Here is a 139,451-nt window from a genome sequence, read left to right on the forward strand (position 1 = left end):
CACATTTTTGGTAGCTATGAACCTTTTCAAAGAGCGCAACACGCTCATTTTCATTATTGGGAGCATAAATACAACACGCCAAAATAAAGCAAAAAGAAGGAAATCAACTACAAGCAGCCTTCCCTCTTCGGATGCGATAACATTCACTTCCTCAATGCCTAAATCGTTACGTAAAAGTAAGGCACAACCTCCAGAAGTGCCAACTGCATGGCATACGCAGACGTTATAACGCGTGCGAAAAACCCCAACCATGCGATTCGTCTGTTCCTCGGTCTCAATTTTAGTTTCTTGCAACGCAGCTATATGCAAATCGTTTTCAAGAATCAGGCGGTTGACCTGATACTGACGTTTTCTTGCTGATAATCCCCGAACATTCAGAGTGGCTAATCGTGGCACCTGAAATTTTTCTATAGCGTCACGCGTGGTACAGATGGATCGCATGTCGCTCACCTCGGGGCTTACTGATGCTCCCAAAATGTCACCGGCATGGTTACACACGTGGCTGGTTAAGTCCATGTTATCAAGTTCTTGTCGCGGCTTAGTGGCTACGCATCCGGCTGCCGTCCATGAAGTTCCGAGCTTGCGGTCGCTTGTCGCACCGACATCTGAAGAGCGTGGCTAGACGCGCCTATTTCGGCGTCATCTCCATTCTCTTGTCAGGTGGTACTGTTGGCTTTGGCTTAAATGACAATCGACGCGTCGGGGCTGCTTTTTCAGGTGGTCCGTCCGCGTTCACGCCTTCCGAGACGTGGGTATCTTCGGTTGTCTCAGCATGCGTCCGCTTCATGGCAGCCGCTGACGCATCAGCCATGGTAGTGTCGTTGGTCCCAAGTCCTTCGCATTGTTCTAACGCAGGGGCACTCACACTCGTGTTGTCTGCTGGCTGCGTAACACCTGTCAGCGTTTCAGCAGCCGGCTTTTGTTGTGTTACTTGCTCGCTTGTCAAATTTTGCATAGTATATTGCTTTGTCGTCGAACTTTCTTGTCGCGTTCTCTCCGGACTTTCGGTGTCTGTAGCAGCTGCTGCTGTTTCTTCAGCTTCTGTCTCGTCCATTACGAGCTCCATCACGTCGGACTTCCTTGCTGGCCCTGTCATACTAGCGTACGTTGGTACACATTGGTTTTCGTCGTGTCCAAAGCGTCTGCATCGTGGGCACCGAGGAACGTGGCAGTCGCGGCGTATATGGCCTTTCCCTTGGCAGCGCAGGCATAGTGGTGGCCGTCCAGCGACCACTAAGAGGGCCGGCTTGCCTGCAATACGAATTTGATGAGGAACGTCTTCAATGGTGATTCCGGGCTTCAGCTTCATGCTCAGGACGCGCGTCGTCAAATCCTTATCGGCGATGCCATGTACGCGCCACCGCTCTTTGGCTATTTCGGACACATCGCCGTATGGCAAGAACGCGTCACGCACTTCATCGTCATTGACGCAGGGCAGTACCCAGTGCACCTTCACACGGACTTCTTGCTTGTTAGGATCAACAACAAGGCATCGGCGCCCCTTGACACTCACGTTGCTCATTGCCAACAACTTCTTCATGGACACGGAGTTCTTAAACGTGACTGCCCACACGTGATTCATTTGGAAAGCCCCAAGGGCGTCGACCTCAGTAAGCAAATCCAAATGAGCAAGGGCGTCCCGAAAGTCTTCCACTCGGTACGGTCGCACTCGAAGGTCACCATGCAAAAATACAGTATTTAAAAACTATCCGACCTTTCGGCAGGTGGGGCAGCATCACTTCATACTCCTGGTAATCTTGACTGGTCATCCTGTTTCCGCGGCTGAACTGTGCCGCTATCACCGCCCCTTCGAAGCACATGAATACACGTCCGAACGCTTTCGCGGCCGGAAGTGGAATCACTGCGCTACCGAGGCAGGCAGAGAACAAAAGGAAACACGCCCAATCTCATTCCTGCTAGTTGAGACGGCGTTGAGAAAGTGAACTGCTGCGGAACAGTGAGACTGCACAAGATTGCAACACACTTCCTTTCTAGTGCCTAAAAGATGAGCAGCACTGTTGCTTAAGGCAGCAAAAAATACATGGCCGCCTTTGCCCCGGGTGAGGATCGAACTCACGACCTTCAGATTATGAGACTGACGCGCTGCCTACTGCGCTACCGAGGCTTTTTTTTTTACTTTATTGCCAGTTCTCGACAGGTTCACCGACACACTGTCAGCAAAACAAACAAAATGCATAACTAGGACAAGAAAATAAAGAAGAAAAAAACAAGCTCTTACATAGCAGCCAGCATGACTTGGCTGACTTTGTCTTTTAAAATTCTTTTAGGGATGCCAAGGCCTCTACCCTTGGTAGCCAATCAGGCACATCAACTTGTGCTTTTTTCACCTCCAGAAAGCGTGACATGTGTTCATGGAAATGTATGCGCGCAGGCCGCGCTTCTGGGTCACAATAGAAGCCTTGCATTCGGGATCGCCATAGACAGTAGAGGCCAGGCAGCATGATGAGGTCAAATGGGACCCCGTCCTCATTATCCAGTGGTAGAAATCTTATGCCCTGCGGACGTAAGGGCAATTCTTTCTTCATTGTTCTTTGCAGAACGTCCCAAAAGTACACCCCCTCCCAACAATGTATGAAAACATGGTCTACTGTATCAGGCTTTTACAAATCAGACAGTTTGACCCCCACGGTATGTAAAACCCGCGTTCTTCTAAGAAGGTTCTCACTGTCAGGGTGCCAGTGTGAAGCTTGAAGAAGAAAGATTTCACTCCTGGCTGCACGTGCATTCTTTTTACTCGTTTCAAAACGTTCTTTCCCTGACCTCCACTGTTTGGCTCTGTACATCGGTACTGGAAAAATAACATCGAACAGGTCACTGTACATTTTCGTTCTTTTCACACTGAACAGATAATTATTCGAGAACCGAACAGACAAAAAACGAACACTGGCTACTATCTCCTTGAAGTACCCAAACAAAGTACCAGCATAATTTCGCTGCTGATAACAAGCTCTGGTAACGCACCACAAAGTCTCACTTGACCACACCGATCTTAAGAACGGGTCTTTGACGTCCCGAAAGAAGAAAAAACGGCTTACAAGCTGCCGCACGAATAGGTGTGCCAGACCCAGGCCTCCCTCTTTTAGTCGCCTGAAAAGATTCGTGCGGCTGCAGCGTTCCCAGCTGGAAGCCCAAATAAAAAGTTGTCGCAGTTTCACCTGAATGGCGAAGCATCAATTGCGATAGCAAATTTGTAGAGAGCTATACGGAGTAATGATAGTAGCTTTATCAGCTGTATAAACTTGGACGTGCAGCAGCACCGGCAACACGCAGAACTGTTGTCGACGCCCTCGGCGTTTTGCCCGCGTTCGCACAAAATGCGTGCGGCGCTGGTGACTGTTGCCGGAGCCTCTGATAGAAATAGGCACTTGGTGCCGCAGCTAAACGTCGCCTCCCTTCCCTCCCCCCCCCCCCCCCCCCCCCCCCCACGGCCTTTCGTGCGTCAGAAGAAGGCGCGTTTGCTCTACATATATGGTGATTGTAAAGGAGGAAAGAGACGACTACTTCTGCAGCCCTTAAAGGAGCACAGCACAGAACGCGCGTTTGTTCTCCGCTGTGCGTTCACTCCCCGTGAAAGCGCGCGTCCCTCGTGCCCTTTCACTCGCACATACAGCGTTCGGCGGCGCGCGGCGACGATTTCATCTCCATTGACGTCATATGGAACCTCACGGCGACGGCAACGGCGACGGCGACGCCGACGGCAGAAATCTGCTTTTGAGTGTCCATATAATTGCTATCGCAATAAAACAGCGAACACTCGGTGGAACTTCTGCACATGCACTCGCGAACAATACAACACTTGCATCATGTACCATAATTTACTAACAAAAAAACAAATTGCACACTGTCGCTCTGGCGAAAATCGATAGGTGTGCACCTTTCCACCTCTCCGCCTTTTCTCGTGTTTCTTTGACTTGTTCTAGCCAGAAATCATCATTTTTCTTATAACTTTCAAGGGGAACGCCGAGGTACTTCACTGGGGTTTTAACCCATTTCGCGTTGACAAATGTCTCTGGTGTTGACTGCCACTCATCGTGCCAGAAGCCCAGACACTTTCCCCAGTTCACAAAGCTCCCCGTTACTTCTACGAACCGTCTTACTACAGCGACTGTCGCTAGCAGGCTCTCCTTTTTCGTACAGCAAACCGCTATATCATCAGCGTACGCTAAGAGCTTTAGCTCGCACGCCTGCAATCTGAACCCATGAACACGATCATTTTCAATTATTGCTTGACACAAAGTTTCAATATAAAAGTTGTCGCAGTTTCACCTGAAAGGCGAAGCATCAATTGCGATAGCAAATTTGTAGAGAGCTATACGGAGTAATGATAGTAGCTTTATCAGCTGTATAAACTTGGACATGCAGCAGCACCGGCAACACGCAGAACTGTTGTCGACGCCGTCGGCGTTTTGCCCAGGTTCGCACAAAATGCGTGCGGCGTTGGTGACTGTTGCCGGAGCCTCTGATATAAATAGGTACTTGGTGCCGCAGCTAAACGTCCCCTCCCTCCCCCGCCCCCCCCACGGCCTTTCGTGCGTCAGAAGAAGGCGCGTTTGCTCTACATATATGGTGATTGTAAAGGAGGAAAGAGACGCCTACTTCTGCAGCCCTTAAGGGAGCACGGCACAGAACGCGCGTTTGTTCTCCGCCGTGCGTTCACTCCCCGTGAAAGCGCGCGTCCGTCGCGCCCTTTCGCTCGCACATACAGCGTTCGGCGGCGCGCGGCAATGATTTCATCTCCATTGACGTCATACGGACCCTCACGGCGACGACGACGGCGACGGCAACGGCGACGGCGACGGCGACGGCGACGCCGACGGCAGAAATCTGCTTTGGAGGGTCCATATAATTGCTATCGCAATAAAACAAAAGAGGACTCAGTGGGCACCCTTGACGCACGCTCCGCTGGACGTCAACGGGGGCCCCCAATCTGTTGTTGACTATCAGGCGCGTTTTGCAGTTTCTATAAGCTAGGGATATTCCGTCGATGATGATTGAGCCTAAATTAACATGTTCGAGTATGGAACGCAATAATACACGAGATACACAGTCAAATGCCTTTTCTAGGTCAAGCTGGAGTATTGCGACAGCCGACCGAGAGGCGTCACAACACTCGAGCACACACCTCAAAGAATGAATATTAGTAAAAATAGAGCGGCCCTTAATACCACAGGTTTGGTGGGCTCCTACAATCTGCGCCATAACGGTCTGAAGTCTGCTAGCCAATACTTCCATAAATATTTTATAATCACAGTTAGTTAGTGAGATTGGTCTGTATGATGTCACGAGTCTTAGCCTATCTTTTTGTTCTGTTTTAGGAATGAGCACAGTGTGTGCTTGGGAGAATGACAGGGGTAACGTTCCCACCTCGAATGCCTCATCAAAGACATCTTTCAACTGACAGGACAGGTCTTGCTTGAATGCTTTGCACCATGCCGCGCTCAGACCATCCGGACCGGGCGACTTCCCAGGGTTAAGATCATCTATTGCCTTTTCTATTTCTGCTATTGATATAGGTGATTCAAGGGCTGCTTTTCTTTCTTCTGACAGCCGAGGCATGCGCTCTAAGAAGGCTGTTTTAAACCCTTCTACATCTACTGATCTATGGGCAAACAGCCCTTCGTAGAATCGAAAGAAAGCTCGCCCTATACCCTCCGTATCTGTTGTTTCAACACCATTTTCTTCTATCGCATCGATGTGAATACGGCGGGCGTGAGCCCTTTCGATTCCCAGCGCTCGCTTTGTGGGCGTCTCCCCGGCCGCCCATGCCTCGGCTCTGGCTCGCACTAGCGCTCCCCGATAACGTTCTTCATCTGCTGCTTCGAGTTTGTGTTTTATGCTACGAATGTCGTCTTTAAACTTGCCCGGCTCACGGCATTCAAGCTTAACCAGTTTTTCAAGCAATGTTCTTAAATTTCTTTCTTTGACTGTATCCTCATACTTGATGCAGCTAGATCGCTCTATGGCTTTCATTTTGACATGTTGCTTAAATAAATCTCATTGCGCGCCGACACTGGGCACCTGTTCTGATTTCATTGCATCTATCGCCTCTTTCACACCTTGAATAAAGCATTCGTCGCTTAGAAGCTTTAAGTTCATTTTCCACAGATCCCACGAAAACTTGTTTTGTTTTTCCGCACTTCCCATTAGACATTTAACTAGACAATGGTCCGAAAACGACACGGGTACTACATGGTATTGATTGCACAAAGGTAATAGCTCTACTGATGCATAAATACGGTCAAGGCGAGCGTGACTCTGTCCTTGGAAATGCGTAAACTGCACTTCTCTCGCTCCCTCGAGACATTCTGCTACATAATCTATACCATGTTCTCCAATAAACCGTGATAAAAGCTGACTACTTCTGTCTCTATACCCGTGTGCATTGCTTCGGTCCCGAGTGTTCAAAACGCAGTTGAAATCTCCTAACACAACAACATATTTGTCTGCAGTCAGATATGGCTCAATGCTCAGAAAAAAATTATACCTCTCATCTGTACCGTTCGGTGCATAAATACATATTACTCTCCAGGTAACATCACTGTAATAAAATCAACAACAATAAATCTACCACTTGGACATGAATAAACACTCTGTATATCTAGCCCCTATAACTTTTTCAAAAATAGCAGGCATCCCGCTGACTTGCCCACCGCATGACTCACTGCAACGTAGTAGGGAGCCGTGAAGCGAAGCATCATGCTCCGGGTCTGCTCCTCCCCTTCAACTTTTGTTTCTTGCACTGCCAACATGTCGAGTTCATGATCTACCAACAACCGGTATACTTGGCTCTGCTTTTTCTTTGCGGCTAGACCTCGCACGTTTAACGTAGCCAAACTAAACGACGCGTTGCGTGCCATGTTTTAAGAGGAGGTAGCAGGACCCGAAGCATGACGCTTACCTTGCACGTCTAGCGCACGGCTAGACGTCTTCGGATCCGCCCGGTTGCCCGGTGTCCAGGTGCTGCCTCGGCGGCTCGTCGGTGGCCTTCCTCTCCGATTCGAGATTTGGCCGTGGCTTAAGGCTGCGGTGTCTCCCGGAGGACGCCTTCTGGTCCGCGGTCCCTTCAAGCGGACGCTTGACAGCCGGGTTGACTCTGCTGCTATGGGCTTGGCTCTCCGGCAAGCGCGGCTTCCTTGGTTCAGCTTGGGTGCCTTCCGTATCGCTGCTCTCCAACGTGTCGTCGTCAGCGGGAACGGGCGTTGCTGCCAGCTCGGTCACTGTTGCTGGCGGCTTGGTCGTAGCCTCCGTTGTCACCTGGCTTTGCTTGCCTTCTGGTGTCTTTTCGCTGCGCGGTTCCTTTTGGGTTTCCAAGCTTCCACTTCCCTTTGCTGCCTCCTCGGCTTCGGTCACGTCCATTAAGAGCTTCTCGGTGTAGTCGCTCACTCCTCGCCCAGTAGCTGCGGCGTAGGACCGCGTGCACTGAGCGTCTTCGTGTCCAAATCGTCTGCATATCGAGCACCGGGGCACTTTGCAGTCACGCCGGACATGTCCAGAGCCCTGACAGCGCAAGCACTGCATTGGTCGCCCCGGAACTACCACTAATGCTAGTTCTCCGGCGACCCGTACCTGGTGCGGTAGGTCTTCCAACTTCAAGCCAGTTTTCAACTTCATCAGCACCGTCCGGGCAGTCCAGTTCTTTTCTTGAACACCCAGCACCCGCCAACGCTCACGCTGTACGTCAACCACCTTGCCATAAGCGGCTAGCGCTGTTCGGACGTCCTCGTCAGCTACACCGTAAATAAGCCAGTGAAGGCGTAACTTGACTTGCCTGTCCTGTGGGTCCACGACGACGCAGCGCCATCCCTTCACTTCCATTTCCTTCAAGGCTAGCAGCCGCTTGGTAGCGTCTGCATTGCACATGGTAACCGCCCAGACATAGTTAATCTGGTAGGCCCCGAGTGCGACAACTTCCGGCAGCATCCCGGCTAGAGCGAGAGCGTCCCTGAAATCTTCGACTCTGTAAGGTCGTGCTCGCACGTCACCATACAGAAAAACTGTATTGGTAACGATGCGTCCTGTAGGCAGTTGTGGCAAAAAAAAATGGTACTCATCTTCTTCTTGTTTCCTGTTACCGCGGCTGGTAAGGGCCGCCATCGCCGCTCCAACGGAGCTCATGATCCTACGAGCCGCACAGCACGGCTGCCGGAAGCAGAATTACTGCGCTACCGAGGCGGACAGAACAAAAGGAAACACGCCCAATCTCATTCCTGCTAGTTGAGACGGCGTTGAGAAAGTGAAATGCTGCGGAACAGTGAGACTGCACAAGATTGCAACACACTTCCTTTCTAGTGCCTAAAAGATGAGCACCACTGTTGCTTAAGGCAGCAAAAAATACATCACCGCCTTTGCCCCGGGTGAGGATCGAACTCACGACCTTCAGATTATGAGACTGACGCACTGCCTACTGCGCTACCGAGGCTTTTTTTTTTCTTTATTGCCGAAATAACACGTTACAAGGAATAAAACGTGGCAGCCAGACTTTGGCTACCGCGGGATTAAAATCTTTTCATACATGCCAGCACATCAAATACAGAGATCCAGTCTGGTGGATCGGCAAGAGCGCGATACACATCTTTCACACGCACAACACTTTCAATAAAATGTTCGCGAACAGGGCGTATATTTTTGTCAGCATGCCGATGTTCCATTCTCGTTTTCCACAAGGCGTGGAGTCCCAGGACCATGATTAAATCGTACGGAATATCCTCGGATACGTCTACCGGCAAGAAACGAATGCCATATGGGTCAAGGGGTAATTGTTTCTTTAATGTGCGCTGAAGCACATCCGAGAGAAAGATTGGGTCCCAACAATCTAGAAATGCGTGCTCGATCGTTTCTGGTTTCTTGCATAAGGAGCAGTCAGTAGTCCAGGGTACAAAGATGCCTTTATCTTTAAGCCAGGTTTTAACAGCGAGTGTGTTCATGTGCAACTGAAAGAAGAAGGTTTTAACTGATGGTTGTATAGGCATTTTCTTTACTCGTTTGAGAACATCCTGTCCTGGGCCTCTGCTATGTGGGATACGGTATAAGGGCTCTGGGAGCATGTTTTCCACTAGGTCCTTATATAGTTTTTCCTTCCTAACATTAAATAAATACTCTAAAGAAAATCGTGCGTTCAGCAACCTGAACGAGAGAACCACTTCGCGTAGGTAGCCGGTTACAGAACCGTTAATCATTTCACGCGACGACACTATAAGTTCCGGGAGTAGTCGCCGCAGCCTCATTTGCATGACAGTGCGGAGGAACTGGTGATTTTGATCCCGTAAATACACAAATCGTGACACAACCTGTCTCAAAAACAAATGAACAAGACCAAGCCCTCCTTTCTTAACAGGGCGAAACAAATTCGTTCGGCTAGTCCGCTCCCAAGTGGACGCCCAAATAAAAACAGCAAAAACACGGTGAAGTTTTTGTATGGTAATTCGGGATACACATAACACATTCATCACATACCAGATTTTCGAAACTAGAAAAATGTTGCAGACAGTGGCCCGTGAAAAAATAGACAATTGCCTGCCTTGCCACGCAGTAGACTTTTCTTTCGCGCATTGCGCCTGGTCAGACCAGTACGCTTCTGGCTCACGATAAGATTCAAGTGGCACGCCTAGGTAACGCGTTGGAATTGTCGACCAACGTAACCGAGAGAAATGCTCTGGCGTGACATCCCAGTCGCCATGCCAAAACCCGTAACTCTTATCCCAGTTAATTTGGGCACCGGTATACTCACAAAAGTCACAAACGATATTATAGTGGCTTGTTTGATGCTCTCACTATCCGAGCAGAATACGGCAACATCATCTACGTAAGCCAAAATCTTGACGTGTGCTGTCTGCAGCCTGAAACCCGTAATAGCTTCACTGTGGTCAATGGCCAAACAGAGCGGTTCGAGGTAAAGTGCGAACAGCAAAGGTGACAAAGGGTATCCTTGCCTCACTGAGGAGCGAACGTTCACGCTCTCCGTAAGGTCCCCGTTGACTATAATACGCGTGGTGCAGTCTGTGTACGCCATTCTTACGCCTTCTAGTATTACATGGCCAACATTTGAGTGTTCGAGAATGCCAAATAAAACCTCGTGCGAGACACGGTCAAAAGCTTTTGCCAGGTCGAGCTGCATCATTGCCACGCGTTCGCCTAAAGCGTCACAACATTCAAGCACACTTCGTGCTACGTGTATGTTTGTCGCAATGCTGCAGCCTTTAATACCACAAGTCTGATGTGGCCCTACCAGCTTTGTAATAACCCCCTGGAGTCTTTTGGCTAATACCTTCATAAGTATTTTATAGTCAACGTTAGTGAGGCTGATCGGACGATAAGAACCCACAGAGAGACGTTTTTCCGGGTCATCACTTTTGGGTATCAAAACAACGTGTGATCTTCTGAAAGACAGCGGAACTCGCTTGCTGTCATATGCTTCAGCGAAAACATTAAGCAACAAGGGAGCAACCCTACATTTAAAAGCTTTGTAGAAGGCGGCCCCAAGGCCATCTGGCCCGGGCGCTTTGCCCAGCGTCAAGTCGTCGATTGCCTCCTCGACTTCCCGTAGGGTAATCTGCTGTTCCAAACGTACTTTAACGTCGTCGTCTAACTTCGGCCTAAACAGTAAAAATCTCTCCCAGAAACCTTCCATAATGTTCCTTTGTTGTCCAAGCAGCTCAGAAAAATGATCAGATATCACGCGCATGATCACCTTCCTATCTGACGTCATATCGTTGCCACTAGCTATTTGACTGATTTCTTTCTGGCACGCATATCACTTTTCATCAGACAACGCTCGCTTCGTTGGTCTTTCGCCTACCCATAATTTTTCCGCTCTTGTCCGTATTATCGCAGCCTTATACTTCTCGGCGTCAATTTGCTCCAGTTGGCTCTTCACGTCTCTCCTTTCCTTCTTAAAAACACCAGGCTGGATGTTTTCCATGCAAGTAAAATATTCAAGCTGCTCGTGAAGCTCTCGTTCACTTTGGTTCTGCTTATACTTAAGGACGGTACCTCTTTCGATGGCAGCTATTTTAACTCTTTGCTTAAATTCCTCCCATTCGGCAGCTAGATTTGTTGACTGCACAGCACGTAGCTTGTCCAGTTCATCCGTCACTACTATAACGAAGTTTTCGTCCTGCAGGAGCTTCACATTAAATTTCCAGAGGTTCCAATTTAAACGTTTTTTCGCCTGCCCTATGCCAAACCCGGCAATAACCAAACAGTGGTCGCTAAAAGAAATTGGTTTCACGTCGTACGTGGTGCACAACGCAACTAGCTCAGCTGAGACATAGATCCTATCCAGCCTTGCATGGCTATCTCGCTGAAAGTGGGTATAAATCGGACGAGTACCATTGGAAAAAACGTTGCCCACGTCATCTAAACCGTGATCATGTACTATCTCCGATAACAACTCGGCGCTCTTATCATGGATACGGCTCTTTTTCGATCGATCTTCAGCTGCACAAACACAGTTGAAGTCGCCTAGGAGTAATAGCACTTTATCACAGTTTAGGTACGTTTGAAACCTCTCAAAAAAAAATGTGCGATCTCTTTCAACATTCGGTGCATAAGCGCAAACAACACGGTAACTCACACCCGAAAGACTAAAATCTACCACTAAAAGGCGGCCAGATTGGCATGACTCGACCGTTTGTACGCAACTACAAAAGTCGTTACGTATGAAAATGGCACAACCACCAGAACTGCCAACAGCATGACAAAAATGTACATTGAAATGAGGACGAAAAACGGACACCATTCGGTCGGCTACTTCCGGGTTCTCTATTTTAGTCTCCTGAACTGCGACCAAGTCCAAATCGTTTTCGAGCAGTAAGCGGCTTAATTGGCACTGTCGCCTTCTAGCGCTTAGCCCTCGTACATTCAGGGTTGCTACGCGCAAGGTCGCTTCAGTTAACAAGGCCATGACTGCAAATTAGGTTGCCCTTCCGAATGGTGTCCGTTGCGAAGAACAAACCAGAGATGAAACTTATTGCCATATTTTTCATATTTCGCCCCGCTGTTGCTCACTGTCCACCGTCCTCTCATGCGCCCGCTTTCCGGCCATCGAGCTAGCTCCGTCGCGCGAAACATCCATGTACTCCTCCACGGATTCAGTCACGCTCACCGGAGGCTGCACATCTGGTGGCGCATCCCGTCCAGTCGATGCAGAGTCAACACCTTTGGCGGGCTCGTGCTGGTCCTTGGAAGTTACGGCGACTTGCTGCTTGTTACGCTCGCCCTCCGGACAAGAGGACGGTGTAGACGGCTGTGCTTCACGGGAGTTTGCCTGAGGCGTCGCCTCTTCCAAGTCTGCCTCGTCCATGAGCAGGTCGGCGATGTCCTCGCTGCCCCCAGGCCCCGTCACGCTGGCGTACGTTCGCTCACACTGGCCGTCTTCGTGACCGAAGCGCCGACAAACACCACATCGCGGGATGCGGCACTCGCGACGGATATGGCCCGTTCCCCGGCAGCGAAGGCAGAGCGGAGCCCTGCCCGGTACAACGACGAGGGCCAGCTCACCGGACACACTTAGCTGGTGTGGCAAGTCGTCAATTTTGACTCCGGCGTTCAGCTTCAGAGTCACAAGCCTCGTTGTAGACCCTTTGTCAGTCAATCCCTCGGCCCGCCAACGCTCCCTGACAATGTCGGCGACTTTACCGAAAGGCATGAAGGCAAGGCGCACGTCCTCGTCAGGCACACTGTGGAGCAACCAGTGTACAGCGGTGAGCACTGTTAGGGTGAACACGCGAGCGCGTGGCCGACGGCACTATCAGCGCCGCGTAACAGCCATCGTTGGAAACATTGCACATGCGCAGCATGTGCTTTGCGAAACACTCTTTCCACCGCGCGCATCACGTCATCGATACGCTTGTTCGTCGTCTGCTAGCCGCATTTTTTTTTCGCTGATCTGATACCTTCTGCATTTCAAGGTCCATCTGGATTGAAGATTGGCGCGTGAAGAAAAAAAGTGAGTGTAAGAGGGATAATTATTAAACTTTTTATTCAAGAAAATTGCACTTTTGCAATTCAAGTTAAACAAGACCATGAGAACAAATATAAAAACATGAGCAAATCTAATAGCGAGTCATGTGACCACTTACAGCAACGACTGCAGCTATTCTGGACGGTAACGAGTCGTAAAGTGATCGAACATATTCCCGATCGGCTTTCAGCCTTTCCCACTCGTTGCTGACTTGCGCCCACAACTGGTCCGAAGTCGCGGAATAAAGGGGCTTCCTTGCCAAAGAAGCTTTCAGACGGCCCCACACGTTTTCTATCACATTCAGATCCGCTCCTTTCGGAGGCCATTCCAGTAGCTGCATGTGCTGCTCCGCCTGGAACTCCTTGACAGCCCGCGCCGTGTGTATCGGTGACCGGTCCTGTTGGAACAGGTAATCACCGTCTGGGAATAAACTGCTCGCATATGGCAACAGCACATTGTTCAAAATGTTGCAGTATTGTTCCGACGATAAGTGTCCACGTATACGTTGCAGGGGCCCTAAACCATATCTTGAAACAGCACCCCACACGTTCACACTCAATCTCCCACTGGCAGAAACACCTTGCACGTTGTCCGGGTCGTTCCTGCGTGGCATTGTGACGTTAACTAAAACAATTGCTTTTCAAAGCAGGAAGTTTGCCTCACCGTGTGCCTGGTAGTCTCCAAACACGCAATCTTTGGTCTTGTCGCGTCGAAAACGTCGACTCATCCGAAAAGATGACGCGACCCCATTCTTCTGATGTCCATGCTTCGTGCAGCTCAGCGAACTGCCGTCGTGCGTCCTTGTTTGCCGCCGTTAGTAGTGGCTTCTGCGCTGCGACGCGACTGCGAAGGCCCGCAGTACGCAGGCGACGTCGAACAGTGGTGTCCGAAACGTCCAAATCCAAGTCCTCGCGTATTGCTGGGGCTGGCAAGAAAGGGTTACGAACAGCAGCTGCAACTATGAGGGCGTCTTCATCGTCTGTGGTAGCTTTAGGGCGGGGCGCGCGGGGTGCATCCTGAATGCGACCTTCATACTTGTAGGCTTGAATTATCCTGTTCACAGTCTTCAGGGGCCTATTAACTAAAGCGCCAATATACCGCTGGGAATAACCTTTCAGGGAAAGATCGACAATTGAGCGCCGTTCATCATCGGGAACCCTAGCCATAATACGATCTGGCGACAGAATGAACGGCTGCGAAAGATGTTTGGTTGTTTTATATACGGCGTTGCATGCACAACAACTTTGAAGGGAACGAATAGACACGCCCCCATAGATATACAAGTTTTTTTGTCTTGTTCTGTTCAAGCACAGATGTTTAAAGAAATCTTAAAATGCAGGATGCATGGGCTTAGAAAACAAAAATGCGGCTAGCAGACGACGAACAAGTGCATTCATGACGTCATGCGCGCGGTGGAACAATTATTTCGCGGCAGGTGTGATGCGCATGCGCAATGTTTCCAGTGATGACCGTAACGGGGCGCTGACAGTGCCGTCGGCCACGCGCTCGCGTGTTCACCCTAACAGTGCTCACCGCTGTACCTTCATTCGGACGTCCCTGTTGGCCGGGTCGATGACGATACAGCGCTTGCTTTTAACTTGCAGTTCACCGATGCTGACCAACTCTCTGACCGCTTCAGCGTCCTTGAAGGTGACCGCCCGCACATGGCTCATACGATACGCCCCCAAGGCGACTACCTCGGGGAGCACCGAATACTGAGCCAGAGCGTCGCGGAAGTCTTCTACCCTGTAGGGGCGAGCCTTGACGTCCGCGTGCAAAAACACGGTATTTAAAACAAACCGACCTGTAGGCAAACTAGGCAGAACAACCTGGTATTCCCTTTCCATTGCCGATAACATAACCTGTTACCGCGGCCGAGCTTGGCCGCTATCGCCGCTCCGTCGGAGCTCATGAAAAAAAAAAAAAAACACGTCCGTTCGCTAGCGCGGCCGGAAGTGGAATCCCTGCGCTACCGAGGCGGACAGAGAACAAAAGGAAACACGCCCAATCTCATTCCTGCTAGTTGAGACGGCGTTGAGAAAGTGAAATGCTGCGGAACAGTGAGACTGCACAAGATTGCAACACACTTCCTTTCTAGTGCCTAAAAGATGAGCAGCACTGTTGCTTAAGGCAGCAAAAAATACATCGCCGCTTTGCCCCGGGAGAGGATCAAACTCACGACCTTCAGAATATGAGACTGACGAGCTGCCTACTGCGCTACCGGGGCTTTTTTTTCTTTATTGCCAGTTACAAGAAATACAGGACTGAAATACATAAAAATAGTCAAATGCTAAAAGGATTCTCCTGTCTTGGAGAAAGTAATTCTAAATAAATTTCATATTCAAAAGCAATTCTACACAAGGCATCCAGTGGGGAACAGGTATTCGTGCTTTCTGTTTTTCTACATATCTGTGAATGCTTTCTTTGAAGTATTGGCGAGCTGCTCTGGCGTCAACATCTGCATTTCGGACGGCCATGCGACATCTCCAGACATTGTGCAACACAATGAGCATAATTAAATCATAAGGTACTCCATCTTCGTTATCGATAGCCAAGAATCGGATTCCTTGAGGGTGCAGCGGAAAATCTTTCTTAAGGGTCCTCTGTAGAATGTCCCACAGGAATACTGCGTTCCAACACTCTAAAAACACATCGTCAATAGTTTCGTCTCGCTTACATATTTGGCAGTGTACTCCCCAGGGCACAAAAAGTCCCCTTTCTGCCATCCATGTCTTGACGGTCAGTGTCCCGGTGTGTAAACGAAAGAAAAATGTTTTAACGCCTGGAGGTACCATCATTTTCTTGACACGCTTAAGCGCATCCTTTACTCTTGAGGTACTGTACAAAGATCTATATAGCGGCACAGGTAACACCACATCACACAGGTCTCTGTATAACTTTTTCCGACCCACATCACTTAAGTAGTTTGTAGAAAACCGCACACACAAAAAACGGGTGGACATAACAACCTCTTTTAAATAACCCCGAATGCATCCGTGGATGCGATCCGTTGAGAGAACAAGATCTGGTAGGGCATTACCCAACCGAACCTGGCACAATGTTCGAAGGAAGGGATCTTTTACGTCTCTCAAGAACATTAACCGATTAACTATTTGACGTAGATACAAATGGCCTAACGCCAACCCGCCATCACGGACTCGCCTAAACAAATTGGTTCTGCTTGTTCGCTCCTATGAGGAGCCCCAAACAAACACTGCAAATATTCTGTGAACTTTCTGGACATTCATTCTTGAACAGTGTATCACTTGCATTACATACCACAACTTACTTATAAAAAATAAGTTGCATACTGTCGCTCTTGCAAAGACTGACAGATTCCGGCCATTCCAGTTATTGGTTTTCTCGCGTAAGTTGCACATTTCGTTGCGCCAGTAAGGTTCGCTGTCCTGATAATTTTCTAAGGGCACTCCCAAATATTTAACAGGAGTGGTCACGAATCTTAAATTCGCGAAAGTGTCTGGCTTAGACGGCCAATAGCCGTGCCAAAACCCCAGAGACTTTCCCCAGTTCACGCAGCTTCCACTTGAAAGACAAAAACTTTCCACAGTTTTAATAACATGCAGACCACTGTCATAATCTGTACAAAAAGCGGCAATGTCGTCGGCATAGGCCAGCAACCTCACTTCTACCTGTTGCAGTTTGAACCCACGTATATGCTCGCTTGCAATAACATGTAGACAAAAGGATTCGATGTATAAACAAAACAGCAATGCTGATATTGGGCACCCCTGGCGCAGAGATTGTAGCACTGGTATGCGCTCACCAACCACTTTATTCACTATTAACTGCGCCATGCACGAGCTGTACGCCATCGCGACGCCTTCTCTAATAACATGGCCTACATTTACATGGTCTAGTACACACAAGAGAGCGTCATGGGGAACCCTATCAAACACCTTCTCGAAGTCTATCTGTAGTATGGCTACTCCAGCACCCGTAACATCACAACATTCCAGAATAGAACGTGCCACGTGAGTGTTCGTAGTGATGGAGCGTCCTTTAATGCCGCATGTCTGATGCTTCCCTACAATTTCCGAGATAACAGTTTGTAATCTCTTAGCTAACACTTTCATGAACATTTTATAATCACTGTTTGTCAAGCTGATGGGTCGATAGGCAGTTACATTTCGTAATTTTACTGTATCATCAGATTTAGGTATAAGAATCGTATGCGCAGTAACAAAAGATGGAGGTAGCGACTTAAGCTCGTAAGCTTCATTATAAATACGCGTTAGAATTGGAGTGACTGTTCCCTTAAATGTTTTATAAAACGCTGCACCAAGGCCGTCTGGACCCGGCGATTTCCCTAAATTCATGTTTTCTATCGCAAAATCCACCTCTTCATTTGTGATGGGCTGCTCCAAAGCTTATCTTGTCACATCGTCCAACCGTGTCATTAAGGAAACAAACTCACGTTTGAAACGGTCGATATCAACTACGCTGCGAGCAAACAACGCACGAAAGTACTCCGAAAACGTTCTAACAATTTCGTCAGTATCCTTAGTGATCACACCTGCACGTTCAATTTCTACTATTTGCTGCCTTCGCGCATGCCACTTTTCCGCCCCCAACCCTCTTGTCGTCGCCGATTCTCCGCTTATCAGCCTTTCAACTCTTGCGCGTATTAAGGCACCACGGTACCGTTCGGTATCGATAAGCTCCAGCTTGCGCTTCACCACTTGTATATCGTCCATAAATTCACCCGGTCTGAGCGATTCTTGATTAAGTAGCAGTTGAAGGTTCGTGCGTAGTGTTTTTTCTTGAAACCTTGCTTCTCTAGCTACTGCACTTGAACGTTCCAGTGCTCTTATTTTAACCTTATTCTTTAATAATTCCCATCTTTCTCCCCAAGGAATTTTGTTGTTTTCCTTGAGTTTTTTAAATAAATCAGTTACTTGCTTCACAAAAACATCGTCATTCATCAGCTTACAATTCAGTTTCCATAACTGCCAATTAAAATTATTCCTTGAGTCTTCTAGACTTGCTATAGTAAAATAAACTAAGCAGTGATCACTAAAGGAGACTGGCGTAACATGATACTGTTGACACAAATGTATAATATCCAAAGACGCATATATTCTATCCAATCGGGCATGACTCGATCCTTGAAAATGAGTAAATTGGACGGTTCGCATACCTTCCAAACCTTGCCCTACATCTTCCATACCACCATCATTCACAATTTCTCTAAGAATAACAGTGCTTATGTCATTAAAATCTCGTCTGCTAGTTTTATCTGCTGCAGAAAGCACACAGTTGAAATGACCGGAAATAATGACAAGTTTCTGGCAGTCACAGTATTGATTAACACGCTCGAAAAAGGTTCGCCTCTCTTCCGCATTGTTAGGTGCATACACACAAATCATACGCCACTCCTAAGCAGCAAAAAGAAAATCGCAGATGATGAGCCTCCCTGAGTCACAACTTAATGTCGCTTGTATTGATAAGCCCAAGCTCTGGCGCAAAAGAAGGCAACAACCTGCTGACGTCCCTACAGCATGGCTAACCACAGCGTCATAAGACAACGTAAAACGTCGAACCATTTTCCCAGTCTCTACTTCACCATCAACTTTAGTTTCCTGTATCGCCACAATGTCGAGGTCAAACTCGGTCACCAATCGGTACAGCTGACTGTTTTCGTTTGGACGCAAGCCCTCGGACGTTAATCGTCGCGATACGTGGCGATTTAGGAATATAAACCATAGTGACTATGAAGAAAGGCTGGGAATCGTGGTGGTTCTCTCAGCAAAAAGCCGCATGCCAGGGCGTCGTGCCATGGCAGATCTTACGCTACGTTGGCGCTGTTGGCGGCGTTGCCGCCACACTTTTACCGGTGGCCACGTTCGGTCGAGGTCTCATTGTGGGCCGCCGAACGATAGCCTCCTTGGTTGGTGGTTGCCCTTCGCCGTCGGTGTTCGCCGTTGTCTCGTTGGTATCCTCGTGAGCCCGCTTTGCTGCCACACCAGAGCTTGGTGCTTCCGAGACGTGCATACACGCGGACTTGTCCGCCTCGGCGTCTTCGGTAGCGTCCTCGGTGTTCTTGTTAGGCTCAGCTTTCACATCCGTACCTTGGGAGAGGGGTGGGAACTCTTCTTCGGAAGGCTTGCTGTTGTCTGCCCCGTCTACCGTGGTTGGCCCAGAAGACGCCTCGACGCTTGACCTCCCGCCGTTTCTTCGGCATCAGCTTCGTCCATGAGGTGCTCTGACGTGTCATCACCCCTCTTGGATCCTGCAGCACTTGCGTAGCTTTTCGCACATTGGGAGTCCTCATGGCCATACCGTCGGCAAAGCGCACAACATGGCACCTGGCAGTCTCTGCGTATATGCCCACTAGATTTGCAACGGAGGCAAAGTGGGGCCCTGCCTGGTACAACAATTAGCGCAGGTTCACCGGCCACCTTGATTTGGTGCGGTATGTCGTCGATCTTGAAACCCGGTCCCAACTTCAATGTAACCATACGGGTCGTAGAGCCCTTGTCGAGAACGCCTTGCGCACGCCACTTTTCCCTAGACACGTCGACCACCTTCCCGTACGGCGATAGCGCGGCACGCACATGCTCGTCAGCAACACCGTGGAGCAGCCAGTGAATCTTGAAGCGAATACCTCGGTCATTAGCGTCGACTATCCGGCAGTTGTGTTCTTTAACCTTCACGTCCTTCGCAGCAAGTAGTTTCTCCGTAGCGTCAGCGTCCTTGAGGGTGATAGCCCAGACGTGGTTCCTCTGGTACGCCCCTAACGTGATAACGTCGGCCAGCACACCAAGATGAAGCAATGTGTCCCTGAAGCCTTCCACTCTGTAGGGTCTAGCAGTAACGTCAGCATGCATAAACACTGTGTTTAGCACAATTTTTCCTGTTGGCAGGTTCGGCAGAATAACTTGGTAATCTTCAGAAGCAGCAAAAAACCTGTTCCCGCGACCCGCTGATACCGCTTCGACGGAGCGCGACATTCCGTGACCGTGTCGCTTGAAAGCCGGAAATGGAATGCACTGCGCTACCGAGGCGGACAGGGAGCACGAGGAGACACGCCCACTTTCATTTCTGCTAGTTGAGACGGCGTTGAGAAAGTGAACTGCTGCGGAACAGTGAGACTGCACAAGATTGCAACACACTTCCTTTCTAGTGCCTAAAAGATGAGCAGCACTGTTGCTTAAGGCAGCAAAAAATACATCGCCGCCTTTGCCCCGGGTGAGGATCGAACTCACGACCTTCAGATTATGAGACTGACGCGCTGCCTACTGCGCTACCGAGGCGGACAGAGAACAAAAGGAAACACGCCCAATCTCATTCCTGCTAGTTGAGACGGCGTTGAGAAAGTGAAATGCAGCGGAACAGTGAGACTGCACAAGATTGCAACACACTTCCTTTCTAGTGCCTAAAAGATGAGCAAAAGATGAGCAGCACTGTTGCTTAAGGCAGCAAAAAATACATCGCCGCCTTTGCCCCGGGTGAGGATCGAACTCACGACCTTCAGATTATGAGACTGACGTGCTGCCTACTGCGCTACCGAGGCGGACAGAGAACAAAAGGAAACACGCCCAATCTCATTCCTGCTAGTTGAGACGGCGTTGAGAAAGTTAAATGCTGCGGAACAGTGAGACTGCACAAGATTGCAACACACTTCCTTTCTAGTGCCTAAAAGATGAGCAGCACTGTTGCTTAAGGCAGCGAAAAATACATCGCCGCCTTTGCCCCGGGTGAGGATCGAACTCACGACCTTCAGATTATGAGACTGACGCGCTGCCTACTGCGCTACCGAGGCGGACAAAGAACGAAAGGAAACATGCCCAATCTCATTCCTGCTAGTTGAGACGGCGTTGAGAAAGTGAAATGCTGCGGAACAGTGATACTGCACAAGATTGCAACACACTTCCATTCTACTGCATAAAAAATGAGTAGCACCATTGCTTAAGGCAGCAAAAAATTCAGATTATGAAACTGACGCGCTGCCTACTGCACTACCGAGGCTTTTTTTTTCTTTATTACCTGTTTTCTTTTTACATGGCACAGGAACACAGAAACACGAAAGGTAAAATGAGCACGTGGACCGAGCCTTGGTCCGGTGTGTTCACATTAAAATTTCTTCAAGTTACACAATTTATCCAATAGAGGTAACCAGTCGGGTGGGTCTGGTTGCGCTTTGTACAATTCGCGAATATAATCCATGTTCGCGATGAAGTTTTCCCTGACAGGACGTGTGTGAGGGTCTGCATTACGGACCGCCATTCTAGTCTGCCAGATGCTGTGCAGTCCTATTAACATGAACATGTCGTATGGGACTCCGTCTTCATTGTCCACACAGAGAAAACGAATGCCATAACTCGTGATGGGTAGGTGTTTTTTCAATGTGCGCTGAAGGATGTCCCAATGGAGTACGGCGTCCCAGCAGTAAATAACCACATGTTCCACAGTTTCGGGCTTCTTACATAACAGACAATTCGTCGTCCATGGGACGTAGAGGCCTTTATCGGCTAACCATTGCTTTACTGGTAGCATCCCAGAGTGAAGTTTAAAGAAAGTTTTTGCCCCTGGTTTTACGTTCATCCTTTTAACCCTTCTTAACACGTCCTGTCCGGGTCCGACATTGAATAAAGATCTGTATCACTGCGTTGGTAACAAACATTCAATGAGGTCTTTGTAAAGTCTTTTCCGTTTTGCAGAGGACAAGTACTCTAGTGAAAAACGTACTTTGATAAAATTAAAAGATTGTACTACTTCACGCAGATACCCTGACACATGCTGGTACATATTGTTCGACGACACAACAAATTCTGGAACGTGGGAGCACAGCCTTAATTTCATTACACTTTGCAAAAATTAATTTCTTTGGTCGCAGAGAAAAATAAAGCGAGACACAAGATGCCTAATAAACAAGTGACACAAACCCAAACCACCGTTTCGGGCTGATAGGAATAAATTTGAGCGACTTGTTCGCTCCCACGTCGATTTCCATACAAACACAGCAAAACTCTTGTGACATTTCTGCACATTCACGCGTGACATACAAAGGACTTGGCACAGAGACCATATTTTGGATATCAAAAATATGGTTGCATGGTAATTGCATGGCTGCATGGTAATTGGGATACAGACGCCCGTGCAAAAATAGAGAGTTCACGCCCTCTCCAGGCGTTTGTTTTTTGTCGGGTTGTTTCGGCTTCGTCTTTCCAGTACTCGTTATCGTCACGATAGACCTGAAGTGGTACCCTAAGGTACTTTAGTGGACGAGTTTCCCATCTTACATTTACATATACATCAGGTCTGATATCCCAATTACCATACCCAAATGCAGTTGTTTTGCCCCAAATAATCATACTACCTGTCATGGAACAAAATTGTTTGACCGTGTGGACAACTTCACGTATGCTCTGCCTATCTTGACAGAGTACAACCACGTCATCGGCATATGCAAGAATCTTTACTTCGGTGTTCTGTAATCTAAATCCATGTACATTTGAATTATGAATAATTGATAAACACAAGGGTTCTAGGTACATGGCAAAAAGTAAGGCTGAGGCCGGACATCCTTGTCTGATAGAACTGAGTACCTCAATTTCTTCACTGAGCACCCTGTTAACTACCAGGCGTGTTACGCACTGCGAGTATGCCATCTTTAATCCATCAAGAAGCACCTTCCTACTTGCCCATGTTCCAACACACTGAACAACACTTCATGGTAAACAAGGTCAAAAGCTTTTGTAGATCTCATTGCATCATTGCTATTGGGTCTCCAAGGTCATCACAAATCTCTAAGACACTTCTTACTATGTGTATATTTGTCGTAATGCTACGACCTCTTATGCCACATGTCTGGTGCGGTCCTAAAATGTTTTGAATGACATTCTGCAGTCTCCTGGCCAACACCATCATGAAAATTTTGTAATCCGTGTTCAAGAGGCTAATGAGCCGATACGACGTCACAGACTGGATTCTGGTGCTATCATCTGTTTTGGGGATTAAAACAGAGTGCGCCTCGGGGTACGAGCGTGGTAGTCTTTTCTTTTTATAACCATCTTCGATAACTTCGAACAGCGCGCGTACGATCTCTTCTTTAAACATTTTATAAAATTCTGCTCCTATTCCATCTGGACCAGGCATCTTTCCAGTGCTTAAGTCATCAATAGCTTTCTTAATCTCCTGTACGCTGATAGGAGCCTCCAAAACATTTTTGCGTTTCATCGACAAACTTGGGCCCCAAAGAAAGGAATTCTTCACTAAATCCACTCGCCATAGACAACGCTTTCCAAGCAATTTGCGATAGTGTCAACAAATGCTTCCCTTATCTGACTTTTTTCTTTCGTCAATGTGCCATTGTACACTATTTCCTTAACTTCTTTTCTTTGTGCATATTGCTTTTCATCACCTAGTTCCCGTTTTGTAGGTGTCTCGCCCATCCAAAGCTTTTCTGTTCTTGACCTAATAATAGCACCTCTGTATTTCTCTTTATCTAAAAACTCGAGCTTGTGTTTCGTATTTGTGATTTCCTAGGTGAACGAGCCCAGTTTCGCACTCTCTTCCTTTAAAAGTGCTTGCAGTTGCAACTGCAAGTTCTTCTCGCCTTGTTCTTCTCAAAATTAAGCTTCGTCGTTCGTTGTATAGCACTTAGTTTAACATTTTGTTGAAAGTTTCCCACCGTTCTTCCCAGTCATCTTTTTCATCTTCATACACCATCGTTAACGCTTCTGTTAATTTTTAGAAAATGTTTCATCTTTCAGAATACTATGGTTTAATTTCCAAAGGTTCCAGTTGAACTTTGTCGTTTTTTTTCTTCTTTCCCAAGCGTGAATCTCACCAAACAGCGGTCGCTAAACGACACTGGTGTAACCAAGTATTCATCACAGCACATCACAAGGTCAAGTGGAATGTATGCTCTATCTAAACGCGCGTGACTTTGACCCTCAAAATGTGTGAACTGGACCCTGCCGTTAGACATGCAGAGGGCCACATCTTCCAGTCCATTCTCTGCAATCAATTCACTCAAAATCCGCTCGCTTTGATCGCGGATATTTACACGCTTGGAGTGGTCCTCCATTGCGCACACACAGTTAAAGTCACCCATAAATATAACATATCTACTACAATCAAGAAAACCACTAATTTCTTCAAAGAAAGCTTTCCTTTCGTTCTCGCGGTTCGGGGCATACAAGCAAATCACGCGCCATTCAAAATTCAGTAGCGAAAAATCACATACTACGAATCGTCCACTATCACTGCTTCTTATATTTGTCTCAACAGCACCAATAGATTTCTTCACGAAAATGGCACACCCTCCCGACAAGCCATTGCAATGTGATACACAAATATTATACGTGGTGCGAAATGGCAGAACCATTCGATCAGTTTCCTCCTCCCTCGCTACTTTAGTTTCTTGCACGGCAATCACATCTAAATCGTGTTCCGCAGTCTGCTTAATTGGTACTGACGTCTTCCAGCAGCTAACCCGCGCACATTTAGAGTGGCGAAACGAACTGCTCTCTCAAGACTAATAGCCATTTTTATCTTTAAAAAAAAGGATGCGCTCACCAAAAACAAGGTGTGCCCCGATTTTCGGGTACACACGTAGTGCGTTAGCTGTGTTGTCAAGTGGGCGGCTGAGCCGCCCTCTTCTCCCCCTCCTTGACGTTTGGCTTTGCGGTGGGCCGCGGCCGGGGACTGGTTGACGCTTTCGTCGGAGGTTCACTGCTAGTTGCGCCCTTTGAATCTTCACCGCCGTCGTCTCGTGGTCTCTTTACCACCGCACTATTTTCTTCTGCTTCACGGCAATCCATGAAGTCCTCTTCGGAAGGCTTTTGGTGAACTTCCGCTGCCTCAGTGTTTGCACTTGTTTTATCGGTGGCATCCTCGGTGACATTGGAGTCCGTAATCTTCGTCTTCGCTTGAACTGAAATTTGCACATGTGCAGTGATTTTCAAACTTTCCTCAGCAGTTTTCGGTGGCTCATTTTCTTAGGTGCTTGTCTCTTGTGCCCCTCAAATTGCTGCTGGACTCACACATTCTTCTGCTTCGGCTTCGTCCATGGTTAGCTCGGATTTCTTCGTGCTCACCGTGGTCATGGCAGCTGCAGCATACGTCCTCGAGCAGTTTTCTACGGTATGGCCAAAGCGTTTGCAGACGTTGCATCACGGGACGCGGCAATCCTTTCTGATGTGGCCAATTGCTAGCAGCGCAAACACCTTGGTGCTCTTCCGGGCACCACGACAACGGCAAGCTCGCCTCCAACGCGCAGCTTGTGGAAATTGTCCAACGTTACGTCGGCCTTCAGTCGCACCACAACTGTACGTGTCATGGTGCTCTGCTGGCTGTAACCGTCAATTCGCCATTTATCCAGTCCTATTTCCATGACCGTTCCGTAGGACTCAGCGCGTTTCGCACATCTTCTTCGCGTACGTGGTAGAGCAACCAGTGAAGCTTCAGACGGACGTCGTGGTGGCTTGGATCAATTACGATGCATCGCCGCGGCCCTTCACCGTCAATTTCGGATCAACCAAAAACTTCTTCGCGCCTTCAGCGGTCTTGCAGGTAACCGCCCACACATGGTTCATTTGATAGGCGCCAAGCGCAAGAACTTCGGTGGGCGGGACACGTTTAAACAGTGGTTCACGAAAATCTTCTGCACGATACGGTCTTCCTTTATATCAGCATGTAGAAAACATATTTGAACAACATACACAGTTGGCGGGGGGCAAAATGACTGCATAATCCTGCGACACTTCATTCCTGGTACCGCGGCTAAACTGGGCCGCTACATCCGCTCCAACGGAGCTCATGATAGACACGTCCGTAGGCTTTCGCGGCCGGAAGTGGAATCCCCACTGCGCTACCGAGGCGGACAGAGAACAAAGGAAACAGCCCAATCTCATTCCTCCTAGTTGAGACGGCGTTGAGAAATTGAAATGCCGCGGAACAATGAACTGCACAAGATTGCAACACACTTCCTTTCTAGTGCCTAAAAAATGAGTAGCACTATTGCTTAAGGCAGCAAGAAATACATCGCCGCCTTTGCCCCTGGTGAGGATCGAATCACGACCGTCAGATTATGAGACTGACACGCTGCCTACTGCGCTACCGAGGCTTTTTTTTTTTTAGTACCGGTTTACCACTTACAACACACAACTCATACAGAGAAGGATACAAATATGATAAAATACACGTAAGCCTTTTCATGGCGGAGTGGGAGGTTAAATGGCCTCAGAGAAGCCAGCTTATCAAGAACAGGTAACAATCTGGTGGTCTCTCTGGATTTTGAGAGCATCTCGTATGTAACCACAGTGTTCAATGAAGTTTTGCACTGCCGATCGTGCGTTTATATCCGCATTCCTGACCACCATCCTCGTTTTCCATACACTGTGCAAGCACAACAGCATTAGCATGTCACATGGCACGTCGTCTGTATCTGCACATGGCAAAAATCTGGATACCAAAGGGTGATACTGGCAACTCCTTCTTGACTGTCCGCTGAAGAATGTCTCACAGAAAAACCGCATCGTGACAGTCAGGAAAGATGTGCTCTATCGTTTCGGTCTTCTGGCATATCAAACAGTGCAATCTCCATGGAACAAAGATGCCTTTACTTTCAAGCCACGGTTTTACAGGGAGCGTGCCTGTGTGCAGTTGGAAAAAAAAAGTTTTTGATGACGCTCTAACTGGCATTTTCCGAACTCGTTTTAAAACGTCACGTTCTTGTCCTAGTTGACAGATGGAGCGGTACAACGGTATTGGCAAAAATACATTGAGCTAGATCTTTGTATATCAGTTTACGCGCAACTGTGCTCAGGTATTCTAAGGAAAATCGCGGCTTCAGTACTTGATAAGCTGAGACAATTTCGCGCCAAAAGCTGCTCAATGTTCCCCGTGTCTCTGCGTTTGACGACACAATATATTCCGGAATATGATTACACCGTCTAACGTGTATAACAGCACGCAAGAAAAAAGCTCTTTGGTGTCGCAAAAAGAAAAACCTTGAAACGTTTGTTTCAAAAACAAATGACAAAGAGCAAGTCTTCCGTTCGCACGGAAAGGAAAAAGTTTGACCGACTAGTGCGTTCCCATGTGGAATTCCATATATAGGCGGAAAACACTCTGTGTAATTTCTGAACACAAATTGTGCTCATGCTGAACACTTGAAGTACATTAAACACTTTTGCAACAAAAAATACATTACAGGCTGTTGCGCGTGAAAACATAGAAAAGTTATGCCCTCTCCATTTTTCAGATTGGTCCTTCAGCCTGTCTGTCTCTCCTGCCCAGTATTCGCTAGTATTTCTAAAATGCTCAAGAGGCACCCCCAAGTTACTAGCAGGAATACTTGTCCATCGCATATTTGCATACGCCTCCGGCGCTTCCCCCCAATTTCCATGCAAATGCCAAGAGATTTACCCCAGCTAATGGCACTTCCGGTAGCACTGCAGAATGCTGTAGCTTCCTTAACAGCTTCATATACTGTCCTTGTCTCTGCAGAATATGGCTATGTCGTCTGCTTAGGCCAGTATCTTCACTTCGCTGGTGTAATAGGAATAACCATGTACCCTTTCATTTCTTAGAATTTTAAACATGAGGGTTCCAATAAAGTGCAAAAAGAAGAGACGAGCACGTGCACCCTTGTTTTATACCTGACAGCACTGGAATGTCTCACTTAAGGTGCTGTTGATTATAAGGTTTACGGCACACTCTTCATACACCATTTTTATGCCTTCAGTGATGACACTTCCCACATTACAATGTTCTAATACTAACTGTAATATGTCCTGATTAACCCTGTCAAATGCTTTCTGAAGATAGAGTTGTATCATAGCTATGTTATCACGATTTATATCGCAGCATTTTAGGATAGTTCTAGTGGTGTGTATATTTGTGTAAATTGTCCTTCCTTTGATGCCACATGTCTGGTGAGGTAGTATGAGGTGTGTGATAACGCTCTGAAATCTCTTGGCTAGCACCTTTATAAAAATTTTATAGTCTACATTCGTAAGGCTTATTGGTCGATAGGCCTCAAGAGCCATCAATTTCCTGGGATCATCTGATTTTGGAATTAGTACTACATGGCATTTTCTAAACAATAAAGGTGCCCTTTTTTGATCATAGCACTCATCTATCACGCGGTGTAACGCTTGTGCCAGTTCTTTCTTGAAGGTTTTGTAAATGGCAGCCCCTAGTCCATCAGGCCCCGGTGCCTTGCCGGTGCTTAGTTCATCAATGGCCTGTTCTACTTCATGCAGACTGCAGATCTAGCGCCGTTCTAGCGTTTCACTCACTTCATCGTCTATCCTTGGCATGAGCGATAAAAAATAATTTCGAAAAGCTACTGTATCATTTATTTCAGGGCTTAGCAGTCTTTTATAACACTCAACAAACGCTTTCTTTATCATTTCGTCATCACGTGTCGCTTCGTTTTTATCTCTTATTTCTTTTATCTTTTTTTTTACTGCTTGCCTTTTTCTTCACCGAATGCCCGCTTAGTAGGCGTTTCCCCGAGCCATAGTCTTTCTGCTCGTGCTCTGACCATCGCCCCACGATATTTATTCTCATCGATCACTTCAAGTTTACCTTCACGTCACGTATTTCCTTGCTAAAGTGTCCAGGGTTAGTACTCTCAACAGTAGTCATAAAATCTAACGTGCTCTTCAGTTCTTTCTCTTGCTGTTTTTCATTACTACGCAGCACGCTAGCTCGTTCAATCGCAGCAATCTTTACTTCGTTTTTAAATTGTTCCCAAACCGTTGTGAAATTAGAAGTTTCAAGCGAAAATATTGCATCTTTCTTCTCCTTTACTTTATTTAAAAATTTCCATCATCCAAAAATTTATCGTTCAATTTCCACAAATTCCAACTGAATCTTGACACTTTTGTTTTGGTTACTACTGTCGCTATCACCAAGCAGTGATCACTAAATGTGACAGTCTTTACTCTGTACGCAGTCAGATGCGGTGTGATTTCAGCAGAAACATATATGCGATCAAGTCTAGCGTGACTTACACCTTGATAGTGCGTATGCTGTACGTGCTCGTCGCCTTAAAAAATACAACCAACGTCGTCTAGTTCAAACTCGTTTACAAGCGCGTTTAACAGTGACGCACTTTTATCGCGATAGGTCAATCTGTTTGCTCGATCTTGCGGTCTACACCACATAGTTAAAGTCCCAAATAATATTATGTTTCTTTCGTACGTCATGCAGGCTTTCAGGTTTCCTATGTATTCTTCGCGTTCGTGAATCTTCTTCGGCGCATAAACACATATTGCACGCCAGAGGAGGCGCAAAAAACTAATTCGATGACTAGACTACCGTTAGCACTAGACGTGACAGTTTGCACCACCAATATCAGTGCATTTCGAACTAGCATTATTCGCTTTCTACTTTGTTTCTTGCACTGCCATTATGCCGATATCATTTTCTAACAAGAGCCGGCTATCTGGCACTGCGTTCTGATGCCAAACACCTCACATTTATCGTCCCTACACAAAGGGAAACTGTCATATTAACAGCCATGTTTATATTAGGCATACATACAGAATGGTACTCAGTCTGGGCAGGCAACAAAGGCAAAAAACAGTACGCGGCACCATCTACATGTCCTCTAGGGCAGGTCTTGCACTGAGGGCACGCTGTCTCGGCACAGTCGTCCGCCTGTCAGGCGGCACGTTCGGCTTCGGTTTGAAGCCGGGTTCGCCTTGTTATCGACGTCTCGGCGAAGGTTTGCCGCTGCTCGATCGTTCCGGTGTGTCTGTATCCGTCGGTGACCTCGCGAGGGCTCTTTGCAGCTGCTTCGGCGGCTGCAATCATTTCGACATCCTCAGAATCCTCGGTCCTGTCTTTCGTGGTCGACTCCGACGTGCTCGCTGATGGCGCGCCCTTTGTCCCAGTCAAATTTTCTTCGGTAATCGGTTTCTCAGACAGCACGCTCTTTGCTCGACAGTCTGGCCGCCATGGAGCCCTTGGTTCCTCCGGTGTTGGAGTCGCTTCGGGGTTCTGCTATCTACCGCCTGCCCTTCGGTCTCTGCTTGGAACGCCGCATCAGCGTCAGCGTGGTCCATTATCGGTTCAGCCATTTCGTCGCCTTTAACTGGGCTTATCACCGCAGCATACGACCTCACGCACTCTTGTTCTTCGTGGTCGTAGCGGTGGCAAAGTGCACAGCGTGGTATGCGGCACTCGTGCCGGATGTGTCCAGTTCCATGGCACCGGAGGCATAACGGGGGCCTTCCTGGAACATGCACGAGCGCTAAGTTTTCGGCGACATGCACCTGGTGAGGGAAGTCTTCAACTGTCACGCCAGGTTTGGCTGGAGCGTCACCAAACGGGTGGTGTACCCTTTGTCATTGCATCCCTGTACTCGCCACTTTTCTCGGGTGACGTCTGTAACCTTTCCGTAAGGGGCTAAGGCTGCACGAACTTCGTCGTAATGAACGAAGTGCACCAGCCAATAAAGCTTCAGCCTGATGCCTTGGTTGCAGGGATCAAATACGCACGAGAGTTGGTCTTTTACGTTGAAAGATTCCGCTGCTAGCATCTTTTCTTGCAGACTCATCACGGAAGACACCACCCATACGTGGTTCATTTGGAAAGCGCCAAGGGCCACCATTTCCGGCAGCAGTGCAAGACGCGCGATAGCATCTCGAAAGTGCTCGACCCGATACGGCCTGGTTTTAACGTCAGCGTGCAAAAATACAGTGTACAAAACTGAAGTACCTGAAGGCAGATGAGGCAAAACAACTTGGTATTCCGGGTAAGGCTTATCCGTACACCTGGTACACGGCCGAAGGCCGCTGTAACCGCCCCTACCGAGCAAGGCATTCTGCGTCCGTTCACTGCAGTGGCCGGAAGTAGAATCCTGCGCTACCAAGGCGGACAGGGAACGCAAGGAGACACGCCCAATCTCATTCTTCTAGTTGAGACGCGTTGAGAAAGTGAAATGCCGCGGAACAATGGTACTGCACGAGATAGCACAACACACGTCCATTCTAGTGTCTAACAAGTGAGTACCACTATTGCTTCAGGCTGCAGCGAAAAATATATCGCCGCCTTTGCCCCGGTGAGGATCGAACTCACGACCTTCAGATTATGAGACTGACGCGCTGCCTACTGCGCTACCGAGCTTTTTTTTCTTTATTTTCCTTTCTCAGGAAAGATACAAAACAAAAAAATCACTATACATGCTACTATCTGTAATTAAAAACGCTTGCCTGCTTTCGGCAAAACGTGGGTATTAAAACCACTTCAGATTAACAAGACCATCTAATACCGGCATCCATTGTGGTGGATCATTCTGCGCTTTAAGTATCTCACGAATGAAGGCGATGCCTTCTTTGAAATATTCTCTGGCAGGCTGGGGGTTTAAGTCGGCATGATGCACGGCCATTCTTGTTTTCCATATGCTATGAAGACATAGCGCCATAAACATGTCATACGGCACTCCTTTATCGTTTGCGGTTGGGGAGGAAGCGGATGCCATATGGGGTAAGCGGCAAATCTTTTTTCAAGGTGCGCTGCAGTATGTCCCATAAGAAGGTGGAATCTTCACAATCCAGGAAAATATGGTCAATAGTTTCCGGCTTTTTGCACAGTAAGCAATTTATCGTCCAAGGCCAAAAATACCCTTCTGCTCTAACCACGGTTTAACGGGCAGAGTTCCGGTGTGCAATTGAAAGAAAAAACGTTTTAAACCGTAAATCGTACTGGCATCCGCTTCACCCTTCTTTTCAGTACGTCTTTGCCAGCCCCTGCTGGAAACAAAGGAGCGATACATGGTTCTGGCATAGATACATCAACAACATCTTTATACAGTTTCTTCGAGTGACGCTGCTGAGGTATGCCAACGAGAACCGTGCCACGAGGAACTGGTAAGACCAGACGACTTCTCGCAGGAAGCCTCGTACTTCGGCCCTTAACCATAGATTACACAATACGCCGGCATAACATCACATAATCTCATTTGAATAACAGTACGTAGGAAACCGTTGCTTTGGTCCCGCACAAAGATAAATCTGGACACTACCTGTTTTAAAAACAAATGCGCCAAGCCCAGTCCGCCGCTTTCAAGGAGCGGAATAAATTTGTGCGACTTGTACGCTCCCATGTTGAACCCCATATATACCTGCAAGCACCAGTGCGCCTTTGAATGCTTGCTCTCGTCGCACACAATACTTGAAGAACGTACCAGATCTTGGCTACCAGAAAGAGGTTACACACTGTTGACCTTGCAAATATAGATAGGTCTCTCCCTCCAAACTTGGTAGATTTTCTCTTTATTTGCTCTGCTTCATTCTTCCAATAGTCCTTAGTGTCTCTGTAGTGATTAAAGGCACCCCGAGGTATTTCGTTGGTGAAACCGTCCACTGCATTTTTTCAAAGACTGCAGGGATGTCATCCCAATCCCATGCCCAAAGGCCCAAAGATTTGTCCCAATTGATAACGCTGCCTGTCATTTTACAAAAACTCGTCGCGACACTCACCGCGTTCCTGACACTTGCTTGGTAAGTACAGAAAACAGCAATGTCGTCAGCATATGTGAGTAGCTTAACTTCGCTTGTGCTCAACTTAAAACCTTTTATTGCACTGGACGACAAGATTTTCAAACAGAAAGGCTCCAGGTACAGCGCAAACAGTAAAGGAGATAATGGGCATCCTTGCCTAACAGAGGACTTTATCTGGAAACTGGCAGTTAATGATTTATTAACTTTAATCCTGCTAGAAATGTCCGCATAACACATTGTTATGCCTTCCATCAAGACCAGTCCCGACATTGATATATTCTATAATGTTGAAAAGGACTTTATGCGCAACTCTGTCGAATGCCTTCTCTAAGTCGAGTTGTAACATTGGCGACTTTCCCGCAGTAGGCATCGCAGCACTCCATGACTGTTCTAGCCACGTGTATGTTGGTCAGAATGGACCTTCCTTTTATGCCGCAAGTCTGATGTGGCCCTACAAGTTTGGTTATAACGCTTTGAAGTCTTCTGCTTAAAACTTCAGCGAAAATCGTTGTAGTCCGTGTTCGTTAGACTTATTGGTCGATACGCTCGTACTGACAGCTATGCAGCTGGATCGTCTGTTTTGGAAAAAGTACAACATGGCTCTGCCTGAAAGAAGGGGGTAACTTCTTTCTTCTGTATGCCTCAATTATAACGTTAAGGAGGACAACTGCTATTTCTGTTTTAAACGCCTTGTAGAATTCTGAACCCAAACCATCAGGGCCTGGTGATTTCCCTGCACTCAAATCCCGATCGCCCACGTCAATTTCTGCAACGTTGATTGGAGCTTCAAGGTTCGTTTAAATTCTTCTTCTAGTTTGGCATGAGCCTCAAGAAATCGCATGGAAATCCTTCCTCAATCTGTGGTTCGTGGCCAAGCAATTCTTGATAATAATCGACAAAAGCGCGTCGTATCAGTTTCTCGTCTCGCACAACTTCATCTCTGTACACTATCGCTTTTATTTCGTTGCGCGACGCATAGCTTTTTTCGTCTGATAGAGCACGTTTGGTCGGGTTTTCACCCATATATATTTTTTCCGCACGTGCGCGTACTACTGCTCCTCTGTATCTTTCTGTATTAATTACTTCTAGTTTGCTTTTAACTTCTTTATTTCTCTGGCAAAGGTACCCGGAGCTGCAGTTTCCGCATTCAAATAAAAGTCAAGCCGACTTTGCAGCTCAGTTTCTTCTTTCCTTTGCTGTCTACGCAATGCGCCGGCTCTTTCGATAGCTGAAATTTTCGCGTTTTGTTTGAAATCTTCCCATGCTTCAGCGTAACACCTCGGTTCACTTTCCAGTAGATCTCCAATTTTTCTTTTATTTCCTGCACATATACCTCATCATCGAGGATCTTAACATTGCATTTCCACAGCTCCCAGTTGAAACTTCGCTGGTTTCCTCGGGCCTAGCGTACATATAACCAAGCTATGGTCGCTAAAGAAACGTTTTTAACATCGTATTTATTGCAAAAGAGTGCCAAATCTGCCGAAACATAGATTCGGCTCCAGTCTAGCTTGGCTGTCCCGCTGGTAGTGGGTGAACCGAGGCAATGTACCGTTTGATAGGAAGTACGCTACATCTTCTAATTGGTGTTCTACAGTCAGTGAGTTTAATACTGATACAATCGCATCCCGTATCGCGGAAACTCTTGCCCTATCCTCTACTCTGCAGACACAGTTAAAGTCCCCCATCTTTATAACAGTCCTGTCACAGGTCAGATAATGTTCAACACTTTCGAAAAACAATCTGCGCTCATTTGCCACGTTTGGGGCATATAAACCAACTATTCGGAAATTCTGGGCCTGCAACGTTATGTCACATACAATAAGCCGCCCAGTGTCACACGTGTACACACTGTCAACAGATATTCCTGTGGAGTGCTTCACAAACAGCGCACCACCACCGGCGGTACCAATTGCATGCGAAACGTATACATTGTAGTACGTCCTAAAAGGTTCAACCATGCGGTTTGTTCCTTCTTCACTTCCAATCTTTGTCTCCTGTATGGCAATTACGTCCAGCTCATTTTCCATAAACAGTCGATTCAGCTGGTATTGCTTCCTCCCGCGTCGACAAGCCCCGCACATTAAGGTGCCCACATAAAGAGGTGTTTGAAGAGTAATTGCCATTTTTTTTACGCTACACAAAACCGCATGGTAGTACCTTGCTTAATACAAGACGACAACCCACCTCCACATTTATAAAGCATATCCAAGTCACTCCAGCCATTTTGATTCCAAACTTTGATTTGTCGTGGCGGCGTCGACGCATTGTCTCCTCCGGTCAACTCCGCTGCTATTGTCCGGTTGAAAGAAAAAAAGGACGTCACGTCACGTCGCCGGCGGGGCTGCGCGTTTCCGCTCGGGCCGTGGCTCGAGCGGTATTTTCGGTGTGAATTTCAATGTAGCCCTTCGAATAGGTTGTCGTCTTCACAGGCGGCTCATCCGTTGCAATCTGGTCGGTCGCGTGCCCGTCTTTGCCATCTTCATGGAGTCGTTTTGACACAAGGCTGCTGGCACTACTCATAGTGACGTCTGTAGTTACAGGTCTTCCTCGACCCTCACGCCAGGTGCATTGCCTTGGCTCGTTGGGGCGCCCATCACCAATGTCTCTGCAGCCTCGGTCGAAGTGTTGGCGGTCACTTCCTCAGTAAAGGTTGCATCCTTTTGCTTCACGTGGGCGGTGCTAGCCGCACCAGGAATTCGCGAGCTGTCTGCCTCGGGGGTAGTTTCAGCCGCGTCCTGCCTCGTCCATTAGATGTTCCGTGGATATTTCTTCATTCGCTTTGACACCCGCCACGTTTGCGTAGGTTCGCACGCAGCTGCTTTCATCGTGGCCATATCGCCGACACTTAGCACACCGCGGTACCCGGCAGTCACGCCTGATATGACCCGTGGCATGGCACCTCAAGCATAGCGGGGGGCGTCCCGGTGCGACGAGTAGAGCCATGATTCCTGCAAACCCGCAACTGATGGGGTAAATCTTCTAGCGTCACACCAGGCTTGAGCTTCAGACCAACTGTGCGCGTTGACGAGCCCTTGTCAGCTATTCCATGCACTCGCCAGCGCTCCTTGTAGATATCGCTCACTTTCCCGTACGGTGCCAGGGCAGAACGCACTTCTTCGTCTGCTACATTATGTAGTACCCAGTAGAGCTTTATACGTACTTCTTGATTTTCGGGGTCAACCACAAGGCACCGTTTCTCCTTCACGCGTACTTCACCGATTCCTACCATCTTCTTAGTAGCTTCGGCACATTTGAACGTGACGGCCCAAACGTGGTTCATCTGGAACGCCCCCAAAGCTATTACTTCAGGGAGCACTCCAAGATGAACCAACATGTCCCGAAAATCTTCTACACGATAAGGCCTGGCTTTCAAGTCCCCGTGAAGAAAAACAGTATTCGCAACAGATGTACCTGTTGGCAGCGACGGCAGAACAACTTGATAGTCCTGGGTGTCATCAGCAAAAAACCTGTTTCCGCGGCCCACCTGGGCCGCTGATACTGCTCCGGCGGAGCCCATTCCACAAGCGTCCGTTTGCTATCACGGCCGGAAGTAGCACTGCGCTACCGAGGCGGACAGCTAACACAAGGAGACACGCCCAATCTCATTTCTTCTAGTTGAGACGGCGTTGAGAAAGTGAAATGCCGCCGAAGAATGATAGTGCACAAGATAGCAACGCACCTCCTTTCTAGTGTCTAAAAAGTGAGTACCACTATTGCTTGAGGCAGCAAAAAATATATCGCCGCCTTTGCCCCGGGTGAGGATCGAACTCATGACCTTCAGATTATGAGACTGACGCGCTGCCTACTGCGCTACCGAGGCGGACTGCTAACACAAGGAGACACGCCCAATCTCATTTCTTCTAGTTGAGACGGCGTTGAGAAAGTGAAATGCCGCGAAAGAATGATAGTGCACAAGATAGCAACACACGTCCATTCTAGTGTCTAAAAAGTGAGTACCACTATTGCTTGAGGCAGCAAAAAATATATCGCCGCCTTTGCCCGGGTGAGGATCGAACTCACGACCTTCAGATTATGAGACTGACGCGCTGCCTACTGCGCTACCGAGGCGGACTGCTAACACAAGGAGACACGCCCAATCTCATTTCTTCTAGTTGAGACGGCGTTGAGAAAGTGAAATGCCGCGGAAGAATGATAGTGCACAAGATAGCAACACATCTCCTTTCTAGTGTCTAAAAAAGTGAGTACCACTATTGCTTGAGGCAGCAAAAAATATATCGCCGCCTTTGCCCCGGGTGAGGATCGAACTCACGACCTTCAGATTATGAGACTGACGCGCTGCCTACTGCGCTATCGAGGCGGACAGCTTTTTTTTTTTATTTATTGCCGGTCTTTGACAATGTACAGAACAAAATCTCAAAAAGCACAACTACAAAACATATTGGAAAACATGAAAAGCCATCAGTCCAACATGGACTGGCGTTGTCGAATTAAAATTCTTTTAATGCTGTCAGAGATTCTATCCTCGACAGCCAATCAGGTACACATTCTTGTGTTTTCTTTATTTCAATGAACCGAGACATACTGTCTCGAAAATAAATACGAGCCGGCCTAGCGTCTGGGTCGCAATGGTACCCAGCCATCCGTGCCCGCCATAAACAGTGGAGGCCATGGAGCATGATTAAATCGTATGGTACCCCGTCCCTCATTCTTTATCGCTAGGTACCTGATCCCGTGCGGATTCAACGGAAACTCCTTCTTGATTGTCCGTTTTAGGACGTCCCAGAAGTAGACCCCTTCCCAGCAATGCAAGAACACATGATCTACTGTTTCAGGTTGCTTGCAAATCAAGCAGTGTGAGCCCCATGGTACAAGGAATCCACGTTCTTCCATGAATGTCTTCACTGACAGTGTTCCTGTATGTAGCTTAAAAAAGAATGTTTTAACGCCAGTAGGCACCTCCATTCTTTTCACCCGTTTCAGAACATCCTGTCCTGTTCCTCCACTGTATACAGCTCTGTACAATGGCACTGGAAATACAATGTCGCATACATCTTTATATAATGTCTTTCTTTTCACGTCAGAAAGAGAATCGAAAGAAAAACGCACAGAAAGAAAGCGCACACTATCGACTACTTCTTTAAGATAGCCGCGAATCGCCCCTGGCATACTATTAGTACTAACAATGAGTGCCGGCAAGGCGTCTCTTAACCTGAGCTGTAATACCGTACGCAGAAATGGATCACGCACATCTCGAAAAAACAAAAATCTATTGACAAGCTGTCGTACAAAAAGATGCGCCAAGCCCAGCCCCCCTTCCTTCACCCGTCTGAACAGGTTTGTTCGGCTACATCTTTCCCAGCTAGATTCCCAGATAAAAACGGCGAACACTCTATGCAACCTTTGTACATTTACCCTTGAACAAACAACGTCTGCATGACGTACCACAACTTCGTAATGAAAAACATATTGCATACAGTTGCCTTTGCAAAAATGGACAGGTTGATGCCTTTCCACCTGTCTGCTTTCTCTCTTGTTCTTTTATTTGGTTCGTCCAGTATTCCTCGCTGTGTTTGTAACTGTCCAAGGGAACACCCAGATACTTGGTAGGGGTTTTCACCCAGCTCACATTAGCAAAGTTGTCTGGGGCCGAAGACCACTCTTCGTGCCACAAACCGAGGGATTTACCCCAGTTCACTTTACTGCCCGTCACATCACAAAACTGTTCGCAACGCGAATTGTTTCCGTTACACTTTCTCTGCTTGTACAACACACGGCGATATCATCTGCATATGCCAGGAGCTTGACTTCTGTGGCTGCCAAGCTATAACCGCGTATATGAGCATTCTCTATTATCGCCAAACACATCGTTTCTATGTAAATAGCAAACAAAAGAGGACTGAGGGGGCAGCCTTGACGCACAGAACGCATGACGTTAATGGGGGCCCCCAATGATTTATTGACAATTAAGCGTGTTGTGCAGTTCTGATACGCCAACGCCACTCCCTCAGTGATAATGGCACCCACATTAATGTGTTCCAGAATGGCAAACAAAGTATTATGAGACACACAGTCAAACGCTTTCTCGAGGTCAAGCTGGAGCACTGCGACGCCGTCGTAAGTGATGTCACAGCACTCGAGCACGCACCGCATCGTGTGAATATTCGAAAAAATTGACCTCCCTTTGATCCCACACGTTTGGTGGTCTACAACTATTTCTTTGATGACGCTTTGAAGTCTGGCTGCCAAAACCTTCATGAAAATCTTATAGTCGACATTGGTTAAAGATATCGGCCTATAAGATGTCACGAGCCTAAGTTTCTCGCTTTGTCACTCTTAGGTATCAAGATGGTATGCGCTTTACTAAAAGAAGGCGGCAAGCTTTGTTCACATACGCGGCGTTAAACAGGTCTGTTAGCAGGGGCGACAGTTCTTTCTTGAAGGCTTTATAAAAAACACGCGCTCAGACCGTCAGGTCCGGGTGATTTGCCATTGTTCAAATCATTTATTGCTTTTTCGACTTCGTGTTCTCTTATATTGCCTTCTAATAGGTCCTTCGTGTCGTCACTTAATCGCGGCATGCGACTGAGAAAGACCCTTTTGAACTCGTCTACATTGGCTTCTTGATATGCAAACAATGACTGGTAATACTCTAAAAACGCTCGTCCTATGCTCTTATTATCGTCGACGAGTGTGCCATTCCACGAGATCTTATCGACATGATTACGTCGACCATGAGCTTTTTCAAGTCCAAGCACCCTTTTGGTGGGCGTCTCCCCCGCTACTAATGCGTTTGCTCTTGCGCGCACAATCGCACCTTGATAGCGTTCTTTGTCCAACTGTTCGATTTTTTCTTTGATGGTTCGCATATCTTGCTTATACGCCCCTGGCTCTTCGCACTCCAGCGCTATCAGCTGATTAAGTATCTTTCGTAAGTCTCGTTCTTTCATTTCCCTCTCAAACTTTAAGCAGCTAGATCTTTCTATTGCTTTCATTTTTACCTTCTGTTTGAACCATTCCCATTTCTCTGCTATTGTTTCAATACATTCATCGCTTACTTCCATAACGGCCTCATGAATTGCGTCTACAAATGGCGCGTCTTTTAGAAGTAAGGCATTCATTTTTCATTGGTCCCAGTTAAAAGATTGACTCTTCTTCTTCATTCCTATGGTACACATCACCAAGCAGTGATCGGAGAACGACACAGGTGCAACAGAATAACTGTGGCACTTTGGAATCATGTCCTGTGACATGTACAAGCGGTCTAACCGCGCATGGCTACTGCCTTGAAATCGCGTATACCTCACTTCCCGCTCCCCCTCCAGACACTCACATACATCGTCTAGTTCACTTTCGCTGATCAGCCTAGACAATATATGACTGCTTTATCGCGGATACCACCATTATTGCATCTATCCCGAGCACTCAAAACACAGTTGAAATCCCCCAACAAAAGCATGCACTTTTCACTGCTAATATACTGAAAAAGACTCGAAAAAAATAATGCACGTTCTTCTACCCCATTTGGCGCATATATGCATATAACTCGGAATTCAACTTTACAAAACACAAAATCGCAAATAAGAATCCTTCCCGACGGACATGAAAACACACTTTGAACAACCAGGTCTCGTAACTTCTTAACAAACAGGACACATCCAGCGGACGTCCCTACCGCGTGGCTCACGACTGCATAATATCTAGTCGTGAAACGCCGCACCATGCTCCCGGTCTCTCCTCCCCGTCTACCTTGGTCTCCTGGACAGCTAAAACGTCTATGTCGTAGTCAGTGATCAACCGTAGTACTTGACACTGCCTACGGCTAGCCGCCAAGCCTCGCACGTTTAGTGCGGCAATGCTGAGAGACGGGTCAGGTGCCATGCTGTACTAAAGAATGAAGTAGGCCCGAGCATGGTGCTTACCTCTCACGACTAGCCCTCGGCTAGCCGCCTCCGGAGCCGCCCGGCTTCCCGGCGTTGTTGGTGGTGTGCTGCGCTTTGTCCACAGGCCTTCTCTTGGGCGGAACATTCGGTTTGGGTTTGAAACCCGAACGCCTCCCAAGAGGCGTATTGCCGGCGGCCCATCCCCGGTGCTGGATGCTGCGTTATCCTTGTCTCCGGCGTCGTCTCGGGGGCGCTTGAAGGTTGCACCGAGACTAGCAGCCCGGTCCCCGTCGTTGGCAGCCTCGCTCTGTTCCATTTCTGAATCTTCGTCATCGCTTTCGCCTTCACTCGCACCTTCCTTTCGAAGGACAGCTTCCGTGTCGACCCGTGGCGGCCCAGTCACTTGCTCAGCAGCTTCGTCCACCTTGGCTTCAGCGCCCACCGGCACTGTCACGGTACTTGTTTTCGCTGGTGGCACTTGGTCTCCGGCTCCCTTGGCGGCGTCTTCAGCCTCGGCTGCATCCATCAGATTTTCGGCTGCCGCTTCACTCACTGCTGGGCCTGTCGCTGTAGCGTACGTCTTCACGCAGTCGGCGTCGACGTGCCCAAAACGTCTGCAACGGGAGCAGCGCGGCACCTTACACTCTCGCCGGACGTGCCCAGTGCCCTGGCAACGCAAGCACTGCATAGGCCGACCGGGAACGACCACCAAAGCGAGTTCTCCGCCGACGCGGACCTGATGTGGAAGGTCCTCTACCTTGACGCCGGTCTTCAGCTTGAGGAGCACGGTCCGCGTGGTAGAGGTCTTGTCCCCCATACCTTGGACACGCCACCTCCCCTGGCTTACCTCATCCACGTTGCCGAAAGGCGCAAACGCCACCCGGACGTCATCGTCGGCAACGCCATACAGCAGCCAGTGAAGTCGAAGCTTCACCTGCTGGTCCTGTGGGTCGACGATGACGCACCGTCGCCCTTTCACTTGAAGTTCCTTCAGGGCCACCAGCCGTTTCGTGGTAGTCGCATCCTTAAGGGTCACCGCCCACACGTGATTGATCTGGTACACCCCTATGCATACCACGCCAGGCAGCAAGCCCGTCGGCAGTAGGGCGTCTCTGAAGTCCTCGACCCTGTATGGTCTCGCACGTACATCCCCGTGTAAAAACACGGTGTTAGTAGCCACTCGTCCTTTAGGCAGTTGCGGCAAAATAAAAGGGTAATCCTTCTCTTCGTCGTTGGTCCTGTTTCCGCGGCCAAAAGTGACCGCTGTCGCTGCCCCGGGAGAGGCCATGATTCACGAACCGTCAAGCTCGGTGGCCGGAAGCAGAATGATCGAGGCGGACAGCTAACACAAGGAGACACGCCCAATCTCATTTCTTCTAGTTGAGACGGCGTTGAGAAAGTGAAATGCCGCGGAAGAATGATAGTGCACAAGATAGCAACACACGTCCATTGTAGTGTCTAAAAAGTGAGTACCACTATTGTTTGAGGCAGCAAAAAATATATCGCCGCCATTGCCCCGGGTGAGGATCGAACTCACGACCTTCAGATTATGAGACTGACGCGCTGCCTACTGCGCTACCGAGGCGGACAGGTAACACAAGGAGACACGCCCAATCTCATTTCTTCTAGTTGAGACGGCGTTGAGAAAGTGAAATGCCGCGGAACAATGATACTGCACGAGATAGCAACACACGTCCATTCTAGTGTCTAAAAAGTGAGTACCACTATTGCTTCAGGCAGCAAAAAATATATCGCCGCCTTTGCCCCGGGTGAGGATCGAACTGACGACCTTCAGATTATGAGACTGACGCGCTGCCGACTGCGCTACCGAGGCGGACAGCTAACACATGGAGACACGCCCAATCTCATTTCTTCTAGTTGAGACGGCGTTGAGAAAGTTAAATGCCGCGGAAGAATGATAGTGCACAAGATAGCAACACACGTCCTTTCTAGTGTCTAAAAAGTGAGTACCACTATTGCTTCAGGCAGCAAAAAATATATCGCCGCCTTTGCCCCGGGTGAGGATCGAACTCACGACCTTCAGATTATGAGACTGACGCGCTGCCTACTGCGCTACCGAGGCGGACTGCTAACACAAGGAGACACGCCCAATCTCATTTCTTCTAGTTGAGACGGCGTTGAGAAAGTGAAATGCCGCGGAACAATGATACTGCACGAGATAGCAACACACGTCCATTCTAGTGTCTAAAAAGTGAGTACCACTATTGCTTCAGGCAGCAAAAAATATATCGCCGCCTTTGCCCCGGGTGAGGATCGAACTCACGACCTTCAGATTATGAGACTGACGCGCTGCCTACTGCGCTACCGAGGCTTTTTTTTTCTTTATTGCCTGTTACATAACAACATATATACAACGCACAGGAATTCACCGCCTCCAATTCAAACAGAAAAAGACAGTACAGTTCTAGGTACAAGTGTACCTTGTCAGTAAATGTTTAAAACAGCTTAATGGCTGCAAGCTGTTCAAAGGTTGGTAACCACTCAGGTGGTTCACTGAGTACTTTATAGACTTCGCGAATAAACAAGATGTTTTCTATAAAATATTCTCTTGCCCGTTTTGCGCGTACATCTTCATTTCGCACCACCATTCGTGTTTTCCACATGCTGTGCATGCAGAGTAACATCACCATGTCACATGGCACGCCTTCTGTCTCATCAAAAGGTAAAAACCGGATTCCAAAGGGTGTTAATGGGAATTCTTTCTTAATGGTCCTTTGTAGAATGTCCCAAAGGAAGACTGAATCCCAGCACTCCAGAAAAATGTGCTCAATTGTTTCCGGTTTCTTGCAGATGTGGCAATTAACACTCCAGGGTACAAAGATCCCTTTCTCCTGCAGCCATGGCTTGACAGGAAGCGTGCCAGTGTGTAGCATAAAGAAAAAGCTTTTTGTCGTTGGTCTTACTGGCATTCCTTTAACACGCTTCAACACGTTCTGCTCTCGCCCCAGTGCATATATTGCACGGTATATTGGCACGGGACACATTATATTTATTAAATCCTTATATAATCGCTTTCTTGCGACAGTACTAAGGTACTTCATAGAAAAGTGTGCTTTTAAAAGACGGAAAGCACTTATCACTTCGAACAAAAAACCTCGGACAACTATTTTCCTTCTAGCACATGACGTCACTACATACTCTGGCAGTGCGTCACCTAATCGCGTCCGGATAACGCACCGCAAAAAACAATTGCTTTCATCTCGCAAGAATATGAATCGCGACACTATCTGTTTCAAAAACAAATGCGATAACCCCAAACCTCCTTTCTGCACTGAATGAAACAGATTCAAACGACTCATGCGCTCCCATCCGGACCCCCACACGAACGAAGCAAACACCCTGTGCAACTTCTGTACACACACTCGCGACATACATAAAACTTGTAACATGTAATACACTTTGGCTACAAGAAACACATTGCACACCGTGGCTCTCGCGAATATTGACAGATTCTTGCCACCCCACTTCGTTGTTTGTGCTTTAAGCCGCTCGGTTTGCTCGGTCCATTGCGTGGTAGTATCGCGATAGTATTCTAAAGGAACACCAAGATAACTGGCTGGCGTATCAGTGAACGGTATCGTTTCGACCATTGCAGGCCGGCTATCCCCTTCACCGTGCCAAAAGCCTAAGCTTTTTTGCCAACTTATGGCACTCCCGGTGAGAGCGCAAAACCTTCTTGCATCCTTGACTGCTTCCCGAATGCTCTCTTGATCAATGCAAAAAAGCGCGATGTCATCTGCGTAAGCTAATATTTTTACCTCTTGCGTTAAGAGACGGTAGCCGCGAATATTTTTGTTTTCCCGTACTTTCAGACAGAAAGGTTCAAGAAAAATGGCAAAAGGAAAGGGGACAAAGGGCACCCCTGGCGCACACTGGATAACACTGGTATATTTTCACTAATTCTTTTGTTGATTACCAGGTGAGCTGAACACTTCTCATAGGCCATGGCTACTCCGTCCTGAATCACTTTTCCTACATTGATGTGTTCTAACACTGCAAGGAGTATGCTGTGAGCAACCCTGTCGAAAGCTTTTTCTAGGTCTAATTGAACCATTGCTACACGTTCGAGGTTTGCGTCGCAACACTCCAATATACTCCTAGCGACGTGAATATTCGACATTATTGTCCTTTTTCTGATACCACATGTTTGGTGAGGACCTACTATTAACTTGATAACTGTCTGCAGTCTTTTGCCAAGTACTTTCATGTAGATCTTGTAATCCACGTTCGTGAGGCTTATAGGCCTGTATCCATTAACGAATTGCAGCTTTACCGCTTCATTGGATTTCGGTATAAGTACGACGTGACTTTTCCTGAATGATGGCGGCAAGTGCTTAGTTTCATGAGCTTCCGCAACAACACAGTAAAGTAACTCAGCTAGTTCCACCTTGAAAGTTTTATAGAATGAAGCTCCTAGGCCGTCAGGTCCAGGCGCTTTTCCTTTACCCAAGTCTTCAATGGCTTCTTTAATTTCTTTAGCCGTGATAGGGCTCTCGAGTCCCTCTTTAATTTCATCTTCTAGTTTCGGCAGAAGCGTTAGAAAAGTGTTAACAAACTCTACCGTAATGGGCACCTGCCTACCCAGCAAAGCTCGGTAGTGTTTAACGAAAGCTTTCTCAATGACTTCTTGGTCTTTAGACATTGCGTCGTTAAACCAGATTTCTTTAATTATGTTCTTAGAAGCGTAACTCTTTTCGTCACTGAGCGCCCGCTTAGTTGGCGTTTCTCCGAGCCACAGTCGATCGGCTCGTGCTCTTATCGCAGCCCCTTGATAAGTTTCGGCGTCCAACGTTTCGAGTTCGCATTTAATTTCTCGTATCTGCTTAGAAAAAAATCCCGGCACTGTGCACTCCGCATTTAGAAAGTAATCCAGCATGTTTTGTAGTTCTTTCTCTCTTTGTTTTGCTTTATGACGTATCACGCAAGCCCTCTCGATTGCACTCATTTTCACATCAATTTTGAACTGCTCCCATAGCTCAGCATAGTTTGATGTGACATCCATTTGCATCCCATCAATTTTTTCCTTTACAGTTTTTACGAAACATTCATCACTTAAGATTTTGTCATTCATTTTCCACAGTTCCCAGTTAAAGTTAGACCCTCTAAGCTTCTCGCCCACTGTACAGGTTACCAGGCTGTGGTCACTGAAGCTCACATGCTTTACTGTGTAGCTAGTGACCGTGCGCGCGAGGCTTGCTGATACGTATAGACGGTCTAGTCGAGCGTGACTCTCACCTTGAAAGTGAGTAAAAAGAACACTGTTTCCGCTTAAAACGTTTCCCACGTCTACTAAATCATAGCCTGCCATGATTGCGTTGAGTTGATGTGCACTTTTATCGCGTACTACAGTATTCGGCACCCTATCTTCGGACATGCATACACAATTAAAGTCTCCGAGGACGACGACATTTCTTTCACATTCCAGAAGTGTCTCAACATAGTCAAAAAATATTTTCCTATCACAAACATTGTTCGGAGAGTACACACAGATCATTCGCCAACCAACATCATTTAAAGAGAAGTCGCACAGTACCAATCGCCCATCTTGGGCCGTCATTACACTTTGTTCAACAATGCCTATTGAATTACGCAAAAATAAAAGACAGCCACCGGCCTTGCCTACCGCATGGCAAACACATATGCTATAACGGAATTTAAAAATATCGACCATTTTGTCCGTTTGCTCTTCACTTTCAATTTTAGTTTCTTGAACCGCAAGAACGTCTATGTCGTTTTCTAGCATCAGGCGACTTAATTGGGCTTGTCTCCGTCTGGCCGTTAACCCGCGTACGTTAAGCGTGCCAATACGTAATGCTAGCCCAAGATTATTTGCCATGGAAAGAGAAGAGCAAGCGATAACACAATAACTTTATGGAATCAAAGGTAGTGTAACTTACAGATATTCTCTGCGCTCTTATAAGCTCCGTCGCATGCGACGAAGCCACGACGTCTCGCTCTTCGGCACACATCATTGACCTCGATCGTTCCAAAAACCCGAGTCACAACTTAGCGTTCTACGAGAACAGCACCCCGCTACTGCGGAGGAACTGTCGGCGTTGTCTGCTTATCTGGGGGAACGGCCGGCGTCTGCCGCCCGTCCGAGGGAACTGCCGGCGTCTGCCGCCCGTCCGAGGGAACCGCCGGCGTTTGCCGTCCGTCTGGGGGTACTGTCGGCGTCGTCTGCTTGTCTGGGGGAACTGCCAGCGTCTGCCTCCTGTCTGTCGGGACGTTTGGTCTAGGCTTAAGCGTAGACCGGCGGAAAACGGAGGCCTTCGAGGGCGGCCCTTCGTTGCTACCACCGTCGTCTTGCTCAAGCGTGCCATCCACGTCGGTGACTTCCCGGGGCCTCTTTGAAACTGCGATGGCTTGGTCTTTTTTCTCGCAAGACTCATTGAGTCCGGCCGCGGCAGGGTTGCCCTGTCGTAGAACGCCCTCGGTATCCACCGCATTGTCTGCGCTTTCATACACCATCGCATTTTCCGCAGCCGGTTCACCTTGCGCTTCGCTGTCCCTACCCTCACTGCTGCCCTTGGTAGGTTGGCACTTGTCGCTAGCCGAGACCACTGGCTTCTCTTGCTTGCCCTGTGGGTCACCACCCCCTCCAGCAGTCTCTTCCGCGTCTGCCTGGTCCATCAGGTGCTCGTCGATGGCGTCACTCCGGCCCGGCCCAGTCACGTTAGCGTAGCTTCGCACGCATTGGGTCTCGTCGTGGCCAAAACGACGACAGAGCCCACAACGTGGCACACGGCACTCGCGCCGTATATGGCCGGTGCCGCGGCACCGGAGGCAGAGCGGAGGTCTGCCTGGCACGATCACGAGTGCATGGTCTTCTGATACTCGTAGCTGATGCGGGATGTCTTCCATGGTCATACCAGCCTTTAAGCGTAGGGATACAAGTCGCGTGTGAGAGCCTTTGTCTCCGCAACCGGGCACTCGCCACCTCTCCCTGGATATTTCGGTCACAGTGCCGAATGGAGCCAGGGCTGCTCTGACGTCTTCGTCGGGGGTCGTGTGAAGCAGCCAGTAAAGCTTCATTCTGATGTCCTGGTTGCAGGGATCAATCGCGACACAGCGATGTTCCTTCACGCTAAACGTCCTTCGCCGACAAAAGCTTCCTTTTCCCGACATCGTCCTTGAATGTTATGGCCCAAACATGGTTCATCTGATAGGCCCCGAGGGCTACCACCTCCGTCATAAGCTTATAGCGGTCAAGCGCATCGCGAAAATGTTCAACACGATAAGGCCGGGCCTTCAAATCACCATGCAAAAACACGGTGTTACACACGGTCGTACCTGATGGCAGCTGAGGCAAAACAAGTTGGTAATCCTGTGAAGACGTTTCCGTAAGCCTGATACCGCGGCCCTGCTGGGCCGCTGAAACCGCCCCTTGGGAGCGAGACATTCCGTGACCGTTCGCTACGGTGTCCGGAAGTGGAATGGCGTCTGCGCTACCGAGGCGGACAGCTAACACATGGAGACACGCCCAATCTCATTTCTTCTAGTTGAGACGGCGTTGAGAAAGTGAAATGCCGCGGAAGAATGATAGTGCACAAGATAGCAACACACCTCCTTTCTAGTGTCTAAAAAGTGAGTACCACTATTGCTTGAGGCAGCAAAAAATATATCGCCGCCTTTGCCCCGGGTGAGGATCGAACTCACGACCTTCAGATTATGAGACTGACGCGCTGCCTACTGCGCTACCGAGGCGGACAGGTAACGCAAGGAGACACGCCCAATCTCATTTCTTCTAGTTGAGACGGCGTTGAGAAAGTGAAATGCCGCGGAAGAATGATAGTGCACAAGATAGCAACACACCTCCTTTCTAGTGTCTAAAAAGTGAGTACCACTATTGCTTGAGGCAGCAAAAAATATATCGCCGCCTTTGCCCCGGGTGAGGATCGAACTCACGACCTTCAGATTATGAGACTGACGCGCTGCCTACTGCGCTACCGAGGCGGACAGGTAACGCAAGGAGACACGCCCAATCTCATTTCTTCTAGTTGAGACGGCGTTGAGAAAGTGAAATGCCGCGGAAGAATGATAGTGCACAAGATAGCAACACACCTCCTTTCTAGTGTCTAAAAAGTGAGTACCACTATTGCTTGAGGCAGCAAAAAATATATCGCCGCCTTTGCCCCGGGTGAGGATCGAACTCACGACCTTCAGATTATGAGACTGACGCGCTGCCTACTGCGCTACCGAGGCGGACAGGTAACGCAAGGAGACACGCCCAATCTCATTTCTTCTAGTTGAGACGGCGTTGAGAAAGTGAAATGCCGCGGAAGAATGATAGTGCACAAGATAGCAACACACCTCCTTTCTAGTGTCTAAAAAGTGAGTACCACTATTGCTTGAGGCAGCAAAAAATATATCGCCGCCTTTGCCCCGGGTGAGGATCGAACTCACGACCTTCAGATTATGAGACTGACGCGCTGCCTACTGCGCTACCGAGGCGGACAGGTAACGCAAGGAGACACGCCCAATCTCATTTCTTCTAGTTGAGACGGCGTTGAGAAAGTGAAATGCCGCGGAAGAATGATAGTGCACAAGATAGAAACACACCTCCTTTCTAGTGTCTAAAAAGTGAGTACCACTATTGCTTGAGGCAGCAAAAAATATATCGCCGCCTTTGCCCCGGGTGAGGATCGAACTCACGACCTTCAGATTATGAGACTGACGCGCAGCCTACTGCGCTACCGAGGCGGACAGGTAACGCAAGGAGACACGCCCAATCTCATTTCTTCTAGTTGAGACGGCGTTGAGAAAGTGAAATGCCGCGGAAGAATGATAGTGCACAAGATAGCAACACACCTCCTTTCTAGTGTCTAAAAAGTGAGTACCACTATTGCTTGAGGCAGCAAAAAATATATCGCCGCCTTTGCCCCGGGTGAGGATCGAACTCACGACCTTCAGATTATGAGACTGACGCGCAGCCTACTGCGCTACCGAGGCGGACAGGTAACGCAAGGAGACACGCCCAATCTCATTTCTTCTAGTTGAGACGGCGTTGAGAAAGTGAAATGCCGCGGAAGAATGATAGTGCACAAGATAGCAACACACCTCCTTTCTAGTGTCTAAAAAGTGAGTACCACTATTGCTTGAGGCAGCAAAAAATATATCGCCGCCTTTGCCCCGGGTGAGGATCGAACTCACGACCTTCAGATTATGAGACTGACGCGCAGCCTACTGCGCTACCGAGGCGGACAGGTAACGCAAGGAGACACGCCCAATCTCATTTCTTCTAGTTGAGACGGCGTTGAGAAAGTGAAATGCCGCGGAAGAATGATAGTGCACAAAATAGCAACACACCTCCTTTCTAGTGTCTAAAAAGTGAGTACCACTATTGCTTGAGGCAGCAAAAAATATATCGCCGCCTTTGCCCCGGGTGAGGATCGAACTCACGACCTTCAGATTATGAGACTGACGCGCTGCCTACTGCGCTACCGAGGCGGACAGGTAACGCAAGGAGACACGCCCAATCTCATTTCTTCTAGTTGAGACGGCGTTGAGAAAGTGAAATGCCGCGGAAGAATGATAGTGCACAAGATAGCAACACACCTCCTTTCTAGTGTCTAAAAAGTGAGTACCACTATTGCTTGAGGCAGCAAAAAATATATCGCCGCCTTTGCCCCGGGTGAGGATCGAACTCACGACCTTCAGATTATGAGACTGACGCGCTGCCTACTGCGCTACCGAGGCGGACAGGTAACGCAAGGAGACACGCCCAATCTCATTTCTTCTAGTTGAGACGGCGTTGAGAAAGTGAAATGCCGCGGAAGAATGATAGTGCACAAGATAGCAACACACCTCCTTTCTAGTGTCTAAAAAGTGAGTACCACTATTGCTTGAGGCAGCAAAAAATATATCGCCGCCTTTGCCCCGGGTGAGGATCGAACTCACGACCTTCAGATTATGAGACTGACGCGCTGCCTACTGCGCTACCGAGGCGGACAGGTAACGCAAGGAGACACGCCCAATCTCATTTCTTCTAGTTGAGACGGCGTTGAGAAAGTGAAATGCCGCGGAAGAATGATAGTGCACAAGATAGCAACACACCTCCTTTCTAGTGTCTAAAAGTGAGTACCACTATTGCTTGAGGCAGCAAAAAATATATCGCCGCCTTTGCCCCGGGTGAGGATCGAACTCACGACCTTCAGATTATGAGACTGACGCGCTGCCTACTGCGCTACCGAGGCGGACAGCTTTTTTTTTTTATTGCCGGTCTTTGGCAATGTACAATGCACACAGTATAGAAACAGACATCACAAAAAAGAACACCTACAGAACATACTGAAAAACATGAACGCCATCAGCCCAACATGAACTGGCGTTGTCAAACTAAAATTCTTTTAAAGCTGTCAGAGGTTCTATCCTCGACAGCCAATCGGGTACAATATCTTGCATTTTCTTAATTTTCATGAAACGAGACATACTTTCTCGAAAATAAATACGAGCAGGCCTAGCATCTGGGTCGCAATGGTACCCAGCCATTCGTGCCCGCCATAAACAGTGGAGGCCATTGAGCATAATTAGGTCGTATGGAACCCCGTCCTCATTCTCAATCGGTAAGTACCTGATCCCATGCGGATTCAACGGAAACTCCTTCTTGATTGTCCGTTTTAGGACGTCCCAGAAGTACACCCCTTCCCAGAAATGCAAAAACACATGATCTACAGTTTCAGGTTGCTTGCAAATCAAGCAGTGTGGGCCCCATGGTACAAGGAAGCCGCGTTCTTCCATGAATGTCTTCACTGACAGTGTTCCTGTGTGTAGCCTAAAAAAGAATGTTTTTGCCCCAGTAGGCACCTCCATTCTTTTCACCCGTTTAAGGACATCCTGTCCTGGTCCTCCATTGTATATCGCTCTGTACAATGGCACTGGAAATATAATATCGCATACATCTTTATATAATGTCTTTCTTTTTACGGCAGATAAATAATCGAAAGAAAAACGCACAGAAAGAAAGCGCACACTGTCGACTACCTCTTTAAGATAGCCGCAAATCGTTCCTGGCATACTATTGGTACTAACAATGAGCGCCGGCAGCGCAGCTCTTAATCTGAGCTGTAATACCGTACGCAGAAAAGGATCACGCACATCTCGAAAAAACAAAAATCTATTGACAAGCTGTCGTACAAAAAGATGCGCCAAGCCCAGGCCACCTTCCTTCACCCGCCTGAACAGATTTGTTCGGCTACATCTTTCCCAGTTAGAGTCCCAGATAAAAACGGCGAACACTCTGTGCAATCTTTGCACATTTACCCTTGAACAAAACAATGTCTGCATGACGTACCACAACTTCGTAATGAAAAACAAATTACATACAGTAGCCCTTGCGAAAATGGACAGGTTGATGCCTTTCCACCTGTCTGCTTTTTCTTTTGTTTCTTTTATTTGGTTCGTCCAGTATTCCTCGCTCTGTTTGTAGCTATCCAAGGGAACACCGAGATACTTGGTAGGTGTTTTCACCCAGCTCACATTCGCAAAGTTGTCCGGGGCCGTGGACCACTCTCCGTGCCACAAACCGAGGGACTTACCCCAGTTCACTTTACTGCCCGTTACATCACAAAACTGTTTCACCACGCGTATTGTTTCCGTTACGCTTTCTCTGTTTGTACAACACACGGCGATATCATCTGCATATGCCAGGAGCTTGACTTCTGTGGCTGCCAAGCTATAACCGCGTATTTGATCGTTCTCGGTTATCGCCAAACACATCGTTTCAATGTAAACTGCAAACAAAAGAGGACTGAGGGGGCAGCCTTGACGCACAGAACGCATGACGTTAATGGGGGCCCCCAATGATTTATTCACAATTAAACGTGTTGTGCAGTTCTGATACGCCAATGCCACTCCCTCAGTGATGATGTAACCTACATTAACGTGATCCAGGATGGCAAACAAAATATTATGAGACACACAGTCAAAAGCTTTCTCTAGGTCAAGCTGGAGCACTGCGACGCCATCGTAAGTGAGGTCACAGCACTCGAGCACGCACCGCATCGTGTGAATATTCGAAAAAATTGACCTCCCTTTGATGCCACACGTTTGGTGGTCTGCGACGATTTCTTTGATGACGCTTTGAAGTCTGGCTGCCAAAACCTTCATGAAAATCTTATAGTCGACATTGGTTAAAGATATCGGCCTATAAGATGTCACGAGCCTAAGTTTCTCCGCTTTGTCACTCTTAGGTATCAAGATGGTATGCGCTTTACCAAAAGAAGGCGGCAAAGCTTTGTTCACATACGCGTCGTTAAACAGGCCTGTTAGCAGGGGCGAAAGTTCTTTCTTGAAGGCTTTATAAAACAAGCGCTCAGACCGTCAGGTCCGGGTGATTTGCCATTGTTCAAATCATTTATTGTTTTTACGGCTTCGTGTTCTCTTATAGTCCCTTCTAATCGGTCCTTCGTGTCGTCACTCAATCGCGGCATGCGACTGAGAAGACCCTTTTGAACTCATCTACATTAGCTTCTTGATATGCAAACAGTGACTGGTAATACTCTAAAAACGCTCGGCCTATGCTCTTATCTTCGACGAGTGTGCCATTCCACGAGATCTTATCGACATGATTACGTCGACCATGAGCTTTTTCAAGTCCTAGTGCCCTTTTGGTGGGCGTCTCTCCCGCTACTAATGCGTTTGCTCTTGCTCGCACAATCGCACCTTGATAGCGTTCTTTGTCCAACTGTTCGATTTTTTCTTTGATGGTTCGCATATCTTGCTTATACGCCCCTGGCTCTTCGCACTCCAGCGCTATCAGCTGATTAAGTATCTTTCGTAAGTCTCGTTCTTTCATTTCCCTCTCAAACTTTAAGCAGCTCGACCTTTCTATTGCTTTCATTTTTACCTTTTGTTTGAACCATTCCCATTTCTCTGCTATGGTTTCAGTACTTTCATCGCATACTTCCATAACGGCCTCACGTATTGCCTCTACAAATGGCTCGTCTTTTAGTAGTAAGGCATTCATTTTCCATAGTTCCCAGTTAAAAGATGATTCCTTCTTCTTCATACCGATGTGACACTTCACCAAGCAGTGATCTGAGAACGACACAGGTGCGACAGAATAACTGTGACACATTGGAATCATGTCTTGTGACATGTACAAGCGGTCTAACCGCGCATGACTACTGCCTTGAAATCGTGTATACATCACCTCCCGCTCCCCCTCCAGACAGTCACATACATCGTCTAGTTCACTATCACTAATCAACTTAGAAAGCATGTGACTGCTTTTATCTCGAATACCGGCATTATTGGATCGATCCCGAGCCCTCAAAGCACAGTTGAAATCCCCCAACAAAATCATGCACTTATCACGGCTAATGTACCGAAAAAGATTCGAAAAAAATACAGCACGCTCTTCTACAACATTTGGCGCATATATGCACATAACTGAATTCGACTCCACCACAAACAAAGTCGCAAACGACCATTCTTCCCGTCTGACATGAAAATACACTTTCAACCACAAGGTCGGGTAACTTCTTAATAAACAGGACGCATCCAGCTAACGTCCCTACCGCGTGGCTCACCACCGCATAATATCTGGTCGTGAAACGCCTCACCATGCTCCCGGTCTCCTCCTCCCCGTCTACCTTGGTCTCCTGGACAGCTAGAACGTCTATGTCTTGGTCAGTGGCCAACCGTAGGACTTGACTCTGCCTACGCCTAGCCGCCAGCCCTCTAACGTTTAGAGTTGCAGTACTGAGTGACGGATTAGGAGCCATGATGAACTAGAGAATGAGGTAGGCCCGGAGCATGGTGCTTACCCCTCACGACCAGCCGTCGGCTAGCCGTCTCCGGGACCGCCCGGTTTCTCGTCGTTGTTTGTCTGCTGGGCTTGGTCCCCAGGCTTTCTGTCGGACGGAACGTTCGGCTTTGGTTTGAAGCTCGATCGCCTCCCAAGAGGCGATTTCGCTGGCGGCCCATCACTGGAGCTGGTTGCCGCGTTGTCCTTGTCCTCGGCCTCATCACGGGGACGCTTGAAGGTGGCTCTGAGACTAGCAGCATGGTCACCGTCGATAGCGGCCTCGCCCTGTTGCATCGCTCCATCGTCGTCGTCTCCTTCGTCTTCATTTGCGCCTTCTTTTGCATGGACAGCTTCCGCGTCGACCCGTGCCGGCGCAGTCACTTGCTCCGTAGTTCCCTTTCCCTTGGCGTCAACGCATTCCGGTACCGACCCAGCACCTGTCGCTGGGTGCCCAAGGTCTACGGCTTCCTTAGCAGCGTCTTCGGTCTCGACCACATCCAATGACGAGTTCTGCTGCCTCTTGACTCGCGGCTGGGCCAGTCGCGGTAGCGTAGGTCTTGACGCATTCGGTGTCAATGTGCCCGTAACGTCGGCACCGGGAGCAGCGTGGCACCTTACACTCCCGCCGCACGTGCCCAGTGCCTTGGCAGCGGAGGCACTGCATCGGCCGACCGGGTACCACCACCAAGGCCAACTCTCCGGCAACACGTATCTGGTGAGGAATATCTTCCACTTTCAGGCCGCTCTTCAGCTTGAGAAGAACAGCCCTCGTGGTGGAACACTTGTCTGCGACACCTTGGACACGCCACTTCTCTCGACTCACCTCTTCTACCTAGCCGAAGGCCGCCAATGCAGTCCGGACGTCTTCCTCGGCCACACCGTGCAGCAGCCAGTGAAGTCTGAGCTTCACCTGCTGATCCTGAGGGTCGACGATCACACATCGCCGCCCCTTCACCTGAAGTTCTTTCAAGGCCAGCAGGCGCTTCGTTGCAGCTGCGTCACTGAGGGTCACCGCCCACACATGATTAACTTGGTAGGCCCCAAGGCACACAATTTCCGGCAGCAGGCTCGTAGGCGTTAGGGACTCCCTAAAATCTTCGACCTTGTAAGGCCTCGCTCGTACATCACCATGCAGAAACACGGTGTTATTCACTATTCGTCCTTTTGGCAGTTGAGGCAAAATAAACTGGTATTCCGTTTCTTCGTCGTTGCTGTACCTGTTTCCGCGGCCAAAACTAGCCGCTGTCGCTGCCCTTGAAGAGGCCATGATCCCACGAACCGTCACGCTCGGTGGCCGGAAGCAGAATGCCGAGGCGGACAGCTAACACAAGGAGACACGCCCAATCTCATTTCTTCTAGTTGATACGGCGTTGAGAAAGTCAAATGCCGCGGAAGAATGATAGTGCACAAGATAGCAACACACGTCCATTCTAGTGTCTAAAAAGTGAGTACCACTATTGCTTGAGGCAGCAAAAAATATATCGCCGCCTTTGCCCCGGGTGAGGATCGAACTCACGACCTTCAGATTATGAGACTGACGCGCTGCCTACTGCGCTACCGAGGGGGACAGGTAACACAAGGAGACACGCCCAATCTCATTTCTTCTTGTTGAGACGGCGTTGAGAAAGTGAAATGCCGCGGAACAATGATACTGCACGAGATAGCAACACACGTACATTCTAGTGTCTAAAAAGTGAGTACCACTATTGCTTCAGGCAGCAAAAAATATATCGCCGCCATTGCCCCGGGTGAGGATCGAACTCACGACCTTCAGATTATGAGACTGACGCGCTGCCTACTGTGCTACCGAGGCTTTTTTTAGCACTTTTTTTTTCTTTATTTCCGTTTTCAACAACATACAGTAATACAAATGAGAAATATTTCAAAAGGTAAAATACAACAGCTAGTCTTGAGCATGATGCAATTTTAAAAAGGCTTTAGTGACGCGAATTCATACAATTGCGTCACCCATTGAGGAGCGTTGACCGCAAAGTTCAGTACATCTCTTGTATAGATAACGCTTTCCATGAAATATTGTCGCGCTGGTCGTGCATCAATGTCAGCATATCTATCTGCCATCCGTGTTTTCCAAAGTGCATGCATACAAAGCAACATAACCATATCACTAGGAACGCCCCCTGTTTCGTCATAAGGCAAGAATCGTATGCCAAATGGTGACAGTACTAAATCTTTTTTAATTGTGCGCTGAAGAATGTCCCACAAAAATCGTGCATCGTGGCAATCCAGAAATATATGGTCCATAGTTTCCCGTTTCTGGCATATTCTACAGTTTATTGTCCAGGGAACAAAAATACCCTTGCTTTGAAGCCATGGCTTCACAGGGAGCGTTTCTGTGTGCAATTGAAAGAAAAATGTTTTCGCAGAGCTTCGTACAGGCATTCGCTTAACTCTTTTCAACACGTTTCCTTCATTACCCAAATAATAGTTTGCCCTATATAAAGGTGTCGGAAGAAAAACATCCACTAAATCTTTATACAACTTTTTCTTTCCTACAATGCAAAGGTATTCAAGAGAAAAATGCGCGCGAACAATGCGATAAGCAGCCACTACCTCGCGTAGGAAACATGGTAGTGCACCATGTGTTGCAGCGCTGGTTGACACAACATAATCCGCAAGATGGTTCCGCAGGCGTACTTGTATTACAGTTCTCAAAAATGTATCACTCTGATCACGCAAAAAGATAAATCTTGAAACTACTTGTTTCAATAACAAATGTGACAGCCCTAGTCCGCCGTTCCGCACTGCATGAAACAGATTGCATCGGCTTGTGCGCTCCCAACTGGAGCCCCAAATAAAAACTGCAAACACTCGGTGGAGTTTCTGTATTTTCATTCTTGTCATACTCAATACCTGCAATAGATAGAATATTTTGGCCACTAGAAATGTATTGCACACATTTGCTCTTGTAAATACTGAGAATTTGTGACCGCCCCATTTCTGAGTCTGGTCTCTTACTCTATCAGCTTCCTCAAGCCAATAACCAGTCGTTGAATTATGGTGTTGCAGTGGCACTCCAAGGTATACGTTTGGCGAATTCGACCATTGCATATTGCAGTACACCTCTGGTGTGATTGGCCAGTTTCCATACCAAATGCCGAGACTCTTTGTCCAGTTGACAGCACTTCCTGTGGCTTCACAAAAGGCTGTAGTCTCTTTCACTACTATTTCAACACTTTTTATGTCTGAACAAAACACAGCAATATCGTCGGCATATGCCAACACTTTGACTTCATTATTACAGTATCGGAAGCCTTGAATAGTGGGGTTCTGAAGAATCTTTAAACAGAAAGGTTCTACATACAGAGCAAATAACAATGACGAGACTGGACATCCTTGGCGCAGACTAGAGGTAACTGTTATACTTTCACTAAGTTGCTTATTTATTACTAGTTTAGTGGTACAGCCTTCATAAGCCATTCGCACACCATCTAGAATGACAGAACCTACATTGGTGTGTTCCAGTATTAATAGTAACATTTCGTGTGTAACCTTATCAAACGCCTTTTCAAGGTCTAACTGTAGCATGGCAACCCGACCTTCTTCGGCATCACATGATTCAAGTATGCTTCTGGCAACGTGGATATTAGTGTATATCGTTCTTCCTTGGATTCCACAGGTCTGGTGAGGTCCAATTAGTATTTAATTACTTTTTGAAGTCGCTTAGCAAGCACTTTCATGTGAACTTTATAATCAACATTTGTGAGGCTTATTGGTCTGTAAGCCTCTACAGAGCGTAACTTCACAGGATCATTGGTCTTTGGAATTAGTGCCATATGTGTCATCCTAAATGATGGGGGCATCCTTTTCATTCGTAACACTCATTTATAACTTGATGCAATACTTCTGCCATTTCTGCTTTAAAGCATTTATAGAAAGCTGCCCCTAGCCCATCTGGTCCAGGTGATTTACCAAGACTTAACTCATCAATTGCTTTTTCAACTTCTTTCACGGTAATTGGTCTTTCTAACTCCTCACATAGTTCTTTTTCTAATTTAGGCATTAGTGGCAGGAAGTTATTTTTAAACAGCTCGGTGTTTTCTTTCTTATGATTTAGTAAGTTACGGAAGCGTTCAACGAAGGCCATTTCAATGATATTACTATCTGTGGTAACACGGTTGTGATAACAAATTTCGTTTATTTCTTTTTTTACTGCATGCCGCTTTTCATCGCCTAGCGCTCGTTTGGTGGGCGTTTCCCCGCACCAAAACCGCTCTGCGCGTGCCCTGACTACTGCGCCTCGATATCTTTCAATGTCAACTGCTTCTAGCTTACTTTTAATTTCTTTTATTTGCTTTGCAAACAAACCCGGCTTGTAGTTTTCCGTTGCAATCATAAATTCTAGCGTGGTATAAAGTTCCTTTTCTTTCTCTTTTTCTTTTCTGTGTAGCACACATGCTCGGTCAATCGCAGCAAGTTTTATCTCTGATTTAAAGATTTCCCATGAAGCTGAAATGCTACCTGACTCATCACACAACAAGTTATGTATCTTTTCTTTAGTTTTTCAAGAAAAGGTTGATCTTGTAATAATTTATCGTTGAACTTCCAAGTAAACCAATTAAATTTGGAAGCTTTTTCTTTTGTGCCCACAGTAACTGTTACTAAACAGTGATCACTGAAACTAACACATTTGACGTGATAGTCAACACATTCAGGCAAAAAAAGAGCAGGCACATAAATACGGTCTAACCTGGCATGGCAATCACCTTGGAAGTGGGTGTACGCCGTGCCGTTTCCAGAGACTAGTACGCTTCCTACATCTTCTAGTTCATGTTTATTTACAACTTCTGTCAAATACATCGCACTTTTGTCTCTCGCCAGTAACTTTTTACTTCTATCCTCTGGTCTTTGCACACAATTAAAGTCGCCAAACAGGATGACATTTCGGTCACACTTTACATACGATTCTATAGTTCCAAAAAAATCACGTCTTTCTTGGGGTGTATTAGGCGCGTAAACGCATAGGGCCCGCCATAACATACCACAAAATCCAAAATCCAACACAACAAACCGGCCACTCTGGCATGCTATAACTGCTTCTTCAACAATATCTATAGAATTCCGATATAATATCAAGCAGCCTCCAGACGTACCCACAGCATGCGACACGCAAATATTAAATCTAGCTCTGAAAGTTTCCACCATTCGATCTGTTTGCTCTTCGGTCTCGATTTTTGTTTCTTGTACGGCGATCAGATCCAGATCATTTTCTAAGAGGAAGACGACTTAGCTGGTATTGTTTCCTGCGGGCTGACAAGCCACGCACATTTAAGGTCGCTATGCGTAAAGGAAATTTTAGTTTGTTAGCCATATTAAATAGGTTTTACAATACTTGTAGTACTCACATCGCCGTTCAACAGGATGGTAGGCTCCGACATTGTTTTGTTGCTGGTGGGTTTAGAGCCATCTTGTCACATAAAGAGGCCCGATCAGTGATCGGACTGTTCGAGTTCTCACTACACAAACAGTTCCCTCGCTAAGGCGGGAGGGGGGGGGGGGGGGGGCTCTGTGGGCGTCGGTCTCCGGTCGGGTGGTACATTGGGCTTGAAATGCGTGATGCTGCGACGAGCAGTGCCCGTCTTCGTAGGTGGTTCCCCTGTGCTCGTCTGGCCGTTGTTCTGTCTGTTGTCTTGGGTTTCATCACGGGTACGCTTCGCTGCAGCGCTGGTAACTGTTTCCATTGCGACCTCGGGAGCTTCCGTCACTCCAATTATATCTTTTGAAGGCATAGTCGTATTAGCAACTTCATGTTGACTAGCGGGCTCTTTGTCTGTGTTAGTTGCCGCGGCTACGGGGCCTTCGTCTTCGTTGGTGTCCTTCGTGTTCGTATCTTTCTTTCCGGGTGGCTTTGTCTCAACAGTTGTCACAGCGGAGTCTTCATGCTCATCTTCCCGTGTAGCTTCCTTGGCGTCATTCAGGTCCATAATATGTTCCGACGTATCATAACTTCGTGGTGGTCCTGCTACTGATGCATAAGATCGCACGCACATGGTCTCATCGTGGCCATAGCGGCGACAATGGCCACAGCGTGGGACACGACAGTCTCGTCGCATGTGTCCGATGCCGTGACACCGGAGGCAGAGCGGTGCTCTGCCCGGAACAGAGACAAGCGCCAGGCCTTCCGCAACTCGCAGTTGATGCGGCAAGTCATCCGCACTCACGCCCACCTTCAGTTGTAAGGTCACTGACCTCGTTGTAGTATTCTTCTCGTTACAGCCTTGAACACCCCACTTATCTCTGGTGACTTCCAGGACTTTGCCGAATGGAGCCAATGCAGTGCGCACGTCTTCATCGGGAACGCCATGCAAAAGCCAGTACAGCTTTATCCTTAGCGCCTGGTTGCACGGATCGACTACAACGCAGCGTCGGTCTTTCACAGTGAAGTTTCCAGCTGCCAGCATCTTTTTCTTTGCTTCGTTGTCACAGAACGTCACCGCCCAGACATGATTCATTTGATAAGCACCTAGTGCGACCACTTCCGGCAGTAGCGAAAGTTGCTCGAGTGCATCTCTAAAATGTTCGACCCTATATGGCCTGGCTTTCAAATTGGCGTGTAAAAAGACAGTGTCCTTCACAGTCGTACCTGAGGGCAAAGTCGGCAAAACAATTTGGTAGTCCTGGCTGAACATCTCGGTTTACCTGTTACCGCCGCCTCGGGGGGCGGCTATACCTGCTCCTTGGGAGCTCATGAGACGCACGTCCGCACGCTACGGTGGCCGGAAGTCTCTGCGCTACCGAGGCGGACAATACACACCGAGGAGACACGCCCACTTTCATTTCTGCTAGTTGAGACGGCGTTGAGAAAGTGAAATGTCGCGAAATAATGATACTGCACAAGATTGCAACCCGCTTGTTTTCTAGTGCCTGAAAAATGAGTAGCACTATTGCTAAAGGCAGCAAAAAATACATCTCCGCCTTTGCCCCGGGTGAGGATCGAACTCACGACCTTCAGATTATGAGACTGACGCGCTGCCTACTGCGCTACCGAGGCTTTTTTTTTTTCCTTTATTGCCTGCGTTGACACTAGCAAAAAAATACAAATGCATATATACAGTGCACCGACATCAGATCAGGCGGGATTGTCTTATTAAAATTTCTTGAGGCACACCAGCTCATCAAGAATGCTAACCCAGTCTGCGGGTTCACTCTGTGCACGATACACTTCTCGTATAAAAGAAACACTTTCAATGAAGTTCTCTCTCGTAGAGCGTACATTGGCGTCAGCATGACGAACAGCCATTCTCGTCTTCCACAAACTGTGGAGGCCCAGGACCATGAACATATCAAAAGGTATTCCTTGATCACTTTCAACTGGCAGGAATCGAATTCCATACGGGGTTATGGGGAGTTCTTTTTTGAGAGTGCGCTGCAAGACATCCCAATGAAATACTGCGTCCCTACAATCAATGAAGGCATGTTCAATTGTTTCGGGCTTTCTACACAGCAAGCAGTTTGTTGTCCACGGTACGAATATTCCTTTCTGTTCAAGACATATTTTAACGGGGAGGGTGTTTGTGTGTAGCTGGAAAAAAAAAGTTTTCGCAGCAGGTCTTACAGGCATCCTTTTGACTCGTTACAGCACATCTTTTCCTGGGCCTCCACAGTGAACCATCCTATACAGTGGGGTAGGTAGCATGCTGTCAACCAAATCGACGTACAGTTTTTTCTTTCTCACTGAGCACAAATACTCCAACGAAAACCGTGCACAGAGTATTCGAAAAGACGCAACTACTTCACGATAATAACCAGTCGCTCTTCTACTGATAACACTGGATGTAGTTAAAACAAATTCCGGCAGTTCTGTTGCCATTCGCGCCTGAATGACAGTGCGGAGAAAAGCATTTCTTTCATCGCGCATGAAAAAGAACCGCGATACAATCTGTCTAATGAACAAGTCTGAGAGCCCAAGGCCTCCACTGCGAACACTGCGAAAAAGGTTTGTACGGCTGGTTCGCTCCCAAGTGGAGTTCCATATAAAGGTGGCAAAAACTCGGTGCACTTTTTGAACATTGACGCGAGACATGAACATTACTTGCAGTATATACCAGACTTTGGCAATCAAAAAAACATTGCAAGCTGAGGCACGCACAAACACTGATAATCCCCGGCCTTGCCATCCCTTTATCTTTTCTTTCATCAATTCTATTTGTCCGCTCCATAACTGCGTCGAGTCCTGATAGTGCTCAAGGGGCACACCTAGATAGGGTGCTGGCACAGTAGTCCATTGCATTCCGGCGAAATTAGTGGGCATCGCGTCCCACTTTCCATGCCATATGCCAACACTTTTTTCGAAGTTTATCTGGGCACCCGTGTTCTTACAGAAAGATCTTGCCAGGCGGACAGCCTCGATCACGCTTTCCTTGTCTTCACAAAAGACGGCGACGTCATCTGCATAGGCTAGCATTTTAACTTCAGCGGCCTGCAGCCTAAAACCACGTATGTTTACATCATGGATGACTGCCATACAAAAAGGTTCGAGGTATTCGGCAAAAAGCAATGGAGACAAAGGACAGCCTTGTCGTACAGACGAGAGGACTGGCACCTTCGAACTAAGGCATTTATTAATTACAATCTGCGTTGAACACTCTTCATAAGCCATTTTAACGCCCTCTAAAATGATGTTCCCAACATTGCAGTGCTTCAATATAGAGAAAAGCACCTCATGTGACACCCGGTCGAAGGCCTTCGCAAGGTCGAGTTGCAACATCGCCACCCGACCCCCAATGTCATCACAACATTCTAGCACATTCCTTGCAATGTGGGTGTTGGTGAAAATTGTGCGGCCTTTAATGCCACACGTCTGGTGTGGCCCTACAAGCTCCTTAATCACGCTTTGGAATCGTCCAGCCAGTACTTTCATAAAGATTTTGTAATCTGTGTTGGTCAGACTTATCGGTCTGTATGAACCTACTAAAAGAAGCTTTTCCCGGTCATCGGTTTTAGGAATCAACACTACGTGTGACATGCGAAATGAGGGTGGCACTTTTTTAAATTCATACGCTTCTGAGAGTAGTCTGTGCAAGATACAGGAAAACTCGTGACTGAATGATTTGTAAAACTTGGCACCTAGGCCATCTGGCCCTGGCGACTTTCCTGACGGCAACTCATCTATCGCCCTTTCAATCTCGGGTACACTTATTGGCGTTTCAAGGCTTTCTCTAACACCGTCTTCCAACCTTGGCATTTCGCTCATGAATTCGCTGTCGAAGGCTAGTCCAGAGCGTGTCCCATTGCCGAACAATTCCCGAAAATGCTCAACGAAGGCTCTCTCGATTAAGGCAGCTTCTGACGTCACCTCGTTTTGAAAATGTATCTGCTTAATCTCGTTTCTTGACGCATGCCGCTTTTCATCGCTCATTGCCCGTTTGTTTGGCATCTCACCCATCCATAACCGTTCGCTCCGAGCACGTATAACTGCAGCTTTGTATCGCTCTGCGTCAATAACTTCCAGCTCATGTCTTACTTTCTTTACATTTTCCGCAACCTGATCATGAACCGTATTTTGTACGCTCAAAAGAAATTCTAGCTGTCTTTGCAGCTCTCTTTGTTTCTGCAGTTCTTCATGCTGGCGGCTGCTTCCTCTTTCGATCGCAATGAACTTAACTTGGACCTTAAATTCTTCCCATGCAGCCATAAAATTGTCATGCTTGTTTGTCATCAAGTCTAATATCTTTTTCTTTACTCTGCGCACAAATGGCTCATCATCAAGCAGCTTTTCATTGAATCTCCACGTGTTCCAGTTGAATCGTGTTCTTTTAACTTTTGCCCCCATCACGAAGCTGACTAAACTATGATCCGTGAACGATAGTGGTGTGACATTATAACTGTTACAAAGGGGGATCAAATCTAGTGAAACATACACTCGGTCCAGCCTTGATCGGCTGTTTCCTTGAATGTGCGTGTACTGCGGAATCGTACCGTCAGTGAAAATTTGACCCACATCTTCTAAGTTGTGGTCGTCAATTAGTGACCTCAAAAAGAGAGCACTTTTGTCACGAACATGTTCCCCTCTGATTCGATCTTCCGCAGAACACACACAATTAAAATCACCAAGAAATATGATGTAGCGGTCACACTTTAGATACTGCTCTATATACTCAAAATACAACAGTCGGTCATTCACAATGTTCGGCGCATAAACGCATATGAGCCGCCACGACGCTCCAGAAAAAGAAAAATCGACAATGAGCATGCGGCCAGTTTGACATACAGTTACACGTTCTTCAATAATGCCAGCACTCTTCCGTATAAGCAGCGCGCACCCGCCTGATGTACCATTAGCATGGCATACGCACACATTGTAATGCGCCGTGAAAGGCGTCACCATGCGATCGGTCTGCTCTTGAGTTTCGACCTTAGTTTCTTGTAAAGCGACAACATCGAGTTCCTTCTCCATACACAAGCGACTGAGTTGATACTGTCTCCTTCGCGCTCCGAGGCCACGAACATTTAAAGTGGCCACTCTGAATGCTGTCTCTAATTTCACCGCCATTAGTCTGTATAAGCAAGCCGATCGCAAGGTGCCGCTGGAAAACAAACCATCTCAACACTTTGTAAAACACTTTCCAAAAACAAATGCTCAACGAAAAGCCGCTCTAACCACACGCGTACCTTTACGGTGTACGCGTAGGCTAATTTTGAAGTGGCACCCATCTCTTGACGTCGCTAGTCCGGGCGCCCCAGTAGGCGCCAGGTCTTAGGTAGGCGGTTCTGCCGCCGTCCGTCTGTCCGGCGGGATGTTCGGTTTCGGGCGAATGGACGCCCGACGACTCGCCTGGGTTTTCTGCGGTGGTTCGTCTTGGGTCTCGTTGTCCAAGTCCTCCTCCTGGGTGCTCGTTACGTCCCTTGCTCTCTTCGTAGCCGCACAGTTGGCACTCGGGTCTGCGACGTCCATCATTGCAGTTGCTGGCCCATGCTCTGCTGTACTCGCCCCGGGAGTGGCGAGTTCTATGGCCATTTCTTCTTTGCCTTTTTCGTCACTTGTCTGCACTGCAGTTTTCTGATCAGTAACCACAGTTGCCACCTTCGAGGTTATGGAAGCCTGCTCAGTGGGCCTGGCAATTGTGTTGGCCGGCAGAGATTGCGCGCGGAAAGACTCGTCCAAGTCAGCTTCATCAATTAACAGATCGGCCGCGTCCTCCCGAAGCGCCGGTCCCGTTACGGACGCGTAGGTCTTAACACACTCCGTCTCGTCATGGCCGCAGCGACGGCAAACTGCACATCTCGGGACGAGACAGTCACGTCGAACATGACCGGTGTTTCGGCATTTCAGGCACAGTGGTGCTCTGCCTGGTACAACAACTAAGGCCTGCTCACCAGCGACACGAAGTTGATGAGGCAGGTCTTCCACGGTCATACCCGTCTTCAAAATCAACGACACCGAACGCGTTGACGATGCTTTATCTTGCACTCCGTGGACACGCCATTTCTCCCGGAAGACGTCCGTGACCTTCCCGAACGGTGAAAGTGCCGTGCGTATGTCCTCGTCCGTCCACGTTGTGCAACATAAAATGCAGCTTCAGCCGCACGGGCCTGGTTGGCTGGATCAACCACGATGCACCGATGTTCATTCACTTTTACTTCCTTGGCGCTTGCAAGCCTTTTCACACCTTCATCGCTCTTGAAAGTCACTGCCCAAACGTGGCTCATTTGATACGCCCCTAGGGCGATAACATCCGGCAGTAGGCCTAAGCTAGCCAGTGCGTCGCGGAAATGCTCCACCCGATACGGCCTGGCACGTACATCGGCATGTAAAAACAATGTATTTAAAACAATCCGACCTGTAGGCAGTTGAGGCAGCAAAACTTGATAGTCCGGGTCTTCTGAACCAAAATTCCTGTTACCGCGGCCCTGCTGGGCCGCTGAAGCCGCTCCTATGGAGCTCATGTTCGACACGTCCGCTCGCTAGCGCGGCAGAAAGCCGAATCCCTGCGCTACCGAGGCGGACAATACACACCGAGGAGACACGCCCACTTTCATTTCTGCTAGTTGAGACGGCGTTGAGAAAGTGAAATGTCGCGAAATAATGATACTGCCCAAGATTGCAACCCACTTCTTTTCGAGTGCCTGAAAAATGAGTAGCACTATTGCTAAAGGCAGCAAAAAATACATCTCCGCCTTTGCCCCGGGTGAGGATCGAACTCACGCCCTTCAGATTATGAGACTGACGCGCTGCCTACTGCGCTACCGAGGCGGACAATACACACCGAGGAGACACGCCCACTTTCATTTCTGCTAGTTGAGACGGCGTTGAGAAAGTGAAATGCCGCGAAATAATGATACTGCACAAGATTGCAACCCACTTCTTTTCTAGTGCCTGAAAAATGAGTAGCACTATTGCTAAAGGCAGCAAAAAATACATCTCCGCCTTTGCCCCGGGTGAGGATCGAACTCACGACCTTCAGATTATGAGACTGACGCGCTGCCTACTGCGCTACCGAGGCGGACAATACACACCGAGGAGACACGCCCACTTTCATTTCTGCTAGTTGAGACGGCGTTGAGAAAGTGAAATGTCGCTTTTTTTTCTTTATTGCCAGTCCTCGACATAGAACAACACAAATTGCAATGAAAACTATACAAAAACAGCAATATATACATTTGTTGCGGTCCGCTACTGCGGCATGACGTTGTCTATTAAAATTCCTTGAGTTCTGTCAGGGTTTCAACCCTGGACAGCCACTCAGGAACAGGTTGTTGTGATTTCTGTACTTCTATGTACCTCTGCATACATTCACGGAAGTATACACGCGCCGGTCGGGCATCAGGATCACAGTGGTACCCCGCCATTCTCGAGCGCCATAGACAGTGGAGGCCCGTGAGCATGATCAGGTCGTACGGGAAACCTTCGTCGTCATTTACAGGCAAAAACCTGATTCCCTGGGGATCTATCGGTAACTCCTTTTTTAAGGTTCTTTGCAACACGTCCCAGAAATAGACCCCGTCCCAACAGTGGATGAAGACATGATCTATGTTTTCCGGTTTTCTACAAATAAGGCAGTTGGTTCCCCATGGCAAATAGAACTTATGTTTTTCCAGAAATGTTTTAACGTGTAAAGTACCGGTATGCAATTTAAAGAAGAACGATTTGGTGCCTGGTTGCACTGGCATCTTTCTCACCCTTTTCAGAACGTCTAGGCCTGGGCCTCCACTGTACACGGCTCTGTACATGGGTACAAGCAAAACACTATCACACAAATCTCGATATAACTTTTTCCGTTTTTCAGTCCACAAATATGCATTTGAAAAACGAGCACGCAGAAAAGAAAGACTATCAACTATTTCCCGGAAGAAACCACGAACTGGACCTGTCATTGTTTCGGTACCAACAACAAACTCGGGAAGGGCTCGTGATAGTCTCATTTGGATAACGGTGCGCAGAAAAGGGTCAGTCGTATCGCGAAAGAAAAAGAACCTGTTCACGAGTTGACGCAAGAAGAGGTGCGCCAACCCAAGACCGCCATCTTTAACACGCCGGAATAGATTATCTCGGCTGCATCGCTCCCAGCTTGATGCCCACACGAAAACAGCGAACACGCGGTGCAGTTTCTGCACATTAATCCGAGAACACTGTAGGACCTGCATTACGTACCAGATCTTTGTGACAAGAAACATGTTGCATGCTGTAGCTCTCGCAAATATTGACAAGTAGCCCGCGTTCCATTTGTCCGCTGTTTCTTTTATTTCCTTTGTCCGCTCCTTCCAGTATTCGCTACTGTCCTTGTAGGCATCAAGGGGTGCGCCAAGGTACTTAACTGGTGTCGTAACCCAGCTTACGTTCGAAAAGTGGTCTGGGGTAGACGCCCACCTTCCATGCCAAAAACCCAAACATTTCTGGCAGTTCACAAAGCTATTAGTGACTTCACCAAACCTTCTGACGATACTAACAGTATTCAACACACTCTGCGTATCTTTGCAGCATACAGCCACATCGTCAGCATAAGCCAATAACTTGACCTCTGCTGCTTGCAGTTGAAATCCGTTAATGTGATTATTTTGGATTATAGCCTGACACAAAGTTACTAGGTAAACACAAAACAAGAGTGGGCTGAGTGGACAACCCTGGCGAACGGAGCGCTTCACATTAATGGGGGCCCCCAATGTCTGATTAATTATAAGTCTCGTACAGCAGCTCCGGTACGCCATGGTCACCCCCTCAGTGATTATGCGGCCAAAATTGACATGTTTCAGGATGGTAAGCAAGATCTCATGCGAAACGCAATCAAACGCTTTCTCCAAGTCCAGCTGGAGGATCGCCACTGCATCGTACATGGCGTCACAACACTCTAGCACGCACTTTATCTTATGAATGTTGGTCAAAATCGTTCTTCCGCGGATGCCGCACGTCTGGTGCGGGCCGACTATATCCTTGATAACTGACTGAACCCGACGTGCCAGTACCTTCATCAATATTTTGTAGTCGCAGTTAGTCAGCGCTATGGGTCTGTAAGAGGAAAGTTGCTTGAGCTTTTCGGTCTCTTCTGTTTTCGGAATTAGTACTGTATGGGACTGGCCAAAGGATGGTGGAAGCATTTTCAGTTCATATGCTTCATTGAAAACTGCGGTTAGACTAGGAGCTAGGTGGTCCTTGAAAGTTTTGTACCAAACTGCACAAAGACCGTCTGGTCCTGGTGACTTGCCAGGGTTCAGGTCTTCGATAGCTTTCATCACTTCGTTTTCTGTTATTGGTTGTTCTAACGTATCTTTTACTTCGCTCGACGATTGCGGTATTCGCTCCAAAAATAGGCGTTTGAATCCTTGCATATTGACGGGCCTGAATGCGAAAAGCTTTTGAAAATGTTCAAAGAAAGCACACCCTATGTTATGGTTATTGGTTACTTCAACCCCGTCGCGTTCGATGGCCTCAATATGCTTGCGTCTGGAGTGCTTTTTTTCTAATCCCAGCGCTCTTTTCGTAGGCATTTCGCCGCATGCCAGCCTTTCTGCTCTCGCGCGCACCAGTGCACCCCGGTAGCGCTCTTCGTCAAACGCCTCAAGTTTCTTCTTAACGGCACGCATATCTTCTTTATAAGCGCCCGGTTGCGTGCATTCGAGCTTCGCAAATTTATCCAGCATTGATTTTAAAGCGTTTTCTCTTGCCTTCTTTTCATATTGCAGTACGCTACCCCTTTCGATTGCCTTCATTTTAATAGTTTGCTTCAGCAACTCCCATTCCTCGCCTAACTTGATGGAACTGTCATTTCCAAAAGTGTTCAGAGCAGCCACTACCTTTTCGTTAAAAGTGTCATCCCGTAGCAGCTCCGCATTCATTTTCCACAGTTCCCACACAAATTTGCTTCCTTCTTTCTTGTGGCCAACCCTGCATTTTACCAGGCAGTGGTCAGAAAAGGATACTGCAGTCACTGCATAATACTGGAATTTTTCGACTAAGTCATCTGACAAATAAATACGGTCCAATCGCGCGTGACTTCTGCCCTGGAAATGAGTATACCTCACGTCTCGGTCCCCCCGAAAACACTCAGCGATGTCCTCCAATTCGTATTCGCGTAGAATCTGTGCCAGGGTATCACTGCTCTTGTCATGAACTATGCATCGCGTAGACCTATCCTGGGCACTCAATACGCAATTGAAGTCACCAACTAAGGCCATCATTTTGTGCACCGAGAGGTGATGCTGTAGGTTAAGAAAGAAATTTGCCCTTTCTTCCACTGTATTAGGTGCATAAACACACAACACGCGCCAGTGTACATCGCAATAGCTGAAGTCACAAACGATAAGACGGCCAGAGGTGCATGAAAAGTAACCTTCCATAACAAGCCCTGGGAGCTTCTTCACGAACAATACACATCCAGCCGACGTCCCTACGGCGTGGCTCACTACCGTATAGTACGTATAGGTGAACCTTTGCACCATGCTCCCGGTCTGCTTCTCGCCGTCTACCGTGGTTTCTTGCACGGCTGAAACGTCGAGGTCCTGGTCCACTAGTATTCGGTACACCTGACTGTTTCCTTTTGGCGGCCAGACCTCGAACGTTTAGCGTGCCGAGGCTAAGCGACGGGTTGGAAGCCATTACTAATACAAGAAGGGGGGGGGGGGAGAAGGCCCGGAGCATGGTGCTCACCTTAACGTCTAGCAGTCCGCTAGACGCCTCCGTGGCCATCCGGTGGCCGTCGGTCGACTTCGTCTGGGGTCGGCTTCGCGGCTGGCCTACGGTCGGCCTCCAGGTTCGGCTTAGGCTTGATGGTCGAACGCCTTCCGGACAACGTCTTAGCGGGCGGAGCCTCAGAGTCACCGCCGGCCTTTCCGTCGACTCTTGACCGATGCCGAGACGCCTTCGATGCGGGCGTTGGTGGGGGTCGTGCTATCTTCTGCTGCCAGAGTAGCGTCAGTATCCTGCTGGGGGCTCTCGTTCTCTGCCGGGGTCTCCGTCACGCTCCCGAGAGTTGCTGCTGGCTCCGTGGGGGTAGGGACATCATGCCATCCTCCTTTCGTCGGGGTGGTCGTCTCGCTCGTTTCTGCCGCCGCGTTGCCGCTTCCGGCTCCCTTGGCCACGTCCTCCGCCTCGATGACGTCCATCATGTGCTCTGATGTCAAAGGCTCGCTCTCTGCCGAACCCGCGGCTACTGCGTAAGAGCGTACACAGTCCGCGTCGGCGTGGCCGAAAAGCCTGCACCTGGAGCAACGGGGAACCTTACATTCTCGTCGTACGTGGCCAGAACCCCGACAGCGCAGACACTGCATAGGGCGACCTGGGGCGACCACAAGCGCGAGTTCGCCGGCGACGCGTATCTGATGGGGCAAGTCGTCGACCTTCATCCCAGACTTGAGCTGCAGTAGCACTGCTCGGGTCATTGAGCCCTTGTCAGAGACGCCATCCACTCGCCAGCGCTCGCGGGTCACTTCGGTCACTTGGCCAAAGGAGGCCAACACCGTCTTCACGTCCTCGTCTTCAACACCGTGCAGAAGCCAGTAGAGACGCAGCTTCACCTGTTGTTCCTTCGGGTCGATCACCAGGCAGCGACGCCCCTTGACCTGCAGCTCCTTCAGCGCCGCCAGCTTTTTGGAAGCCTCGGCTGTGTTCATCGTCACCGCCCACACATGGTTGATTTGGTACGCTCCAAGGGCGACGACGCCCGAGAGCATACCAACAGCCTGAAGCGCGTCCCGAAAATCTTCTACACGGAACGGGCGAACACGAGCGTCGCCGTGCAAAAAAACCGTATTTAATACGATGCGTCCTGTTGGTAGTCGTGGCAAAATAATCTGGTAGCCCTTATCATCCTCAGTCAAAAGCCTGTTGCCGCGGCTGACTGCCGCATTAGCCGCTCCAGTGGAGCCCATGATACCGCGATCCGTTAAGCTCGGAAGCCGGAAGCAGAATGCGCTACCGAGGCGGACAATACACACCGAGGAGACACGCCCACCTTCATTTCTGCTAGTTGAGACGGCGTTGAGAAAGTGAAATGTCGCGAAATAATGATACTGCACAAGATTGCAACCCGCTTGTTTTCTAGTGCCGGAAAAATGAGTAGCACGATTGCTAAAGGCAGCAAAAAATACATCTCCGCCTTTGCCCCGGGTGAGGATCGAACTCACGACCTTCAGATTATGAGACTAACGCGCTGCCTACTGCGCTACTGAGGCGGACAATACACACCGAGGAGACACGCCCACTTTCATTTCTGCTAGTTGAGACGGCGTTGAGAAAGTGAAATGTCGCGAAATAATGATACTGCACAAGATTGCAACACACTTCTTTTCTAGTGCCTCAAAAATGAGTAGCACTATTGCTAAAGGCAGCAAAAAATACATCTCCGCCTTTGCCCCAGGTGAGGATCAAACTCACGAACTTCAGATTATGAGACAGACGCGCTGCCTACTGCGCTACCGAGGCGGACAATACACACGAGGAGACGCGCCCACTTTCATTTCTGCTAGTTGAGACGGCGTTGAGAAAGTGAAATGTCGCGAAATAATGATACTGCACAAGATTGCAACACACTTCTTTTCTAGTGCCTGTAAAATGAGTAGCACTATTGCTAAAGGCAGCAAAAAATACATCTCCGCCTTTGCCCCAGTTGAGGATCGAACTCACGACCTTCAGATTATGAGACAGACGCGCTGCCTACTGCGCTACCGAGGCGGACAATACACACGAGGAGACACGCCCACTTTCATTTCTGTTAGTTAAGACGGCGTTGAGAAAGTGAAATGTCGCGAAATAATGATACTGCACAAGATTGCAACACACTTCTTTTCTAGTGCCTGAAAAATGAGTAGCACTATTGCTAAAGGCAGCAAAAAATACATCTCCGCCTTTGCCCCAGGTGAGGATCGAACTCACGACCTTCAGATTATGAGACTGACGCGCTGCCTACTGCGCTATCGAGGCTTTTTTTTTCTTTATTGCGGATTGTGACAAGCAAAACAACAGAATACAAATGATAAAAACATCAGCCTACTTTGGCTGACGTAGGAGGGATTAAAATCTTTTCATTACAGCCAAGTCATCGAGTACAGAAATCCATTCGGGCGGTTCAGCTTGCGCCCGATACACTTCCCTAAGGGCCACAACACTTTCAATAAAGTTTTCGCGCGTCGAACGGACGTTAACATCTGCATGTCGCACTTGCATTCGCGTCTTCCACAGACTGTGGAGGCCCAAAAGCATGATTAGGTCAAATGGTACTTCTGCTTCATTTGCGATGGGCAAGAACCTGATGCCATATGGGTCCAGGGGAAAATCTTTTTTGACGGTTCGCTGGAGGACATCCCAATGAAAAATTGGGTCCCAGCAGTCAAGGAACACATGTTCTACTGTCTCAGGCTTTTTGCATAACAGGCAGTTAATCGTCCATGGGACGAAAATCCCCTTTTCATGCAGCCACGTCTTAACAGGAAGTGTGTTAGAGGGTAACTTAAAGAAAAAGGATTTCACGGATGGGTTAACCGGCATTCTCTTAACTCGCTTCAGAACATCTTACCCTGGGCCTCCACGGTGAGGTAAACGATAAATAGGAATCGGCAACATTGTGTCCACAAGATTCTTATACAGATTTCGTCTCGAAACATTGCACAAATACTCCATGGAAAAACGCACATGCAATAGCCGGAAAGAAAGTACAACCTCTCGCATATACCCACTGATAGCCCCATACATACTCTCACACGATGACACAAGGATTTCTGGGAGATGTCTCTGCAGCCTTACTTGGATAGCAGTCCTCAGAAAAGTATCCCTTTGATCTCGGAGGAATATAAAACGCGACACAACTTGACGCAGAAATAAGTGCACAAGGCCAAGCCCTCCCTCCTTAACAGAAACAAACAAGTTGGTACGACTGGTTCTCTCCCAGTTAGACGCCCAAATAAAAACTGCAAAAACACGGTGTATCTTTTGAATACTGGCCCGCGTTGCACACAAAACATTCATAATGTACCATATTTTGGATACAAGGAAAAGGTTGCAGACGGAGGCGCGCGAAAACATTGATAACGGCCTACCCTGCCATGCATCTGCTTTCTCCCTCGCCCTTGACACTTGCTCATTCCAACATTCACTTGGATCCCGATAATACTGAAGGGGGACACCGAGATACTGCGTTGGCAGACAAGACCATCGCAGTCGCGCGAAAAGATCGGGCATCGTTTCCCAGTCACCATGCCAAAAACCAGAGCTCTTATCCCAGTTTATCAGGCAGCCCGTTTGCTTGCAAAATTCATCAACCACGCTGATCACTTCAGTAATACTGTCTCTGTTTGAACAGAATACTGCAATGTCATCCGCATAAGCGAGGATTTTGACATGTGCTGACTGTAAACGAAAGCCTGAGATGCGTTCACTCTTGATTACAGCCAAACAGAGTGGTTCTAGGTATGCCGCAAACAGAAGGGGCGACAATGGGCATCCCTGCCTTACTGATGCACGCACTACCAGCTTGTCGGAGAGGTCCCCATTTACAATGATGCGCGTAGTGCAGTTTGCATACGCCATTCTGACGCCTTCTATGATCACCCGTCCTACGTTAGCGTGCTCTAGTATGCAAAAAATAACATCATGTGAGACGCGATCAAAGGCTTTTGCCAGATCTAGTTGCATCATTGCAATTCGATCCCCCAGCGCATCACAGCATTCCAATACTGTACGTGAGACATGTACATTTGTGGCAATGCTACGTCGCTTGATTCCGCAAGTCTGATGCGGTCCAACCAATTTCGTTATCACGCCCTGTAATCTCTTCGCTAGGACCTTCATGTATATTTTGTAATCAACGTTGGTGAGGCTGATCGGGCGATAGGACCCCACCAACAAACGCTTCTCTGGGTCATCTGATTTTGGGATCAACACTATGTGCGACGTGGTGAATGACAGTGGTACTTGCTTTCGTTCATACGCCTCAGTCAAGACTCGTAATAGTAACTGAGCGACTATGGGCTTAAATGTTCTGTAAAACTCGGCACCAAGCCCATCAGGTCCTGGAGCTTTACCATTCTGTAGGTCTTCTATTGCAGCTTCAATTTCGTTTTCCGATATGGGCATCTCAAGACGCTCCTTTACATCGTCCTCAAGTCTTGGCAGGAGAGACAAAAAATCAGAACAGAAAGCATCACCCATCTCTCTCGCATGGCCAAGAAGGTCGCTGAAGTACACTTTAAATACCTGCTGGATTACATTAGCATCGTTTGAAATTTCATCACCGTTTCTTATCTGCCTGATTTGTTTCTGGCAAGCGTATCGTTTTTCATCTGTTAAAGCTCGCTTCGTTGGTGTTTCACCGGCCCACAGTTTCTGTGCTCTTGCGCGTATAACTGCTGATTTGTACCTATCACTGTCTAATCTTTCAAGCTGGCTTTTCACATCCCTTATATTTTTCGCATATTTTCCAGGCTCGGTACTCTCCATGCTTATTAAGAACTGCAGTTGCTCGCGCGCTGCTTTTTCCTCTTGCTTTTCTTTGTGTCAGTTGAAGCAGCTCTTTTCTATGGCTTTACTTTTTAGCCACTCCTTGAAGTCTTCCCACTGAACCGCAAAGATACTGGACCGCTCCTCGAGCAGCTTCTGCATTTCATCTTCAATGTCCTTTACAAATCCCTCGTCCTCCAAGAGTTTAGCGTTTAATTTCCAGAGATTCCAGTTGAAGCGCGTACTCCTTTCTTTCGCACCAAAACTTGCGATCACCAGGCAATGATCGCTAAAAGCCACAGGTTCAACTTTGTAATCTGTGCAAAGGGGTACAAGCTCAACGGATGCGTAAATCCTATCCAGTCTGGCATGGCTATCTCATTGAAAGTGCGTGTATTGCGGTCTGTTCCCGTAGGTGAATATGCTGCCAATATCCTCTAAGCCATTGTCATGAACCAGACCGTTTAACAATTGTGCGCTCCTATCACGCACAGGCGTACACTTCACTCTATCGACAGCGGCACACACACAGTTGAAATCGCCCACAAGCAAAAGCAGTTTGTCACAAACGATGTAGGACTCTAGACGGTTAAAAAAAACGCGGCGTTCGGAGTCTACATTTGGTGAATACACGCATATAATGCGCCAACATAACTTCGAAAACAAAAAGTCTGCTATGAGAAGGCGACCACTCGGACAAGAAAAAATTGACTCCACGATGATTCCTAAACTATTGCGGAGAAACAGGACGCACCCACCCGATGTGCCAACAGAATGGCAAACGCAGACATTGAAGTGTGCACGAAATGTGGACACCATACGCTCAGCAGATTCCTCGCTGTCGATCTTCGTCTCTTGGACGGCTACAATGTCCAGATCGTTGTCAGCGAGAAGACGATTAACTTGACATTGACGCCTTCGAGCGCCAAGGCCCCTGACATTGAGAGTCGCTACGCGTAATGCTACGTCAAGTTTCGTCGCCATGCGCTAGGAAAAAAGGCCGGTGACATACATTGCACACCATACTTGATTCCACAGGGAGCACTGTACGGCGTCGCCATTCCTCGAGTCCGTGTGGAGGCGTCGGGAAAAACGGCAGGCATTATTCCTTTGCCGGCAGTTCCAAAGCAGTGCACACCGTCTAGTGGATACACTTGCCGCCACAACCGGGAAAGAAAACCACATGCACCCACTCACACACGCACAGGAATACACTGCAAGACTACGGAGGCGGTCTGTCCGCCTGCCGTGTCTCGGCCGCTAAGTTAATTGGGCCGCGGTTTTAGGGTAGAGCGCCGAATTGCTGGGGTTTTCGGTGGCGGCTCGTCACTGCCACCACCCGGCTCTTGCTTTTCACCGACTAACTCCTCGCGGGAGTGCTTCCCAGCTGTCAGAGCGGCAGCCTCCTGGCTGAAATCCATGGTCTCGGGGTTCCTAGGCTCCACGTTGTCGGGAGTTTTGTCCGCAGCTGTCGTCTTATCCTCTAGCGTGCCGTCGTATTCCGGCTGAACCTCACGTTGCACTTGCACGGCCGCCGCTACTGCATTGGACGTCGTCGCACTCTGCTTCGTCAGTGGCGTCAACGTAGGCCTATCCCGCGTCGCTGGTTGCCCAGTTTCACGGGCTGCATCCTCCGCATCCGCCTCGTCCATTAGCAGCTCAGACGAGTCTTCACTTGTACCGGGGCCAGCGATGCTCGCATAAGTGCGGGCACATTGGCCCTATTCTTGGCCGAACCGTCGGCAGGCTCCGCAACGTGGGACCCGACAATCTTTACGGATGTGGCCCGTATTACGACAGCGAAGGCATAACGGAGGCCTACCTGGGACGACGACGAGCGCCAACTCACCGCTAACGTTGAGCTGGTGCGGCAAGTCGTCGAGCTTCACGCCAGCTTTCAGCTTAAGTGTGACGAGCCTCGTTGTGGAGCCCTTCTCTGACATGCCCCGCACACGCCAACGCTCCCGGGAAACTTCGGTGACTTTCCCGTATGACGCAAAGGCGGCTCGTACGTCTTCGTCCGGCACGTTGTGCAGCAGCCAGTGAAGCTTGAGTCGCACGTCCTGGTTCGCGGGATCAATCACCAGGCAGCGGTTTCCTTTCACAAGTACCTCACCGACGCTGACAATCTTCGTTACCGCTTCAGAATCCTTAAGAGTAACGGCCCAGACGTGGCTCATCCGATACGCCCCCAGGGCGATAACATCGGCGAGCAGTTCATGCTGAGCTAACGTGTCCCGGAAATCCTCGACCCGATACGGGCGGGCCCTGATATCGGCGTGCAAAAAAACAGTATTTACAACGAAACCCCTGTAGGCAGTCCTGGCAAAACAACCGGGTATGAACTTTCCTCTTCGGTAGCCCTGTTACCGCGGCCAGGCATGGCCGCTGAAGCCGCTCCTACGGAGCCCGTCATCACACGTCCGTTCACTGCGGTGGCCGGAAGTAGAAATACTGCGCTACCGAGGCGGACAATACACACGAGGAGACACGCCCACTTTCATTTCTGCTAGTTGAGACGGCGTTGAGAAAGTGAAATGTCGCGAAATAATGATACTGCACAAGATTGCAACACACTTCTTTTCTAGTGTCTGAAAAATGAGTAGCACTATTGCTAAAGGCAGCAAAAAATACATCTCCGCCTTTGCCCAGGGTGAGGATCGAACTCACGACCTTCAGATTATGAGACAGACGCGCTTGCCTACTGCGCTACCGAAGCGGACAATACACACGAGGAGACACGCCCACTTTCATTTCTGCTAGATGAGACGGCGTTGAGAAAGTGAAATGTCGCGAAATAATGATACTGCACAAGATTGCAACACACTTTTTTTTTAATAAAACTTGTTGTTGGGCTAGTTGGTACATTCTTCATACAACGATAGGACACAATCGATGCAACACACTTCTTTTCTAGTGCCTGAAAAATGAGTAGCACTATTGCTAAAGGCAGCAAAAAATACATCTCCGCCTTTGCCCCAGGTGAGGATCGAACTCACGACCTTCAGATTATGAGACTGACGCGCTGCCTACTGCGCTACCGAGGCAGACAATACACACCGAGGAGACACGCCCACTTTCATTTCCGCTAGTTGAGACGACGTTGAGAAAGTGAAATGTCGCGAAATAATGATACTTCACAAGATTGCAACCCGCTTGTTTTCTAGTGCCGGAAAAATGAGTAGCACTATTGCTAAAGGCAGCAAAAAATACATCTCCGTCTTTGCCCCGGGTGAGGATCGAACTCACGACCTTCAGATTATGAGACTGACGCGCTGCCTACTGCGCTACCGAGGCGGACAATACACACCGAGGAGACACGCCCACTTTCATTTCTGCTAGTTGAGACGGCGTTGAGAAAGTGAAATGTCGCGAAATAATGATACTGCACAAGATTGCAACCCGCTTGTTTTCTAGTGCCGGAAAAATGAGTAGCACTATTGCTAAAGGCAGCAAAAAATACATCTCCGCCTTTGCCCCTGGTGAGGATCAAACTCACGACCTTCAGATTATGAGACTGACGCGCTGCCTACTGCGCTACCGAGGCGGACAATACACACCGAGGAGACACGCCCACTTTCATTTCTGCTAGTTGAGACGGCGTTGAGAAAGTGAAATGTCGCGAAATAATGATACTGCACAAGATTGCAACCCGCTTGTTTTCTAGTGCCGGAAAAATGAGTAGCACTATTGCCAAAGGCAGCAAAAAATACATCTCCGCTTTTGCCCCGGGTGAGGATCGAACTCACGACCTTCAGATTATGAGACTGACGCGCTGCCTACTGCGCTACCGAGGCGGATTTTTTTTTCTTTATTGCCTGTTTACATGATACAGAAGTGAACAACACAGAAGGTTTCAAAACTTTTTGAAAGCGATCAACTCATCAAACAGTCGCACCCAATCAGGTGGCTGTGGCTGTGCACGGTAAATCTCTCTCATATACACTACATGTTCAATAAAATTTTCCCTTACAGTGTGAGGGTTAACGTCGGCATGTCTTACTGCCATTCTAGTTTTCCATATACTATGGAGGCTCAGAACCATTATCATGTCATAAGGAATGTCTCCATCATTCTCAACAGGTAAAAATCGGGTTCCATGTGGCGTAATCGGCAGTTCCTTTTTAATAGTTCGCTGAAGGATGTCCCAATGAAATATTGGATCCCAGCAATCGATAAATACATGTTCCATAGTTTCTGGTTTTTTGCATAATATGCAGTTGACTGTCCACGGTACGAAGATTCCTTTGTCTTGTAGCCACGTTTTTACCGGTAAAGTGTTTGTATGGAGCTTGAAGAAGAATGATTTTACATGGGGTTTTATCGGCATTCCTTTGACTCGTTTTAAAACGTCTTGTCCAGTACCTCCAGCGTATATGTTTCTGTACAAGGGAACAGGTGACATAACATCCAATAAATCTTTGTACAGGTTTTTCCTTTTGACTATACTCAAATATTCAAAAGAAAAACGCGCCTTAAGTATACGAAAAGCAACAACAACTTCGTGCCATTAACCTCTTACACCGCGTAACGCGGTCTTGTTTGTACAAACAATGAATTCTGGTAGTGCATTGTGCAGGCGAACTTGTATAACCGTGCGCAAAAATGGGTCACACTGATCCCTTAAAAATATAAAACGTGACACAATTTGTCTGATAAAGAGGTGCGACAGACCAAGTCCACCTTTCTTCACAGACAAAAACAGGTTAGTGCGACTAGTCCTTTCCCAACTCCCACCCCAAATAAACACTGCAAAAACTGTGAATTTTTTGTAGGTTAGCCCGGGACATGAACAATACTTGCATCACATACCATAACTTGGCGACTAAAAAAAGATTACAAGTAGTCGCACGTGCAAACATTGACAGATTCCGACCCTGCCATCCCAGTATCTTATCTTTCACCCGCTCTGTTTCTTCTTTCCAATATTGTTCGGGATCGTCATAACATTGTAGAGGGGCACCTAAGTACGTTGTTGGCATTGCTGTCCATTGTACGCCAGCGAATAATTCAGGTTTTTCGCTCCACTCGCCATGCCAAAACCCTATGGTCTTCTCCCAGTTAATCTTGCATCCGGCTTCCTTACAAAAGTTACCCGTCAGCCTAACCACCTCTTTGATGCTTTCCTGGTCCTGACAAAAGACAGCAATGTCATCAGCGTATGCGAGTACCTTGACTTCTGTCGCTTCAAGCATAAAACCGCGAACTTTTGGCTATTAATTAGGCTCAAGCAGAAAGGTTCCAAGTAAACATCAAAAAGTAACGATGAAATTGCACATCCTTGCCGAACACTGGAGAGAAGTTGGATTGGTTCACTTAACTTTTTGTTTATAATGATCCGCGTGCTGCACTCTGAGTAGGCCATTTTAACTCCATTTAATATCACTCTGCCGACATTAACGTATTCTAATAATGAAAAGAGTACTTCATGGGATACATTGTCAAACGCTTTCTCCAAGTGCAGTTGCAGCACTGCAACCCGACAGGAGAGGGCATCGCAGCACTCAAGCACACACCGAGCTACATGCGTATTTGTGGAAATTGTTCGGCCCTTGATGCCACATGTTTGATGTGGTCCCACTAGCTGTGTTACGAAACTTTGAAGTCTTTTCGCTAGCACGTTTGTAAATATTATTGCGATAGCAATTATATGGACACTCAAAAGCAGATTTCTGCCGTCGGCGTCGCCGTCGCCGTCGCCGTGAGGTTCCGTATGACGTCAATGGAGATGAAATCGTCGCCGCGCGCCGCCGAACGCTGTATGTGCGAGTGAAAGGGCGCGAGGGACGCGCTCTTTCATGGGGAGTGAACGCACGGCGGAGAACAAACGCGCGTTCTGCGCCGTCCTTCCTTAAGGGCTGCAGAAGTAGGCGTCTCCTCCTTTACAATCACCATATATGTAGAGCAAACGCGCCTTCTTCCGACGCGCGAGAGGCCGTGGGGGAGGGGGGGGGGAGAGGGAGGGAAGGAAGGCGACGTTTAGCTGCGGCACCAAGTGCCTATTTATATCAGAGGCTCCGGCAACAGTCACCAACGCCGCAGGCATTTTGAGCGAACGCGGGCAAAACGCCGACGGCGTCGACAACAGTTCTGCGCGTTGCCGGTGCTGCTGCATGTCCAAGTTTATACAGCTAATAAAGCTAATATCATTACTCCGAATAGCTATCTACAAATTTGCTATCGCAATTGATGCTTCGCCTTTCAGGTGAAACTGCGACAACTTTTTTTTGTAGTCGCAGTTTGTAAGGCTTATTGGCCTGTATGATTTTACTGACAACAGTTTAACCGGGTCTTCGCACTTAGGGATTAGCACAATATGAGATGTTCGGAAAGATGGGGGCGTTCGCTGTGTTGCATACATTTCCTCGAAAACACTATGCAGTAATTGGCTAAGCTGATGTTTGAAAGCCTTGTAGAAGGCCACTCCTAAGCCATCTGGCCCGGGAGCTTTTCCTGCACCTAGTCCATCGATGGCATCTTCAATCTCTCGTAATGTAATTGGAAATTCAAGGTTTGCTTTAATGTCTTTTATTGCGATAGCAATTATATGGACACTCAAAAGCAGATTTCTGCCGTCGGCGTCGCCGTCGCCGTCGCCGTCGCCGTGAGGTTCCGTATGACGTCATTTGGAGATGAAATCGTCGCCGCGCGCCGAACGCTGTATGTGCGAGTGAAAGGGCGCGAGGGGCGCGTCTTTCACGGGGAGTGAACGCACGGCGGAGAACAAACGCGCGTTCTGCGCCGTGCTCGCTTAAGGGCTGCAGAAGTAGGCGTCTCTTTTCTCCTTTACAATCACCATATATGTAGAGCAAACGCGCCTTCTTCGGACGCGCGAGAGGCCGTGGGGGAGGGGGAGGGAAGGGAGGCGACGTTTAGCTGCGGCACCAAGTGCCTATTTATATCAGAGGCTCCAGCAACAGTCACCAACGCCGCACGCATTTTGAGCTAACGCGGGCAAAACGCCGATGGCGTCGACAACAGTTCTGCGTGTTGTTGCTACCAAAGCCGCTCACCTTACTTCGTATGACATTGCTGTGTTGCTATCGCATTCATTGCTTCGCCCTTAGGGCGAAACTGTGACATTTTTTCTAAACGTGGCATGAGATTAAGGAAGTCTCGCTCAAATCCTTCTTCTAGTTTTTTTCTTGCTTCCAAGCAGTTCGCGATAATGAGCTACGAATGCTCGTTCTATCATGGTAGGTTCCGAAGTTTCCTCGTTTTGATATATTATTACTTCTATTTCTTTTTTTGTAGCGTATCTCTTTTCGTCACTTAACGCCCGTTTAGTGGGCGTTTCCCCATTCCACAATCGTTCCGCCCGCGCTCGTACCTTAGCTCCTTTATATCGTTCTTGGTCGATAAGTTCGAGCTTACTTTTTATTTCTTTTATCTGCTTCATGCAAGATCCAGCATTTTCACACTCTGTACACATGAAGAATTCTAGTTGGCTAATTAATTCTTTTTCTTCTTGTTTTTGCTTGCGACGCAATACAGTTGTTGTTTCTATCGCTTTCATTTTAACGTTTGTTTTGAGAATTTCCCAGCTTTCAATGCAGTCATTGGTCTGCGCTGTCGTTGAGGAACAAATAATTTCTTTTATATCATTCACAAAGCATTCATCATCAAGCAGTTTCGCATTAAATTTCCAAAGATCCCAGTTAAAATTCGTTTCTTTTCGTTTTTCCCCTATGTTAAACATTACTAGACTATGATCAGAAAATGATACGTGTTTAATTTCGTAACTCTGACACAGTGGCACAAGCTGTAATGCAACGTACGCTCGGTCTAATCGCGCATGACTTTCACCTTGATAGTGTGTATAAACGGAAGTTTTCCCCGTCGATAAAAGACTACCGACATCTTCCAAATCATAATCGTTTACAAGTACATTTAAAAACTGCGCGCTTGTATCTTTACGTTGCTGTTTTTTTTTTGCGTGATCTTGTGGTCTGCACACACAATTAAAATCTCCCATCAAAATTACGTATCGCTCGCACTTAGGTATTCTTCTAGCTGTTCAAAAAACGCTCTACGTGCACATTCATCGTTTGGAGCATACACACACACTATGCGCCACTTAAAGGCGGCAAAACAAAAACCAAGTATAACAAATCGGCCAGCTCCACATATAGTCACTTGTTCCTCTACAATACCAACGCTGTTACGAATAAAGAGAGCGCAGCCTCCCGAAGTTCCAACCGCATGGCACACGCACACATTATACTGCGCTCTAAATGGCTGCACCATGCGATCCGTCTGTTCCTGGCCTTCCACCTTTGTTTCTTGCACTGCCACTATATCTAAATTATTTCTTGGAAAAGCCGGCTTACTTGGTATTGGCGTCTTCTGCTTGCCAAACCAAGAACGTTTAAAGTGCCTAGACGAAGGGGCTTCGTAAGGTTAAGTGCCATGGTTAAACCGAAAACAGGTGGACCGCATGGAAATTACCTCGATATTTAGCGCTGGTATTCGGTTGAATCGTTGCTTCGCTGGGCAATGTCGCGTCCAGCAAGCAGTTCGCGGGTCTACAGCACTGTGGTTGAGCTGCTAGGTGCCTTGAAACCATGGTGGGTGCTTGGAAATCGTAACTGGGCGAGTTGCTGGGTTATGCGTTGTCCCTCGTTACGAGGGCACTAGTTCCCTCCATTTTGCGGTCAGGAGGGACGGTGGGCTTCGGTTTGAAGCTCGGTCGTCTGCTCGTTTGAGGGCCGGCCTTCATGACTGTTTTGGTGGGCGGTTCGTCACCGCTGCTTTCACTTGGCTTGACCACTTCGTTGCCTGCTTCGTCGCGCGGTCTCTTGCCAGAAGCCCCAGATTCAACTTCCATGACTTGCGCGTCCGCTTGCGCTTCCACAGCCAACACTGCTTCCACTACCTTGCCTTCGTCCTTCTCCTGCGTTTCCCGGGTCAAAGAGACTTCGCTTGTCTGGGGTGTGGTGTTGTCAGGAAAAACACCCTTCCACGCGTCGGTAGGGACGGCCTCGTTTGCTTCCTTCGAGTCTGTCTGATTTCGCATGTCACTAGCGGCTTCCTCGGCGTCGGCCTCATCCATTATGAGCTCAGTCTCCACGTCTTTCTTTGCTTTTCCGGTGATGCTTGCCGTACGTGGTCACGCATTCCGCGTCGGTGTGACCGAAGCGCCTACACTGCGAACAGCGAGGCACTCGACAGTCACGTCGGATGTGACCGGTGGTGTTGCAACGGAGGCATAATGGTGCTCGGTTTGGCACAACAACCAGAGCGAGTTCATTTCCTACTCGCAACTGGTGAGGTAGGTCATCGATAGTGACGCCGGATTTGAGTTTCATGGAGACTTGGCGGGTTGTAGATGCTCTGTCCGTAATGCCGCGCACACGCCATTTTTCCTTCGTGACTTCTGTAACCTTTCCATACGGTGCCAAGGCCGTACGCACTTCGTCATCGCTGACGCCATAAAGAAGCCAGTGCAACTTCAGTCGTAATCCTTGGTCGTTTGGGTTAACCACAAGGCATCGGCGATTCTTGACTTGTATGTCTCCGTTAGACAACATTTTCTTTGCGGCTTCAGCGTTCTTGAATGTCACGGCCCAAACGTGGTTCATCCGGTACGCCCCCAAAGCGATAACGTCGGGGAGCGCACCAAGCTGTTCCATGGCATCACGAAAGTCTTCTACGCGGTATGGCCGCATCCGCAAATCCGCATGAAGAAAGATGGTATTCATCACAACCTGACCTGAGGGAAGTTGAGGCAGAATAACTTGGTAGTCCTGGTCGACTGAAGCAAAAGACCTGTTACCGCGGCTTGAATGGGCCGCTGAATCCGCTCCTTCGGAGCCCATGTTACCCACGACCGTACACAACGGTGACCGGAAGTGGAAAAAAAGTGCTACCGAGGCGGACAATACACACCGAGGAGAAACGCCCACTTTCATTTCTGCTAGTTGAGACGGCGTTGAGAAAGTGAAATGTCGCGAAATAATGATACTGCACAAGATTGCAACCCACTTCTTTTCTAGTGCCCGAAAAATGAGTGGCACTATTGCTAAAGGCAGCAAAAAATACATCTCCGCCTTTGCCCCGGGTGAGGATCGAACTCACGACCTTCAGATTATGAGACTGACGCGCTGCCTACTGCGCTACCGAGGCGGACAATACACACCGAGGAGACACGCCCACTTTAATTTCTGCTAGTTGAGACGGCGTTGAGAAAGCGAAATGTCGCGAAATAATGATACTGCACAAGATTGCAACACACTTCCTTTCTAGTACCTGAAAAATGAGTAGCACTATTGCTAAAGGCACCAAAAAATACATCTCCGCCTTTGCCCCGGGTGAGGATCGAACTCACGACCTTCAGATTATGAGACAGACGCGCTGCCTACTGCGCTACCGAGGCGGACAATACACACCGAGGAGACACGCCCACTTTCATTTCTGCTAGTTGAGACGGCGTTGAGAAAGCGAAATGTCGCGAAATAATGATACTGCACAAGATTGCAACCCACTTCTTTTCTAGTGCCTGAAAAATGAGTAGCACTATTGCTAAAGGCAGCAAAAAATACATCTCCGCCTTTGCCCCGGGTGAGGATCGAACTCACGACCTTCAGATTATGAGACTGACGCGCTGCCTACTGCGCTACCGAGGCTTTTTTTTTTCTTTATTGCCAGTTACAAGAAATACAGGACTGAAATACATAAAAATAGTCAAATGCTAAAAGGATTCTCCTGTCTTGGAGAAAGTAATTCTAAATAAATTTCATATTCAAAAGCAATTCTACACAAGGCAGCCAGTGTGGCACAGGTATTCGTGCTTTCTGTTCTTCTACATATCTGTGAATGCTTTCTTTGAAGTATTGGCGAGCTGCTCTGGCGTCAACATCTGCATTTCGGACGGCCATGCGACATCTCCAGACACTGTGCAATACAATGAGCATAATTAAATCATAAGGTACTCCATCTTCGTTATCGATAGCCAAGAATCGGATTCCTTGAGGGTGCAGCGGAAAATCTTTCTTAAGGGTCCTCTGTAGAATGTCCCACAGGAATACCGCGTCCCAACACTCTAAAAACACATGGTCAATAGTTTCGTCTCGCTTACATATTTGGCAGTGTACTCCCCAGGGCACAAAAAGTCCCCTTTCTGCCATCCATGTCTTGACGGTCAGTGTCCCGGTGTGTAAACGAAAGAAAAATGTTTTGACGCCTGGTGGTACCATCATTTTCTTGACACGCTTAAGCACATCCTTTCCTCTTGAGGTACTGTACAAAGATCTATATAGCGGCACAGGTAACACCACATCACACAGGTCCCTGTATAACTTTTTCCGACCCACATCACTTAAGTAGTTTGTAGAAAACCGCACACACAAAAAACGGGTGGACATAACAACCTCTTTCAAATAACCCCGAATGCATCCGTGGATGCGATCCGTTGAGACAACAAGATCTGGTAGGGCATTACCCAACCGAACCTGGCACAATGTTCGAAGGAAGGGATCTTTTACGTCTCTGAAGAACATAAACCGATTAACTATTTGACGTAGATACAAATGGCCTAACGCCAACCCGCAATCAGGGACTCGCCTAAACAAATTGGTTCTGCTTGTTCGCTCCCATGAGGAGCCCCAAACGAACACTGCAAATATTCTGTGAAGTTTCAGGACATTCATTCTTGAACAATGTATCACTTGAATTACATACCACAACTTACTTATAAAAAATAAGTTGCATACTGTCGCTCTTGCAAAGACTGACAGATTCCAGCCATTCCAGTTATTGGTTTTCTCGCGTAAGTTGCCAATTTCGTTGCGCCAGTAAGGTTCGCTGTCCTGATAATTTTCTAAGGGCACTCCCAAATATTTAACAGGAGTGGTCACGAATCTTAAATTCGTGAAAGTGTCTGGCTTAGACGGCCAATAGCCGTGCCAAAACCCCAGAGACTTTCCCCAGTTCACGCAGCTTCACTTGAAAGACAAAACCTTTCCAGAGTTTTAATAACATGCAGAACACTATCATAATCCGTACAAAAAGCGGCAATGTCGTCGGCATGGGCCAGCAACCTCACTTCTACCTGTTGCAGTTTGAACCCACGTATATGCTCGCTTGCAATAACATGTAGACAAAAGGATTCGATGTACAAACAAAACAACAATGCTGATATTGGGCATCCCTGGCGCAGAGATCGTAGCACTGGTATGCGTTCACCAACCACTTTATTCACTATTAACTGCGCCATGCACGAGCTGTACGCCATCGCGACGCCTTCTCTAATAACATGGCCTACATTTACATGGTCTAGTACACACAAGAGAGCGTCATGGGGAACCCTATCAAACGCCTTCTCGAAGTCTATCTGTAGCATGGCTACTCCAGCACCCGTGACATCACAACATTCCAGAATAGAACGCGCCACGTGAGTGTTCGTAGTGATGGAGCGCCCTTTAATGCCGTATGTCTGATGCTTCCCTACAATTTCCGAGATAACAGTTTGTAATCTCTTAGCTAACACTTTCATGAAGATTTATAATCACTGTTTGTCAAGCTAATGGGTCGATAGGCAGTTACATTTCGTAATTTTACTGTATCATCAGATTTAGGTATAATAATCGTATGCGCAGTAACAAAAGATGGAGGTAGCGACTTAAGCTCTTAAGCTTCGTTATAAATACGCGTTAGAATTGGAGAGACTGTTCCCTTAAATGTTTTATAAAACGCTGCACCAAGGCCATCTGGACCCGGCGGTTTCCCCAAGTTCATGTTTTCTATCGCAAAATCCACCTCTTCATTTGTGATGGGCTGCTCCAAAGCTTCTCTTGTCACATCGTCCAACCGTGTCATCAAGGAAACAAACTCACGTTTGAAAAGGTCGATATCAACTACGCTGCGAGCAAACAACGCACGATAGTACTCCGAAAACGTTCTAACAATTTCGTCAGTATCCTTAGTGATCACACCTGCACGTTCAATTTCTACTATTTGCTGCCTTCGCGCATGCCACTTTTCCGCCCCCAACGCTCTTTTCGTCGGCGATTCTCCGCTTATCAGCCTTTCAGCTCTTGCGCGTATTAAGGCACCACGGTACCGTTCGGTATCGATAAGCTCCAGCTTGCGCTTCACCACTCGTATACCGTCCATAAATTCACCCGGTCTGAGCGATTCTTGATTAAGTAGCAGTTGAATTTTCGTGCGTAGTGTTTTTTTCTTGAAAACTTGCTTCTCTAGCTACTGCACTTGAACGTTCCAGTGCTTTTATTTTAACCTGATTCTTTAATAATTCCCATCTTTCTCCCCAAGGAATATTGTTGTTTTCCTTGAGTTTTTTAAATAAATCAGTTACTTGCTTCACAAAAACATCGTCATTCATCAGCTTACAATTCAGTTTCCATAACTGCCAATTAAAATTATTCCTTGAGTCTTCTAGACTTGCTATAGTAAAATAAGCTAAGCAGTGATCGCTAAAGGAGACTGGCGTAACATGATACTGTTGACACAAAGGTATAATATCCAAAGACGCATATATTCTATCCAATCGGGCATGACTCGATCCTTGAAAGTGAGTAAATTGGACGGTTCGCGTACCTTCCAAACATTGCCCTACATCTTCCATACCACCATCATTCACAATTTCTCTAAGAATAACAGTGCTTATGTCATTAAAATCTCGTCTGCTAGTTTTATCTGCTGCAGAAAGCACACAGTTGAAATCACCGGCAATAATGACAAGTTTCTGGCAGTCACAGTATTGATTAACACGCTCGAATAAGGTTCGCCTCTCTTCCGCATTGTTAGGTGCATACACACAAATCATACGCCACTCCTTAGCGGCAAAAAGAAAATCGCAGATGATGAGCCTCCCTGAGTGACAACTTAATGTCGCGTGTATTGATAAGCCCAAGCTCTGGCGCAAAAGACGGCAACAACCTGCTGACGTCCCTACAGCATGGCTAACCACAGCGTCATAAGACAACGTAAAACGTCGAACCATGTTCCCAGTCTCTACTTCACCATCAACTTTAGTTTCCTGTATCGCCACAATGTCGAGGTCAAACTCTGTCACCAATCGGTACAGCTGACTCTGTTTTCGTTTAGACGCAAGCCCTCGGACGTTAATCGTCGCAATACGTAGCAATTTAGGAATAGAAGCCATAGTGACTATGAAGAAAGGCTGGGAATCGTGGTGGTTCTCTCAGCAAAAAGCCGCATGCCAGGGCGTCGTGCCATGGCAGATCTTACGCTACGTTGGCGGCGTAGGCGGCGTTGCCGCCACACTTCTACCGGTGGCCACGTTCGGTCGAGGTCTCAGTGAGGGCCGCAGAACGATAGCCGCCTTGGTTGGTGGTTGCCCTTCGCCGTCGGTGTTCGCCGTTGTATCGTTGGTATCCTCGTGAGCCTGCTTTGCTGCCACACCAGAGCTTGGTGCTTCCGTGACGTCCATACACGCGGCGTCTTCCGCGTGTATGGACGTCACGCCTCGCCTCGGCGTCTTCGGTAGCGTCCTCGGTGTTCTTGTTAGGCTCAGCTTTCACATCCGTACCTTGGGAGAGGGGTGGGAACTCTTCTTCGGAAGACTTGCTGTTGTCTGCCCCGTCTACCGTGGTCGGCCCAGAAGACGCCTCGACGCTTGAGGTTTGACCTCCCGCCGTTTCTTGGGCATCAGCTTCGTCCATGACGTGCTCTGACGTGTCATCACCCCTCAAGGATCCTGCAGCACTTGCGTAGCTTTTCGCACATTGGGAGTCCTCATGGCCATACCGTCGGCAAAGCGCACAACGTGGCACCTGGCAGTCTCTGCGGATATGCCCACTAGATTTGCAGCGGAGGCAAAGTGGGGCCCTGCCTGGTACAACAATTAGCGCAGGTTCACCGGCCACCTTGATTTGGTGCGGTATGTCGTCGATCTTGAAACCCGGCCCCAACTTCAAGGTAACCGTACGGGTCGTAGAGCCCTTGTCGAGAACGCCATGCGCACGCCACTTTTCCCTTGACACGTCGACCACCTTCCCGTACGGCGATAGCGCGGCACGCACATCCTCGTCAGCAACACCGTGGAGCAGCCAGTGAATCTTGAAGCGAATACCTCGGTCATTAGGGTCGTCTATCAGGCACTTGTGTTCTTTAACCTTCACGTCCTTCGCAGCAAGTAGTTTCTCCGTAGCCGCAGCGTCCTTGAGGGTGATAGCCCAGACGTGGTTCATCTGGTACGCCCCTAACGTGATAACGTCGGCCAGCACACCAAGATGAAGCTATGTGTCCCTGAAGTCTTCCACTCTGTAGGGTCTAGCAGTAACGTCAGCATGCATAAACACTGTGTTAAACACAATTTTTCCTGTTGGCAGGTTCGGCAGAATAACTTGGTAATCTTCAGAAGCAGCAAAAAACCTGTTCCCGCGACCCGCTGGAGCCGCTGATACCGCTCCGACGGAGCGCGACATTCCGTGACCGTATCGCTCGAAAGCCGGAAATGGAATCCTGCGCTACCGAGGCGGACAATACACACGAGGAGACACGCCCACTTTCATTTCTGCTAGTTGAGACGGCGTTGAGAAAGTGAAATGTCGCGAAATAATGATACTGCACAAGATTGCAACACACTTCTTTTCTAGTGCCTGAAAAATGAGTAGCACTATTGCTAAAGGCAGCAAAAATACATCTCCGCCTTTGCCCCGGGTGAGGATCGAACTCACGACCTTCAGATTATGAGACTGACGCGCTGTCTACTGCGCTACCGAGGTGTTTTTTCTTTATTACCATTTTGGTACAAAACACAAAGTAATACACACACAGCACTTACATCACTTTACAAGTAAAAGATGCGAGCGGTGATCTCCCCTGCTCACACCAAAAGATTAAAAGCGTTTCAGCTGAACAAGGTCGTCCATTATTCGGAGCCACTCTGGTTGTTCTTGTTGGGCCTTAAACACATCTCTCATATAAGACATGCTCTCTACAAAATACTCTCGTATGGGGAGAACAGTCTCATCTGCATGTCTGAATGCCATTCGATTTTTCCATATACTGTGTAAGCTGATAAGCATAAACATGTCCCACGGTACTTCGTCTTCGCCATCTACCGGTACAAATCGCATACCGTAAGGCGATATCGGAAGCGTCTTTTTTAAGGTTCGTTGCAGCACGTCCCAGTGAAATACAGAGTCTGTGCAGTGAAGAAACATGTGGTCTATTGTGTCCGGTGTTCGGCAGATTAAGCAGTTTATGGACCAAGGGACAAATATTCCTTTTTCTTGAAGCCATGGCTTCACGGGAAGTGTGCCAGTGTGCAGCTGAAAGAAGAATGTTATCATCGAGGGCCGCACCGACATTTTCTTAACTCTCTTCAGGACATTTTTTTCCGAGCCAACACAGTATATGGAATGGTACACAGGTACAGGCAACATAGTGTCAATGAGATCTTTATAAAGCTGTTTCCTTCTAACATCAGCAAGATCAGCAACATCAGCAATGTGCGCACAACCTCCCAAAGAAAACCGCGCACCCGCACGTGTTTCACAGGGCTGGATGATACAACATATTCAGGCAGTGTCTCTTTGAGCCAAATTTGTATTACCGTCCGCAAGAATGCGTCATTTGGTCTCGTAGGAACAGAAATCTGGCCACGAGTTGCCTGATAAACAAATGAGCCAAACCTAGCCCCCCCCCCCTTTCCTACAGATAGAAAGAGGTTTGTGCGTCTTGTCCTCTCCCAACTCGACCCCCAAATGAACACTGCTAAGACTCGATGCAGTCTCTGGACGCTGGTCCGTGACATGCACAGCGCCTGAAGCACGTACCACACCTTTGCCACCAGAAAAAGGTTGCATACTGTGGCCCGAGCAAAAATTGAATGGTCACGGCCACCCCATTTCTGCGTACTTTCTCGTGTGCGCTCAGTTTCCGCTTCCCAATATTTTGCCGGTTCTCGATGGTGGTCTAGCGGCACTCCCAAGTATTTGACAGGTGACGTTGCCCACTGAACGCTCTCGAACATAACAGGCGTGTAATCCCAATTGCCGTGCCAGAAGCCCAAGCACTTTCCCAGTTTATCACGCTTTCGGAGGCTTTGCAAAACCTAGCCGCGTCTTTCACCGCTTCAGCTATACTGTCTTTATCTTCACAGAAAATAGCGATATCATCCGCATATGAAAGAACTTTAACTTCGGTGGACAACATCGTGAACCCTCGCACTTTTTCGTTAGACATAACTTTCAGGCAAAAAGGTTCCAGATACAGTGCAAACAGCAATGGAGACAACGGGCACCCTTGTCTCACTGAAGAACGAACAGCGAAACTTTCACTCAGTTGCTTATTAACAATGATGCTTGCCGTACAACCAGTATATGCCATTTTGACTCCTTCCAAGAGCACACGGCCAACATTAACGTGATCAAGGATAGAAAACAGGATATGGTGGTTGACGCGGTCAAAGGCCTTTTCCATGTCTAGTTGCAACATTGCTACACGTTTATCAAATGCATCGCAGCATTCCAATATGCTCCGTGCTACATGAATATTTGTCTGTATGGTGCGTCCTTTTATTCCGCAAGTTTGGTGCGGGCCGACGATATCTTTTATTACATTCTGCAACCTTCTGCCCAGAACCTTCATGAAAATCTTGTAGTCCACGTTCGTGAGACTTATGGGCCGATAAGCTTTGACTGACAATCTCTTAACCGGGCCATCACTCTTCGGAACCAAGACGATGTGAGTTCGTCGAAAAGACGGAGGCATCATCTGTTTTTCGTACGTTGCTTGAATAACGTTGTGCAGAAAATGCGCTATGTCCCCTTTGAATGCTTTGTAAAAAGCTGCGCCCAGCCCGTCCGGTCCAGGTGATTTACCAGAGCTTAACTCGTCGATTGCGTGCTCCACTTCTGCTACACTAATCGGGCTCCTCAAGCCGAAGCTTGACTTCATCATCTAAGATAGGCATCAGTGCCAAAAATTCCGCCGCAAGGCCCTCTTGTACGTTTGACTCCCCAGACGACACACGATATCCCAGGGATGTCCCAAAAATGTCCTAACATCCCACGTCCAAACATGGAGCTCCCGAGAACATCCTAGGGACGTACTCTTTGGGATCATCCCAAAAATATCCATGGTCGGCTCTAATTGGGACTTCAGGCTGGTGCCCTCGTGTATGTGGGAGTGCACCACCATTGCATTAGTGCAGTAATGTCAGAAAGCATTGACAATTGATGTTAGCCTGCCTGATCGTCATTATTTATCTGGAACTCCAATATTTCCCTCTCATGGCCGGCACGCTCGCGGCGCAGCGGTCATGCAAAACTGTGAAATATAATTTACCGCGAAGTATAAACTCAGCGAATGTCGTTAAATGCAAATATATTGTGCTGTGCTCATTTGTTTCTTCCTGGAATGAATTGTTACACCGACACCATCTGACAGCTGCCGTAGCGTGTTTTGCACACGCGTACCTGCACGAGCCGCATAGTAAGCCGCATAGCCGCATACGGACAGAAAACGGATGAACAAGCCGTGGTTTCGCATTTCTAAAAGCTTAACAAGAAACACATTTGAAATGCCAAAAATAAATGATTTTTTTATAGATGTACAGGTAATTATCCAACAAAAGTAATAACATTACAATATTTATTTTTAAGGTGCGAGTTCGGCGTGTAATGACCAGTGCCATCGCTATCATTGCGACGCCATGGCAACACAGCTGGTATATTACACTCTCGTGTACATTGCGCGGCGTTGTTTGACGTTTGGATCGGTTTAGACCGCATGCAAACAGCACTGTAGTACGTGTGTCATTAGTGCTAACATATCCAGCATCGTAGCAAGGTTTTCGGAACCGAGTCCCAGCGTTCTTAAGCTTCGAGGTAAGTCCTTTATATACCGAACCCTTGCGATTAATGCATGGGCTTGTATGCATTATTAGCAGCTTTCACACGTTTTCTTTGTTTCCCTATTCTAGTGTTGGCGCATGCTGACTGTGGACACGTGTACGGCAAATATGGCCAGTGGGAGTAAGTTTAGGTGATGTCATTCTTTGCTTTGCCTTGCGCAGAAATTATTGCATCCGATTAATGTCCGTGCATTGTTGAAACTGTTAGTCTAATAGAGATTCCACTGGATGTTCTTGGACACGTGTGTGCGTTTCCCACAGCTATCTTGAACATATGGCTGCACTGCCCAGAATGACTGCATACCGGCGCGTGCGCCGCGCCGTGCAGGAAGACCTTAACTTAATATTATCTTCTGAAGTAGCAGATTCGTGCCTAACTGAAGCCCCGAGTGGCTATTCCACTACAGACGGTGTGGTAAGGCCGGCGGCTGAGTTGCTTCAGCATTCATTTTCTGAGAGTGGCGGTGGGCCTAGTTGCAGTACTCTTACTCCACTTGAACTTCTGGAGGCAGATGTGAGCACCAACGACGTTCGTGCATGTCTTGACAGCCCTCCGAGAGATGGTGGGCCTTGTAATTCAACTCTTGAACGAATGCGCTCCTTAGGTGATAATACATTGCCCCAAGGAGACCAGCCAAACACCACAGTTTCCTTCAAGGAAAAGCTGCAGGTCTGGTGCATAGAGAGAGATGTGCCCCATGTTACTGTCACACATTTATTGCAGGTTATGCGCTCACATGCTTGCTTTTCTGGCCTCCCGAAATCTGCTAGAGCTCTCTTGTCAACACCAAGGTTAGCATGTGGTGTTAAACCAATGGGTTCAGGCCAGTATTGTCATTTTGGTTTAACTGAGAGCCTTCAGGATGCATTGAAAAATGTTCTACCTGTACCTGACCCACTCATACTCCATGTGAATGTAGATGGACTGCCTTTGACAAAAAGCACACGAGACCAGTTCTGGCCTATTCTCTGCAGAGCAGCAAATTGTGAAAGCAGTAAGCCATTTCCAGTTGGCATTTATTATGGCCAGTCTAAGGCTTTACAGCCTAATGCCTTCCTACAGCAGTTTGTGTTTGACTTGAAAATAGCCCTGCATCATGGTGTTGCTGTTGGAAGCCAACTGATCCGTGTGGAACTTGGTGCAATAATCTGTGATGCACCTGCTAAGGCTTATATTCTGGGCATTAAGGGTCACAGTGGATACTTCAGCTGTCCCAAATGCACAACGGAAGGGAATCATAAGCATGGTCGTATGTGCTTCCCTGAACTTGATGCCCCATTGCGAACAGATGCAAGCTTTCGTAACGTAGATCAGGAAGATCACCACATTATGGACACAATCCTCAAGGATCTTCCCATTGACTTGATTAGGCAGGTTCCACTTGACTATATGCACCTGACTTGCTTAGGTGTTGTTCGTAAGCTTCTGCTCCTCTGGATTAAAGGAGAAAAGACCTATAGAATAGGGAAAAAATCAAGAGAGTCTGTGTCAGGAGCAAGTACTGAAATACGGCACTATGTGCCATCAGAGATGTCTCGAAAGCCAAGAAGCTTGTCGGACATTGACAGGTGGAAGGCTTCAGAGTTCCGGCTTCTTATGCTGTACACTGGCCCCGTGGTCCTGAAGTCAAAGATACCTGATCATCTGGCAGACAATTTTATGGTGTTGCACGTCGCCATGAGCATTCTGTGTAGCCCGCTGTCATGCACTCAGAACTTGGCGTATGCAGAGAAGTTGCTTGTGCATTTTGTTAAAGTGTTCATTGAAATATACGGTGAGCATGCTGTTTCACTCAATGTCCACTGTTTGGTTCACGTCGCAGACGACGTTCGAGTTCATGGACCTCTGCATGGTTACAGTGCATTCCCCTTCGAAAATTACATGCCTAGGCTAAAGAAGTATGTCAGAAAGCCTGAAAAGCCTCTTCAGCAGCTTTACAATCGAATTATGGAAGAGCGAGCATTGGCAAGCATGTCCAGCAGACCAGAAACTTGTATTGCTCTTGATTCAGGCTCTGTATGCTTCACAGAAAAGGAAAAACTGCTGATGAGGCATGATAATGGACCACTTCCACTAGGTTGTGTGGGACCTCAGTACAAAGGTTTCCGATTTTCTCAAGACGTAACCATAAAAGTGAACAAGAGGGACTGCACGTGCATGCTAAATGATGACAGCATTGTCAAAGTTGAAAACTTTATAGTCTGTGCTGTGAGCCACATGCCTTTGCTTGTTGGAAGGAAGTACCAGAAATTGGAAGACCTTTATACTTATCCATGCAAATCCTCTCTCATTAACATATTTTTGGCATCCAATCTTTCTGACATCCACTTTTGGCCTGTTTCGGATATCGCACTGAAATGTGTGAGACTTCCTTTTGGGAGAAAGTATGCCATATTTCCAATGCGACACCTGCAGTGATTTCTTACACTTCTATTTACTATTTTTCCATTTCTGCTTAATAGTTCAATGATTGCTTTTATTTCTTGCCATTGAATGAGTTTTTCATTGTCATAGGACAGTACTTCTCGGGTATGTAGATTGCTTTACCTGTATTTATTTTTGCTTTGCTCACTTTCTCTCTATTGTGTTCTTGATTGTACCATGCATTTCTATGACACTGTTTTGCATGCTATATTTTTGAAAAAAGTTACCATGGGATAATGTTCCGCTCTCGAATGCCTAAAATATTTCTTCTTATAGTTGAGTCCTATTTAGACAATTCACTATTATAGAGGCCCTGAAAAGCTTTTTGAACACAAGAAAATGTTGCCAATCTGTCCTAGACACTGCTGTGAACCCAATATTACTGCTCTGCATGCAGCAGGGAATTTACAATCTCGTGCAAAAACAGCAAAAAATCGCTTACCCTAGCTTCTGCAATGTCGTCTTGCAGTGTCATCGCAAGCAACTGGACCCACCAACGCCATTGGCTTATTTCGTGATCACAGGAGCTTTCTCAGTAATTCGTAATTGTTATTTTTGAGATAAGTTAAACATATATGGCTGGTGTCTCAAGAAGATAGGAAAATCGTTTCATCTTTGCACTGCAAGTCTACACGACAATGATGGCAGCAGCGTGCTGCATAGCGTAGTCTACCGTGGCCGCCATGGGGTCACGGTAGCCCTTGCACCACTGCGACATTGAACTTTTGGGCGGGGCTTTGCCCTTTTGGTTTCTCTGCTGTGTAATGTTGAGTGCTCTAGCGGATACGGAAAGTAGGATAACTGCACTTATAGTTCCCAAACATTTTTGTGGCATGACATTCTTGAAATGTCCTTTAATAGTGAGGCCATTCCATGATTAGACAAAGTGTTTAGGGCCCCTTTAAGACTGTTGTCCTTGTGACAAACAGCAAAAAAAAAATTCTGAAATGTATTCCTGGTCTATTATTATGTCAAAATGGGAATCAATTGTATGTTTACAACTTCGTATATGCTCGACTTGTAAAACAGGGCGATATATTCAGTTTTGTATGCTCGTTGTCTTCCCTTTGATGTCTTTGAGCTGTGGGAGGATACTATACTTCACTTTTTCCTTTAAGTTGACAGGTTTGCTGTCGTAGAATTCCCCGAGGAGGACTGCAGCTTAGCAGTTGTTCACAGTTCATGGCTAAATGAAAAAAGAAATAAGACATATTGGCCTACATTGAAAAATTCATCTCAGCGGCGTAGAGCCACTGTTGAGGGTGCTGCACCATCCCCTAGCTGGACACAAGCCAACTGTGTGGTGAAATCCTGGGCTGGTAAGGTCGCACTATTGTTTGTGGGATTTCCTATTGTAAAGGTTTCCTTTTTCAGACACTTACGAAAAGGCGTGTGAGAAGCAGAACTTCTTGCAGTATCACTCGGACATGAGCTGCGAAGAGGAATTGGGACGTGGAAAAAGAAAAAAACGAAGTGCCTTGGCTTCTGATTATAGCAGTGACCAAGAGACAACTGACAGCTCGGGTGATGATGCAAATTACGAACCTCCCAGGCCACCAACACCGCCTCGACTAATGACAAACATTGGTACGAAAGAAGTTTCCTAATTTGTTTGTTTGCAAGCGCACACACATGAAATGGTAATAGTCACACTTCCCAAAAAGCTGCCTTCAGGCAGAGATCGAGTTATGAGTTGAGAAACCTTAAAACATCAACTGTCTGTTCTTCTTGGGCAGTTACTTTGTGCTATAAACTGGGAGCCAACCATCTTAACCAAAAGTTACCATTTTAGAAGCATACGTCCCAGCACAAAGCTAGGTGTGGACATAGGTTAAAAGCATTGTAATGAAATGACAATTTCAGGTGGCTATGACCCAGCTGCTGCCCACGCATCATTCAAGACGCCTGGACGACAAAAGAAACGCTCTGCAGGTATTGTACATCCTTTTCACTTCAACTTATAAATGTAAAAAAAAAAAGAAACTTTGACATGGCAAAGTATGCCAAGTAAATTTTGATTTGAGTGTCTAATGTGCTGTCAATGTGAAGCATTAATGTTACAAGAAAGTAAGCATGAGTTCCCCTATGTTAATGCTAAATACCAAATCTTTTGTCCTCATTCTGAGCATGATGCTATTGTTGATACAACAAGAAGCTAAAACTTGTTTCTGTTTACCAGCCCATCGCTATGAAGCAGATGTGACTTCGAGACTTAATACACAGCGGTACCATCGTGGTATGTTCGTGCTGCTCACTTTTTTTTGTGCACGTGGCCAGAGCGTATGCATATATGCATGTTCTTTTTTTCTAACTTCAGCTGCTTCGGCGAGTCCTGCCACTGAAAATGGACAGCGGCAACTTTATGCAGGTGAATACCAAATTTTTTGTCTTCATTGTAAGCACAATATTACTCTTGATAAAGCAAGAAGCTAAAACTTGTGTATATGTTTTCTAACACAACGTTATGAAACAAATTTGACTGATTCCCCACAAGGATACACGCTACAGCTCACTCGTGATATGTTAGTGTGGCTCAACCCCCTTTTTTCTGTGATTGTGTGTCGAGCGTATGTATACATGCAGCCTTTTACCCCGTGATTTCAGGTGCATCTGTGAGTCCCAGGCCTCCGTTGGGAAGCACGGATGGATCAGAGACTGAAAGTGTGCCATCGAGACTTCATGCTGGTGAATACTAATTTTTCTTTCACATGACACTTTTATAGAACTTCAAATATGCATTTGTACTTCCCAGGATGGTCACCTCGCATGCTGCCAGAGTGTTATTTCTTTCTGGAGCTTGCGATGAGGATAATAATGCATGGTGTCACTCAATTTCAGGACCATCTACCACTTCCTCAGGATTACGAACGGATCCGCAAGTGCTTGGTATGATGTTGTTTGACCTCTCATGTTTGCTTTGAAGACGTGGTTGGTACATCTTGTCAAACACCATAATTTTGAGCTGTGTGACAGCACACACATAAGAGGCATAGGATGAAATGCTGCCTGGGCTTGTTTTGTGTCCTGTGGCACTCTTCAGCATTCTGCTGTTTGTAATGATTGATTTCTTGCAATGCATGCAATGCTAAAAGACGCAGGATGGTGGGCTTGAACATGACTCGCAAATAGAATTATGAGGCACTGCTCACTTTCGATTGTTTTGTATGAGCATCGCAGATATGTTGACATAACTGATCTTGATGTGAAAATATTGTTACAGCCTTTATGGAGAGGATATTGTCTACGCTGAATACAATTAAGGTTGTGCAACAAACGCACACACAGCTCTTGGCTGAACTGAAGACAAGTGCTGCAGAAGTATGCCCAGAGAGCCACACGCTTCCCGATCTGCCATTTTCGACTGCAAGGGACATGGTTGATTGGGATGCCGAACTTGGGGTCAACAAGGAAGCAAAGCTTCAAATGGTAATAAAGCTGTTTGCCTTCATTTTCTTAGTTTTATTCAAAACAGGTTACAGTGCAAGCTCTTTTTTTCACTGAGCGTTGTTCGTGTAATGCTTGAGTGATTTACTGATTATTGCTGATCTCATTTTCTGCCAGAAGAGACACATGGTTGTCCAAGGTGGCGACACCATAAAGCAGAAGACTGCACGCATCTTGAAAAGCATCATGTCTTGGGATGTGGCAAAGCAATTTAGTTGGTTTGGTGCAAAAGGAAAAATGAAGTTTTGCGAGCTGAATGTTTCCAAGCTACTGTGCAGTAAGTCTTCTGCTACAATATTCTCACTTTCATTGTCTGCATTGTCATAGCTCATTTTCCTCGTGCCCTTGACTCTTATTTCCTTATGCAGCCTGCCTGATAGAAAATGTCAAGCAAAATCTGGAGGAGGCTACGTTGAAAAATGTAGAAAAGGCAGCCATGTCTTGGTTCCGCCATGCTGCAGAACGGGCAGCAGCAGGGCAACAAAGGCAACGACCACTGAGCAGAACATCAGAACAGGACAACGAGGCCCTCATTTGAGACAGTGCTCCATAATTTTTGCTGAACTTTACAATAAATACTTTTGGTGATCACTTCCTGTTGTATTTTTGTTTCTTGGTTTCAGAAGCGCTGGGTAGATTTCACATAATTGCCATGCCATAAAAGAGTGCAGTGGCTAACAAAAGAAACTACAAGATCCCAATAACCTCCCACGAAGGTCCCAATAACCTCCCACGAAGGTCCCAATAACCTCCCACGAAGGTACCAATAACCTCCCAGTCTGGGACATCCCAGAAAAGTCTCTTTTTGTATCACTTGGGATGTTATCGGGCTGTAAATGGGACATCCCTGGGATGTACCTATATCCCAAGTCGGACATCCGTATGACATCCTAAGGATGTCGTTGTGTCGTCTGGGTCGTGACCCAGTAGTCCTTCGTAGTAATCAACAAACGCACGCCGAATAGTGTTGGAATCTTGAGCAATTTCGCCCTTGTATTCTATCCCTTTTATCTCGTTGTTGACTGCATGTCGCTTTTCGTCACAGAGGGACCGTTTTGTCGGCATCTCGCCCAACCAAAGCCGTTCTGTACGTGCTCGTATAACTGCTCCTTTGTATTTTTCTTTGTCCATCAGTTCTAATTTATTTTTTGTTTCTCTTATTTCCTTTGCAAACTGGCCCGGCTGCGCGCTTTCCAAACTAAGAAGCAAATTTAAATAGCTATGAAGTTCTTTTTCGTCAGCCTTCTCCTTTTGGCGTAGCACACTCGCTCTTTCTATAGCGCTCATTTTTATTTCCTCTTTAAAATGTTCCCAGTTTGCAATAATGTCTTCATGATCACCCGTTTGTAAACAGTCCATTTTTTCTTTTACTGTACGCACAAAAATTTCATCCTAATGAAGCTTTACATTAAATTTCCAAAGATTCCAGTTGAACTTCGTGCTTTTGGTCTTCGTTCCCAGTGAAAACATTACCATGCAATGATCGCTGAACGCAACGTTTTTTACCAAGTAGTCATTGCACATTGGGACCACGCAAGCTGACACATAAGCTCTGTCGAGTCTTGCATGACTTGCTCGTTGGAAATGCGTAAATTGCGGACGGGCTCCTTCTGACAGTGCACTCCCAACGTCTTCCAAGTTGTAGTCTTGGACAATTGCTCTCAGTAGTAACGAGCTTTGGCTTCTAATGGTCGCGTTCGTAACTCTGTCCTCGGGCATGCAAACGCAGTTAAAGTCTCCCATAAGGATAATATATCTAGGAGACTTCAGATAGGGCTGCAACATTTCGAAGAAAGCTTTGTGCTCAATTTCCTTGTTTGGCGCATACACGCACACTACGCGCCACTGTACATCAAGATAAGAAAAGTCACGCATGACGAAACGCCCTGTGTTGCAAACTGTAACACATTCTTCAATACGCGGGCGTCGCCTCTCGTCCTTTGCCAAGCCAGAAGGGAGCCATGGTTTCTACGTCGGTGTAGTCGTCGCCGGCCTTTTGTCCGGCGGGACGTTGGGTTTCGGGCGAAACGTCGCCCGGCGCAGTCCTGCCGATTTGAGGGGTGGTTCGTCTATGCTTGTAGGAGGCCCTTGAGGCTCTTCGACGCAGGCCTTGTCGTGAGTCCTCTTTGCTGTCGCACTGCTCAAGCTTGGTTGGACGACGTCCATGCCTTCTTCGTCCTCTATTGGTTTTACACCTTCAGTAGAAGTACTTTGGTTGCCGTGTCCTTCCGCAGCACCAACTTTCAGGTCTTCGACAGCCTGAATAGGCACAGTGGTCTTGTCCTCGGTCTGTGTCATTGCCCCGCCTCCGCTAATAACGTTAGACGTAGGAGATGGCGACGGCACGTTCTTTTCTGCTGTTCTCACCGCCTCCTCGGCTTCATCCGCGTCCATAACAAGTTCGGAATGGTCCTCTCTTCTCATGGGCCCTGTGACATTTGCGTACGTTTTGACGCACTGCGACTCATCATGGCCGAAGCGGCGGCACTGACTGCAACGTGGTACTTTACATTCACGTCGGACGTGACCTGAGGTATGGCACCTAAGGCAAAGTGGAGCTCTTCCAGGAACAACAACGAGGGCCTGTTCTCCGGCAATGCGTAGCTGGTGTGGCAGGTCCTCAATTGTAACACCAGGCTTCAACTTCAAAGAGACAGAACGCGTTGACGAACCTTTGTCCATGACTCCCTGAACGCGCCAACGTTCCTTGGCGACTTCCATCACAGTACCGTACGGTGCAAGGGCTGTTCGCACGTCTTCATCCTGCACGTTGTACAGAATCCAGTGGATCTTCATCCTCACGTCCTGGTCACCGGGATCAATAACAACGCACCGACGTTCTTTCACTGTCACTTCACGGGCGGAGAGCAGCTTCTTCATTCCTTCGGCACTCTTGAACGTGATAGCCCAAATGTGGTTCATTTGGTACGCCCCCAAGGCGATAACCTCGGGGAGCAGTGCCAAACCGACCAGTGCGTCGCGAAAATCCTCGACCTTGTAGGGCCTTGCTCTGACGTCGGCGTGCAAAAAAAGCGTATTTAACACAATTCGACCTGTTGGTAGCCGCGGCAAAATCAATTCGTAGTCCTGATCACTTGAGCCAGTAAACCTGTTTCCGCGGCCAAGCTGGGCCGCTGATACCGCTCCGTTGGAGCACATGATTTCACGTCCGTCACGCTCGGTGGCCGGAAGTAGAATCTCTGCGCTACCGAGGCGGACAATACACACGAGGAGACACGCCTACTTTCATTTCTGCTAGTTGAAACGGCGTTGAGAAAGTGAAATGTCGCGAAATAATGATACTGCACAAGATTGCAACACACTTCTTTTCTAGTGCCTGAAAAATGAGTAGCACTATTGCTAAAGGCAGCAAAAAATACATCTCCGCCTTTGCCCCAGGTGAGGATCGAACTCACGACCTTCAGATCATGAGACTGACGCGCTGCCTACTGCGCTACCAAGGCGGACAATACCCACGAGGAGACACGCCCACTTTCATTTCTGCTAGTTGAGACGGCGTTGAGAAAGTGAAATGTCGCGAAATAATGATACTGCACAAGATTGCAACACACTTCTTTTCTAGTGCCTGAAAAATGAGTAGCACTATTGCTAAAGGCAGCAAAAAATACATCTCCGCCTTTGCCCCGGGTGAGGATCGAACTCACGACCTTCAGATTATGAGACTGACGCGCTGCCTACTGCGCTACCGAGGCGGACAATACTACCTCAGGAGACACGCCCACTTTCATTTCTGCTAGTTGAGACGGCGTTGAGAAAGTGAAATGTCGCGAAATAATGATACTGCACAAGATTGCAACACACTTCTTTTCTAGTGCCTGAAAAATGAGTAGCACTATTGCTAAAGGCAGCAAAAAATACATCTCCGCCTTTGCCGCGGGTGAGGATCGAACTCACGACCTTCAGATTATGAGACCACGGCCGCTCGATGAAACGCACGAGGTGCGGCCTGCCACGTCGCCCGAAACCGGTGTGAGGCGCCTAGTTCTCCGCGCCACCGCTGCGGCTCCCCTGCTCGGGGACACAAGCGCGCGCGGGTGGGAGCGTTCCTTTGGCTGGGTCCGCATACTCCATGCAGCGGCCGCGCTTACATTTGATTGACGCGAGAGTTGTGCTTTCTGTTTGCAAAAAAGGAAATCTCAATGCTGCCTGCAAGGATACCAATATACCAGGAAGTAGGTATTGGGCCGCTAATGGGCTCAAATAGGCGCCAACGACGCACCTTTGCCGCTGGTTTCGAGCCACACGACCATCGTTCAAGAGAACTGGCGTATTATTTATTGAGCGGCAGAACTGCTTATACAGCTGGTGCTTTTGTTGAGTGTGCCGATTTACTTGTCTCACTTGATGTGCTTGTTTGCTGGTTAAAAAATAATAATAATAAACGTAAAATGAAACTTCTTACAAATGCGTGCGTAATGGCATAGGTACGGATAACTATATTCTGCTAGATTTCTTTAGTTTCACTTTTCTGGGTGAATTGGGTAGGATGCAGTTTACAACGGATCGTACATTCAGCCACATTGACGATGTGTTTTAGCACCTTTATGTAAAGACGATGCAGTGAACAAAAAAGTTTTTCAGCATGAATGCTGCATCGAATGGCGAGAAAAAATATCGAGGGAGGCTGTGTCAAGTGTTTTCTTTATTTACAAGATGTGAAGTTAAGGAAAAGCGCCTTGTTCAGCAGCTTTAAAATCGTACTACCTTCCGTGACAGAGGCTTGTAGGCGAGTTTTAACCGTTCCACAGTTTCATTCAGGTCCCCGGCCCAGTTCGCCAGTAGCGGCCGTAACAATTTGCTTAGAAAAATCTTGCACACTTCCTCGGTGTGGCCTTGATCCTCCCTGTCGCACGTCAGTTCCCGAGATTTTACAAAATGTGGCAGGAGTGTTGAAACCAAGAGTCGGCAAAGCTTGCCACTTCGCCTGACCTCGGGGCACTTCATCACTTTTTTAACAAAGATGCAGGTCAGCTTGCAGAGACCAGTTATTTGCATTGTCGGGTATTTCAGCGCTCCGTGGTCAAGGTTTTTTACCAACCCGTAAACTTCTTCAGTTGGCTCGGTCACCTGCATTAAGGTTTTGCAAGACTCGCATGGTACCTGCAAAAACGCATAATTGACAGGTTTACATTACCAAAAATATAAATCGACGTGTCATAGACACATAAACAAATGACTTGAAACATTCATGACCGGGATCACTGAACTCTTCGAGGATTAAAAGCCAGCTAGAACTTTCTTAACATAAGATGAAATGCATTCGTACCTTCTCCTCGCATACACGTGCAAGATAACCAGCCAAGTAAATAAGTGGGGCGATCTCTAGGTCAGCTTCTGCTCCAGACCACAATTTTACGAAACCGAGCTCACTCGCAAGTTCCATGGTAGCAAAGTTGATGACATCTGGAAGGGGAGCAGTTTCGTCGCCCACGATGGCTTGTTTGAGTGCTGTTTTCATCTCAGAAGTGGTAGGTGCATTTGCACTCTGTGCCGCCTGCAGGATTCCAACCTGGAAACGTTAGATATGCATGAATGTATTTTGCATTGTTTTGTTTTTGTAAACAGTACCTTCAGAAGTTTCTCCGCCGTGAAGACTGCAGCTCTCGCATCGACTCTGTCATTTCCGCCGTTAAACTGCCTAAGGCTGCTGAACAGCGATTCCACAGGGTCGCTATTTAGGCCCCGTGTGAGGACGTAGCGGAAGCTGAAAAACAAGCAGTTTATTATGCACGAGTAAACAAACACACAGCTCAGTTAATTGCACAGCTGCGAAAATGCTTACTTGATATGATCAAGGAGGTACTCAGTCAGTGCTACTGTGGATCTCGTCGTCATAAGTGTAGCTTCATAGGTTTCTTTTGTCATTTTTTGCGTCGACTTCCCGCCATTCATCTGGAGGTCCTCAAGGTAGCCGACAAAGTCCACTTCCAACCAGCAAAGCCGTTCATCATCTGAGCTGTAAAACGGCCCTTCTTGGAGTCCCCGTGGCTTCACCACCCCAATGTCATGGAGGGCGTACCACTGTGCTACCATTTTCATAAAGCAAATCGTGGCGCCGCAGTCTTTAAATAGCAGTGCTTCAGGGTGACATTTTGGGTATTGCTGGAGAAACTGTAGCGTTGCAATTACCTCTGAAGACATAGTTTGCGTGGCTCTCCGCACTTTCATCTTTTCGATGTTGGTGGGCTCGACATGGGAGCGTGTAAGAAACCTTACTGACTTCAGAAGCAAAGAAGACTGAATGTCGAATAGTTTTTTCAAGTAGAAGCCGCCCCGAATGACTTTCTCTCCATCTAAAATCTCACGTTCAAGAAAGTTCGTTCGAATGTTCTTGATTAGGTGGTTTGGGTCGAACGACAAGAAAAGTGGGTCACATTCCCGCAACGGATGGGGAACAGCATGAACAAGTGTGCCATCCTGGGAAAAACGCTTGAACAAGGAAACATTTGTCTGGTGGTTGTCTGTCACAACTCTCGCTACGCGAAAGCCCACTTGCTCAACTGCTTTCATGACTTCCATTGTCATGGAAAAAAGCTTGTCATTTTTCAGACAGCGTGTGAAGAAGTAGCCCACAGGGATTATGTAAGCCGTCGATAGGCCTCTCAGAACGAAACATAGTAAGCGGTTTGCTACCAGTGGCAAACTGGTAGACTGTTCTGCTGTGCCCATGTCAACGAGACCAAAGATCTTGTCCACCTGTCGGTCATATATAACTTTCTGATCTATGGCCATTTCGTCGATTATTAGAGAACAGAAAGCTTCTTGTTCTACACTTAGCCCTTCGTACTCAACACGAAGGCGTTCTCTGATTAAGGTGGTTACTCCAATTTCACCCGTTGATTGACCGACGTAGTTTTGTAATGTGGCTCGGCACGGCAATTTGAAAAGGTTTCGTATCCTAACGTGCTCGTAGCCTTTACTTGAACATGCCTTCCAAAGCACACACTCTCGCAATATTGTTTCATTATATTTCGGCTTCTTGCTGCAGTAATTGCATACTTGGTTTTTGATAAACAGAGCATTTTTATCCCCTTCATCTGCTGATTTCAGCAAGTCCACAAAGTCCTGGATTTCTTTGCTCTGATCATAGTCTTGAAGTCGCTGCCTCATTGCATCATGCTCTGCTTGCAGCTTCTGAAGCGCCTCTTGCTGGCGTTTAATTTTCATTTTGAGCCGGTGCTCTATCCTTTTGGCATCATCCAACACGTTCACGAGGTTCAGCGTTGTTTCACATGCTTTATCGACAAGCAAAACACTTTCGGAGCACTTTTCTGTTGACGACTCGATGACAAGGTGTTGTTGGTCATCGCCGTCAGAAGAAAAAGAGGTAGATGCACTTACTATTGTATCCTGCTCCAATTTCTTACGATGAGCCACTGCTTCTTCCTGTGCATCAAAAACATGGCCACAACCGCTTCGACGCCGCTTCCGCCCTTGTTTTTGTCCATTTTCTTTCCGCATGTACTCCGGATAGTTTGGAAAAACAGTGGGAACAGCTGTTGGAAGCAAGAATTTTAGCTTCGTTGACTTCTTATAGTCACCGTCGGTGAAGTGAAGCGCACACACCAAAGACCGGTCACTCGGCTCCCAAATGCTTCCTTTGCCACTTGTTCCCTGTCGCGAAATGTTTTTAATCCATGCTTTACGGCGTTCTACGTCGCACGGAAACTCATGGTACCGGATTAAAGGATATTTTCTTGCGTTAGTAGTACACAGCGGCACGCAACAGTTGCGCGGCATAGCGCGACATGCAACACGACAAGGACCTAGACACTTGTGTACTACCACGTGGGCGGACAAAAGGCGTGCAAGCGAGACGAGAAATCACTCCGACGCACACAGAAAACTCTTTCCACACTGATTCCCGGCGCCTACCCGAACGGGGAGCTGGCCCGTAGCAGTGGCGCCACCCCCTAAAAGAGCGGCGGCAACTGTCAACTTTCGCTTCACAGCTCCGCCCATACTTCGCCGCGCGACGTGGCAGGCCGCACCTCGTGCGTTTCATCGAGCGGCCGTGATGAGACTGACGCGCTGCCTACTGCGCTACCGAGGCGGACAATACACACGAGGAGACACGCCCACTTTCATTTCTGCTAGTTGAGACGGCGTTGAGAAAGTGAAATGTCGCGAAATAATGATACTGCACAAGATTGCAACACATTTCCTTTCTAGTACCTGAAAAATGAGTAGCACTATTGCTAAAGGCAGCAAAAAATACATCTCTGCCTTTTCCCCGGGTGAGGATCGAACTCACGACCTTCAGATTATGAGACTGACGCGCTGCCTACTGCGCTACCGAGGCTTTTTTTTTTCTTTATTGCCGGTTTTCGACGTACGCAGATAACTTATACACTTTACAATGATAAAAGCAATGACCTTCTTGGGTCCTTGCAAGTAGTTAAAAACACTTGATCGCCACTAGTTCATCCAATACATGTATCCATTCGGGTGGTTCTTTTCTCGCTCGGTAAGCTTCACGCAGATACAGCATGCTTTCCATAAAATGATCTTTCGCAGAACGAATAAGTAGCCTCTCATGGCGCACATCCATTCGTGTCTTCCAGACGCTCTGTAAACAAAGTGCCATAAACATATCATATGGCTTATCGGCGTTTTCAGTTGGCAAGAAGCGGATGCCGTACGGTGTAATCGGTAATTCTTCTTTCAACGTTCGTTGTAGGATGTCCCATAGGAACACTGCATCTGAACAATCAAGAAACATATGCTCAATGGTTTCCGGTTGCCTGCATCTCAGGCAGTTCACGGACCACGGTACAAAGATTCCCCTTTCCCTCAGCCATGGCTTCACTGGAAGCGTTCCAGTGTGTAATTGAAAGGAAAACGTTTTTACGGATGACCGTACCGGCATCCGCTTCACTCTTTTCAGCACATTTTTTCCGCTGGATTCAGGGTAGTACATTGAACTATAAACAGGCACAGGCAATGATACATCAAGTAAATCTTTGTACAGTCTTTTCCGCTTAACAGATGCAAGGTAATCCATTGAAAAGCGCGCATGTAAGAGTTGAAAAGACAGCACGACTTCTCGCAGGAAGCCTCTGAATCTTGGTCCTATAGTGTAATTTGAGGACACAACAAATTGAGGCAGCGCGTTACACAAACGCGTTTGAAGGACTGCGCACAAAAACGAATCTTTTTGATCACGTAGAAACAAAAATCTGGACACGAGCTGTCTTAACAAAAGATGAGCTAACCCTAGGCCCCCACTTTTCACCGTCCTGAACAAATTAGTGCGACTGGTACGCTCCCAGACGGAACCCCAAATAAAAATGGCAAACTGCCTGTGTATTCTTTGTAGGCTGACTCTTGATGCGCGTAGTGCTTGCAGCACATACCAAATTTTGGCCACTAAGAATACATTACACACCATTGCTCGGGTGAACATTGACAGATCTCGTCCACCGAACTTCGCCGTTTTTGCCTTCATTTCTTCCACCTCTCCTTGCCAATATTCTTTTGTGTCCTGGTGGTGTTGTAGAGGTACCCCTAAGTACTTGGTCGGCAAATTTGTCCACTGTATTTTTCCAAAAAATGGAGGTGTGTCCTCCCACTGTCAATACCATATGCCAGTCGACTTGGCCCAATTAATTACGCTCCCTGTCATTTTACAATATTTTGTCACAACATTCACAGCATTGCTTACACTCTGCGTGCCATCACAAAAAACAGCGACGTCATCCGCGTATGCCAGCAGTTTTACTTCACTGTAACCCACCCTAAAACCTCTGATGTTGTTATCATCTAATATCTTTAGACACAATGGCTCGAGATATAGGGCAAACAGTAAAGGCGATAAACCACATCCCTGTCTCACGGAAGATCTGACTTGAATGCTGGTGCTGAGTGTTCTGTTAACTATCACTTTTGTGGAGATGTCTGCATAGCACATTCTAATCCCTTCTGTTAAGATTGATCCCACGTTCACATGCTCCAAAACATCGAAAAGAATAGCGTGCGTCACCCTATCGAATGCTTTTTCCAAGTCCAATTGTAGCATGCCAACCTACCAGAAAAGTCATCACAATGCTCAAGTACTGTTCTTGCTACGTGTATGTTAGTGGTAATTGACCTGCCCTTGATGCCACATGTTTGATGTGGCCCTATCAACCGTGTTATTATGCTTTGTAGCCTTCTACCCAAAAGTTTTGTGTATACTTTATAGTCTGTATTCGTTAGACTGATTGGACGATAGGCTCGCACAGATAGGAGAGATGTGGACTCGGTGGATTTTGGTATCAGTACAATGTGGCTCTCGCGAAACGATGGCAGCAGTAACTGGTTTTCATAAGCTTCTGTGATTACGTGATAAAGGGTTGTAGCTATTTCTGTTTTGAAAAATTTATAGAATGCCCCACTCAATCCGTCGGGTCCTGGCGTTTTGCCAGGGCTCAAGTCATTTATAGCTTCCTCTATTTCTTTGATGCTAATTGGCATTTCTAATCTTTTTCGGTCTTCCTCTTCCAGTCCGGGCAAAAGGTGTAAGAATTCGCGATCGAAACCTTGTTCACATTGCGGTTCCTGGCCTAAAAGTTCGTAATATTCTACAAAGGCGCGTTGGACGGTTTCTTTGCCAAGTACTACTACATTTCGGTATGTTATCGCATTTATCTCTTTTCTCGCGGCATAACTCTTTTCATCCGAAAGCGAGCGCTTTGTAGGTTGTTCCCCACACCATAAACGTTCTGCGCGTGCGCGTATAATTGCACCACGATATTTTTCCTTATCGACAAGTTCCAACTGTGCTTTTGTTTGTTTTATTTCTTTTGCGAAAGACCCCGGATGGTTGCTCTCGATGCTTAAATAAAAGTTGAGCTCACTTTGTAGTTCCATTTCTTTTCTTTATTCCTGGGGATGTAAAACACTGGATCTTTCTATCGGTGTTAACTTCGTTTCTTGCTTAAAACACTCCCACTTTTCCGTGTAGTCTTTTTGATCACCCGATAACAGCTCTTTGAGCCTATCTTGAATTTTTTTTTTACAAAGGTTTTGCCCTGCAGCAGTTTTTCATGGAATTTCCATAGTCCCCAGTTGAAACTTGATGGCTTTTTTGGGCCAAGCAAAAAAAGGACCAAACTGTGGTCGCTAAAATAAACATGCTTGATTTCATAATCACTGCACCATGGTATCGCTTCCGCAAAAACATAGACACGATCCAGTCTTGCGGGGCTGTCTCCTTGAAAATGAGTGAACTGAGGTCCATCATTATTGGCTAAAACGGCGCCTACATCCTCTAAATTATATTCTTCCACCGGTGCTGCTAAATGTAGCGCACTTACATCGAGACCAGGCTGCTTACGGGCTCTGTCTTCCACTTTGCAGACACAGTTGAAGTCTCCCATCATGACTATGGTTCTCTCACACTTCAAGTGAGAGTCCACGCTTTCAAAAAACGCCCTGCACTCGGCTGTTCTATTTGGCGCGTAAATGCAGATAACATGCCACTTTAGAGTACAAAACAAAAAATCACACATTATAATGCGCCCGCTATCATCACTAAATACATTTTCAACAGATATACCTGTATTATTACGGAGAAAAAGTGCACAGCCACCAGCTCTTCCAACAGAATGAGAAACACACACATAATATCTAGTCATGAAAGGTTCCACTAGGCGGTCCGTCCCTTCCTCCGTTTCAATCTTCGTTTCCTGAACCGCAATAATGTCGAGATTCTTTTCGATGAACAAGCGGTTAAGCTGACATTGTGTCCTCCTTGCCCTAAGACCCGCACGTTAATCGTGCCTACGCGTAAGGCTGTTTCGAGGCATAACTCCATTTCTACATGAAAGAGATCACAATATATGCACTGCTACTATCGGATACGAAAGGTCACTCACTCAGGTGTCTGCAGTCAGCTTGCACGCTTGACTGGCATTCTATCCACAGCTCCAAAGTAGCAGCATTGTCTCCCCTCACCCCCCACTGAAACGGGCACAAACACACGCAAGTACGATGTATTAAGTCGGAGGTGTCCCCGACACCTTTCTGCCCGGCGGTAGGTTTGGCGCCAGTCGAAAGGTAGGCCTCCGGCCAGTTGCTGTCTTCACAGGTGGTTCACTCGCACTGGAAGTGCTCAACTTTTGCTCCCCTCCGGCACTTTCTTCGTGCGTTCTTTTGGCCGCTGCCGCCGCTTTGCTCGTTTCCGTAGTGTCCATGAGGCATGCATCATCCTGCGAAGTTGTTACGAAGGGTTTCTTGCCTGCACTTGCGTCGTTGTTCGTTTCAGCCTCTTTAGCAGGCGTAGGCGCGCCTGATGTCAATATGGCTTCACTCGCGACCTGCTTAAGATCGTGTTTCTCCGTCATTACCGCCAAGTCTTTCTTAGAAGGCGGCGACAAGGTTGGTCCAGATGCACTGACAATTTCCTCCGCGTCAACTTCATCCATAAGGGGCTCGTTGACGATTTCCTCATTTTTTGTTGGCCCTGCAACGTTCGCATGCATACGTACGCACCGACTTTCTTCGTGACCGAACCGTCGACACACAGAACAACGCGGCACGCGGCACTCACGCCTGATGTGTCCCGTATGGTTGCACCGAAGACATAGGGGAGCACGACCTGCCACGACCACTAGCGCCATTATGCCTGCTATTCGTATCTGATGCGGAAGATCGTCAATTGTAAAGCCAGGCTTCAGCTTCAGGGACACCGTACGCAAGGACGATCCCTTGTCCGTGACACCTTGTACTCGCCAGCGTTCCTTTTGGATGTCGGATACTTTCCCGTAGGAACAAGCGCCGCGTGTACGTCATCGTCATGCACACTGTGCAGTAACCAGTGCAGCTTTATTAGCCGCACCTCCTGGTTATGCGGATCCACCACCAAAGAGCGTCGTTCCTTGACTTGAACTTCCGCATGCTTCAGCATCTTCTTCGTCACCTCTGCACTCTCGAACGTCACAGCCCAGACGTGGTTCATCTGAAAAGCCGCCAAGGCGACCACCTCAGGGAGCAATTCCAGATGAGCCAGCGTGTCGCGAAAATCTTCCACACGAAATGGCCTCGCTTTCACGTCGCCGTGAAGAAAAACGGTGTTTAAAACACACGAACCTGTAGGCAGAGGCGGCAAAACAACGTGGTAGTCCTGTTCAACGGTTTCTGGCATCCTGTTTACGCGGCTTGGCATAGCCGCAAACACCGCCCCTACGGAGCGCGGCATTCAACGTCCGTACCGAATGTAGCCAGAAGTAGAAATCTGACTGCGCTACCGAAGCGGACAGACAACACAAAGAGACACGCCCACTCTCATTTCTGCTAGTTGAGATGGCGTTGAGAAGGTGAGGGACAATTAGCGCTGTAGCTGCTGATCAGAAGAGTTATTTTCAAGCTTTCACTTGCACTCCAGAGATAACTAGGGCACCCAGCCCCGCACAACTTCAGCGCACTCCTAAATCTGCAGAAGCAACTTGTGAAGAAAACAAAAAACAATGTGTAGCTGTCGGGCTATCTATCCAAAGGTCATCTGAACACACACAAAAACTTGTACTATAAGGTAAGTTTTTGACAAAAGGTGGAGCGAATGTCGGAGTAGTCTTGCCTGTGTATGGCTCTGCGGAATCCATAAAAGAACACTAATGTATCTGTCATGCGGCAGCGCAGCGCCATATGGCCAACCAGTGTGTCAGGTTCGTCCGCAGTTTGACAGACAAAAAAGTTTATGAGTGGTTGATGAAATAAGAATTGAAAGAAAGCGACGACGCATAACCAGTTTCGATGTAACATGTCCGCTAAACAAACACGCGAAAGAAAATTGTCTGGAGCCTACAATAAGAGAGGCAGCCATGACCACAGCCAGTGTGGCAGGTTCATTCGTCCATACTATGACATCCGAAGGAACATATGAACTGCTAGCCAATACTGCAATGTAAGAAAGTGACGACCGCAAACTAGCTTCCATGTAGCATGAAATCTTCACTGAGCCAACACGCGAAAAAAAGGAACCTGCAGCGACTTAGGAGCTGTTTCGAAAATAAACGGCCATTCGAAGGGTTAATGCACGATTGTTACTTTACACGTGATAGAACGACGCCCGTTTTGCGCTGAAAATGCAGGAGCACGTCTGTCTAAAACTACCCAAGATGCTTGTAGCTGCGTTTACAGACGTAAATGTCCTCCTTATTAACGTTTAGTCAGCAGTAATCAACACAAAATCGTATCTTTCTTTAGAACACTTTTTCACGGCCACAACGGCTGATATACAAGTCGTTATCGAAGGTTGAATGATATCAGCAAGCATTTGTTCTATTTCTTTACAAATGGCGTCGCTATCTGCGCGAGATAAGCAGAGGAACTTTTCCGCTCTGGACTTTCGGCCGCTTCGGTGATAAGTGGATTCTTCTTCGATATGAACTTGTTTATCTTTTAGCGTTAAGAATGAGGAAGCCTCACCTCAGTATAGCTTATATCTCAATACACCGTACCTGACAAACCAGTTTTCTTGGTATCCACAGCACCAATTTCGATGAAGCTTGCTGAATTGAAAAAGTAAAAGCGCGAATCTACTGACTATTGCAAGCAGATTTTTTACTCAATTCATCGATTCTTTTAAGAAAAGCTTGAATATCGCCAAAGTTCAAAAATCTGAAGAATCAAGTTTACAACTCTAATTCAGCAGTGAAAACAAATCGCAATATGGTGAGCTACAGATTTTTAAACATATGACGCGTGCGAAACTTATGTACCAAACAATGCTCTGAAATGCAGCACTAATTTGTGAACAGGACGATTGCGAAACCCTTGTAAGCATGGTAACAATTGCACGTAAACTGTAAACTTACACCTCACATTCGTCCGTTTAATACGCTCTGTCAGATATAAGTTCCCGAACAGCGATATGTGTTCTTTGTGTAAACTTTACTATTCATCCTGCTTGCTTTGTTTGTTACCGAATTTTAGTCATTTCTTTCATTTAGGTCCTATATCGAGATTCATCTTCCTCGAATCAGTAGAGCTCCGCTTTCCCTCGTAAATTCCACAAATTTAATTGAAATCGGTTCAGAGGGTGTCTAACGCGAGCATTTCTGCGTTTTACATAAAATTAACTAGCATTGGAATAGGAATTCCTTTGAAATTAAATTCTATAGAAGTAGTCCCTAAATAGCATTTCAATAGAAATCAGAGTGGACCCTGAAGTGAGGCTTCCTCCTAACGAAATCAAGCAGATATGTCTAATTATATTTCCTTCGGCAGTTATCATACATAGGTGTTCACATCAACTTAAGTGGGCATTAGTGAGCCACGTTTTAGATCTATCGATGCATAAAAATGAAATTAAAAATTTTTACTTGCCAGAACCATGATCTGATTATGAGGCACGCCGTAGTGGGGGACTCCGGACTAATTTCGCCTACCTGGGGTTCTTTAACGTGCAGTAATCCAACTACTTGAGCGTTCTCGCATTTCTCCCCCACAAAAATCGGGCCGCCGTGGCCGGGATTCGAACCCGCGATCTCTAGCTCAGCAGCACAACGCCGCAGTCACTAAGAACCCGTTCAGGATTGTCTCTGTAGCAAAGTGCAGGCAATGCTGCCTGAATGAACTATTTATAGCAAAGTTGGGCTATTAAAGTAGCTTTTGCAATAGCTATTTCAAGTAGGCCAGCCTGGCTATAAATACATGGCTATTGGTCATGAATAGGGCGGTTGGAGAAATAAGTAAAGAGAAAAGAATTTGCAATTTGAAAATTGCCACTTCCAGATCAAAATTTCTATGTCGGCAAGTGAAGCAGCTGGCTGTAGAGAAAATGGGACCAGAGCGTGCATTGTGCGAGGAGCATTGAGCTACATAGAAGGGAAGGCGAGGTGAAGGGAGGACATATCAGTAAAAATCAAAGGAAACTTCACTTATAACGAATTACTGAATATATGTTGGATCCGCCGATTTTTTAGAGGCACCTTTATTTGTAGTTACATTATCCATTCCAAGCACTCTTTAGTAGGTGATACAAGACACGGAGTTTTATCTTGTCGCTCGCTAGTGACGCGTCAGTCATTTAACACTCCCTCACATTTCGCTAAACGCTCATGCTTCGGTAACATCACTTTCGCATTGCAGTCATCATCTGAACGTCTGCCACGCACATCCATGCAACGTTAAAATGAACAGTCTATAACATCCTTGAAGAAAATTCACATGCAAGTCACAAAGAGCAAGATCACTGATTCACCACATATATGTGGCAATGCTGACAACATTGAGCACAGAACCTGCCACCGTCCGCGTTTTCCATCTATCCCACTACCATGCAATCGTCTTCGTAGATCGATGAACGCCCACTCCTTCGAATATAAATGCCAATGATAATCCTTTGCGTGACCATAGTCTGCCGAAGTGTCAGCAATCCACGAAATAGCAGTCAAAAACTCTCAGTCATCAAACATCGTGTACTGAAATAACCAACATAGGAGAGTTCAGCCAAGTAATCCATCACTCAACAGCAAGTCACCCGACTGAGATAAACTTCAGCGCTGATGGTGGCGTAACCATGAACTCGCTCGATCGGATTTCGTGCAAAACGTCAACCATAACCACTATCGTCCGGGTTCTAGTTGCCTTCACCGCCCAGCCACAGGCGTAAAAGCCTGCTAACGATGGCCATGCACCGTACGCATATGCCTCGCCAGTTCCGCGTTTTCCTCGAAGCACTTAATGCATACTTCGCACGTGTAAGTCCGTTGATCGTGGGCACACATACGATGCAGCCGTAGCTTGTCTTCTGACATAAAACGTAGGCCGCAGATGCAGCAGCGTTGCAGCGGTGTTGTGGGCCTCCAAATATTCATGACGTCAAAGTTCTCACTGAGTCGAACGGCACTTTCTTGTGAGAAACATCTGGGCGCAATGTCCGCAGCACTTCTCGCAGACTGCCATGGTCTCGCGATCACGCTGGAATTCTGCGCACCCCCTGCTGCAGCAAGTAGTTCCCAGTTACCAGGGCACCGAATTACCTGTCCGTCAGGAAATCTCCTGCTACGGTCGTCGTCTCTGAACTCCCCGGATACTTGACCCGTCCACCTCACGTTCTTTCGAACAGTAGCGGGGTACAAAACTGCCGAGTGCCACGGGTTGTCAAGCCCCGGGAAAGGTAGCAGCGACTGGTTCCGGTCAGGGACGTTGTGCGTGCGAACGGCGTGGACGTCAACGAAGCCAGTTGATTGTGATTTTACGTGCATGGTCATGTGTAAACTCAGCGCGCGCAGAATGGAAAACTGGCGCCCGCACACAACGCATAAGTGCCACATGTTCGCGCAGTCGACGGCGAGGTGAGGGGTCATTCCAGGGGTAAACGCCTCGGGGCACACCTGGCACAAAAAGGAGTCCGTCCGCAGCAGTTCGGAGTCGGCCTGGTGCCAGATTCTGGCGCTCAGTTGTGGAAAATGACGAGGTATTTGAGAAACATCATAAGTGAACTGCATGGCCCTACCCACCACGAGCGTCAAGCACTCACGCAGCACCGACGAGAGCTTGATGGCGTATGTGATGTAAAGTAGAATACTTGGTAACTTTAGATGCCAGAAGTTCGTTTATGTCATCGCCGGAACAATGTTCAAGTTTTGACTACGTGCTGGCCGTGACGAGCAGCTCTAGATGCTGGTTGAGGTAAGTAAATCTATGACCTACACTCGACGAGCGTGAATGTGCTCAGAGCATAACAATGACAGTTTCGTTTCGACGTCTCACTTGCCTCTCTCGTGACAGCAAAAGAAGCCCTGATGAGTGTGATGGCTTTAAGGAGCACTGGCTGTGTATATGTCACTCCGAAGTCGGACCTCACAAGTGTCCTTCGTGAAGTGGAATGCCGATAATCTTCCAGAGACGTTGACCGTGAGCCTTCGTGCAGAGCACACAAAGCTGCTGGCTATCTGCTCGAAGTTTGGGAGAACTTTATCGCTTGCACGACCCTCCTCAGCCAATCCCGACTCATGAGTCGTGGAGTTTTGATTATGGCGTTTGATTATGAATAATGCGTTATCATCGAGGTCGGGAGGGACAGAGGACTGATCACTGGTGCTTCGTTGTTTGCTAGGATGTACATAGTGCCGAAATAATGCGGTCAATAGCCTATATTATAATGCGAACGCTAGGTGTTTTTACAGACGAAGTAATTCTTAGCGAGTTCTCACCACTTTCCCGTAACAGGTATGTTTTAGCCTATTGCATGGGTTGATACTGGAGATAGTTATGCCTAAAACTTGGGCCTATATGTACTACTACGTATGTGTCCCTGGAACCGCTGGTCGCAGCGATGGTGCGGATATATATATATATATATTGTGCAAAGACGAAGTGAACTTGTCCGCGGGCGCTGGAAGAGAAGATGAGGAGGATAATAGAACAGCTCATACTGTGGTGAAGTCGAAACAATTGAACACTTCTTCCTGTCATGCCGCCGTTTTGGCTCATTACGAAAAGCACGCTTTAAAAGAACAATTTCACAGTGCTGGAATAAATATTACGATACCCAATATTCTATTTTTGGTGCCTCTTCTCTCGGACATTGTCATAGGGATGTTGGTGCAGCTGTTGTGGGGTATATAATTGAACCAGGACGATTTCCTTGTTATTTTCTTAAATTTTATGTGAATAAATTCCTTTGGTCATTCAAAATTTTTCAAAAGTGTTTCTTATTAGACTCCGATAATTCTTTTCCTTCAAACACCCGATTCTTGGCCAATCCTCCATAGTGGGTACGAGCCACTCTCGAAGGCAAGCAAGCAAGCAAGCAACAGCAGGGCACGCTGGTCGGCCTGCGTTCCTGCGGCGTTCCGATGCCTCTCCAAGCTTCGCTGACCTGCAGTGGTATTTTGGCTGTGTATCGGGTGGTTTCACGTTTCTAACTACCTTAATTTAATCCCTAATTTATTTACATTCCCTGTATCAGCCATCTTGGGCTGGTGTCGACCAATTCTCCTGGCCAGGCGCGATCCGCCTGGTCAGCATCCCTGCCATCTAACGAATTACCTTTGTGAGCGGAGGAAGCGGGCAGAAAGGTTGAAAAACGTTTAATTGGCGAAATTACAAACTGCGTTCATTGTCTGAGGCTGAAAAAACTCCGGCTCTCCGCTCTTCTCTCGCAAAACGTCACACGACTCTCAAGGTTGCTTGACCTCGTCTCTGAATAAAGCTATGTTTAGAGCTGAAGCTCACATCCCACCCCACTTAGAAGTTCAAGTCCACTTGGAAAAGAAAAGCTACTGTTGCATGACGTGATCGGGTGGGCAGTCTGGGCTGTCTGACTGGGCACTGATCGTTCAGCGGCAAAGCAGATGCAGTTTCTGCACTACGTGACACCGGGCGAGAAATCTTCAAAGGTGGATGGTGCATTCTTCAACCCGAAAGGCATTTGCGTCCATTTGAAAGTACCCTGGTGCGTGATGAATGTGGTTTTCTCCTGGTCTTCCTCTTTCACTCTGATTTGCCAGTATGCACAGCACAAATCCAAGACCGCGAACAGGGAGCTGCCAGCAAGGTCATCAAAAATGTCGTCAGCCCGGGGAAGTGGCTGCAGAACATTCACTGTCATATTGTTCAGAGGTATGTAATTCACACACAGCCTCTTTTTGTTGTTTTGCGTCACTACCACTGCTGGAAAGCCCCATGGGCCATAGGATGGTCGGATGATGTCTCTCTCAAGCAGAGTTGCTGTCTGACGCTCGAGAAATTGTCTATCACTGGCTGTGTAACGGTACGGCTGTCGACCGTAGGGCTTGGCGTCAGGCACCAGCTTGATCTCGTGTTCGATTCCTTCATAGAGACCGATGTCTTCAGGGCTTGTGCTGAAAAGACCAGCATGACGTTGTACAATGCGCTTTACGGCTGCTTGTTCTTCGTGATTGAGCTGAGCTCCAAGGCAGATGTCATTCAGGGGATCGTCAGGGACGTTAGCAAGTGGGTCTGAAGGCAATGGGCTGGAAGAGCTTGTCTAGAGTGGGCTTGTGGGGCATGTTGTTTCCAGTTGAACTAGGGCCGCCTTGTTGAGCTGGCTCCACAAGGGTTCATTCTCGTCTGGCTCGTGCTCGAATTGAAGTGGCTCTGCCGTGGGTTGCGAGGGATCAAAACGTGACAATGCAGATGTTGTCAAAATTACTGCATTTGACATTCTTGGCAATAGTTTCTCTTTGCACTGCACGACAACGTTGGTAGATGGCTTGCAGATCACAGGCAGCTTCGGAGGTTTGAAGTGGAGTTCAGCTTGAGCTGCGTAAAACCAATCCTCTCCCAGAATGAGGGGAAGGGCGTTCCGTTCAAGGATGGCTGCTTCGACAACTGCGGATAGAGGCCCAATAGTGATCCTCAAAAAGACAGATCCTTAAGGCATGACGGAGCTTCCGCCGACGACAAGCAAAGGTGGCTTGGTCCACGGTTCGATGTTGAGGTTTGATGCTAAGCTTGCTGCAAGAATGGTGACGTTTGAACCACTGTCTGGGAAAGCACTGATCTCTCCCAGTCCTTTGACGTGAGCAGTAGCGACGGCACATCTGAACTTGCATCCATACAAGGTGTCATCGACACGGCCAACACAGGCTGTTGGTGCTTTGGGGACTGTCGGCTTGTTGTCACCCGAAGGTTGCTTTGGTGTAGTACATTTATTTGCTAGGTGACCCTTCTCTTGACAGTTGTAGCACACCGCATCTTTCAAGTGTTGTCCTTTTCTGTATGCTGGGGCACCATACTTAGCTGAAATGGCTTCGTACCTCGACTCTTGGTCCGCAGGTGGTAGGCTGTTAATACGAGGAGGCAGTGCCATGCGTGTGGTGTGCTGGAACGTAGATGGTCGAGCAGTCTGTGAGGAGTTCACAACACTGTCAGTTCTGGCAGTAGCACTCTGGAGCTGGGGGCGTCCCGGCTGTCTTGCGAATTGCTCTGCTGGCTGTGGAGATCGGATCAGGCGGGCGTGGTCCACTGCTCTATCCACTTCGGATACAATGCTGAGGAAGTCGTCCACGGTACGGGGTCGCTGAACAGCGATGGATGTGGCTACCTGGTCGTCACGAATGCCTTGAACGAGGTATTCGATGCGTTCCTTGTCAGTAATGGGAACTCGACAACGTGACATGGTCTTGAGCTTTGCAAAGGTGTACTGTTGCAGGCTCTCTCCGGCTTTTTGTGTGAGGGCTGTGACCTTCTGTTGCCACTGTATCATGGAAAGTTGCTCGCCGAATTGTTCTTGGAGTCCGGCCTTCCAGATGGTCCATGTGGTAAGCTGTCGCCCTGTTGAGGCATGCCAGTCTGCTGCGACTCCACGTAGCTTTCCTTGTGCAATGGCGAGGAGAGTTGGGTCTTCCCATCGTGCAAGTCGTTGAATGCGCTCGAGCTCTTCGATCCAGTGCTTGAAAGTAGGGGTGCCACTTCCGTTGAAGGTAGGCAGCGAAGCTGAGAGGTCTGGTAGCGTTGTCACGTGCACTGGGTTCGCGTGACTTGCTATCGTGGTCATCATAATGGCCATGTTTTGGTGAAGAAAAGCTGCCATGTGCTGCATGTTCTCTGCTGGGTCAGACGTGAAGGCTGGCATGGCTGGGAATGACGTCGTAGGCACTGGCATGGTCGGGAACGACGTTGAAATTTCGGGCACGCATGGCGCGGGTTCGTGGTTTGGCAGTGGGTCTTTCCCGATATCAACCAAAAGTCGGTCGATTAGTTCCTCCTTATTACCGGTTGTGGAGAGGTTTCGGCGTTGCAGCTCAGTTTTAATCAATTGTGCATTCAACGTGGCGAGGTCTTCTGCGGTGGCAACACGCCAGTTGATGAACGACATCGTTGACACGCCGGGCTGGGTAGGCTTAGGAATGGTTTGGCGTTCAACAGCGCTCAATCGAGGGCACGGCGGCTTACTTGGCGGGCGAAGTGGCTGTGGCAGGTTGCGGATGTCGACTGCGCCATGTGTGAGCGGAGGAAGCGGGCAGAAAGGTTGAAAAACGTTTAATTGGCGAAATTACAAACTGCGTTCATTGTCTGAGGCTGAAAAAACTCCGGCTCTCCGCTCTTCTCTCGCAAAACGTCACACGACTCTCAAGGTTGCTTGACCTCGTCTCTGAATAAAGCTATGTTTAAGCTGAAGCTCACACCTTTAGATTTATTTTTTCGCAGTGGCATAAGCACCATTCCTGTTGCGCTCGTGCCTACCAATGGAGGTTCCATCAGGCTGACGAACCCACAAGCTGTCCAGAAGGAACTTAAGACCATGTCCAACCACTTCCAGACCATTACTGACGTGCGAACGTTCGGACGCGGAGGTAGATTGTGTCGGTCACCGGACAAGACCTGTGTTGAAGATCTACTGAAATGCACCTCATTCGCTTCCATCCCGGTGAGAACTTCTATCCCGCCTCACCTTGCGTGCACCAAGGGTCTCGTACGGGGCGTAGACTCCCACTTAAGTCCAACTGAAACCCTGGACAAGGTCTCCGCAGCAGGTGTCATTGCTATTTATCGTTGCAATCGCCTTGTAAATAATGAGACGATTCCTACTGAGTCCGTAATTGCCACGTTTGTGGGCACATCATGTGGCCACAAACGTGTGCACATGATGTGCCACTCGCGTCACGTCCAATCCAATGTCAGAATTGTTGGAGATTCGGGCACAGCGCAGGAGCTTGTAAGTAGAGCTTACGCTGCCGCACCTGTGGAGATGGTCATCCTTCAAGTGAATGCTCTGCTCAATCTGAAAACTGCTGCCTCTGCGGGGGAACACACCCAGCAGACTATTCGATTTCCTCAGCTCGCGCCCAAGGAACTCAAATTCTTGAAATAATTGACCGCCGTCGATGCTCCCGAAGAGATGCACTTGCAGTTGTTAAAGACAAGGATACTCTGGTGTTACAGCCCGTAGCACTCAAAGTATGAATATTTATCTCTCGGAAGCAATTGACGCTGCTGTGGAAAAGGCAATGACTAAAGCTATGGATAAATTGGTATCCAGCCTATCAGAATGCTTAGCCCAAATCATTTCCAGTCAGATGATTCAAATCATGCAAGCCACTAAGGCAGCGCTACAGTCCTCAGTACTTAACGCCACACCTCGAATGCCTAGCAACGACGTAGAAGCGCCTTCTACATTTATAGATCAGTCGACGGACATTACTCCGCCAATTCAAACAGGTGAGGGTGAGTCCTCTTCCTCAAACTCCCTTGCTGTCACAGATATGGAACTTGACGCTCGAGCTCCCAAACGAATGGGATCTCCAATTTCTAAGATTATGAAACCAAAACCAAAAAAGAGCCAACCATCGCCTATGATTAAAGAAAGCTTTCTTAAGGTGGCAGTTGCCGCTGCTGTGCGATCAACACCATTGGACAGTTGAAAGTATTGCAGTGGAACTGTCGCTCTATCTTCTCAGCTTTAACAGATTTGTTTTACCTATCTCATCAGCTTAATCCAGATGTTATACTTCTTCAGAAAGCTTGGCTGTCACCCGAGAAAAATTTTCATTTGAAAGGTTTTCGTTCGTTCCAGTTAGATCGTAACCCGCGAGGTGGAGGACTATTATTACTTGTTTCAAATAAAATTTGTCGTAAGGCAAACGTTTCTTTTAAATTCATGGACTCCGACTTCGAAATTTTGGTGATAGACTTATGTCTCCTAGGGTATCAACCATTTTCAATTATTAATACCTATTTCGCCACCGGTGTGCGAAGTACGCGTCAACTTCATAGGGCTGTAGCTGCTTGTAGAAAATAAATTTTGTTTGCAGGAGATTTTAATTCGCATCACGTGTCGTGGGGTCTAAAACAGATTTGTGTGGTAAGCGACTATGGGAATGGGCTATTGATAGTAACCTTTCATGTCAGAACACAGGACATGTGACATTTGTTAGAGGCCACTTTCGGTCAGTGTTAGACTTAACATTTTGTAGTGCTGGCCTCAATGTATCTTCGTGGTTAACAGTTGACTCAGCAACCAACAGTGATCGTCTTCCTGTGTCATTTGAAATAATGTGTCCAATAACTTTATAATGCTAGGCGTGCACATTTGTCAACCACAATAAATTTAAGACTGTCTTACTTGCATCCATTTCGAAACTTATCAATGCCAATGACAAGGAAATCGCTTCAACGATTTGTTCGGTTCTTGAGGGTTCCCGGAAGCAAGCTGAATTTGTCATCCCTTCGGCTAAACGCACCGCTTGTCGTTGGTGGAATGATGAGCGTACGCGTGATTATAGGAAAAGAAAAGCAGCCTGGGAAACACTTCTCCATAATCAATGCCCGACAAATTGGAAAAAATATCAGTTTCACGCTGGTGTATTTCAGCGTACTGTTAAACGAGCCAAAGATCAATATAATATTAGGCATTACGATTATCTATCAAAATAAAAAAAAACAAGCGAGCTCTGTTCGCATTTCTTCGTGCTAGAAAGGTGCTACCAACGCCGTAAACATTAGACTCTATCGTTTTGACCCCACAAGAAATGAGCTGCTCTCTAGAAGTGATTGCCAAAGGTTTAGAAAATTGATTTGCAGCCCGGCTTCCAGCTATTCATTATGCTTTGGCTCTTTGGATGACTTCACCTCAATTTCATTATCTGAGCTCAATCAGACTGCAGCATGCTTGCCAAATACAGAACCTGGCCCTGACGGAATCACAAATGAAATGCTAAAAATATTGGTAAAGGAATCGCCGAACATTCTTTTAGACCTGGCAAATTATTCGATTAAAAATGCTTGGATTCCTTTGCAGTGGAAGCTTGCCAAAATAATAATGATGCTTAAGAAACAAGGGGGAGGGTATACATTGGAGAACATCAGGCCTATTGCGCTTATGTCAAATGTAGTAAAATTAATTGAGAGGCTTATTCACCTTCGTATAATGAAATTTGTAAACGATAATTCAATTCTCAGTCCACGTCAGATTGGTTTCAGGGCCGGCTACTCCATCTGGCATGCCCACGTCGACTTAGAAAGCCGGATACACCTTGCTCGATGTCATAAGCAATACGCTGCCTTAGTGACGCTTGATATCGCTAAAGCATATGATACCGTGGAACACAATGTTTTGATAAATCGGCTAACATCTTGTGGTGTTCCTGGGTATATAGTAGCGTGGATTCATTCATTTTTAAGTTAAAGAGAATTCTAGTGCTACAAAAGCGGCTTTTCGCTTTCTAGGTGCAAACAAACGAGAGGAATACCGCAAGGTTCAGTCCTTTCCCCGGCGCTTTTTAATATTCTCATGAGCGCAATTCCCCATCATGAAGAAGTCACAACTTATGTTTATGCAGATGATATTGCGTTTTTCGCATCTGCAAATGACATTCACACGTTATATCAACGACTGCAAACTTACCTTTGTGCCCTGGAGAGCTGGTTAGATGTTAACCAGTTTTACTCAATACCAGCAAATGTGACATTCTCGTTTTTCCGATACATGACCCAGTGCATATCTCACTCTCTTACCACCTTCAATAAATACCACAAGTAGAGTCTGTTAAGTACCTTGGAATAATTTATAACGCCTCTCTCAACTGGCGGCCACACATAGATCATGTGACTGGAAAAGGTACCCGTGCAATTGGCATTTTGCGTAGGCTGAGCAATCGTCGAGTAGGATTGAGAAGAGAGACGCTTCTAATGATATATCGTATGTACGTTCGCCCTGTATATTAGAATTTGGTTGCGCACTCTTCTCTGGAGCTCCAACTTACACTTCCCGCCCTTTGGTCCTCTTAGAAAGAGAAGCATTACGTTTGTGCCTAGGGCTTCCCAAATTTGTTGCAAATTCTGTTCTTTATCTCGAATCCCGTGGTCCTCCTATTTCGTGTAGGTTCCGTCTTTTGACAGTACAGACGTTCCTGAGAATTTATGAATCACCGGTGCGACGTTCTCAAACAATATTCATTTCCCAAACTGATTGGTTTTTTCGTGTAAACTGGCCGCGTTCACATACTCCGCAAATTACATTCACGCAACATTTACTTGACCCTTTGGACGCGCGCATCCATGATGTACTTCCGATTCCCGACAGATCTGTTACCACTGATATTCAATTCGACGACATCTTTCCTAATAATTCAAAATTACTTCCACATAGTATTCTAGATGGTCTATTACAAGATCATCTGCAGAGCCCACAAACAAACATCGTTATTGCGACACATGCTTCACAGTGCGAGGAAAAATCAGGTGTTGGTATATTTTCCCCTATTCTCAATTGGACATTTTCTCTTCGGCTGCCAAATTTTATACTCATATTTTTAGCCGAATTCATGGTGGTGGTGCTGGCTGCACGCAAATTAGACCCATCAATTACGTCTGCCGTGATAGTCACTGATTCATTATCATTGTGATCATCCCTCACTGCTACTTGTGACTCTCGCGTAGTGAGGGCGTTTCATTAATTGGTACCTGGCTATTTGAGAAGTTTGCGTTTAATTTGGGTGCCTGGTCATAAAGGACTTATTATAAATGAAATAGCAGATTCACTAGCCAAGACATCGATAACCGGACCAATTTTTCCGTATTGTCCTTTGACTGCTCTTGTCACTGCTGCTAGATTTCGCAGGAGTGCCATTATGCAGGCAGTGTCAGGCTCTGCTCTAACTAATTCTTTGGATTATAGACATCTTCTATACCCTTGGCACAGAGATTTTGGTCAAACCCGGAAAATTGAAGTGGCCATCACGAGGCTGCGCTGCCGTATCCCTACGTTAAACATTTACTTACACAGGTCTGGTCTGGTCCCCTCACCATTATGCTTGTTCTATGGCGAAGCGGAGACAATAGACCATTTCTTGTCGTCTTGTAGACGTTTTTCTGCAATAAGGAAAAGACTACTGGAAATCCCGCTTCGTAATATTGGCCTCGATTTATCGGAGCCTGTAATCCTATCTTTTGGAGCCTCTATTATTGGGTTCATCCACAGAAATTCTTGCTTGGCAATCCAAAATTATCGCATTGAATCAAATGGATTACCATGTTAAACTTATTGTCCCCTTTACCACCATAGTTTTCTTTTATTCATTTATTTTTTTACCTATTACTAATTAGTCTTTTTTTCTCCTCTCACAAAATCTTCCTTTCTAAACTCCTGTGTTCTAATCATTAATTCCCTTGTTTTTATAGACACAATATAACCACCCAATTCATGGCCAATCCCCCACAGTTGGTATGCGCCACAGCCACTCAGGTCAACAACAACAACAGCTGGGTCAGGAACGGGTGCTGTCTCTGTCTCCTTTATTCCGTTACAATGGCGCAGTCGACGATATACCAGCCTTAAGCATCGTACTTCGGAGGCCTTGCGTTCTCCTGCCTATCGCCGCCATGGGTCCTTCCGGCGAAAGTATACCGTCAACATTTCCTTGGTCGTGGATGCCGTACCTGGGACTACCTTGATCTCCAAGCCGCCAAGGCATGCCGTCCACGCTGCCTTGGTCATGGATTCTCGCCGTCCTGGGTGTATCCTGCGGCCAGGGCACGCCGTCCACGCTTCCCATGCCGTGGACAGCTACCCCATGACATCAGCGACTCCTCAACCAGCCAGGGATGCTGTTCACGCTCCCCTGGCCACTGGTGCGGCTGGCTCGAGTACTGCGGCCGCGCACACCTCAGTGTTGGCCGTTTCCGCCGCTGGCTCAACCGGCAGCTTGACCGACATCATGCGAGCCGTCTCGATGCTGTCCCAGAAGCTGGACTACATCGTTTCAGCGTCTTCCGGTTTACCTCTAGCAGCATTTCCATCACCTGATGCCTCGGAACAACCGGAGTTTCATGGATTTCATAATGACCCCTTTCTGTGGGTGCAAGCAGCCAACGCGCTCGGTGCACGCCATGCCTGGCCTGACAACACGATATGGCAGGTTGCAGCGGGGCGATTTCGAGGTGACGCCAAGGCGTGGGACAACTACGAAGGCCGCAAGTACCAGTTCTGGGAAGAATGGAGCGCTGCCTTGATGGCTGTTTTTCGCCCTCTGGCGTGTGCCTGCGTCGAGCCCGACCAGCACTGCTCAGCGGCCGGAGCTCGTGCGACACACCACTTTGGCGCACCATTCGTGCCTAGTAACGCCTCGACAGAGAGGCCCGCAGGCTGCCCTGCCGCTGAAGCCGGCTCCCCGAGTGTCGTCATCGGCCCCATCGCATACGGCGGGCCGCGCACAGTGACTGCCGCTTCCGCTTCGAGTCACCACTGAGCGGCAGATCACAAACAGGCATCATCGGTTCCACCACAACCCATAAACACGCAGCAGAATAGCCGCTGCTACTTCGACTTGGCATTCTACGCCAGCCGAGCTGCTGCGGCGGCAATCCAGTGAATCATGGAAGCGGCACCACCTAGTCGCCGCAGCTGCACCTACCCATGTTTGCTAGATGGGGTCGCAGCCTGCGCCGTTGTAGACCGCGGATGCGAGCCACGTTTTCCGCCATCGATCTGGGACTTACTGTCAACGTCCGACACCACATCATCATCTCCAATTCCAAAGACCATGCCCAATTGCCATCCTCAGGAGCCGGTGAAGCGGCTCCCAAATGCACCAGCGTCTTGGCACATGGAGGCATCGGCGCCTTTCGTACATGAGTCGCTAGCACTACAGGTACCCGATATGTCCACGGATCACGGCACGCCAGTAGCGCACCCAGGATCTCTGCCAGGGGGGGGGGGTTGACAGTTTGCCTTAGTTTGCCAATACCATCTAAACAGCACTAATTGCAATTTCTTCACGGGAAATTGTCAAACAATGCGCTTTTTGCGCAATTTTGCGAGTGTGCAGACGATTGCGCGTCTTACATCTTAGTTGCAGTACTAAAAAAAAAGGGGGAGGGGTTTAACTCGGCCTCAGGGGGGGGGAGGGGGGAGCGGTTACAACCCCCGAAACAACCCCCCCCCCCCCGGCGGTGCACCATTACGGCACGCACATAAGTTCTGACCTGTCTGTCCGATCTTAGTATTTCAACACAGCCATAGGCCGAAGGCGTGCCTGTTCGCTTCGCGTTGAGGGAGGCCTCGCTGATAGATACGAATACGAGTAATACACCTGAGGCAGGGGCGTAGCCAGGGGGGGGGGGGGTCGAACCCCCCCCCCTGAAGTTTTTTGCGCGACCCCCCCCCCCCCACTTATCCACCCCTTTTTCTCGTCGCTTCGCGCTGACATGATTCAAGAAACCGATGCTACTATCACAATTTCATTCCTGGGCGCTTCCGTTTGGGTTGGTATAATTTACAGTGAATCTTGTCTGCATACGGAAAAACGTGTCGCGGTCTTTGTCAAGGCTTTGGCACTCTGTGAGGTGTTGGGTGATAATACCCGCCGAATTCTGAAGCAACAAATGCGGCGGCCACATTTTAAAAGGGGGCGAAAATGCTCGAGGCCCGTTTACTTAGGTTTAGGTGCACGTTAAAGACCCCAGGTGGTCGAAATTTCCTGACCACCACAACGGCGTTTCTCATAATCATATCGTGGTTTTGGGGCGTTAAACCCCAACAATTAACAATTAAGAACTGTGTTTTTACGACTGCTCGAAAAATCTCAATCCCGGAATAATTTCACTTAACTGTCTCGCTTCATTTTCAGCAGGCGCCTGTGGTTCATGCTACACATTCAGCTGAAGCCATCTACGTTCCTGGTAGAGAACAGAGAACGTCTTCCGGGTGGACTTGAATTTCACGGTGGATGTTTAGAAGAGCAATGGCAACCAATCTTTCATTTGTTGCTGAAGCTCTCAGGTACGTCTTTAGGCATCTCAGCGATGAAAAAGAGCGCATTCCCCGTCAGCTGTGCTCACAGGCAGAGTTGCCAGAATCTTTAAAAGATGGTGCAAGTTCGGAAAGAATACCTCTGGGCAATTGGCAGCCGCTTGCATTGCAGACATGTTGGGCGTTTCTCGCTCTTCCATTTCGCAGTTCATACTGCCAACTCGTCCTGCAGTTGCAAAGTTGAGATTACGTTTGAGTACAAAGCTGTAAACTCCTCGGCAATGGGAAGAGTTGCAGCTTCGGGTATATTTAGTGGCAGAAGGGAAGAAAGCATCTTCAAGGTGTGCCGAAGCCTTTTAAACCGCTCATTCAACTGGCTTATTAGGTAGTCCAGAAAAGCCAGAAACACCGAAAGCCGAAAGTGCTTTTCAACGCTAGCCACAGGCACGTTATGACTGTGAAGCTGCCTACCTGTGACCTGTGGCATTCTCATTTCAACATGTGCGGCCTCGGCAGCCTTTACAGAGCAGAGGCGTCGAATATATCATTAAAGCCAGACTCCCGCATCTGGAGCACCGCAGACTCAACGTCGTCGACATGCTCGTACGTCAAGGCGGCGGCCAGGTCCAGTGAGCTAGACTGAAGCAATCTTGAAAGCGCAAGCGTTAACCAGAGTACTTTGGCGGCGATGTGTACACTGACAGTGAAAGTGGAAGTCAAAACACAGGTGAGCAATTGGTGTGCTTTTGTGGATGCGTAACCGGGAGCTCCATCCTGAAGAGTTTCAAGGGCTGAAAGAATTGGATTGAAAAGCCCCACGAACGTTTGCACAGCATCGTGAAGCTCTAGCCAAGGTGTTTCGCATAATAAATGAAGCCGTTGCTTATGTACTCCTGAGAATAGCACACTGATTTTTTTCCTTTAGCAGAGCTGACTTGGTGGCAGATTTCCTAAAAAATGTGCACCCCTCCTGGAATACACCAAATGTGTTACGGATTTCAGGGACGCTACAGGAATGACATATTGCGAGGTTCAACGAGTGGCTGGCACAGTGAACGTATAACGAGGCCGCTTCCTGTTCGCGCCGGCGTAAGTGAAGCAGAAATGAGTTGCATGTACTACTTAAACTGCGTACGCATGCTATATCTATGCTGTGCGGTGAAATGTTCTGTACAATTATGAATTTGTTGACGGAAAGGCAAATGACGGCTTCACTCTCGCACACAGCGAAAGACACAGAGGCCTATGCACTTGCCGCAGGAAATGCAACACTCTCGTTTGAGGGAGCAGGGCGACGAAAGCTTCGAGAAAAAAAAACCCTTACGCGTTTTTGCGCGTAGTTAGGTGTTATAGAACAAGCTATGTATGTAGGTATAGCCTGGTCACACGTGCATTTTCACGTGTATAGCCGCCCTTGACTTGTGAAACGCACTTCGCCCCGACGAGGATGACGCCATCTACGCTTAACGGAGATTAACAATTAACGATGTCTTCCCCGATCGGGCGGGTCGTCTCAATGATGCGTTTTCGAAGACTGGTCCATTCACTGGCGCCATGAAAGGCTGTTGCTCCAAACGCCCACTGTACCGGTCGTACTTACTGTATTTTACTGCGCTTATTTTACATTTTGTTTAATTTCTTCACAAGCACACGCGCACGTGGGGGGGGGGGGAGTTCCATGTCTGTGATATACATGTATAGAGTCTGCTCAAACTACCGATATTTATTATCGATCACGTTACGTAGAGGAAAGCTGACGCTTGCCCCCCCCCCCTCCTTCGGGTCAGTGAACCCCCCCCCCCCCCCCCTGAAAAGAACTTCTGGCTAAGCCCCTGGCCTGATGCCATCATCATCGAAGACCCGTCCGTACGCGAAAGACGCGCAAGAGGGCTGCAGGCGCTCAAGAGACCATCGAAAGTTACGATCACAAGAGACCGCAACAGACATGCAAGGAACCAGATGCGCAAGCAACCATCGGTTTCACAACGGACGACCCTTGGTCCACATTCGGGTAAGGATGAATCAGCAGCAGCAGATATTTCGTCGAGCGCCGCGTATTCGAGCACATCGGCGGAACTTGGTCAGCGGCAACACGGAAAAGACGCACGCGACAGCTGAGCAGAGCAGCTGTTCATTGTACCGAATCTACTGCCGTACGTGCACATCTGCAACAGGATAATGGTCGGCGAGAACTGCCACCAGCGCGCTGCGGTCAGTGCCGCCCGCCCGCCACAGAAGCTGGTTGCGCGCTGGACGGCTCCCAAACGACGACACCTCACTCCCTGGACAAGGTGCCTATATATATATATATAAAAGTCCGAATGAATCATGAGTCCCCCACTACAGCGTGCTTCATAGTCATGTCGTGGTTTTTGCACGTAACGCCTGAGGTTTTTTTTGATATTAGTACAATATTTCAAAAAAAGATCTTAGGAAGACATTTAAACCCTAAATTTGCAGTCTATTTACATATCAAAGCATTTCACTTTACCGTAACTCCATATTGGTAAACTGAACCACCGCATTTTGCAAAATCCGGAAAGACACAGTAAATGGGCCTTTTTCGAATTCAGCTATGCGCATGCGTCTACCCTCGCCCCAGCGGCATTCCAAGCTGCGCCGCCATTACCGCAGGGCAGGTGCGCGAAGTGAGTGCATGATCCCTTGCACGATCCGCGGCAATTTGTTGAGCTTCAGGTAGCGAACAATAAATTTCCTCGAGTTCTGGGCAAACATATTGGTTAAAGGAAACACTTCAGCAGTTCGTGGGAGACTACAAGTAGTTTTGTCGACGAAAACGACTCCGTGAACTAACTCTCGAGTGATGGGCTCAGCGTTTGCGACGAGTCTCATGCCGGACAAGATGCTGTACTGTCGATTGCACAAACCAGCGTGGAATGTTTAACGTATTCTACTGGTGTGGCGTGTACGGTCAATTTACAAAAAAAAATACCCCATGTTACCAGTGAGCCATCACGCGATTCTTGCTGAGTGAAGCAAGCCTGCGTGCTGATAGCATCACGACACTGCTGTGAACATTCTAATTGACTTGTTGCTCTGCGACTGATTCGGAATTCTCGGAGATGCATTAATCTACCGGTATGTACATTGCAAGCTTTTTACCATTGGCTGAACAACGCGTTCCCGCATGCAGGCAGAAATGGCTGTACGGTTACGTGGGGCTAAACACAATGAGGAATGTCGCCATACAGCCCATCGGAATGCATCGTGCGAGACCAAAGCAACACACTCGCGGTTTCGCATTACACTCAACTCACAAGTCGTATTTTTTGCAGGCAAACGAAGCTTTACGCACCTGACAAAACAAAATGCTGCGTCCACTAATCTTCTACCTCTATGACTACTGGTATCTATACTGAATCAAATGCATTTTCATAATCAATGAAAGCCACATAGAGAGGTTGATTGTATCCACAGATTTCTCTATTACCTGATCGATGACATGGTATGATCCATCGTAGAATATGCCTTCCTGAAGCCAGCCTATTCGATCTCTTGGTTGGCTGAAGTCATGTGTTGCCCTGATTTTATTGGAAATTTTTCTTGGTGAATATTTTGTACAATACTGAAAAAAAGCTAATGGGTGTATAATTATTTAGTTCTTTAACGTCTCCCTTCTTATGGATTAGTATAATTTTGGCGTTGGTAAACTTGAAGTCGTGAGGCATTGTGTATAAAGAGCCGCAAGCTTTTCAAGCATATCTCCTCCATCTTTGATGAAATCGAATGTTATTTCATCTTCTCCAGCAGCTTTTCCCGTGGTCATGTCTTGAAAGGCCCTCCTAACTCCATTGCTATTCGTAGGCTTTGTTTTGACGCGCATCGGCAGCACACACTTCCGGCGGCTCGTAACAATGCAAGTTCAAAGTTCGCCCTCATCTGCACCGGCGATCTGCAGAACCCCCGATTGGAGGCGTAAAGGGAGGTGGCACACCAACATGGCTGCACTTCCGGCTTCAAAAAAGTGACGTCAGGGCCTCTCCTGTTTTGTTTCTTTCTCCATGCTTGATAGGGTGCGCGTGCTGAACGTTGCCAGGTTCAGTTTCCAGTCATGTTTCTAGAGATCCTTAGCGCCCTCTGCCGCGTCGCAGGTCTGGCTGCCGTCTTGGTCAGGTGCTCCGCAGCCCCTGGGGGCTGAGGGCCATGGGTTAATTGTAGGGGTCATGTGGGAGGTAGTGGCCGAATACTGCACCATGGAGGCCAATTCCTGTTCTGGTGTGGGAGTCACTTTGTTGAAGCGTAGTGGGCCTTCGTAATTTGGTTGCACCTGGACTAGTATAGCCCCACTAGCTCTCGGCGACTTTTTTTTTGCCGGTGTCAGGCACCACTCCATGCCTGAAAATGTAGTGGACTGGAGATTCTCTTCATAGTTCTTGGCTTTATAAATATAGTGTGTCAGCAGCTGCTCATAATACTTACATGAGCTATATTATTATATATAGTTTATGCAGGTTAGGAGAAAATAACTTATCACATCGTTGAACATTTTCAGATGTTCAAGGTCCAATAGACAAGTTTTCAATGAGTAAGTGAAATTTGTATATTTTTATGCCCAATAAGTGTGGAAAATGTACTAACGCACCCAAATTCAAATTCACGGACACCACTCTATGATGCATTTGTCTGCTATACATCGGAAGATTGGCCCTTTGTTGAGGTGCTAGTCGATAAACTGGAATCTTTGGGTCTACGTCTGTTCTTGCCCAAGAGAGATCGAAAAGCCGGCGTCCTTCAATACTCTACATTTTATAAACTCATGGAGAAATGGTAAATTTTCCTGGCTGTAAGCATCAGTTTCTTTTTTGTGTACATCTATGAAAACAGTGCAGTTGACTTGAACCAATTCTAGCAGACAAGCGACGCAATTTAAGTCGACTCTTTCAGACACACAACAAAAGCTGTGATCAGAGGTCAAGGTGGTCAAAAGGTGGTAAAGGAGCATAGGGGACTAGGCAAATTTTATCAGTCTATGCTGCAGTTGCATATGCATTTGTGCTTAATTATTATGACTTGCAAAACCTACTACAGCCGGACCCGGATGTATCGAACCCACATACATTGAATTATTGTGCATATTGAAGAGCGGTAAAATCCCCTTCAAAATTTCTATATAAAATTTTTATTTTATATGTCGAATTACCTATCTGCCGAACTTTTTTGTCATCCCCTTCAGATTCGATATATCCCGGTTCCACTGTATATGGCTACACTAATGCAAGAGTCTGAGGCGAACTACTTGCACATATTTGAGTAGGGCAACTCAGATAATTGCTAAAATGGTTTAGGCTAAAGCAGCACGTGGCATTTAATATCTGATGCTAATTCAGGTCGCGTTGCAGTTTATCTATTTAGCACTGTTTAAGGGCAGTGTGGCTGAAATTGAGGCATTGTTAACGATTAGCTCTAAGTTCTATGCTGGGTGTTTAGGGAAGATTTGGAGTGATTGTTAAACAAAGTACAGCAGGCGCGGATCCAATTTTTAGGTCGCTTGTCATTCTTTGTGGCAGACACCAAGATTTTAGTGATACATAATTAGTATAGGACGATATGTTTAATAAATTTACTAATTATTATTTTATAACATAACAGAATATTTTGCAACTGCAAAATTGCCGCTAGCCAGTACATAAGGTGTACCCATGTGCTTGTAATCTTGCGCCTTACTCCAGTTCTGAAAAATATGAATACTCAAAATGCGCCGCAAAATACTTTAATGTCTGAGCTAATATTTCTGTGTGCTACAAAAAATGTAGTTCAGGCAAACATTAATTATAACTACATTTTGCCACTTATTTTGAGGATGTACGTATTTCTCGAAATTATGGTAGCCTAAGCGTTTCTAATAAATCGATATAGTTTACATCCTGGCTCGCTTCATTATTGCACTATCAACATCCCTCTAAAGTTAGTAACTGAAAAAGGAGTATTAAAAAATGTTTGGCAATTATACCATGGATTACGAATTATCAGAGAGATCCTAAGGTCTACTTTTGTGAATATCTTGTCAGCCGCTCTCATGGGGACACTATTAGCTGGCAACGCTCTCAAGTTGGGAAGAAATAAACCTTCAGTTGTAATTCAGCACTTGTGTCTGTGTGATTTAGTGTTCATCCATATCTTAGCAAGTGCGCTGCCTTTAGAATGATAATATGGCTCATATATAGAGTCTTTCGTTTTTCAGTCTTCTGTTTTTTGTTGCGACAGCAATTATATGGGCACTCCAAGTGAATTCTAACCGTCGCTGGGAGGTTCCGTATATATTTAGGTATATGTATACTACGGCATGCTATATGACAGTGCTACACAATTTTATCACTAAAGTTGCTCATACCAGGTCATACACTCTTGACAAAATTATTCCTCATGATTTTGAGAATGGCAGCACACAAACGTCACGAAAACAAACCTACAGCGCACGCCTTTTATTTTAAGTCTTCCGAGACTTAAATATTCACTTAACGTAGAAACATTAACACCGCTCAAACCTGCAGATGACGCCATTTTATTGGCGCGGCTGTGCACTACATCCGCGATCGGCTCAGGAAAGGGGTTCAGGAAAGCCGCTAAGAAAGATGTTCGCTTTCAGTGGCGTAGCCAGGGGGGGGGGGGGGGGGGTTCATTCAACCCCCCCCCCCCGAAATTTTTTGCACCTCCCCCCCCCCCCCCCCACTAACCCACCCTTTGCTCTCGTCGCTTCGCGCTGACATATTTCAAGAAACCGGTGCTACTTTCACACTTTCATTCCTGGGCGCTTCCGTTTGGGTTGGTAATTTACAGCGAATCATGTCTGCATATGGAAAAAACTGTCACGGTCTTTGTCAAGGCCTTGACACTCTGTGAGGTTTTGGGCGCGAATGTGGCGGCCGCATTCTGAAACAACAAATGCGGCAGCCGCATTTTAGATGAAGGCGAAAATGCTCGAGGCCCGTTTACTTAGATTTAGGTGCACGTTAAAGTCACCAGGTGGTCGAAATTTTCGGTATACATTTCCGCCGCTTCCCTTCAGGTGCCGGTTAGGCCGCGCTCGCGTAGGAACTTGGTCTCGAAGCTGGCGGAAGCGGCAAAATCTTGCAAAAATCCGCCCGCCTAGGCGGCAAAACAGGCAGAAAAACAGGCGGCGAGCCAAATTGGTCTCGGACCGATGTTTTCGCCATGGCGAAGCGGAAACGTGGCGGAAAGTCGTTCTGCTCGACCGGAAGCTACACTAGCATGTAAACTTCCGGTCGTAACATTGAACATGGCACCAAAAGTGTAGGCTGCAATGCTGATCGACGCGATCAAGAACCACCCCTTGCTCTACGACAAGAGAAGTACTAAAACGTACTGTCAGCAATACTCGCGATAGTATTCAACTTCGCGCGACCGGAGGCGCGGCAACGAAGCCAACGGAGTCGCGTGACCCAACTTCTCGCGCTTTTGCAAAGCCAGGCGAACCCACCACCGCCGTTTCCGAGGTTTTCTTGTCTTCCGTTTATTCATTGTCCATTTCTAGAAGACAAGTAGGTAGAAGTATAAAAGCCATTTCTTCTTCCACTTCCATGACAGACAATAGTTAGGCAGATTCCTCGTTGGCGCTCCATAATTCTCGCACGTGCACAGTATGTTGCAGAAGTCACGGGGTGCTTTTCTCGTCGCGACGATAGATTGGGAGCGTAGGTCTCACGTAGGACGCGCAGGCTTCGGCGAGCCTCAACACAAAGGGCCAGCCCGGGTTTTAGCTTTGATGTTCCCGTTGCCACTTTCGTGTCCTGGAGGCGCCGAAAATAATACGAAATGATGAAATGTTATTACAACTTGTAAATAAAAGCTATTAAAGAAATATATTCACGCCTAGGCAGCAACCTGTGACACAGCGCTACCACGCCCATGTGAGGAGAATTACAGAACGCCAACGAGGAATTTACCGAAGGTCGCAGATGACACGCGAAATTGCGCAAGATGATCACTTTTGATGACGGGTGGGTCAGTGAATGAACATACCGCTCCAAATAATGCGATAATGAGCGCCACCACGCCGACAAACGTACGCAGACTAGATGGATGTGGACGAAAGCGGCAGCGGCGGCCGCGGTGGTAGCAAAACAAATGTGAACAACTTGGGCAGGCGTGGAAAAGAATTTCCGGCCGCTTTGGCCTTTCCGCCCGCTTTGGCCTCTCCACCCGCGCGCTTGCCGCTTCCCAAGTGTGAACGTAGCCATGGTCTGCAGCGCAAAACGTCTCTCGTTTGCGATTGCGCCCCTACGGAAGGATGGTAGTTACTGTTGTGTTGCTGAATCTCAAACCAGCAATTACGAAAGGCTGGTAGTTGCTGTTGTGTTGTGGAATCCCAAACCAGCAATGTACACACCAAAGAGTTGATGCCAGCAGTGAAATTCCACCGACTCGCAACAGAATGCACGAAACAGACAGCCGACAAGCATGGATTACATGTGCGCAGTACAGCGTAAGTAAACTCTTGTTGCAGGCGCTGACAGTTCTCGTCGGAGTTCACGCGTCCTGAGAAATTGATTATGTGCACTATGCACTGAACAAGACCGGAGTTCATTCCTGCATCACTAGTACACCAATTAATCAGTCGAGATTCTGTGAGGTACAAGGCCGCTTCCTGTTTGCACCGGCCTAAGTGAAGCAGAAATGACTCGCACGCACTACTTAAAATGCGTACACATGCCATAACTATGCAGTGCGGTGAAATATTCTGTATATACAATTCTGAATCTGTTGACGTAAAGGCGAATGACGGCTGCACGCTCGCACACAGCGGAAGACACAGCGGCCCATGCACTTGCCGCAGGAAATGCAAGGCGACGAAAGCTTCGTAAAAAAAAAGCATTACTCGTTTTTGCGCGTATTTCAGTTTTCTAGCGCAAAGACGCAGCGAACAAGCTATTGCTATGGGAGTAGGTATATAGCCTGCATGGTCACACGTGCATTTTCACGTGTATAGCCGTCCTTGACTTGTGAAACGCACTTCGCCCCGACGAGGACGACGCCATCTACGCTTAACGGAGATTAACAATAGAGTGTTTTAGTTGAGCGTCTTTACGGTCCGCTCCGCTCCGAGTTGCCCCGCTAAGCCACAGCGGAGCGGCGGGCGATTTTCACGTTTTAGTTACGCGTGTAGCGTAGCGGAGCGGACCTTTCGTAGTGGCAGCGCCCTCTGGCCAAATTCAGCGTAGTGAAACAAAATAAAAAAGAACGTTTTGTCACTTTTACAAAGTAAGACGAATATATATAACTTATTTGTTCATTAAGTATCTATACGGGTGCTTGTAATGCGTTAGCGGTCCATTTTATCGAGTGGAAAATGAAACGTCGACTTGTTGAACGCCACGTGATAGCCAGCGAGGTTGCATTTCGAATCCAATCCAATCCTTTCTGACGCCAATGCGCTCGCGACGTTTTTGTTAGCTGTGCTGTTCACTTTATTTCCTTAAATAACCAGTTGGAGGTGTATTACACAAGTTACTCGCGCTCGCACGAGTGGTGCCTCGATGCAAGGCGCTTCGATGCACGCGCGAGAGAGGGCGCGTGCATCGCCCACCCTCGCTAGCGAAAGACGGCAGCAACGCTCCCCGCTCCGCTTAGGCAGCTTGTAAGCGGACCGTGTTTCTCGCTCCGCTAGCCCGCTTACGGCTAAGCGGAGGACGCATGCGCATTCGTGCTTCCGCTCCGCTCAGCGGCTAAGCGGAGCGTAAAAACGCTAAACTAAAACTGTCTAATTAATGATGTCTTCTCCGATCGGGCGGGTCGTCTCAATGATGCGTTTTCGAAGACTGGTCCATTCAATGGCGCGATGAGAGACGGTTGCTCCAAAAGCCCACTGTACCTGTCGTACTTACTGTATTTTACTGAGCTTACATTACTTTTCACTTAATTTCTTCACAAGCACACACTAGAGCACTGCACGGGCCGATTTTTTCAGCCCGGGCCCGGCCCGGGCCCGTTATTACGTTGGGTGGCCCGCCCGAGCCCGATCGAAACTTTTATGGCGAGACCCGGGCCCGGCCCGGGCCCGGAAATAATCTACGTTACCCGCCCGGCCCGGCCCGCCACCCCTTTACCTTAGGCCCGAGCCCGG

General features: G+C 47.6%; 3 protein-coding genes and 42 non-coding genes across 48 annotated transcripts; 1 reads left to right on the forward strand and 44 right to left on the reverse strand.

Annotated features, from left to right (window-relative positions):
• Positions 1 to 2,052: 2,052 nt before the first annotated feature.
• On the reverse strand, positions 2,053 to 2,125 carry Trnam-cau (transfer RNA methionine (anticodon CAU)). Its single transcript has one exon. It is a non-coding gene; the product is annotated as a tRNA-Met (tRNA).
• Positions 2,126 to 8,367: 6,242 nt separating this feature from the next.
• Trnam-cau (transfer RNA methionine (anticodon CAU)) lies at positions 8,368 to 8,440 on the reverse strand. The gene has a single exon. It is a non-coding gene; the product is annotated as a tRNA-Met (tRNA).
• An 11,743-nt stretch (positions 8,441 to 20,183) lies between these two features.
• Positions 20,184 to 20,256, reverse strand: Trnam-cau (transfer RNA methionine (anticodon CAU)). The gene has a single exon. It is a non-coding gene; the product is annotated as a tRNA-Met (tRNA).
• A 187-nt stretch (positions 20,257 to 20,443) lies between these two features.
• Trnam-cau (transfer RNA methionine (anticodon CAU)) lies at positions 20,444 to 20,516 on the reverse strand. The gene has a single exon. It is a non-coding gene; the product is annotated as a tRNA-Met (tRNA).
• Positions 20,517 to 20,692: 176 nt separating this feature from the next.
• Positions 20,693 to 20,765, reverse strand: Trnam-cau (transfer RNA methionine (anticodon CAU)). Its single transcript has one exon. It is a non-coding gene; the product is annotated as a tRNA-Met (tRNA).
• Positions 20,766 to 36,219: 15,454 nt separating this feature from the next.
• Positions 36,220 to 36,292, reverse strand: Trnam-cau (transfer RNA methionine (anticodon CAU)). The gene has a single exon. It is a non-coding gene; the product is annotated as a tRNA-Met (tRNA).
• A 170-nt stretch (positions 36,293 to 36,462) lies between these two features.
• On the reverse strand, positions 36,463 to 36,540 carry Trnam-cau (transfer RNA methionine (anticodon CAU)). The gene has a single exon. It is a non-coding gene; the product is annotated as a tRNA-Met (tRNA).
• A 177-nt stretch (positions 36,541 to 36,717) lies between these two features.
• Trnam-cau (transfer RNA methionine (anticodon CAU)) lies at positions 36,718 to 36,790 on the reverse strand. Its single transcript has one exon. It is a non-coding gene; the product is annotated as a tRNA-Met (tRNA).
• Positions 36,791 to 41,825: 5,035 nt separating this feature from the next.
• Positions 41,826 to 41,898, reverse strand: Trnam-cau (transfer RNA methionine (anticodon CAU)). The gene has a single exon. It is a non-coding gene; the product is annotated as a tRNA-Met (tRNA).
• Positions 41,899 to 42,074: 176 nt separating this feature from the next.
• Trnam-cau (transfer RNA methionine (anticodon CAU)) lies at positions 42,075 to 42,147 on the reverse strand. Its single transcript has one exon. It is a non-coding gene; the product is annotated as a tRNA-Met (tRNA).
• A 176-nt stretch (positions 42,148 to 42,323) lies between these two features.
• On the reverse strand, positions 42,324 to 42,396 carry Trnam-cau (transfer RNA methionine (anticodon CAU)). Its single transcript has one exon. It is a non-coding gene; the product is annotated as a tRNA-Met (tRNA).
• Positions 42,397 to 42,572: 176 nt separating this feature from the next.
• Trnam-cau (transfer RNA methionine (anticodon CAU)) lies at positions 42,573 to 42,645 on the reverse strand. The gene has a single exon. It is a non-coding gene; the product is annotated as a tRNA-Met (tRNA).
• Positions 42,646 to 47,968: 5,323 nt separating this feature from the next.
• Trnam-cau (transfer RNA methionine (anticodon CAU)) lies at positions 47,969 to 48,041 on the reverse strand. Its single transcript has one exon. It is a non-coding gene; the product is annotated as a tRNA-Met (tRNA).
• Positions 48,042 to 48,217: 176 nt separating this feature from the next.
• On the reverse strand, positions 48,218 to 48,290 carry Trnam-cau (transfer RNA methionine (anticodon CAU)). Its single transcript has one exon. It is a non-coding gene; the product is annotated as a tRNA-Met (tRNA).
• Positions 48,291 to 48,466: 176 nt separating this feature from the next.
• On the reverse strand, positions 48,467 to 48,539 carry Trnam-cau (transfer RNA methionine (anticodon CAU)). The gene has a single exon. It is a non-coding gene; the product is annotated as a tRNA-Met (tRNA).
• A 176-nt stretch (positions 48,540 to 48,715) lies between these two features.
• Positions 48,716 to 48,788, reverse strand: Trnam-cau (transfer RNA methionine (anticodon CAU)). Its single transcript has one exon. It is a non-coding gene; the product is annotated as a tRNA-Met (tRNA).
• A 176-nt stretch (positions 48,789 to 48,964) lies between these two features.
• Positions 48,965 to 49,037, reverse strand: Trnam-cau (transfer RNA methionine (anticodon CAU)). Its single transcript has one exon. It is a non-coding gene; the product is annotated as a tRNA-Met (tRNA).
• A 176-nt stretch (positions 49,038 to 49,213) lies between these two features.
• Positions 49,214 to 49,286, reverse strand: Trnam-cau (transfer RNA methionine (anticodon CAU)). Its single transcript has one exon. It is a non-coding gene; the product is annotated as a tRNA-Met (tRNA).
• A 176-nt stretch (positions 49,287 to 49,462) lies between these two features.
• On the reverse strand, positions 49,463 to 49,535 carry Trnam-cau (transfer RNA methionine (anticodon CAU)). Its single transcript has one exon. It is a non-coding gene; the product is annotated as a tRNA-Met (tRNA).
• A 176-nt stretch (positions 49,536 to 49,711) lies between these two features.
• Positions 49,712 to 49,784, reverse strand: Trnam-cau (transfer RNA methionine (anticodon CAU)). Its single transcript has one exon. It is a non-coding gene; the product is annotated as a tRNA-Met (tRNA).
• Positions 49,785 to 49,960: 176 nt separating this feature from the next.
• On the reverse strand, positions 49,961 to 50,033 carry Trnam-cau (transfer RNA methionine (anticodon CAU)). Its single transcript has one exon. It is a non-coding gene; the product is annotated as a tRNA-Met (tRNA).
• Positions 50,034 to 50,209: 176 nt separating this feature from the next.
• Trnam-cau (transfer RNA methionine (anticodon CAU)) lies at positions 50,210 to 50,282 on the reverse strand. Its single transcript has one exon. It is a non-coding gene; the product is annotated as a tRNA-Met (tRNA).
• A 175-nt stretch (positions 50,283 to 50,457) lies between these two features.
• On the reverse strand, positions 50,458 to 50,530 carry Trnam-cau (transfer RNA methionine (anticodon CAU)). The gene has a single exon. It is a non-coding gene; the product is annotated as a tRNA-Met (tRNA).
• Positions 50,531 to 55,575: 5,045 nt separating this feature from the next.
• Trnam-cau (transfer RNA methionine (anticodon CAU)) lies at positions 55,576 to 55,648 on the reverse strand. The gene has a single exon. It is a non-coding gene; the product is annotated as a tRNA-Met (tRNA).
• Positions 55,649 to 55,824: 176 nt separating this feature from the next.
• Trnam-cau (transfer RNA methionine (anticodon CAU)) lies at positions 55,825 to 55,897 on the reverse strand. The gene has a single exon. It is a non-coding gene; the product is annotated as a tRNA-Met (tRNA).
• Positions 55,898 to 61,020: 5,123 nt separating this feature from the next.
• Positions 61,021 to 61,093, reverse strand: Trnam-cau (transfer RNA methionine (anticodon CAU)). Its single transcript has one exon. It is a non-coding gene; the product is annotated as a tRNA-Met (tRNA).
• A 5,129-nt stretch (positions 61,094 to 66,222) lies between these two features.
• Trnam-cau (transfer RNA methionine (anticodon CAU)) lies at positions 66,223 to 66,295 on the reverse strand. Its single transcript has one exon. It is a non-coding gene; the product is annotated as a tRNA-Met (tRNA).
• A 177-nt stretch (positions 66,296 to 66,472) lies between these two features.
• Positions 66,473 to 66,545, reverse strand: Trnam-cau (transfer RNA methionine (anticodon CAU)). The gene has a single exon. It is a non-coding gene; the product is annotated as a tRNA-Met (tRNA).
• Positions 66,546 to 71,633: 5,088 nt separating this feature from the next.
• Trnam-cau (transfer RNA methionine (anticodon CAU)) lies at positions 71,634 to 71,706 on the reverse strand. Its single transcript has one exon. It is a non-coding gene; the product is annotated as a tRNA-Met (tRNA).
• Positions 71,707 to 72,132: 426 nt separating this feature from the next.
• Positions 72,133 to 72,205, reverse strand: Trnam-cau (transfer RNA methionine (anticodon CAU)). Its single transcript has one exon. It is a non-coding gene; the product is annotated as a tRNA-Met (tRNA).
• A 176-nt stretch (positions 72,206 to 72,381) lies between these two features.
• Positions 72,382 to 72,454, reverse strand: Trnam-cau (transfer RNA methionine (anticodon CAU)). Its single transcript has one exon. It is a non-coding gene; the product is annotated as a tRNA-Met (tRNA).
• Positions 72,455 to 77,939: 5,485 nt separating this feature from the next.
• Positions 77,940 to 78,012, reverse strand: Trnam-cau (transfer RNA methionine (anticodon CAU)). The gene has a single exon. It is a non-coding gene; the product is annotated as a tRNA-Met (tRNA).
• A 177-nt stretch (positions 78,013 to 78,189) lies between these two features.
• On the reverse strand, positions 78,190 to 78,262 carry Trnam-cau (transfer RNA methionine (anticodon CAU)). The gene has a single exon. It is a non-coding gene; the product is annotated as a tRNA-Met (tRNA).
• Positions 78,263 to 78,439: 177 nt separating this feature from the next.
• Trnam-cau (transfer RNA methionine (anticodon CAU)) lies at positions 78,440 to 78,512 on the reverse strand. Its single transcript has one exon. It is a non-coding gene; the product is annotated as a tRNA-Met (tRNA).
• Positions 78,513 to 78,689: 177 nt separating this feature from the next.
• Positions 78,690 to 78,762, reverse strand: Trnam-cau (transfer RNA methionine (anticodon CAU)). The gene has a single exon. It is a non-coding gene; the product is annotated as a tRNA-Met (tRNA).
• Positions 78,763 to 85,017: 6,255 nt separating this feature from the next.
• On the reverse strand, positions 85,018 to 85,090 carry Trnam-cau (transfer RNA methionine (anticodon CAU)). The gene has a single exon. It is a non-coding gene; the product is annotated as a tRNA-Met (tRNA).
• Positions 85,091 to 85,267: 177 nt separating this feature from the next.
• On the reverse strand, positions 85,268 to 85,340 carry Trnam-cau (transfer RNA methionine (anticodon CAU)). The gene has a single exon. It is a non-coding gene; the product is annotated as a tRNA-Met (tRNA).
• A 177-nt stretch (positions 85,341 to 85,517) lies between these two features.
• Trnam-cau (transfer RNA methionine (anticodon CAU)) lies at positions 85,518 to 85,590 on the reverse strand. Its single transcript has one exon. It is a non-coding gene; the product is annotated as a tRNA-Met (tRNA).
• A 5,012-nt stretch (positions 85,591 to 90,602) lies between these two features.
• On the reverse strand, positions 90,603 to 90,675 carry Trnam-cau (transfer RNA methionine (anticodon CAU)). Its single transcript has one exon. It is a non-coding gene; the product is annotated as a tRNA-Met (tRNA).
• A 2,942-nt stretch (positions 90,676 to 93,617) lies between these two features.
• On the forward strand, positions 93,618 to 100,265 carry LOC119445682 (uncharacterized). Of its 3 annotated transcripts, none has more exons than XM_037709963.2 (11): positions 93,618 to 93,786; positions 93,882 to 97,561; positions 97,612 to 97,824; positions 98,101 to 98,169; positions 98,417 to 98,473; positions 98,555 to 98,605; positions 98,842 to 98,922; positions 99,076 to 99,123; positions 99,458 to 99,663; positions 99,799 to 99,958; positions 100,050 to 100,265. In XM_037709963.2, the coding sequence occupies exons 3-11, from the start codon at positions 97,665 to 97,667 to the stop codon at positions 100,217 to 100,219; spliced, it is 1,002 nt and encodes a 333-aa protein (XP_037565891.1). In that variant the 5' UTR covers positions 93,618 to 93,786; positions 93,882 to 97,561; positions 97,612 to 97,664; the 3' UTR covers positions 100,220 to 100,265. The 3 variants fall into 3 exon arrangements, with proteins under 3 accessions (XP_037565891.1, XP_037565890.1, XP_049519474.1); XM_037709962.2 differs by having other exon boundaries at positions 93,619 to 93,786; positions 93,882 to 97,556; XM_049663517.1 differs by lacking the exons at positions 97,612 to 97,824; positions 98,101 to 98,169; positions 98,417 to 98,473; ... (4 more) ...; positions 99,799 to 99,958; positions 100,050 to 100,265 and having other exon boundaries at positions 93,620 to 93,786; positions 93,882 to 97,604.
• Positions 100,266 to 101,649: 1,384 nt separating this feature from the next.
• On the reverse strand, positions 101,650 to 102,840 carry LOC119444665 (uncharacterized). Its single transcript, XM_037709032.1, has one exon. The coding sequence runs from the start codon at positions 102,838 to 102,840 to the stop codon at positions 101,650 to 101,652; it is 1,191 nt and encodes a 396-aa protein (XP_037564960.1).
• A 232-nt stretch (positions 102,841 to 103,072) lies between these two features.
• Trnam-cau (transfer RNA methionine (anticodon CAU)) lies at positions 103,073 to 103,145 on the reverse strand. Its single transcript has one exon. It is a non-coding gene; the product is annotated as a tRNA-Met (tRNA).
• Positions 103,146 to 103,321: 176 nt separating this feature from the next.
• On the reverse strand, positions 103,322 to 103,394 carry Trnam-cau (transfer RNA methionine (anticodon CAU)). Its single transcript has one exon. It is a non-coding gene; the product is annotated as a tRNA-Met (tRNA).
• A 520-nt stretch (positions 103,395 to 103,914) lies between these two features.
• LOC119445680 (uncharacterized) lies at positions 103,915 to 107,713 on the reverse strand. 2 transcript variants are annotated; one of them, XM_049663515.1, is made up of 4 exons: positions 105,485 to 107,713; positions 105,271 to 105,406; positions 105,073 to 105,211; positions 103,915 to 104,802 (listed from the first exon to the last, which is right to left on the reverse strand). In XM_049663515.1, the coding sequence occupies exons 1-4, from the start codon at positions 107,440 to 107,442 to the stop codon at positions 104,753 to 104,755; spliced, it is 2,283 nt and encodes a 760-aa protein (XP_049519472.1). In that variant the 5' UTR covers positions 107,443 to 107,713; the 3' UTR covers positions 103,915 to 104,752. The 2 variants fall into 2 exon arrangements, with proteins under 2 accessions (XP_049519472.1, XP_037565888.2); XM_037709960.2 differs by having other exon boundaries at positions 104,969 to 105,211.
• A 218-nt stretch (positions 107,714 to 107,931) lies between these two features.
• On the reverse strand, positions 107,932 to 108,004 carry Trnam-cau (transfer RNA methionine (anticodon CAU)). The gene has a single exon. It is a non-coding gene; the product is annotated as a tRNA-Met (tRNA).
• Positions 108,005 to 139,451: the final 31,447 nt, after the last annotated feature.

This window comes from Dermacentor silvarum, chromosome 3 (assembly GCF_013339745.2).
Source record: "Dermacentor silvarum isolate Dsil-2018 chromosome 3, BIME_Dsil_1.4, whole genome shotgun sequence".
Taxonomy (NCBI): domain Eukaryota; kingdom Metazoa; phylum Arthropoda; class Arachnida; order Ixodida; family Ixodidae; genus Dermacentor; species Dermacentor silvarum.

What these genes read in the sequence shown, in the direction of transcription:
- LOC119445682 (XM_049663517.1), top strand. Translation starts at nt 94,087, where the DNA reads ATGGCTGCACTGCCCAGAATGACTGCATACCGGCGCGTGCGCCGCGCC.
- LOC119444665 (XM_037709032.1), bottom strand. Translation starts at nt 102,840, where the DNA reads ATGTGCTCCAACGGAGCGGTATCAGCGGCCCAGCTTGGCCGCGGAAAC.
- LOC119445680 (XM_037709960.2), bottom strand. Translation starts at nt 107,442, where the DNA reads ATGCCGCGCAACTGTTGCGTGCCGCTGTGTACTACTAACGCAAGAAAA. An exon ending in CGGCGGAGAAACTTCTGAAG is followed by an intron (nt 105,212 to 105,270) that starts GTACTGTTTACA and finishes TAACGTTTCCAG; the next exon opens with GTTGGAATCCTGCAGGCGGC. An exon ending in CACGTGTATGCGAGGAGAAG is followed by an intron (nt 104,803 to 104,968) that starts GTACGAATGCAT and finishes GCGTTTTTGCAG; the next exon opens with GTACCATGCGAGTCTTGCAA.